Source organism: Anabrus simplex, chromosome 13 (genome assembly GCF_040414725.1).
Source record: "Anabrus simplex isolate iqAnaSimp1 chromosome 13, ASM4041472v1, whole genome shotgun sequence".
Taxonomy (NCBI): Eukaryota; Metazoa; Arthropoda; class Insecta; order Orthoptera; family Tettigoniidae; genus Anabrus; species Anabrus simplex.
The window spans coordinates 7,064,307-7,208,485 of record NC_090277.1 but is presented as its reverse complement, the minus strand read 5'-3'; the positions used below and the strand labels follow the sequence as shown (position 1 = coordinate 7,208,485).

General features: G+C 39.5%; 1 protein-coding gene across 3 annotated transcripts; it reads right to left on the bottom strand.

The window, feature by feature from the left end:
- Positions 1 to 44,331: 44,331 nt before the first annotated feature.
- Positions 44,332 to 117,377, bottom strand: LOC137502855 (zinc finger protein 569-like). Of its 3 annotated transcripts, none has more exons than XM_068229998.1 (5): positions 117,101 to 117,377; positions 108,588 to 108,717; positions 101,474 to 101,560; positions 64,852 to 64,934; positions 44,332 to 47,062 (listed from the first exon to the last, which is right to left on the bottom strand). In XM_068229998.1, exons 2-5 carry the CDS (start codon positions 108,651 to 108,653, stop codon positions 46,123 to 46,125), a joined length of 1,176 nt encoding a protein of 391 aa, XP_068086099.1. In that variant the 5' UTR covers positions 108,654 to 108,717; positions 117,101 to 117,377; the 3' UTR covers positions 44,332 to 46,122. The 3 variants fall into 3 exon arrangements, with proteins under 3 accessions (XP_068086099.1, XP_068086101.1, XP_068086100.1); XM_068230000.1 differs by lacking the exon at positions 117,101 to 117,377 and adding an exon at positions 110,992 to 111,048; XM_068229999.1 differs by lacking the exon at positions 117,101 to 117,377 and having other exon boundaries at positions 108,588 to 108,855.
- Between the last annotated feature and the right edge of the window lie 26,802 nt (positions 117,378 to 144,179).

Below are 144,179 nucleotides of genomic sequence, written 5' to 3'. Positions count from 1 at the left end.
TCTTGAATGGTCACTAAATCGATGTAGTTTTCCAGTAGGATTCTAGAAAGATGTTCACTCTTCGATCTGGATATGCCTTCGATGTTTATTTGGCATATTCGTAAAGAAGGTCCTAGTATCTTTGCAGGTTGGCCCTCAGAAGGACCATTTGCAGAAGTTCTCTCTGAGTCCATTTGGCCAGGAGATCAACGTCTGTTGAGAGTTTCGCTGCCGATTTGTTGTTGATCGCTTAGCACCACCCGGGGAACACGTGCAGGGCAATGCGGAGGTAAATCCTGCGGACGTGAGCAACGTTCATTCCCCTTCCTGCTTCTGATGTACATTGAAACTTACTCTCAGTGGAAGATAGCTGGGAATCTTCTCTCTGTGTGAAACTGGCATCGAGGACAGCAAATCCAGTAAGATGTTAGGCAGATAGATGTCCTGTATAAAATACAGATAACATCACAGAAAACGAACTTCAATACAAACACAAAAAAATCCAGATGTAATCGCCCTGCTGAATCATACATACCCTGCAGACTTTTCTGCTTATCAGAGAGTCCTGGAGTCAATGAAACCACTTCAATCAATGATTTCTCCTCACATTCAGAAGAAAGTTGAAGATGGCAATGTTCTCGTCTACTTTCCACAGAGATATCTCATGTCATAAAGCTTCTTCACAGGGAGCTGCAATAATCGCCTATTTCCACAATTTTGGACTCATTGGCAGCACCTAAGAAAACTAGACTTCAAGATAGTAAATATTGTCTTCAGACAACTTATCAGAATTACTTTCAATTCAATGTACGAAATAACTGGCCCCCTGAATATTGTAATAGGATGCAAAATTCTTCTTAAATTGTATCTTAAGTAAAACTCGCTTACCTAGCAGTGTCCTTCGGAAACCTAAAAATTGATGTATTTTTAACCTGTCAGCGTATTCCTGACATCCTGGCGCAACACACCGTTTATGATGTGGCATACTGGATCAAAAATCTCGTTCAATGCGAAAGAATCTCAACAAATTTTCGTCTAACCAGCACTATTACTTGCCGTACGACCAAGTTCCCTTCGCGCGCAACGTTTAACGGTGTTATGAATTTGCTGTACCGCGCACAATTGCATGTTTAATGCCACCCAAAGGGAATTTTAGTTTTCACTAGTTGGCGGATATTGAGGGATCCATCTCGGAACTGCTTGGGACGCTCCTTATGAAGTGCCACACCCCTGGTCTGGCCCAAAGTGGATACATAAGAGAGAAGGAACGTCTGCCTATGTGGTTTCCCCGATCCTTAATACCCCATCTTAACCAGGGAGTTAAGAATACCTCGGGGCTCTGAGACTGAAGCCCAATGACAGTGGTCTACACAGGGGGCGTGGTCGTAAATAGGCAAATATCTCACAGCTCAAGGAAGTGAACACGGTGGACGCAAATTGTAATTGCGGGAATTTTCAGGTGCAAACACTGTAAGACACGCTAAAACGTAAAAAATGTACTAACATTTAGTTAATATTGTTGTAGCTCTTACAATGTCGTGTCGTGCATATGGTTGCACGAATCGGAAATCCAGAAATATTCCTGGAATAACATTTCACGGGTAATATTCTAAGTACCTATGGCTTGTAGTATGTAGTACAGTATATTGTATTACCGTACCTCCATTGTTATTGTGCTAGTATTTCGGAGTCCACATTTCGTAAGAATTTTTAGGTTAGCCATGTTGTTTATCACAATTATTCCTGTGGTTTCCTGTTCATGAAGAAAGGAGAACAGAGCGGATTAAGGCCATTAGAAGGAAAATTGGATACCTTCTCCTCACACCAGAATATGTTCAGCACATTTCAAACCGGAATTGTTGATCGGTCCATGAATAAATTTGTTTTGAAGGAGAATGCAGTACCTACTATTTTCGAAGCATTCCCTTCTTACCTACAGAATTAGAACACTCGAGGCCTGGAGAGTTTTCATTTTCACGCCCTTCGTGGCCCTTGTCTCCCTTATTATAACGAAATCGAGGTAGAGTTCCACGAACCCGAATAAATATGAAAGCTAAAAAACTTAATTTAAAAAATAAACTGATAAAACATCTCCCCCGAAAAAAAAATTATACAAAATAACATTCTTCAAAAAAAAATCTAGTATATTCAGCTAAAAAATTAAAGCAAACACTCCTCTTCTATATTCAACATTAAATCCTGAAACCAATTCTGACTCTCCTTCCGCAAAATGAAAAGGAGTCGGATTAGTTTCAGCTAAACATGATGCAAATCACGCTAATATGAGGGGGAAAGTTAAAAACATAAATCATACATACCCTTGACAATTCATAAATCTTATAAGACAATAATTATCAACCAAAAAATAAATCTCAATAAAATTAATGTTAATCTCACCTCATAAGAAATCGTTTGAGCAACAGGCCGTAAATCCCCTAATAATGCATAATTAGAATTAGAATATCATCCCGCAATTATAACAGTGTTAACTCCCAAACTCGTGCATAGTAAAAAGTAAACAAAGTAGTCATAAATTATCCAAGTTATCAAAGCTAATATAAGAACAGGAGATAAGTAAATAATTTGACGCTACAGGATATGTCCCCTCCTCAGAAAATAATTTCATTGCATCAGCAAAGGGTTGGGTAATCCAATAAATCCTACTTTATTGGGCCCTTTACGAATTTGAATATACCCTAAAACCTTACGCTCCAATAAAGTGAGAAAGGCCACTCCAATCAATACACAAATAATTAATATAACAACTCCTAATATTCTTATTCAAACCTCTTTTAACAATACTACCTGTAATACCCTCACATTTTTGAATTCTAAATCCAATGCACTTCTCTGTCAAAGTATTTATCACTATAAACAAAGATTATTTTGAATATTTGGTCCTTCCGTACTAAAATATTCATCTCCTATAAAGATAGAAACCGACCTGGCTTACGCTGGTCTGAACTCAGATCATGTAAGGATTTAAAAGTCGAGCAGATTTATTAATTAAACTTCTACACCTAATCATATTCCTTAATACAACTTCGAGGTCGCAACCTTTCTTGTCGATATGAACTCTCAAACAGAATTACGCTGTTATCCCTAAGGTAACTTTATCTTATAAACGTCATTAACGGATCAAATATCCATAAATCAGAGTTTAAATTACAAAGAGTTACATTTATCTTTGTGCCACCCCAACAAAATACGATAATATATCTATTAACAATACTACTAAACAAAACAAATATAATTTCATATAATGATCTATAGGGTCTTCTCGTCTTTTATATTCATTTAAGCCTTTTGACTCAAAAGTTAAATTTTATCTATTATATAGGAACAGTTAATGTTTTGTCAAACCATTCATTCAAGCCTTCAATTAAAAGACTAATGATTATGCTACATTTGCACGGTCAAAATACCGCGGCCCTTTAATTACTATCAGGGGGCAGGCCCAACCTTAAATACATCTCTAAAGGACATGTTTTTTATAAACAGGCGAACATTAAGATTTTGCCTAGTACCTTTATATAAATTAACATTCAACAAATATCTTACATTTTTATATACTAATTTTATCATTATTACAGTTAAACTTATATTATTTAACTCACTCCAATATCCAGTTTAACATTGTTATGAAATGGCGTATGGCTTTTAGTGCCGGGAGTGTCCGAGGACATGTTCGGCTCGCCAGGTGCAGGTCTTTCGATTTGACACCCGTAGGTGACCTGCGCGTCGTGATGAGGATGAAATGATGATGAAGACGACACATACACCCAGCCCCAGTGCCAGTGAAAGTAACCAATGATGGTTAAAATTCCCGACCCTGCCGGGAATCGAACCCGGGACCCCTGTGACCAAAGGCCAGCACGCTAACCATTTAGCTATGAAGCCGGACAACATTATTATAAAATTATATTAAAATAAAATAACTTACAACATTATTCAACTGATGGCTAATTTAAAGCCTACAATTCTTTACAATTCCTATAATAATTATAAATCTATTCTAAAGCATATCCCTTAAAATATTACATTCAGCTAACAGTTTATACACCAATATAAAAACTACCATTAAATACTGACTTAAATTCGTTTCTTGGAGAACCAGATATCTTAAAAACCGACTAATATTTCATTACAAACTTGTTATTTTTGATAATAATATTACACTAACCAACATAAAAAATTAGCCCTTTTCAATTCCGGAAAAATAAATCTCTATTCCAATTTTAATAAACCCTGATACACAAGGTACAATATTAATCTACTTTTATAAAAATTTATTTTCAACCTAGTTCAATTTTCCTTCACAGTACTACTTCACTGTAAATAAATAAATTTGTTCTATTCCTATACTAAAACATAATAATTAATGTTATTTCAATTAAATAAATTTCTTCCTATCCACTTATTCTAACTTGATACTTTCAAAATAATTTGAATCGCACGGACATCCTTTCAGTGTAAATGAAACGCTTCACTTTAAGCTTTATTTTGCATTCTAGATACAATTTCCAGTACATCAACTATGTTACGACTTATCTCACCTTATAATGAGAGCGACGGGCGATGTGTGCATGTGTTAGACCTAAAATCACATTATCATAGTATAACAATATTACTTTCAAATCCACCTTCAAATGCACCAATTTTTCAATGCAAGATCCATTTAATTTTTTAAAAATGTAATCCACCTCTTACTCAGTTATAGCTGCACCTTGACCTGAAATTCACTCTAATAAGAGTGACAGAAAATTATCCCTCTAAAAAATAATCTTACGACGGCGGTATACAATCTGAAAACAAAACCAAATCGAATATAACGTGTACTATCGATTACAGGACAGATTCCTCTGAAAAGACTAAAACACCGCCAAATTCTTTGAGTTTCAAGAACATAACTATTACTACTCAAGTAAAATCTTTACAATTGGAATATTAGGGTATCTAAACCTAGTTTATAATCCAATTTTCAAAGCTTCATATATCTTCCCAAGCCTTACATAAATTCAAAATTCTACCTTTGAACTTGTAAACACTTATTAACTTCTATACTAATAATGTTTACTCTAACACTACGTATAACCGCGGCGGCTGGCACGACTTTAGCCGGCTACATATTATATTACTAATTCCAAGTCACCTTGATAAATAATATTAAATACTGCAAATACATTCTACTATATAAGTATTATAAATCTATTTTCTCAAAAATTCACATGTAAACATACAAAAAGTAAACATCTAAGCAAGAATAAAACTTTTAAAACCCATAATTAAACAATGGATCAAAAAATATTATTACTAATAAAAATAACATCAGAAAATTAATTAGATACAACATAATGAACCCGTTTTGAGTATTTCCTGGCGTAGGATTTTCATCGCATATTTTCGCCCCTTACAAGAGAAAATATTCACTTACTCACATAATAACATATGGAGCACATTTACTATACACTAAAAATTTCACTTTTAAATAGAAATTTAAAAAGCAAGCCTTCGGGAGAGCGTAATAAATATTTAATTAAATAACAAATCAGAGTATATTTTATATATAATTCTTGATTATATACTTAAATGGGTATATTTAATATAAATGCATATATAATAATAAATACTTTAATATGTTGTTAAAAACTAAATAGATAATGAATATAGGTTATTATATATTTATCCCAATATCTCAGATATATATTATATAAACATTTATTAATATATACATTTATATATAATGTATATGTAGACATATCCCCCCTACAGTGATAGAAATATCTACAAGATCCTCTTTTTGTCTCCCAAGTATATTTGTTATTAACATTACCGGGGGTTTGTATATCAATAAATTATTATTAATTAATATACTGTTTATATATGTAATTTATATTTATATGTATATTTAATTATTGGACTTTACCAAAAATTCTTACTAAAAATTATCAACCAATCTAAAATAAATCTCAACTACGGCCTTTATTAAAAAATTTTAAAATTTCAGGTAATTTTAAAATTGTTACTAATTTCTATGGTCTATTCCTATTTCAATCAATTATTTTATAATTTCAAATTTTCCAAAATCTGCTGCTAACCTAAAATGCAAAAATGTGCACCTTTTTTCAAAACATTCTACCCCCTTGAAGGCCAATCCTTTTTACTGAACCATTATAACACTAATAACTATCTCGCACCAGTCCATATCGTTTATACATAAAAGGTTTTTACAATGAAGTGCCTGACAAAAAGGATTACTGTGATAGAGTAAATCATGTAATTATTTACCTTCATTATATCTAATAGATTTAAACTATTCCCTAAATACCAAAAACTTTCGTGCTTCATACACCTAGATATACCAATAATCCTTACAAAAAGGTAAGCTGAATATAAGCTAATAGGTTCGTACCCCGTAAATAGGATTGTACTCCTTTTTAATCTTCACCACTCCTGCGAAGCTCTTATTTTCCACAACTTTAATATTAGGAACACTTATTGCTACTACATCCACTTCGTGATTAGGGGTTTGAATGGGATTGGAAATCAATCTTTTATCGTTCATTACCATAATAACTGATACAAAAACCTTATATCACCAGAAGCCTCCTCAAAGTAATTTTTAGTAAAAGCCCTGGCTTCCGCTGCATTACTTTTTTCCAGTATCTTAATATTTGCATTTTCTCACAACCGTTTTATTATAAGTTCTGAAATCTTTTCAAATCTAATATGTTCAGCATTGTTACTAAAAATGGGAGCCGCCCCCTCCATTTTTGGTTTCCAGCTATAATAGAAGGATTAAGATGAAGGAATTGCTTTATATTAATAACTTGGCAAAAAATTGCCCCTTTAACACTTTTGGCCTACATTATCGAAATATATATTTTCGTTAGAATAATGATTCTCTCTTCAGTCTTACTTGGATCTTTAGGGGGATTAAATCAAAACTCTTTACGAAAATTAATAGCTTATTCTTCCATTAACCATACTGGTCGAATAATTGCTGCTATAGTAGTAGGAGAAAACTTATGAGAACTATATTTCACTGTTTATCCATTTCTTAGTTTATCTATCATTCTAGTATTTAATACACATCGTATTTACCATTTCAACCAAAACTTACTGACAATAAACAGCGACTGAATTGTAAAATCATGTTTATTTCTCCTTTTATTGTCTCTCGGTAGGTTACCTCTTTTTCTAGAATTCTTTCCTAAATGACTGATTATTCAAACCTTAACTGGTTTAAATTATCAATTTATTGTAATCACGAGGTAATCATAACTCTCGTAACACTATTTTATTACCTCCGACTGACCTTCCTCGCATTTCTATTCTCCTATACTGAATTATAGCTAACTTTAATTAACTCTTTTAATCGCAGTTTTTTCCCAATTGTACTCACCCTGACTAGAATCTCAACGTTAAGTTTACCTTTTAGATCCATCATCTATTTTATGCTTTAAGGCTTTAAGTTAATAAAACTAATAGCCTTCAAGGATATAAATAAAGACAAAATGTTTAAGCCTACTCCTTTAGAATGCAGTCTAATGTCATTATTGACTATAAAGCCTGGTAGGGGAGAAAATTCTCCTAAATAAATTTACAGTTTACCGCCTATAATCTCAGCCACCCTTGACTTTTTCAACTAATCATAAGAATATTGGAACATTGTACTTCATTTGTGGCGCTTGAGCAGGAATAGTAGGTACATCTGTCAGCTTATTGATTCGAGCAGACAACCCGGTTACTTAATTGGTGATGACCAGATTTATAATGTAACCGTCACTGCTCACGCATTTGTAATAATTTTCTTTATGGTAATGCCTATTAAAATTGGGGATTTCGGAAATTGATTAGTTCCACTAATGTTAGGAGCTCCTGATTACTACCACCCTCATTACTTAGAAGAAGTTTAGTGGAAAGCGGTGCACGTACTGGTTGGAACGTGTGCCCTCCTCTCTCTTCAGGAATTGCCCATGCTGTTGATTTAGCAATTTTCTCTCTTCATTTAGCAGGAGCTGTTAACATACGAGCCCCTGGAATATCACTAGATCAAACACCCTTATTCGTACCGCCCTTCTCCTTCCCCAGTATTGCCAGGTGCCATCACTTACTGACCGAAACTTAAATACCTCAATTTTTGACCCTGCAGGAGGGGGGGGGGGGAAGATCTTATTATCTATCAACACCTTTTTTGATCCTTTGGACACCCTGAAGTATATATTTTAATTCTTCCAGGATCTGGGATGGTTTCACACATTATTAGTCAGGAAAGAGGAAAGAAAGGAGCCTTCGGAACTTTAGGTATAATTTATGCAATAATAGCAATTGATCTTTTAGGTTTTGTTGTATGGGCACATCATATATTTACTGTAGGAATAGACGTAGATACACGAGCTTATTTTACTTCGGCCACTATGATTATTGCTGTCCCTACAAAAATTAAAATTTTAAGTTGACTTGCCACCCTACATGGGACCCAACTAACCTACAGACCAGCCTTACTTTGAGTATCAGGGTTTGTTTTCCTCTTCACCGTTGGAGGATTAACAGGAGTTGTATTAGCCAACTCCTCAATCGATATTATGTTACAAGATACATATTATGTTGTTGCCCACTTGCATTATGTTTTATCTTTAGGAGCAGTATTTGCAATCATAGCTGGATTTATCCAATGATATCCTTTATTTACAGGATTAACATTAAATCCTAAATGATTAAAAATTCAATTTACAACTATATTTGTGGGGGTAAACTTAACTTTCTTCCCGCAACAATTTTTAGGATTAGCGGGTATACCACGTCGCTACTCTGATTACCCAGATATGTTGTTTCAAGATTAGGATCAACTATTTCATTTATTGGTATTTTCGTTATCTGAGAAAGTATAATTTCAAACCGACATTTTTCCTCCTAATTAGTTTTAATAGAGGAGGGTTGCCCTCATTAAACAAAAATCACTACCACCCAGGGGCGGCCGTACCGTATGTGCACACTGTCTATCCATCCAAAATCTTGGTTATTTTTACATTCATTTCCACCGCTTCTCAACCTCCATACAGATTGCGGCTTAAGTATGACTTAACCATGCAGAATGTGACAGTTCAACTCAGCGACCTTGTAAACAATGTATTCGTGACTTAACAGAGTGTGACAGTTCAACACAGTGACCTTGTAAACAATGTATTCGTGACTTAACAGAGTGTGACAGTTGAACACAGTGACCTCGTAAACAATGTATACGTGACTTAACAGAGTGTGACAGTTCAACTCAGTGACCTTGTAAACAATGTATTCGTGACTTAACAGAGTGTGACAGTTGAACACAGCGACCTCGTAAACAATATATTCGACATTAATATCAGTCATTTTCGTTTATTTTTACATTTCACCACCTCCCCCAGGAGTTTTAGGGTTGTTTTACCCCTCACAGTATTTTTACATATTATGAGTCATATGTTTGTATGAGGGCTGTGCTAGAATAAACTCACATACATCCGTAGTTTCGTACATTTTCCAACCCCTCTACTCTCCATGCCTATGGGGGCTGACTATCGACATCAGAAGTGTCAGTATTCACCTCAGCGACCACAAAAACTATGGACCGTGTATTAATATTTGTCGTTGTCTATAATTTTTATATTTCACCGGTCTCTCTGTGTTTTTATAATTCATCCCCGCCCGATGGCAATTTCTTCTATATAGTAAGTCATGTGTGTACCAAGTTTGCTAGAACATATACAAACACGTCGTTAACTTCGGCCGCTCTCACCCCCTGCCGATTAGGACTGAACATTATCATCCACGGCAATCAGAGTGTCACAATTCATCGGTCTTTTGGGGGCTAGGGGTCTCCAACCTCTAAAGTATTTTTTCCAGACAGTAAGTCCAATTTTGGTTGAGACTTATGCTGGAACATGCACACATACGTCCATTATCTCGGTTATTTTTGATAATTATCTTTTCACTTTCTCTCATCCCTGTGCGTAAGGAGGCTGAACTTGGACTTCAAAAAATTCCAGACCGTCACTATTCATCTCAGGGACCTCCAAAAGAATGGATTCGACACTGTTTTCACTTATATCTACATCTCACCCCTTGGTAGGGGTGCTACGCTCGTCACACCTCCACGGAATTTTTCGCCTGATACTAAGTCATAAGTGTGCCAAGTTTGCTTGATCTCACTCCTGCAGTCCGAAAAGTGTGGATTCAACACTAGTATAGGTCGCTTTTAGTTATAATGTACCCGTGCTTCGCTACGGTATTCTACGTTGTATACGGATACCGGAGTAACATTGTGGCCGTTGTTGAACAGAAAGCACTGAAGCAAAATAAGTCCTTATTATGTAAATTTTTGTCTTGTCATCATTTTGGGTAAACAAAACCATTTAAAAAACTTAGGAGTTTATGCAAAGCAAATTACTGTACGTAGTTTTCTTATGTAAATATTTAGGCCTATGAAGAAGATTTATGTTCAAAGAGATCCGGGTATTTACATTTCCTGATTTAAGTTGTGTTATTCTGTAAATTATAGAAAGGGATGTGGAATTTTTATACCTGACTTGTGAGGTAGGGTGTGCCACGTGTAAGTGGCCCTTTCCTGTTGTTATGTAATATCCGCTGATATGCGAATTGATCAGAAAGGATTATTCCAGAAGATCATTGTCATTGGCCAAAATACAAGCGTTTCTGTTGGCCAGTATATTAGGAGTTTTAATGGTGAATGTGACAAACTGGAGTGTTGCTATTCTAATCACTTTTTCCTGTTTGTGGTTCCTCGCGTGTGCGACTTACTTTGCCCGCGTCTTTGAATTTGGATCACTACAGCGACGGACGCGTTTTGTGTCCGTCCCGCAATGTGTCTTCAGCCGGCCAAGGTAAGCGCTATGTTATTGCCTTATGTTATTTAAATGCATTCTTGTGTTTCGGACCTTTCCCACTTAATGTAACTTCAGTAATTATGTAGAATTTCATCTTGTGTGCCGGAGTTTCCTCTAGTTTTCCACATTTTCCAAAATAGAGAATTTGTATGACTTAGCTATTATGCTAGTCCACAACGTGTTATTTTCGGAAGCGGACCTTCTTTTCTAACTCTAGTTGTAATTGTAAGTAACTGCAACACTCTTCCTTGAATAGCGTAGTTCAATATTTGATTTTTTCGTGGTTGCCTCCTTTCATTCCGTAAATTTAACTTCAATGTGAATCTCTATGTCAAAGTTTGTTCGTGACCGAAGAGCTTAATTGTTTCCCTTATACACCTTTGCTTTGTGTCTCAAGTGCCAGTTAATCCGCAGTTCATTTATTTGTTCATTTATAATTGTATGTTCATTTTCTCAATAATTATTTGCCTGTTGTGGGCATTATTGTAAATCGTTTCTCCCCCATAACGTCATTCGTTCCCATGGACCTCGTAGGGCCTTCGCACGTTCCACAATCCTGTCTTAGTTGTCATTTTTAGGCCTGTAAGTGTTCCCTTGTGTTTGATTTAAGTTTGAGCATTGAAAGTTATCCGTCACATTTCCCTGCTCTGACGTGTATTCACCGCCACTGCGTCATTTTACTATTTCCTTATTCATATTTTATGTCTACATTTAATAGTATTATTATTATTTTCATTATTATTATTATTCTATTTATTATTTATTATTATTATTATTATTTTGTGTACGCGTAGTCTAGAACTCAACGCTACATAAGTGAAGTGAAAAAGATTTTTTAAATTGCATGTCTCTTGGCGTTATCTGAGAAAGAGCATAGGGAAATCCGCAGAAGTTGTTTCCAATGTAAAGTGCCAGTTGCGGAGTTGTCATGATAACGACAGGTCCACTTGTCTACCGTAATTCACTATGCGTAACGTAAGTCACATTTTGATGGGTAAATTTGTTTATAATCGGGGGCACCCTCGCAAGGGGGCACCTATACCTAATGATAAAGAAAATAAGGTAAAAGAGTTTTGCCTTCTGCTAGTCAAATTGAGAAGGGAATTATTCATTACAATGGTACACAGGAACCCATTGCTACTGCCAGTTAAAGTCGATGTGATTACAACAGCAGGCGCACTATTGCTGACAGTCACTATTGATTTGTAAAGTATTATTTACAATGTCAGACACACTCCTTCTGGATCGCTGAAGATCGACTTAAAGAAGTATATGCATGTTCACCTTCATTTACAGAATAACTGCTGCTAAACGGTACATCATATCGAAAACTGATTGTACGATAAGACGCCTCTGGCCTCATTTAACGATCTAAATGGCTGGCCCCATGATATTTCATCGTATGTCATCTATTTAAAAGTAAGATTGTTTTAGAAACGTTGAATGGGGGGAAATGTGTATGAGGTTTACACACAGTGAATTGTTTTCAGATACTTTTGCGACAGGTTCAAACATAAAATTTGGCTCACATATGGCTACTGGGTAGGCCAATATTCGTGTAGAATTTGTTGATCCCATCTTTCCAATAAGTGAATCAAACCATTAATTACACGTGTACAAAGTACAAAATTTAGGTAAATCCAGAAAGAGAGCAATTTTTAACGTATTAGGGATAGAGATACGACAAAAAGTCATAGGACCAAAGTTGTAAATCACTCCAAATTGAACTGAGATTGTGCCATCCGGTTTGTGATACGACTTAGCGTTTAGCCACGAAATACATCGGCGAAGGACTGCACCGTCATTAAAATTGCCTCCTTATTTCGATATTTTCGAGAGTAAAATTACATTTTTAAACATCTCGTAAATTTTCCGTCGGTTACAGGCCGAAAGCTATAATTTTGCCAAATTTAAATTTCCTAACTCGTCTGGGAGATTATGCTACCATCTTGATATAGGAGAGGGGGTAAACAATATGGACTTTCAGGAAACTTGTAAGCCATGAAACCTATAGGTTATCGTTCTGGATAAATATCACTGACTGTGTTCTTATGCAGATTTGAAACTCCCAGCGTGCCCCTTCAGAGAATTTGGAGAATTTCAGATTTTTTTAGGGATCCTGAAGTCATCAGCTTGTCTGGTACCAAGTTTTAAGTTTCTAAGATCCTAGAATGGTCTCATTAATTCACGTCTGTTTTCATTTTTTATGCCTCAATTTATATATATATTTACATAGTACAGTGTATATAGATCGCACCACACTGTCTTCCTTTTATTAATGTGGATTATATCTAGTGGTTCTAGGGGCGTCTTACTCCAACAGTATGTTTTCCAGGTAGTAAGTCATCCTGGAACATACACACGTCCTTTATCTCGGTCATGTTTTACAATTTAATTTTTCACCCTTTCTCATCTCATATGTCAAAGCGGGCTGAAGTTGGACTTTAAAAATCCGGTATGTTACTATTCATCTCACCGACCCGGAAAACTATGGATTCGGCAGTAAATTCGATTATTATTATATCTCACTCCCCCACCATAAAGGGGGCTAAACTTTGAGTTTTAAAGAATCGGGAGTGTTACTATTAATCTCAGCGACCCCGAAAACTATGAATTCGACACTATTTTCGATTGATTTTATATCTTGATCCCCCCTCGCCCCCCACCACAAAGGGGGATGAACTTCGACTTATAAAATTTCCGGAGTCTCATTATTCACCTCAGCGACCCCGACAACTATGGAATCGACACTATTTTCGATTATTTTATATATCACTCTCCCATCGCACCCACCACGAAGTGGGCCGAACTTGGACTTTAAAAAATTCCGGAGTGTCACTATTCATCTCAGCGACCCCGAAAGGTATGGATTCGACACTACTTTCGATTATTTGTATATCTCAGCCCCATCCCCCCCTCCGGCCTTAAGGGTTCCTGGGGTGCTTTACTCCTACGTGGTTTGTCTCCTGATATTAAAAATCTGGGGTGTCATTATTCATCTCACCGACCCTATTTTCTATTATTTCTGTATGTCACTCTCCCACCGCCTCCCACCATGAAGAGGGCTGAACTTGGACATTAAAAATTTCCGGAGTGTTGCTATTCATTTTGAGCGAGCCCGTAAAGTATGGATTTGGCACTACTTTGGATGATATTTATATCTCACTCCCTAGCCCCCGCGCCCCCTAAGCGTTCCTGGGGTGCCCCACGTGGTTTGTCTCCTGATACTAAAAATCCGAAGTGTACAATTCAACTCGGCGAAACCGAAAACTATATATTCGACACTATTTCCATTTAATTTTATGTATCACTCCCCTCTCGCTCCCCACTCCAAAGGGGGATGAACATGGACTTATAAAATATCCGGAGTCTCACTATTCATCTCAATGACCCCGACAACTGTGGATTCGACACTATTTTCGATTATTTGTATATATCACACTCGCATCGCCCCCCACCACGAAGGGGACTGAACTTGGACTCGAAAAGTTTCGGGGTGTCACTATTCATCTCAGCGACCCCGAAAAGTGTGGATTCGACACTCTTTTCGATTATTTTTTATAACTTGTGCCCCCTGTCCACCCACCCCTAAGGGAGCTATGGATGGCTTACACCACAGTGCGCGTCTCCAGATAGTAGGTCATAAGTGTACCAAGTTTGGTTGAAATTGCTCCAGTGGTTTAGGAGGAGACGCGTCATTTACACACATGCATACGTCCATTTCCTATATATAGTAAGATTATATTTCGCCCCTTCCCTAGGGCTTGTAGAGGAGTCTTGCCCCCACAGATAGTAGGTAATATCAGGACCAACTACAGTTGACAGCCATAGTGAAACGTACACACTAACATCCATAAGCTCGGTCATTGGACATTTTATTTTCTTCACTCCTTCTCACCCGCCTGCCAATTCGGGCTCTACATGGACTTAACGACATCCGGAGTGTCACTGTTCATTTCAGAGACCCCGAAAACTATGGATGTGATCCTATTTTTTATTATTTTCACATCTCACCCCCTCCAACACCTACCCGGAGGTGTGCGATGGTTGTCATACCCCCACGCGGTTTATCTCCTGATAGTAAATCATAAGTGTACCAGGTTTGGTTGGAATCGCCCGAGTAGTCCCGAAAACTATTGATTCGATATTGTTATTGTTCGTTTTTAGTTACTTATATACATTTCACCCCCTCCCCTAGTCGTTCTATGGGTGTCCTATCCTAAACAATACTTCCTGTAGATAGTAAGGCATTCCTGTATCAATTTTGGTTGATAACTACGCTGGAACATACATAGGTTACGTCCTTCATCTCGATCATTTTGGACAATTTCTTTCTCACACTTTCTCATCTCCTTATGGCAAAGGGGGCTAATTAGAACATTAACAAATACGAATGTCACTGTTCATCTCAGCGACCCCAAAAAGTATGCATTCGACACTATCCTCGACAATTTGTATATCTCACTTCCATCTTCGCCCCCCCCCCCCCCCCCCCCAACGAGAAAGGGTGCTGAACTTGGAATTATAGAATATCCGGAGTTTTACTATCCACATCAGCAACACAGAAAATTGGGGATTTCACATTATTTTCGAATATTTCATATATAAATCCCTCTCTCTCCGATCCCTAAGGGGGCTGAATTGGAACTTATACAAAATCCAGAGTGAAACTAATTATCTCAGCATTTCCAAAAACTACCGATTCGAAACTATTTTCGATTAATTTTATATATCACACTTCTCTCGCTCCTGGGGTTGCTGAACATCGATTTAAAAGTTGCGAAGTGTTACTATTCATCTCAGCGAACCCGTTAACGATTATTCGCCACTATTTTCGATTATTTTTATACTACAACCATCTCATCCCCACCCCTAACCCTAAAGATGCTAGGGGTGTCCTGCCACCACGCTGATAGTCTCCAGCTAGTAAGTCATAAGTGTACCAAGTTATGTTCAAATCACTAGGTTAGTCCTAAAACTATGGATTCGATGCTATTATTGATCATTTTTATCTATATTTCACCGAATTCCCATAGCATTTCTAGAGGTGTCTTGCCCCCACACATTTTTTCACAGATAGTAAATAATTTTTCAACCAAATTTAGTGGTTAGCTTTGCTGGGAAATGCTCAGATTCATCCATAATCTCGGTCACTCTGGTCACTTTATTTTTTCACTCTCACACCTATAAAAAAGGAAGCTGCACGTGAAGTTATAAAAAATCCTGAGTGAAATTAATTATTCATCATTGCCGAGAACAACCGATTCAACACTATTTTCGACTCTTTTTATATATCACTCTCCCCTCGCGTCCTCCCAAAGGGGGCTGAAAATCGACTTTTAAAAAATCCAGGGTGTTGCTAATCATCTCAGCGACCCCGAGGACTACAGATTCGATACTATTTTTGAATAACTTTTTATCTCACTCTCCCCTCGCGCTCACCTCAAACGGGGGGCTGAACTTGGACTTATAAAGAAGCCGGAGTGTCACTATTCCTCTCAACGATCCCGAAATGTATGTATTCGACACTATTTTCGATTATATTGATATAATACTCCCCCTTGCCCCTATCGCAAGGGAGACAGAACACGGATATAACCAAAATTTCGGAATGTCACTATTCATCTCAGCCACCCCAAAAATAGTGATTCGGCATAATTTTCGATTCCTTTTATATACCACATGCCCCTTCGCCACCACCCCAAAGGGGGCTGAACGTGGACCTTAAAAATTTCCGAAGTGTCACTATTCACCTCAGTGACCATGAAAAGTATGGATTCGACACGATTTTCTATTATATTCATATATTACTCCCCCCTCGCCTCCTCTCCGAAAGGGGCTGAACTTGGACTTAAAAATACCGGAGTGTCACTATTCATCTCAACGACCACGAAAAGTATGGATTCGGCACTATTTTGGAATATTTTGTATGTCACCTCCCTCGCCCCGCCCCTATGGGTACATGGGGTGTCTTGGCCCCACGCGGATGTCAAAGGAAATCCGCAGTATCACTATTCATCTCAGTGACCCCGAAAAGCATGGATTGGACACCATTTTTGGTTATTTTGATATATCACACCCCCATCGCCCCCACCCCAAAAAGGGATGAGCTTGGGCTTTAAAAATTTCCAGTGTCACTATTCATCTCCGTGACCACGAAAAGTATGGACTTGACACTATTTTCGAACACTTTATATGTCGACCCCGCCCCCCGTCCCAACGGGTACATGGGGTGTCTAACCCCCAAGCGGTTTTTCAAAAGAAATCCGGAGTGTCACTATTCATCTCCGTGACCACGAAAAGTATGGATTCGACACTATTTTCTAATATTTTGATCTATCACTCCCTCCTCGCCCCAATCCAAAAAGGGGCCGAATTTGGACTTTAAAAAATCCGGACTATCACTATTCATCTCAGCGCATCCGAAAGTATGGATTCGACATTAATTTCGAATTTTTTATTTGTCACCCCCTCGCCCCCCGCCCCTAACGGTACTTGGGGTGTCTTACCCCCTCGCCGCTTGTCTCCTGATACTAAGTCTTAAGTGTGCCAAGTTTGGTTGAAATCGCTGCAGTGGTTTAGGAGGAGATGTAATGACATTTATAGATACACTAGCTGTAGTACCCGGCGTTGCTCGGATATTTACCAGTTCCTTTGAAATGTTGATTGATATTTTACGATCTATTATGTAGATTTAGAGTTATTTAGATGTGTTTTATTTGAAGTTTTAGATTATATATTTATTGAGTAAAACTTTGTCCTTGTGAAAGCTCGAATTGACTGGGAGGTATTTGATCCTTTCAAAAAGAAAATAGCGATAGCTATAGTTCAGTTATTATGAGTTTCGACTTGACGTTTGAGCGCTGTCTTTTGGCGGAGGGTAAGTGAATTAATCAACAGCCAATCATAGACAGCCGATCGCTCCGATAGAGTGCGTTAGACTCCAGTTGCGTTTAGCAGTGTTGTCGATTTGTTGTTTACTGTAACCACGTGTTATCAGCTGTGTGTTGTATTGTGCTCAGTTCTTTTCGCGATCTGAGTGTGTCTTTGTGCTAAGTTGTTGTTCGTTTATATTTCGCAGTGTAGAGTTTATAAATGTATTGTTTAGTATTTTTAATAGTATAGCGCGTTATATTGTAGTAAATAGTGTGTTACAGGTGATCTAGTTTATATAGTAGCTTAGTTTAACATTTCGTTCGGTAGTTATATCGTAGGTTAATTTTAGGCCCGTGTGTGAATTTGATGTTCTGTCATGTCGACGCCTACGTTTAAGAATGAAGCTCCCAAGAGAAGAACGAGGTACTCCACTAAGGAGGCGGGCCCGGGAAATTGTTTGTAATATTAGAGAGTCATTCTTGACAAAGCACCAACAATGGCGGCTAGAAAGAATGAATTGATTAAGTCGTTGAAGGAGCACAATATTTCGGTTCGCGATGACATGGGGAAGGGGGATCATATACATTTCTTGAAACAACACAAGCCCCAGTACTCAGTTTATGTGGTGGATAGCCAGAAGGAACGGGCATAAAGTAGTTCAGACGATTATGCTGAAGACTTTATTATCTCTTTAGGGTCAAGCGAGAGTGAAACCTCAACAGACGATCACAATACCGATAGTGACTGAGAAATGAGTGGTATATTCGTTTTGTAGGATTATTTCCTTCGTTACGGGAAACTGAATCTAACAGCAACGCGAGCTCTTCTACATGGTGAGTAGAAATTTAATTTAATTTTCTCACGGTTTATCTGTTCGAGCATTGACATATTTTTATCTTGTAGCCTTATCCTAAATGTGTTGTGCATTATTGATCTTACGTGAATCATGTATGTTGCTACAAAGAATAACCGATTATGGACTTATATTCCAGTATTTACATTTCTGTTCGTGTTGTGTATCTTAAATCAGCTGTTTGTATTCGCAGCAATTTGGCACCACCGGCTGACTTCCGGCTAACTGTCAAGTCGAAACTCATAAAACCGGAACTATATATGCATTTATCTTTCGCGCTACAGATAACACGTACACTGTCACCAACCAGGCTTGCGACCCCAAAAGCACTGATCTCTGTCATTTTAGACTATTTGCTTTCAAGCCCCTCTCTCAATGGAGGTTGAAGGTGGACCTAGACGGTATCCAGAGCATCAACAATGGATTCGACGTAAATATTGGTTATTTTCCATTATTTTTGCATATCAACCCCGCCGATTTCCTACCACCAGCGGGGACTTAACCAAAATCCGCAGTGTCACTATTCATCTCAGCGACCATGAAAAGTATGAATTCGACACTATTTTCGAATATTTGATATGTCTACCCACTCCCTCTCCGCCCCTACAGGTGCATGGGGTGTCTGCCCCCAAACGATTTGTCAAAAGAAATCCGGAGTGTCACTATTCATATCAGCGACCCCGAAAAGGATGGATTCGCCACTATTTTCGAATATTTTGATATATTACTCCCCCTCGCCTCCCACCCCAAAGTGGGCTGAATTTGGAATTTAAATAATTCCGGAGTGTCACTACTAATCTCAGCGAATCCGAAAAGTATAGATTCGACACTACTTTCGAATACTTTTATACGTCACCCCCCACGCGGTTCGTCTCCTGTTACTAAGTCGTAAGTATACCAAGTTTGGTGTAAATCACTCCAGTGATTTAGGAGGAAGTGTAATACATACGTATATACCCACGTACAATGACATTTATGTATATATAGACACGTCCATGCCCCCCACCCCATAGGTGACTGAACTTAGAATTTAAAAATTCTGTTATTCTACATTGTATACGGATTTCTATGTCAATTACTGTACACGCATAGAATAAGATTTTTTAAATTGCATGTCTCTTAGCGTTGTCCGAGAAGCACACGGGGAGGTCCACACACGTTGTTTCCTATGTAATGTGAGAGTTGCGGAGTTGTGATGATAATGACAGGTCCCCTTTTTAACTGCAATTCGCAATCCCGTCGGGAGATTTTACTATAACGGCAGGCTTACTTGCCGACTGGCATTCATATTGAGTTGGGGAGTTTTAATTACAATGGCAGGCCCCCTTGCCTACTACAAGTTGGGATGATTTCATTATAATGGCAGACACCTTGCGTACTCTAATCCACAATCAGGTTTTCATTATAATGGTAGCGCTTGCTTACTGCCAATCACAATCGAATTGAGGAACTCTCATTATAATGGTAGACACATTTTCCTACTGCCAGTTAGGATAGAGTTGAGGAGTTATTATTCTAATGGCAGGCGCCATGCTTACTGCCGGTCACTGTCGATTTGGGGAGTTTTCATTATAGTGGCAGGTCCCCTTGCCTACTGCCAGTCACAATCGAAGTAGAAAGTTTACATTATAATGGCAGGCCCCCTTGCCTACTGCCAGTCACAATCGAAGTAGAAAGTTTATATTATAATGGCAGGCCCCCTTTCCTACTGCCAGTTACAATTCAGTTGGGGAGTTTTCATTATCATGGCAGGCTCCATGCTTACTGCCAGTCACTGTCGATTTGGGAAGTTTTCATTATAATGGTAGGTCCCCTTGCCTACTGCCAGACACAGTCGAGTTGGAGATCTTTATTCCAATTACAGGCCCCCTTGCCTACTGCCATTCACAATCGTTTTGGGGAGTTTAATTATGGTGGCAGGCCCCTGGTTCGCCTTTATATTTTTTGATCGCGATGTGCTAGCTCTCTGCCGCATTTCGTGAAGACGAGGTTCATGTTGGTCTTGGGATTAGCTTGAACGCGATGTGCTAGCTCTCTGCCGCATTTCGTGAAGACGAGGTTCATGTTGGTCTTGGGATTAGCTTGAACGCGATGTGCTAGCTCTCTGCCGCATTTCGTTAAGACGACGTTCACGTTGGTCTTGGGATTCAGCCGCTCGCAATGTTGTGGCACGTTCCCGCATAGCCCGAAGCCGTTTTTGTTGTTGAACATATGTTTCGTCTGCTCGCAAAATCTTTGCTTTCTTTGCACTGGGTTGAATTTGGCCGATTGACGTACGTTTCCTTTTAGGCATTGTTAGATCAGTACGGTAAAGTTTATACATTTCTCAAGGATATTTGTGTCCAAACTATCACTAAACACTATGATCTAAATTCACTCACTGTGAAAGAAATGTGTTGTACAGTTTCTATCTGAAATTATGCACTTTCAACTGAGGTTTTTACTTCGTTCTTCGATCTTAACATATGCTCGTGTGTACTTGAATGAGCTGCCATGTGTGTTTACACACGTTGATGAGTGCTTGTGTAGATGTAAGAGGGCGATAAAGATAGTAATAAGAACAAATGCCAGGCCTTGGATATCTTATTTTTAAGAAGAATCAACGGCAAATTCACGGCCGACTTGATACACCGTTCTAGCCAGCTGGATTACAGTGTAGGTTTGGTCGGCCATGAACGGTATGGCAGATGCGTGACACGTTAGATCATCGCTCTCGACTGCATACTGCCTGCTCGGTATGCATCAAATGGCTGCTTCGGATACATATCGAGCATGTAGTGGACTGTACAGTCATAGTAGAGAGCGATGTTTATATACAGTTCCATTGGCAGACGAACATGAGCGGCCACACCAAGAACGAACAAAGACGGACAAATTGAGTACGAAAGGTAAGTTGTACGTATTTATATTGCAGCGGTAGATGGTTATCGTGGTTTGCGATGAGATGTGGAGTATGTGTCGCGCTTCATGGTGATGGTCTGTCAATATATTAATATTAATTTGACGCCACCACATTTCAAAGGTAAGTAGCTAAAGAGGGCAGCACGGTGCTCTCTGGATTAAAGATGGCGGATGATAGCTGTCAAAAAGCGCATAGGTTTGTTTCCAAACAAGAGCATGTAGAATTTGCCGCCACCACATTTCAAAGGTATCTAGCTAAAGAGTGTAGCACTGAGGTTTGTGATGCAAGATGGCGGATGACAGCTGTCAGAAAATAGCACGTGAATTTGTTTCCAAACAAGAGCACGTGGAATTTGCCGCCACCACAAAGAAGGCAGCACTGTGCTCAAAGATGGCTGCTGTCACGTGGAATTGTCTACCACCACAGGTATCTAGCTAAAGAGGGCAGCACTGAGGTTTGCGATGCAAGATGGCTGCTGTCAAAAAGCATTTTTCAAATTATCCGCCACAACATTTTAAAGGTAAGTAGCTAAAGAGGGCAGCACTGTGATCTATAGATTAAATATGGCGGATGACAGCTGCACGTGGATTTGTTTATCTCAAGCTAGTGAGGTTAAGTTGGTAGCACTAAGGTTTAGGCCCGCCAAGATGGCAGCACTGCCGATGACAGGTGACGAATTTTACATCTACTACGATAAAGAGGGCAGCACAGTGCTCTGTGGTTTAAAGATGGCGGATGACAGCTGTCAAAAAAGCACGTGGCTTTGTTTACCACGCGCTAGTGAGGTTAAGTTGGTACTACTGAGGTTTAGACCCGTCAGGATGGCAGTACTGAGGTTAGCGATGCGTTGTTTTCTGTCAAAAAGCACGTGGCTGTCAAAAACACGTGGCTTTGTTTACCTCGCACTACTTAGGTTAGGTTGGCACTACTGAGGTTTAGGCCCGTCAAGATGGCAGTACTGAGGTTAGCGATGCGTTGTTGTCTGTCAAAAAGCACGTGGCTGTCAAAAAACACGTGGCTTTGTTTACCTCACGCTAGTTAGGTTAAGTTGGCACTACTGAGGTTTAGGCCCGTCAAGATGGCAGCAGTGAGGTTAGCGATGCGTTGTTGTCGATAACAGCTGTCAAAAAACACGTGGCTTTGTTTACAAATTCAAATCTCCCGCCAAAATTCACATTTCCCGCCAAATATTCAAATTTCCCGCCAGAATTCAAATTTCCCGACGGAATTCAAATTTCCCGCGGGAGGAGGCCGCCGAACTGTCCAATTTACACTACTTGTAATATCTGCAGAATATACTTTGGGGTCAATTTATTTGTGCAGGATTTTTATTCAGAGCTATGCTACAACATACACACAGCCATCCATAATCTCGGTCGTTTACATTTCATCCCTACCCCAGGACTGTATGGGTCTCTTACCCCCCACAGTACTTTTTTTCCAAATGGTAAGTCATACTTTTATCAATTTTGATTGATAGGTACATTGGAACACACATACATACATTCATAATCTATCTCATTAGGGGCATTTTATTTTTTCACCATTTCTCTCCTCTATGCCAAAGGGGGCATCCGGAGTGTCAGCATTCATCTCAGCAACCCCAAAACTTTGGATCTACACTATTTTCGATTATTTTTGTTTCTCCCTCCGCCCTCACCCCTAAGCCAAAGGGGGCTGAACTTGGAATTAAAAAAATTCTGGATTGTCACTATTCACCTCAGCAACCACGGAAACTGTGGATTCGACACTAATTTTCGATTTTTTATCACACCCTCACCCACCATCCCCAAGGGATAAAAATCCGGAGTGCCATTATTAATCTCAGCGACCCCGAAAAGTATGGATTCAACACTATTTATATCTCAATGCTCCATCGCCCCCATCCCAGAGAGGGCTGAATTTGGACTTTAAAAATTCCGCAGTGTCACCATTCACGTCATAAACTATGGATTCGACTGTATTTTCGATTATTGCCGTACGTCACCACCCCTGGCCCCCACCCCAAAAGAGAACTAAACTTGGACTTTTAAAAATCCGGAATATCACCATTTATATCAGCGACCCCGGACACGATGAATTCGACACTATTTTCGATAATTTTTCTTGGACTTCAAAAATTCCGCAATGTCACTATCCATCTCAGAGGCCCCGAAATGTATGGCTCCGACCGCTTTTTCGATTATTTCTACATCTCATTCCACCCTCACCCCCCAAGGTGGTTGAACTGGGACTTTAAAAAAATCCGGATTTATCACCCTTCATCAAAGCGACCACGAAAAATATGGACTTGACACTATTTTCGAATATTTTTAAATGTCAACCCCTCGCTCCCCCACCCCTATGGGTACTTCGGGTGTCTTACCCGAACGCGGTTTGTCAAAAAAATCCGGAGTGTCACTATTCATGTCAGCGACCCCGAAAACTATGGATTCGACACTATTTTCTATTATTTTGATATATCACACCCAACCTTCCCCCCACCCAAAAAAGGGATGAATTTGGGCTTGGGAAAATTCCGGAGTTTCGCTATTCATCTCAGCGAATTCAAAAACGATGGATTCGACCCTATTTTCGTATATTTGTATATGTGACACCCCTCTCCCCCCCGCCGCTAAGGGTACTTGGTGTGCCTTACCTCCACGCGGTTTGTGTCTTGATACTAAGTCGTAAGTGTACTAAGTTTGGTGTAAATCGCTCCAGTGGTTTAGGAGATGTAATACATACATATATACTGTGACATCTTATAAATAAAGTTGTAGGGGGCCCGCTGTCAGTAATTACTTTTGTTTTGCCAAATACTCAAATATTTATCCGTTTTAGGTCAACTCAAGACCGAATCGGTGGTTTTTACTTTTCGTGTCTGTTTGTCTGTTCCACCATCACGTCGAAACGTCTGGATAGATCTTAACCAAACTTCATATTTAGAGTATACTCATCCTGGGGAAGGTTTAGATAAGCATATCATTTTAAAATCTTTGAAAAGACGGTGGTTTCATAGGAAAACCACAACGGTTTTCCTCCATTTTCTCTTATAGTATTGATTATCTGTAAACTCTGTGGACCGTATGTAAAATGTCTCTTCAGTATAAACAACTTTCGTTATGTTCGTAATTCTCCTTACTCTTCAAATGACGGAGAAATTTACTATTTCCTGCCGATACCATGCTCTGCATTGAGTGATCGACAGACCGACAACGAATATATGGGTTACCATGGCAACGTCTCTGACTGCTTGCCGGCAGGGAAGTAACGTATTGCCATTTTCCTCATCATTCCTTTAAATTCGTGGTTGTTCCTTGGGTAGAAAGCAAGAGAGTCCTCAATCGGCCAGTCTGCGGGATATTGGCGGAATATCATTGGAGGTTATAACCGTCCTCGAATAGCTTAAGTAATAACACAAATATTCATCTTCTTATGTGATTACCTAAGAATCCCTGCCTCTAAATTTCTCTCCGATTACCGCTTTCTTATATCAATAACTCGCACCGGCATAATTTATTGAGGAGCATTTGATTTTCCAATACATTCACTTTGTATTTACATGTTTGTCGTCACCCGGATGTCCTCAGTTATAATCCATTTTCTATTAATTTCAACTTGCTAAACTGTATTATTTTCTTCCTTAATTACCACATATGTATGCGAGTGCTAATCCCGAATGCAGGACACTCTTTTCTTTGAGGAAATATTCTAAGCTATGCAAATGTATAACTTTTGGCCAAGGAAAATTCCGAAATATGGATGCAATTTTAACGACGGTGCAGACCTTCGTTTCGGGGTAATTGGTGGCTAATCAGTAAGTCGTATCACAAGTCAGAAAGCAAATAGCGTTTCCTTTTGGAGAGATCTACAACTATTTTCCTATGACTTTTCGTCGTATTTCTATCCCTAATACGTTAAATACAGCTGAATTTCTCGATTTCAAGTTGATTTTGTACTTTTACACGTATATGTTATCATTTGTCATACTTATAGGAAAGGTAGAATCATGACATTCGGCACGCACATTGAGATGACCATTGGCCATGTTATAGCCAAATTATATGATTCTAGCTGTCACATGAGTATCAAAAATATAAATTAGTATGTGAAAACTGTACAAAATTTAACCCCATTCAATTACTCTAACTCAATCTAACCCATAAATATAGGAGATACGAGAAGATGTCATGGGACCAACCATGTAGAGCACTGAAAGGGGCGTCTCATGGTGAAGTCCGTTTGAGGATACGTCGTACAGTTTCAAAGCAGTAACTATCTTAATAAAAGTCTGCACTTCTAGAGTGTCTGTTCATTGACAATTTTGGCGAAATTTCCGTACAGTTATCCGTTTCAGGTGTGATAATGACCATCTGCATATATTCAGTTTTGGTGTCTGTTTGTTTGTTTGTTTGTTTGTCTGTTTGTCTATAACATGGAAACTACTGGATATATTTCCACCAAACATGATATTTAGAATCCACCTGTCCTTTGGTAGGTTTTAGGGCAAATATTGTTTCTAAATCCCTGAACTGACTGGGGGGTTTATACGAAATCAAAACCGTGATTTTGCATTCCCACAAAATATACACAACCAAACTTAATGTAAATTTACCTGCCTTAATGGAAAATAATTTCTAAGCCTTTTCCTTATGTGCATCATTTCAACACGAGGATTAATAAGGGAGATATCATTAACGGACCGTTTTCCGGTACAAGTCCCACCGGACTTAACTCAAGAGCGGGTGCGTGTAAAGCGTATATTTTACAACTTGAAAACTACTGAAGATATTTGAGTCAAACTCTACATTAACATCCACCTGTCCAACGGTAGGTGTTAATCGTCAATAACATTTCATGTTCCCGGAATGGACTGGCGGTTTATAGGTAACCGAAATGGTGATTTTACTCTTACACAATATATACAGTATAAGACCAACCTGGGTGGATATCGACCAAACGTGATAGAATTCCATCTATAAAACTTCTTTTTATGTGCATTTTTTCGACAGGAGGATTAATAAGGGAGATATCATAAATGGTCCGTTTTTCAGGTTAAGTCCAGCGGATATAGTCCAAAAGGCGTTGTACGTGGAGCAAGTTCCTTATCTATCTATGTAAATAAAATCGTAACGACTGTGTGCCTGTACATTGATTATTTTGGCGAAATGTTCATACAGCTACACATTTAAGGGGTAATAATTACCATCTGCGTATTTTTTGGTTTAGTTTCTTGAAAGTCCTCATTTTTACACTTCTCACCAAAAACCCAGGTTGCGGCATAATCTGCCAGTCGAAGAAGGATATTGAAATTAGGCAAAATTATACGTTTTAGCCTGTAACGGACGGAAAACTTCCAAGATCTTTAAATTTTTTCCTTTTCATCCCGAAGAATATCGAAATATGGAGGCAATTTTAATGATGGTGCAGACCTTCGGGAAGTATTATCACATAACGGATGGCACAATCCCCGTTCAATTTGGAGTGAACTACAACCTTGGTCTTACGACTTTTTGTCGTATTGCTATCCCTTTTACGTTTGATTTTTCTCTATTTCTGGATGTTAAGTAAATTTGGACTTTTCACTTACATAATTCATACCTTCCATCACTTATAGGAAAGATAGAATCATCAAACTCTACACGAAAATTGGGCCACCCAGTAGCCATATATGACCCAAATGCTATGTATGTAGCTGTCACTTAATTATCCGAAAAGCAATGCAATGTGAGATAATCTTACACAAATTTTACCCTATTCCACGTTTCTAACTCAATCTGACCCATGAATAGATGTGATATCATAAGACCAGAAATTTAGGCCGCTAAATCTGGCGTCTTATGGTACAATCCTTTCTCGATATGATGTACCGTTTAGCAGCAGTTAGTCTGTAAATAAAGGTCTGCAATATTGTAAACAAGCACATACTTTCGTATGTCGAACTATATATAATCACTGATGTCAATTTTGTAGGGATCGAGAAAGGGTGTATCTGTTATTGTAATCAGTACTCCCCACACCGACCTTGACTGTGGCAGTAGGAATGTGGTCCTTCTCCAATTCCTGTGTAACTGGCATTAATAAGGCCGGCCTACTATTGTAATGAATAATTCACTTCTCGATTTGACTTGCAGAAGGCAAGAGAGCATGCAGTTTTGTTCAAAACTCCCCTTACCCGATTGTTTTTGGCTGTAGGCAAGCGTTCCCGCAGTTATAAACAGATGTACAAATCTAAAATTTGACTGGCATTAGGCATTCTGGCCTGCTATTTTTATGGAAACTCATCAACTTGGTGTGACTGGCAGTAAGCTGGCTGGCAGTTGGAAAAGGGGCCTGTCATTATAATGATAACTGCACAACTCAATTTTTACTGGTTGTAGGGAAGTTTCCTGCCATTATAATAAAACTCCTCAATTTGTAATATGTCTGGAAGTAGGAAAGGGGGCCTGCCATTGTAACGAAAACTCCCCAATCGATTTTGACCGCGCAGTAGGCGATGGGGCCTGCAATTATAATGAAAACTTCCCAACTCGATTGTGAAGGGCAGTAGGCAAGTGAACCTGACGTTATTATCACAAATCCGTAACAAGCACTTTACATAGGAAACACCGTATTGGGAACCTCCCCGTGCTGTTTCTCGGATAACGCTAAGATACACGCTATTTTAAAAAGATCTTATTCACTGCATGTACAGTATTTACTTCAATATTCGTATACAATGCAGAATACCGTAGCGAAGCACGGGTACATTTGCTAGTTTATATATATACTACCTGTAGTACCCGGCGTTGTCCGGGTAGCTTTTGAATGTTTACCTTTAGTATTTGTATTACGAGTTAAGTGTGAAGTGGATGCTTATTGACTTATTTTTGAGATGTTGGTGTTACGACCTATTTTGTAGTTTTAGAGTTATTTAGATGTATCTGATTTCAAGTTTTTGATTATTTAATTTTCGAGTAAATCTTTATTATTGTGGAAGCTAGAATTGACTGGGAAGTATTTGATTCTTTCCAAAAAATAATAATAATAATATAATAATAATAATAATAATAATAATAATAATAATAATAATCTCGGTGACCCCGAAAATTATGGATTCGACACTGTTTTCGATTATTTTTATACAAACATTAAACATTAAACATTAAAAAATTCTGGAATGTCACTATTAACCTTAGCGACCCAGAAAAGTATGCATTCGACACTATTTTCGATGATATTTGTATCCCACCCCTGACGGTTCCTGGGGTGCCTTACACCCGCGCAGTTTTTCTCCTGATACTAAAAATCCGGAGTGCCAAAATTCACCTTGGCGACCCCAAAAACTATATATTCGACACTATTTTCGATTAATTTTATATAACACTCCACCGCCGCCACTCCAAAGGGGCCGAACATGGACTTTAAAAATATCCAGATTGTCACTATTTATCTCAGCGACCAGGAAAAGTATGGATTCCACACTATTTTCTAATATTTTATATATCACCCCCTTGCCCCCCATCCCCAATGTGGGTGTCTTACCCCCATGCGGTTTGTCAAAACAAATCCGGAGTGTAACTATTCATCTCAGCGAATCCGAAAACGATGGATTCGACACTATTTTCGTACTTTTTTATATGTGACTCCCCTCGCACCCCCACCCCTGAAGGTACATGGGTTGACTTACCCCACGCGAATTGGACTTAAAATATTCCGGAGTGTCAGTATTCATCTCAGCGACCCCGAAAAAGGATTGATTCGACATTATTTTCTATTATCTTGATATATCATCCCCCCAACCCCCACCCAACAAAGGGCTGAATTTGGACTTCGGAAAATTCCGGAGTATCACGATCCATCTCAGCGAATCCGAAAACGATGGATTTGGCTGTATTTTCGTATATTTTTATACGTGACCCCCTCGCCCCCTCCTAAGGGTACATGGGATGTCTTGCCCCCACGCGGTTTGTCTCCTGATACTATGTCGTATATGTAGCAAGTTTGGTGCAAATCGCTCCAGTGGTTTAGGAGGAGATGTAATACATACATACATACATACATACATACATACATACATACATACATACATACATACATACATACATACAACGACATTTATATATATACTAGCTGTAGTACCCGGCGTTGTCCGGGTAACTTTTGAATGTTTACCTTTAGTATTTGTATTACGAGTTAGTTAAGTGTGAAGTGGATGCTTATTGACTTATTTTTGAGATGTTGGTATTACGACCTATTATGTAGTTTTAGAGTTATTTAGATATATCTGATTTCCAAGTTTTATATGATTTAATTTTCGAGTAAAACCTTGTCCTTCCAATTCCTAGGCCTTTCCTATCCCATCGTCGCCGTAAGACATATCTGTGTCGGTACGACATAAAACAAATTAGCAAAAAATATAAATGTATGGGTTCGACACAATTTTCGATTATTTTTATATATCATTCCCCCATCGTTCCCCCACCCCGAAGGAGGCTAAAATTGGACATAAAACATGTCCGGCGTCTCACTATTCATCTCAGCGACAGCGAAAATTATGGAATCTACACTACTTTAGATGATTTCTGTATCTCACCCCCTCGCCCCTACCCCTAACGGTAGGTGGGGTGTTTAACTCTCACGTGGTTTGTCTGCTGATACTAAAAATTCGGAGTGCCGCTATTCATCTCAGTGACCCCGAAAAATTTGGATTCGACATTATTTTCGACAATTTTTATGTATCATTACCCCGTCCGCTCCACCCCAGGGGAGCTGAATTTGGACATATAAAAAATCCGGAGTCTCACTATTCATCTCAACAACCACGAAAAGTCTGGATTCGACACTATTTTGGAATATTTTATGTATCACCTCCTCGCTCCCGCTGCCCAATTGGTACATGGGGCGTCCTACCCCCAAGTGGTTAGTCAAAACAAATCCGGAGTGTAACCATTTACCTAAGCGACCCCGAAAAGGGTGGATTCGACACATTTCCAAATATTTCATATGTCTCCCCCTCGCCCCCCGGCCACAATGGGTACATGGTGGTGTTTTACCCCTACGCGGTTTGTCAAAGAATTCCGGAGTGTCAATATTCATCTCAGCGACACCGTAAAAGATGGATTCGACCCCATTTTCGGTTATTTTGATTTATCACTCCCCCTAGTCCCCCACAACAAAGGGGGCAGAACTTCGATTTTAAACATTTCCGGAATATCACTATTCATCTCAGTGACTGTAAAAAGTATGGATTCGACATTATTTTCGAATATTTTATATGTCACCCCCCTTGTGACCCAAGCCCCTATGGGTACAAGGGGTGACTTACCCCCACGCGGTTTGTCAAAAAAAGTCCGGAGCGTCGCTATTCATCTCAGCGATCCCAAAAAGGATGGATTCAACACTATTTCCTATTACTTTGATATATCACTCCCCCCTCACCATCACCCAAAAAGCGGCTGAATTTGGACGTGGAAAAAATCAGGAGTGTCACTATTCATCTCAGCGACCACGAAAAGTATGGATTCCAGAGTATTGTCGAATATTTCATGTCAACCCTCGCTCCCCCACGCCCCTATGGGTACGTGGGTTGTCCTACCCCACGCGGTTTGTCAAAAGAAATCCGGAGTGTTACTATTCGTCTCAGCGACCCCGAAAAGGATGGATTCGACGCTATTTTCGATTATTATGATATCTCACTCCACTTTGCCCCCCACTATAAAAGGGGCTGAATTTGGCCTTTAAAAAATTGTGGAGTGTCAGTATTCATCTCAGCAACCCCGAAAAGTATGGATTGGATACTATTTTCGAATATTTTTAAATGTCACCCCCTCGCCCCCCCCCCCCGACCCTAAGGGTACTTCGGGTGTTTTGCCCCAACGCGGTTTGTCAAAAAAATCCGGAGTGTCACTATTCATCTCAGCGACCCTGAAAAGGATGGATTCGACAATATTTTCGATTATTTTGTTATATAACTACCATCGCCCCCACCCCAAAGGGGGCTGATTTGGAATTTGAAAAATTCCGGAGTGTCACTATTCATCCCAATGACCCTGAAAATTGTGGATTCGACACCGTTTTCGAATATTTTTAAATGTGACCCCCTCGCCCTCCCCACACCAAGGGTACTTCGGGTGTCTTACCCTAACGCGGTTTTTCAAAAAAATCTAGAGTGTCACTATTCACCTCAGCGACCCCGAAAAGGATGGATTCGATACTATTTTCGATTATTTTGATATATCACTCCACCTCGCCCCCTCATCAAAGGGGGCTGAATTTGGACTTTGAAAAATTCCGGAGTGTCACCATTCATCGCAGTGACCCCAAAAGTATGTATTCGACACCATTTTCGAATATTTTTAGATGAGACCCCCTCGCCCCCCACCCGCCCCTAAGGGTATTTGGAGTTTTTTACCCCCAGGCGGTTTGTCTCCTGATACTAAGTCTTAAGAGTACCAAGTTTGGTGTAAATCGCTCCAGTGGTTTAGGAGGAGATGTAATACATACATACATACATACATACATACATACATACATACATACATACATACATACATACATACATACATACATACAAGCATACAATGACATTTATATAGATATAGATAGATAGTTAATTTCCTTGCACCCAATGCACATTAAATCACGCAGTTTGAAAAATAGGTTAGATTCCACACGTGTAGTTACTTTGGTAATGATCTAACATAACCAGTGGTTATTTGATAAGTTTCACCATTAACGAATGAGTTCCGGTAGTTCACATACACATATCTGCTCTTAACAACAAACATATTCTTCATATACTTCCAAAACTTTATCCAAGATAATTAATTTAATTTCACCCTACCTTCTGATTCTTGATCAAATCGGTCTCTTGTAAAATAGTAAATTACAATCTTAGCTTTAGTCGTAAGTATTTTGTTTTCAACGGTGAAGTAGTTCAAATTCATGCTTTACCCCAAACATCAAATTAACATGACCGAAAAGAAATAACGCAAGGCGGCAAAGGAGAACAAGGAAGTCACGAAATAGGCAAATGAGCAACAACATGACATCAATTACAATAAATTAGTTTTAACATAACTTTACGCAGTAATCAATTGACAATCGCCACAACACTCACTCACAGAACTAAGAAACACTTAGGAAATCATGCACAGAGTCAAGGTAAAGGTAAGGCATCCCCAAAATCTTCATTTAACAACTTCAAACAGAAATGATACAATAGAGCAAATCATTCAGGAACAGTTCACATAGGCAGGAAATACTCTCCATACATTAGAATGCTCATTCACAGCACAGTGATACACTAGCTGAACAGGTAAGGAGAAGTACCCAAATTATAGTACACGAACACCAAATACAAGTACACCTAGCATAGAACAAGTGAGCACTGCAAAATAGATTAAAACACATAATATTAACAGTTTCAAGAAACCAGAATTACAGTGAAAAGTCTAGATCGTTAGAGGTGAAGAACTACAAAACAGTGATCTTAATAATTATCAAAATCACAAGCTTTGCGACCATAAGCATTTAATAAATTCCAGTTTAGTTCTGGTCCCCCATCTCATATACACCATACACAACCAGACTGGACAAGAATGAAAAATAGGAAAAGATTATACCAAATAATCAGTGACGCAACAAATTACGGTTTAGGAAAATGATCAAATAGGGCCGAAGGTAATGTATTGCCCCCTTATTCCCGGAAGGCTCAATGCTGTCTGGCTTTGCTTGCTTTTAAAATGCAGGAAAGATACAAGGACTGACGACAATCACATAAACAACAGGCTTGATATTTATTTATAAACTAGCATACAAACACAAATTTAACAATCAAATCTTGATGGCTTTTACTCGAAAATTCTTCTCTGCAACTTGCCTGAGATATAACACCATCGTACTCCAAACCTTTCGAAGCTGAATTTTATCTGAAAAGTATAGAAAATTGTTATTAGCCTACATCTGGCTTGAATAAAGGAAATAAATTATGTTGTGAGGATCTCCTCTTTATAATGGTGAACTTATTTACAAGTTGTAAGGAAATTAAATGTCACTGAGATTTTATGGCTCGCACACGATCCTATGCCACCCTAGGCTATCCTAGATTATTTTATACTTTCATGGTAAGATCTACACTCACATGAAAAAATACACATTCTCTCAAGAAATTAATTAATTATGGCGTCATTTATATCACAAAATCTGTCAGAAATATTTTAACAAAGTCGTCTTTCTCGTGGATAGTTTCCATTTACATTATTGCCTCTATCTAGTGTGAGTTCCACTGAACTATGCTTCGAAAATATGTATTATAAAAATTTTAATTAAAGCATGTCAATTTCAGATTTATCACTATTAAATTACATTCTCATATTTATTATTTCCACGAAACTCCTACAATATTTCACTGAATACCACGTGATAATTCTTATTATCTGACGCCTTAAAGATTAACCTTACAATATTTTACAAGTAGGGGAATCTTTGCCCTCACTTGTGAAATAACGAACACTTATGCATTTGTGCCTGGTACCTTAATGTTGCCTCAACGTAACATTCAAATAAAATTCAATAAATGTTTAAATCCACACAACTTAAGTCATCCTAAACAACGCTGACAATAGCCTGGGCCCAACATGGTGAACACGTGGGCAGGTCAGAACCACATTTCAATAAATCACAGAACAATGTTAATCACTCCAACACTCACTCCACACAAATGACACACGAATATTATTTATATATATTACAAGCGGATTCTAGAATTTGAATATTAAATTTTGATTATTATTATTATCTAATCACGGAATCTTAAGATGACGGTACCGGTCAAATAAGCAACTTACGACCCTCAATGAAATGTGGTAAAATATATGCGATCACTTATTCAGACGTAATAAAGTTCTCACAACGTTGGTCATAAGATTTAGAAGAATTGTCGACTACAAACACGCACATAATACAGGTCAAACATCAACACCTCACGAGTCACGGTAAAATTATTATTACTTTAAATCTTACCCACATCATTTAACACGTTTTTCAACATTTGAAGAAGTTATGGTTCACCCAACATATACTTCCCAAATAAATTCAATAATTGATCCCTCAGGATTCCGCCGTATTTCAGGCTCATATACCACTTAATTGGGCACATATCAATATTTCACAATAGGAACACGTAACATTTAAACTCGTGACCCTTAAACTTTAGTTTAACCCGAGATATAAGTAGTAGTACTAGTAGTAGTAGTAGTAGTAGTAGTAGTAGTAGTAGTAGTAGTAGTGCGGGATATTATTTCCACATAAATCTGAGTTTGACAATAGATCAGATGATACTAACTCGCATAAAATCCAACGAAATAGGTGAGATGAAATTTACACTGAAATTCAACATATTAAATATGCCGTAAATTTCTCCCACACGAGCTCAACATTTGAAAATTTTCTCAAAAATAATTATCATTTATCGGTGAGGACAATGACTTTTAAATAGCGCCCTAAGCTGTTGGTTGGGACATTTAGAGCAATATTAGAAGACACACACAGTCTAACTAGTCTGATAGAATCCAACATCTCATACACTCACAACGTAACAATTCTACCATTACCCATGTGCAATAAGGATGGAAATATAATCAAAATTTACAAATCTAAGAGAAATAATGCCACTAATGAATAAGTGAGTATTATTTCTACAAAGATGAACAGGAAAAATATTATAAATTGGTACTTAAATGTCCGATGGACGTGGATCTTCGTCGATGTTCTGGAACTGCTCGATCACATGTTGTAGGTGATCTGCTCCAATCGCTACCTCCCCATGTTAGAGTGTGCCAAGATTTTAATTCATCATGATCGCAGCCAAGTCCAGATCAGAAATCCTTCAGATGGTAGTTGAAACATCCTGGCGAAGTTTACAGAACATGTTACGGTCCTCTTCTGTCTTGAAAAGGTGAAAGCTGAAACTAACAAACATATTTAGTCTGTGTACCACATACACAACCACGTTGAATTTATTGAAGAACAGTACGTAACTTAGCCCACAAATCTGCTTTCACTCGTCGAATACTAAAATGTCGGAAAATATCAGAATTAGAATATCGTATAATCAAAGTATCTGCGTATTAAAGTGTAAAAATATCAGAGTATAACAGAGCGTTGCTTCGTAAAACACGAGTATGTAAGCATTTACCAGGTGGGTGTGTCACTATATCGTCTAGTAATTGGACGTCGTTCTTACACCTGATAGCTTACTACCATTCTCGATATCACATATTATTCTTGTCTCTGCTCAGTTCAGTGTTACCGTTTCATATTTTCATTCCTGATTATGTGTGTGGCATTGTAATCCTGGATAGTTACAAATTACTAAATGGTTTCTCTAGTGTATTTGGTAAGTTGGCCATTGGTTGGCTCAAATTGGTATTTCTGTGGCAGTTCTGTGGCATTTTATCAAAAATTTTGTCTATAACCTGATCAACACCCTTCCGCTCGTGCGAACATGTACCTTCCTTCTAGACACGTAGTTGAACTCTCTTATGTGAGTACTTGGCGTCCATTCCTAAGGTGTTTGTGCGTAGCCGAACTAAATTTGTAGTAGTACGCTCCTTCGTTGAGTGCATCGTTTCTCATTAATTAATTGGTGTAAATATTTATTTACTTAATTTTCTGTGTTTCCCATGTGTTATTGGAAAGCTTGATTGTGCTTGGGTGACTACCTTAATCTTGTATTGCTGTATGGTGGTGTGCATGTGAAATCTCTATTTCTTGTAATACTGGAGCATAATTTTGAAAAGGGAACTGTTAGGTAATGTTCCATCCCTTATCTTTAATTTATTTATTCTACTGCTCTTGGGCACTTCCCTGTGTAGTTCCTTTCTACCTCGTGTAATTGATGTTCTTCGGGTGTTATTGATTCTGTTAAATGTTTGCTTCGTCTTGTTTTGGACGCTTCCATCTTCTCCTCTTGCTATTTTTTTAAGCCAATGGTAAACTCTAGTGCCAACCTTATTAAAGATGTGAGGTGTATATTTTTGGATTTTATTATTTAAGTAGTTATCACTCACTAATTTTGCATTTTTCCTTCCCCCTAAACGCGCTTGAGGTTCATTTGGCTGCAATAGAAACAATCTTGATGGTGCTTTCTTTATTAACAACCCGATGATTAGTAAAAAAAGTTTAAAGGTTGGAAATGTATTGTAAGAAGTGTTAGGTGGTCAATCCTGAACTGTAGTGGACTTAAACAACTGATCTTAAATGGTCATATGAACTTCTCTTATATCCGAGAGTGTGTTAGGTGATTGAATTCAGCAAGCGAAAAGATTTCTTCAAGTTATGTGAAAAATTTAAAATACTTATCAAACTCCAGATTAACTCGGGGACTGGTAAAGGTAATGTGTTCTACTACGAAACTGTATGTAAAAAGTAAATCTAAAGCGAACTTAGTGTAAAACATGTAGGAAAATTGAAACCTCCATTGTTTCTGAAAAGTGGACTTCAAAAATAATCATTGTTGCGGCACAGTGTAAGTTTAAAGGTAACTGTTAACTGTGTTCTATTGATTGGTGGCGAGTTAGGAACATTGCCTTCACTTCTGCATACAATGGGTATCCGAAGTTGGAATCGGTACCAGTGATTGTTAGTTGTTGTGGACTGGAACACAAGAAAATTAGCTTAATTTTAAACACTGGACTACCTCAAAGGGGTGACGTATGGAAATATGAAAAGTTAAAGGGGGAGGCCGAAACCGAGGTTTCGTATAAGTCTCCCCTCCACCTACGTTTTCGCATGGGCTGTTACGGCGTAGAAATTTGTGTCAATTATTCTACAACCTAAACTGTGATCTCACAATTATTTCTTGTTCTTCGCTAAGTTATGTTTTCTTCTTCGAGCTCTTATAATTCCTGGTTGTTACTGCCACCTTACGGCAGTAGTGGCAACTATCTGGTGCTCTTCCCTTTCGTCTTGCTCTGGTCAATCAACGCTTTGTGTCGGCCATTTGGAAACTCTCGACCCCAGGCAGGAAGGGAAGCGAAGTCTCGCACTCGCCGAGGTCCCATCATGGAGAGAAGACGCTTGTGGATTTGTCGCCGTGTTATGTTGCGGCATGGACTACGGATAACAGTATAAGAGGTGGAGGGTTGTGCTCCACACCTTCAGGAGTTCCTTTTTTCATCCTCGTTTGTTGTTTTCCTGCAATTTGTGATCTTCGTCTGGTAAGCTAGCATGACTAGGCCATGTCTGAAACTTTTCTAGTGCTGGAGCAACCAAACTGTAAGTTTACATTGCTATTTTTATCCGCAGTGAAATACTTCAGTGACTTCTTCGAAGAAACCCTTTAAATCATCAAAAGGTGGTGTGTGGCGTAAAATTATGACAAACATTCTTGTGAAAATTTAATGAACATATTGTAATACTATTATCGGGTTAAAAATGTATTAGCTTGGCTTATTTAAACACGTAGTGTTTAAAACGATCACATTATGGAATTTAAAAAGTTTTTTGGGCAAAATGGTAAAGGAAAGAAGAAAAGAAGGAAAATATTATTGTTATTATTACCAGCTTTTGCTGTTCTTCTGGTTCGAAATAATCTTTGTTAAGAAAATGGGTTAATACATGGGAGTTCCAGTAAGGATAATCATGGTGGGTTTCCTTTCGTACTAAGTTTGTTTCTTGTTCCTTAAATTTCTTATTTTTTAAAATTTCTTATTTGGGTTGTGGCGTGTGTTTGGGTTATGTCCTGTTGTTTTTGCCTCCATTTTCCCTACCATTGTTGGTCCCCCTACGGGATTGGTTCTCGCCATGTATAACAATTAGTTATAGTATCCTTGGTGATGATCATTGTTTTTTGATGATCATGATTTAAAATGGTGGACAGCCCCTTGTGATATTGGTCCGTGGTTTTTGATGTAACCCGTGTTGGGTGTTTGGAGCTCATTTCCTTTCGTTTCCCCTGTTGGTGTTGTGGGGGTTTTCCTTTCCCTTTGGGTATTTTACTAAAAAGGATCTGATATCAGTGCCCTCTCATGTCTCAATTTCTGGTGAGCGATACCGGAGTAGGGAATGGGCCCACTCCACTCTAGTCATGTCTCCTTCTGAGCGCCGCAGCTCCATCTTTCCGGCAAGGGCAGTGGTGCGGTAACTCTACTGCCGACACATCTGGGGACTGGTATTAGGCAACCATCACCACGACTACCCCTTTCATAGTAGCGGGAGAGGTGCATCTGAGAGTTCTTGGGTGATCCGGGGGACATCACCTGGGTATCGGCAGCGGCGGCAGATTTGAACTGTGTCTGTCAAACTTCTACGACTGCAAGAAGGCTTCAAACTAGTTTTACAAGTTATTTTTCTAAAAATGGACATTCAGGAAGTAATTTCTGATCTGAAAAATTCCAACATTCCTTCCTTTCACAGTTCTGCTGTTTCACAGCTGGGAATAACCTTATGAGGAAGTCTGTACCGGGAGGTACGCCCTCTACACCGCACATTTAAAAGAAGCGCCTTAAAGAACACTATCTACCGAACAAAACGTGAAACTGCTAATGCATAAAGTTGGGACATTGACCAGAAAATGTTGCTACTGAAAAACTGAGTAATAGGTTATTTTAAAGTTTCCTTAACTGATTGGATTTATTTGTTTTGTTTTAGTGTACATCAAGAAGTTTGAACTTTGCTCCATAGATGTCTCTATAAAAACTGAGGTCATGCAATCTGGTTCAAGGTGGAAGAATTAGTGATTTAATGATGTTTTGTGTTTATAGGTTTTCTCAACTAAATTAACTTTCATTTATTTTGGTACTTCCAGGTTTGCAACACTTCCTTCCCATCCCGCCAGCTTATGAGTCTGGAAATTAATATTTTCTGTAATTATTTTTCAGCCAATCGTAAGCTTCTTGTTTAGCCAATAAAAATGAGAGTGTGTGTCCGGATTTAATCCAGAGCCTCTGCGAACCCTCGTCTCGGTGATATAAGCTGCGGCTTTTCATGTTACCTTGTCTTATTGATCTTCGAATATCTGAGTGTGTGTGTTAAGACAGGAGGCGGGGTGCCTCATTCTTCGTCAGGCAGAACATCAGCCCAGGTAATGGCCACCAATTTTCTATCTCTGTAGCTATCTCCGCAAATTGCCCCGAGGGGAAGGTTCTAATGTTTAACTATGTAACCTTCTGGTTCCTAAAATATAAGTTTTTTCTTGCTAATGTAACATTTAATAAAGGCTCGAACTGTAAAACAGGGATAGAGTGTGCGTTACCCTCTCGAGTTCCCCTTCAATTTAACTTGAGGCGACTACGATTTTGTAACTGTTTCTCTTCCTGTAAAGCATTAATTAACCTTTCTTTCTAGTCACCTCAGTAATGTGGGATTAGCCTCGGTATGATCGGGCCACAAGCTGTACTTAGCGCAATTAATTACATAATTACCCCATGTGACAGCACAAATGCTCTGACCATACATGAAAAATATAAGTACAGATCAGAGTTGTGGAAACGTGTGAGTCCAAACAAATATCAAGTAAGAAAAATTAACAAGTACTCACCATTAAGCAAACAGATGACACAAGAGAGGGGGATAAAATGGAGAACTGGTCATCATTTTATAATACTTACCCACTTTCAAAAGCAACAACCACAAAGGGAGATTTAATAATAGACTTTATGAAGCTTACAATTTTAATAAAATAATCCTCACTGGAAATATACCAAAAAATCTTAGTGCTCAAAGATTTTAAAAACTACGGTCGACCGTTTCATTAGAAAATAATTTAATTAATTAATTAACAAAGACTACACGAAATTCTGAAACACCTCTTTAACCTTTATATATTCTTTAAATACCAATAGATTTCATGGCAAGGTTCATACCACCATCATATACGTTATCAGACCGAGAAAAAATTTTCACATAATTGCTTTTTTTTATTCTGAAATGTTATTTGGAGTATATTCCAAGGAGCTTCTACCAGAAGGGTGGAATATCGCGATGAAGTTTCAAGAAAAGTTTACCCCAAAATAATAATAACCAGGTCCGTAGGAAAACGTGCCATCAGGGAGAGGAAAAATGCCAAATTGAATTAAAAGAAAAGCAGGTTAAACCAGCCACAGTACTAAATTACATCAACAATCAGCATCACCGCCAATCAACATTAGCATTCCCATGGCAACTAGGTCAGTCAAGGGAAAGAGCCAATCACAGGCCACCAATCAACAATACGCAAATTCATATTAAGAGACAAAAGAAAACAAAACGCCGAATTACCACGGAAACACTAAGCACATAAATTTTCAAATATAATTAAGAAGAAGGAAATGAAGTTAAAATTGAAATGGAATACGAACGTAAACCCCACACCCTTGTGGCAACTCGCTTGGTTAGTAACCTTGCCAGAACATTGTGTACCCGGCGAGTTGGCCGTGCGCGTAGAGGCGCGCGGCTGTGAGCTTGCATCCGGGAGATAGTAGGTTCGAATCCCACTATCGGCAGCCCTGAAAATGGTTTTCCGTGGTTTCCCATTTTCACACCAGGCCACGGCCGCTTCCTTCCAACTCCTAAGCCTTTCCTATCCCATCGTCGCCATAAGACCTATCTGTGTCGGTGCGACGTAAAGCCCCTAGCAAAAAAAAACATTGTGTTAACCCCTACCTATTAGGCCTAGCAGGCCACAACCAAGCATTAAGTATTAAATATACAATTTCCAAGAAAAAGAATTAATATTAACTTACAGTAGACGCAAGTCCCAGTAAACAAAGGTGGTTTACATTATGTCTGGGTACGCACTTCACCTTCCGAAACATTCAGTTCACCACACGGAATCAGTAAAAGGAGAGTTGAAAAAAAAAACTGTGTACCATCTTGCCGTAGTCGAGAAATAGCTTCAGCTTCATATCCTTACTTACGTATGCTAGAGGAAATCCTTAGAAGGCAGTCAAAATTTCCAGGCGATGAAGATGAAATTATAATAAAAATTGAAAGAAAAATTTCGAAGATCACGAGGGCGTAATCCCTATCAAAAAAATTCACCCTGGGTCCATGATAATTACACTATCCATCCCGCCAAGCAGAGAAGCACGCCGCCCTTCCATCTCGCCTCACTCTCAGAACGATAATGGCGACTACCCAGAAGCCTGCAAGACAATCCACAACCGCAATGATCACGTGCGCATTCATGCCCAGTGGAGGGGAGCGAGTGGCGAGGTAGTTCATACCGACGAAACTAGAATGCAGGAGAATACTGGAAAAAGGCACCGTCTGGCCATACACCACAGATGGGCACATTAATTACCTTTAAAGCCGGCGGAAATTCATGTTTATGAGTATTGAAAACCATGGTATCTGAGACCATGAATCACTTGATGAATAACGTAGCGGTAAACCAATTTAAAGACACAAATTTCAATAGCCATGCAGCCAGTACTAAAGTATTTACGGAGAGGGTATAAATTATTACGTCGGTAATAAGCCCAAGTAGGGTTTTAAATCTTGGTTTTCCAGGAGCGCAAGTGTCGCATCCATACATTTTTGAGTTTGGGCCAGTAATTTAACCTGTTCTTCTTTTTCACGAAGGCCCGGTAGCATGGGTACTAGATACGCCTGTGTTAACTAAATTGTCAATAGTAGGTTGGGCCTAGAGAGGCCAAAAGTTGTAAGGTTTGTGTAAATTTCCCTTGAGTTGGCTGTAAGAAACTGGGAGCCAGCCTCCTTGGTAAAATTTGGAGAGCACGTAAGCTCTTTTCTGAGATTTTTGTAACGATGAGTGGTGCCTTTGGAAGGCCGTAAATTGTAACGGTTGGAGCAAAGTGCTCTGGATAAAAATTATTTATTGGGATATATCCCACCTTATATAACTAATCGCTGCTTTAGTGACGTTGTAAAATTGTAAATTTGGAGCTTGAATCTCAATGAACCTGTAAATTATCTATTCTCAGGTTCTCTATTCTGGAGTCAAAATTGTCATTGTACCAGATTCCGTGTTCTTTCGCAAAGTGAAAAATTTTGTTTGTTAGCAATTCTGAAAAGAAATATAACCTTCATTCCTAAGTTTTAAAAGAATCTTTGACTTTCGTAGATAGACCCATTCAGCCCGCACCTTCTTTCACCTCTCAGATAACCCCGGAACAGGAAGATCCGACGCTGTAGGTTAAACGGGTTGAGATAGGAGAAATAAATAAATAAATAAATAAATAAATAAATAAATAAATAAATAAATAAATAAATACATAAATAAAGAGAGAAAGAAAGAAAGAAAGATAGAAAGAAAGAAAGATAGAAAGAAAGAAAGAAAAGAAAAGAAATAAATTTCGATTCTAATAAAGAAGAAATACAAATACTTGAAAAGAACCTGGCAGACTTTTGAACAGTAATGGAAAACACAGAACTGTAAAATGAAATGAAAAGTTTTCAGAAAAAACATTTGAGTTTGATTTATACCCAATGAAAGTAGCACATGGGTAGGTGAACATAAATACAGTCTTGAACACAGATATCTGACAGGAAATCGCAAAGTAAGAGAACACATAGAGTACAATGTAGCAACTGTGTATATTAGATTATGTATTGGCACCACAAGGGTGAAAGGTGTACACTCTTCAGTCTATGGCAACCAGCCACTGGGATTGTTCGAATTCAGAGGATATATGATAACTCTGCATAATACCTAAATATATTACCAACAGTGTTATAGTGTTCTGGTACGTGGATACAAAGTGTGCTGTGGTTGATCGCCTTCAGCTAATCCTTAATTCTTTGGAAGTTAACTACCGACCACTGCCACAGATGTACATCACGAAGTTTTTAGCCAATTCTTTAATCAGAATAATTCTACCTCATCATATCCGGAAAACTCCATATTTGATGTATGCTACCGTGGTGCTTACACTTATCATAGGGTTATTCTATCTTTCCGGACAACTAATAACCGGATATTTTAAAACATCAACCCTTCAAAATTCTTGCGAGCACATATTGAACATTTCAACACACTCATGAACAGGAAATGACTATTCCCTCCCTTGACGTGATTTATTTCTCCGTTCACAAACGAATATACTCAGGGCTAGATTATTTTACTCCAGGATGGTATTTGAATTTTACAGGATAAGAATGGACAGATGATTGTAGAAGTAGTGAAACATCTACAACATCTTGTACCCGCAATCATTCTCGCTACTTCTGTTACTTTTCGGGAGATAGAGGAAGCAGAGGAGGTAGGGGAGGAGGAGGAGGTACCCATAACAGCCACCGCCATCTTGGGTAGTAACCTCTAAGTAGTAATTAGCGTCGGGAGGGGCATCTTGTTGTAAACTAAGGATGGTCTCCTTCAAGATAGTAGATGAGAGGTTAGGTTCGCAAATGCATTAAAGTTAATAATAGCTAACGGAATACTTTTTCAAATTATCCGCCACCACAATTCAAAAGTAGTGGCTAAAGATAGCATCACAGTACTCAGTGGATTAAAGATGGCATCTGGATAGAATTTCAAATTGCCGCCACCACATGTTAATGTATGTAGCTAAAGATAGCAGCACGATGCTTTGTTGATTAAAGATAGCGGATGACAGCGGACGGAATTTCTTCAAATTACCCGCAGTGCCGTAAAGATAGCAGCACGGTGCTCTCGTGATTAATGATGGAGGATGACAGCTGTCAAAAAAAAGCACTGAGATTTTTAATTTCCCACCACCTCCACGATTAGTTTCAGTACTGTAAAGATAGCAGTACTGAGGTAAGCGATGCAAGATGGCGGGTAAGAGCTGACGGAATTTTTCAAATTATCCGCCACCACATTTCGAAGGTAGTAGGTAAAGAGGGCAGTCTTTATATATATACCACTATCCTCGTTTTGAAGTACTAAAACAAAATTATATCATTTGTTACCTAGCAACCAAAATTTTATTCCTTGAATAACAACAATTGTAAACTATACTACATCTTTTTAACCTCAAGATCAGCAAGAGTAGCAAGAGTGCTCAAGAACCTCTACATGAACTTCTATTTGTAATTCAAGAAAATTGTCATAAGTGCTACCATTGTGTTAACTTCTTGCCATTTTTTGTGTAGGCTGATGAGGACATGGACAGATGTCGAAACCAGTCCCTTAATAAATTAAATTAAATATGTTGCTACATTGATTTGTGCAACAGTGTTATTGTATTGAAAAGGTGGAACATTTTTCCTTTTTTTAACATTGTTACTGGAGATCTCCCCAGTATGGACACTCGCACAAAACTCAGCTTTGGAGCAAATATAGCCATTATTTATGTATGTGCTGCAATTGCAAAATCTAGCAGGTACAATGAGGTTTCTTCATTCAACATTTGTCTTTATCTAATAATAGTAATGGTGTATTGTTTTAGTGCCGATAGTATCCGAGGAAAAGTTCGGCTAGCCAGATGCAGGTCTTTTTGATTTGACCTGCATGTTATCTCGTAACCAGTGATAATTGAGTGGCTAAATCTTAATTTCTAAGCATTATTTTATGACTACCAATGTGGTTTCCTACGTAATAAAAATATTATGAATGCAATGGTTGATATTTTGATTCAGCTGCAAGAGCCGAAGACGAAGGTACAGTTTTGAGGAACAAGCGGGAGCACAGGTGTGTTAAGTCTTAAGCAACAATTTATTATGACTTAATTCGGCACTTATTTATTCCCTTGAATTGTTTATTCTAACGTTTGAGTATCTTTCTACTGCGTTTCTAGTCTTGTACCACTTACATTCATCTTTGTCGTATGATTCCTCTGTGTACATCCGGCTTACATTTTACCCTCGCATCTAGACGGCTCCTCAATGAGTGTTACTGACCACACTTCTACTAATGTCTGGAAGCAGAAAAGGGGTCGTCCTGGGCTGAGAAGAAGTGGATGTACATGATCTGGGATTGATCAGGAGAAAACTCAAGAAATGTCCTTTGCACTTTTCACAACACGGACCACGCATTTTTTCTGTCTGAAGATCCTACCGCAGAGAAAATGCCTCATAGGGACCATTCTCCGGTGTACATCATGAGGTGTGACGAGATGTTGCTGTCTGGCTGAAGAAAGAAATACTTCTACGCTGTGTGCGATCGCATGTACCTGGCTACATCTCCAGAATTTGAGGTCTTGTGGGAATCAAAACCCTCGTATAGTAGTTAGTGGGTATATAAAAGAAGGAAAATTATTACATCGCGTGCGGCTTCAGCCTGGCATGGCGTGACGGTCGTGCGCACAGATAGCGTGGTGCTGCGGACAAACGACTTGCCACCAAACACGCAGCAGTGCGGCATCCCTCCAGTGTGGTTCATACGTGCATGGTTAAGTTACATGATGTTCTGAACATTTTGTCACATTACTGAGTCCTCGTTTACCATCACACGCATGTGCGTTCGGTAGTGCTCTGTTAGACTAACTTTCTAGCTTTAGACTTGCCACAGATATTTCAACAGTATGGCATCTCTTCTGTATTTGCTTCGAGAGTAGAATTCTCCTGCAAAAGTGCTTACTACAGATAACACAGGTTAGGATTATTACCCGTGTGAGTCCACATATGACCTGCTAGGATGCCTTTCTTGTTGAAGGATTTGCCACAGACATTGCACAGAGGGGCTTGTCGCACGCTTGAGTCCGTACGTGACGTACTAGGTGGAATTTTGTGCTGGCTTCTCGCCTTTGTGAGTGCGCAAATTATCTCCTAGGTGTCCTCTCCAGCTGAAGGTTCTCGCCTGTGTGAATCCGCTTATGAACTTTAAGACTGCCTGTACGGCCGAAGGATTTTCCACAGACATTGCAGATGTGTGGCTTCTCGCCTGTGTGAATCCGAATATGATTTATGAGAATGCCTGTACGGCCGAAGGATTTCCCACAGAGATGGCAGCTGTGTGGCTTTTCTCCTGTGTGAGTACGCATGTGATCTGTAAGACTGCCTTTTTGCCGGAAGGATTTCCCACAGACATTGCAGTTGTATGGCTTCGCTCCTGTGTGAGTACGCATGTGAACTGTAAGATAGAATTTTTGACCGAAGGATTTACCACAGACGTTGCACCATAGCGACTTCTCGCCTGTGTGAATCCGCCTATGATTAATGAGACTGCCTGTACGGCCGAAGGATTTCCCACAGACATTGCAGATGTGTGGCTTCTCGCCTGTGTGAATCCGCCTATGATTCATGAGACTGCTTGTGTGGCTGAAGGATTTACAACAGACATGGCAGCTGTATGGCTTCTCTTCTGTGGGCTTCTCTTCTGTGTGAGTACGCATGTGAACTGTAAGGTGGCATTTTTGGCCGAATGATTTGCGACAGACATTACAGCAATATGGCTTAACGCCTGTGTGCTTCCGCATATGAACTTTAAGAAGGCTTTTATTGCTGAAGGATTTTCCACACACAATGCAACAATTTGGCTTCTCGCCCGTGTGAGTACGCATGTGAACACCAAGACTGACTTTTTGACTGAAGGATTTGCCACACACATTGCAAAAATATGGCTTCTCGCCCGTGTGGGTACGCATGTGGCGTGCTAGTTTGCATTTCTGGCTGAAGTATTTGGCACAGACATCGCATCTGAAACAAGGTGCTCCGCCATCTGGAGGTCGATGACCCACGTAGCTCACGCCTGGTCTCGATCTACAGTAACAAATTAAAACGATGTAACCAATAGTTCAACTCCACTACAACTGTCACAGACTGGAAATGATACTGAACATTCCACTAACAGATATCCCATGCACAAAGCTCATTACACATCAACGTACTCATGGGCGTAAACAACACCTCATGTCACATTCAATGTAGTCATACATTTGAAAAGCTGTCACTTGTTACGTGGATGTTGTCCTTTCCCACTGATCACGATATCACGTGCTAGAAACTTCTGACGATTTAGGAACGTGCGAGCTCACAGATAAGTTCTTTTTAATAATACATGAGAAGTGGTCCAACCTAAAAGTTGAAATACAAGCTATTTAATCAGGCAAACATCTATTAAAAACCTTATAGGTCTGTCTCTTATGTAAAGGACGGCATATGATTTGGAGATCTGATCTTGTTCAACCACTCTGCAGTTTCTGGCAGACGAGTAATATTCTTTGTAAAAGCCCATGTTGTTGAGGTTGTTTTGAGAGTATCTCAGTGTAGTAGATATTAATAAAGTTGAGAACATTGCTTCCCGACAGTCAGCGAGATATGCTGAACAATGGGAACTCGTTTATAAAAATTCAATACAGTTGCGCAAACATACGTATTGTATTTGTAATTTGTTATCATTTCAGTGTGGAATTCTATTACGTCACAGTTTGGTTATTTGTAATTACGTAGCTTTGATGTGGAAACAAACAGAGCCGACCTATATATAGGACGGTAGGTTCATACAAGGAAGTTGATCCATACTACCATGTAATATATCAGTCTACGTCTTAAATGCTGTGTTTAACAGAGACCGTATGCAACACAGAAGCCACTAATCCTGATTATACCTTCGAAAAGCTGAAAGAGAGCATACACATGACGGCAGTTTCCATAACATAGACGCATTCATTTCACCTCCAAGTACTGATGTCATAGACATAAACAATATGGCTTGGTTTGAATCATGCTTATCGCATGTTCCACAATTTGTCATTTAATTATGCAAATGGCTTCCTTCAGCTTTGTTTTTCAATATTTACATGTGTCAGTCTAATGACGTCCAGTAGGGAGCAGCACACGCTATGTTTTTATCTGTGAGGTCGTTCGTTTCGCTGGAGCGATAATTTGTACTCTGTGGAGTTCTTCTGTTCTACGTGTGGCGGATACTAACAATGGCTGGCGCTATGTTTGGTGTGGCATTTTTATGCTTTAAATATTCATTCAATGTGTTCAAGCCTGGACCTTTCACGCTAACTGCTATCCGATTTTACCATTGATAATCACAGGTATGTGGTAGTTCGGTTTATATTTGGATTTGGTGACGAGTTATTCCCGTATGTTACGGTCGATGGCATACATCTTTCCGCTCCGTCGTACGATGTGCTTTGAATGAATGTGTTTGTGGTCTTGTTGTGATAACTGAAAACGGGTCTCTCTGGTTATGATTTGGTGCACTGCGTGCTTTAATACTGCGTGATCCTCATGATGTGCCCCTTGTCTCGACCGCAGGAGATACCAATCCAGGTTGTACAAGGCGCAACATGCCAGTGATGTGAATAAAGTAATGTTCAGTTCTGACCTTATGTGTAATTGCACGCCGCACGCAAACATTTGAGTACGTGAGACCCGCTGATAATGACCGTGGAGTCATAATTTATGGTTTGTATTTGACTACGAAATCTGAACGGCCTTTCGTGTTTTATTTTCCCGATACCGTCATTGTGTGTGCGTGAATGTGGTATGCATGTGACTTTGGATCTGTGGGGGAGAAAAGGATGATATGTCGATCGACCTGCTGTATTTATCTTTCTAATTCTGCGCCTTGTTTGTTCTCAGCGCACAGCTATATATTTTATTTATTATTCATGGCCGATGCTCAGCTTGAGTACCCGCCATGTTGGTTTCATATTTGCGCATGGGCGTACCTATTGTATTCTTTGATCTGTCTTGGCTTTGATTGGTCCATGGAGGCTGTGCTCAGTCTCATCTGTCGTTATTCTTATCTGCTTTTTGTTCTCCGGCGCGGCTTATTGTTGTGCTAACGTTTCACATTGTTAGTTGCCTGAGGTAATATGTGGTGCAGTGCCTTGCATATGTGAATCCGGGTAAAGCGGGTGACCTGGTTGAATAGTTTATGATGGAAGGAAGCTGCTGGTAATGTAATAGCGATGTGTCGAGGGGCAGTGAGCATTTTAAATTACGTATCAAGGTATGTCCATGAGTATTACGATTAATTTCCTTGTTTATTTTGTGTGATTTGTTTCTCTTTGTTTAAATTTTTCTCTCATATTTATTTAATAAAAACCCTGGTTTAAACCATTTCTTCTTTTATTTCAAATAGATGTAGTCTTGCCCTTGTTACCTGATTACAAGGGGGGGTTTTCAGCTCAGGGTTATGTATGTGCCTAGCCCAGTCGACACGACCCGGGCCTCAAATATAGTTCCCCATGGATATTTCCCTAATGTAGTGATAGATGGGGTGGGTGTGGCTCAGTTTGTAATGTTTTATTACTATGTTTTGAAAACCTGAAATATCTGAACCGAAATGCAAGCTATCACGTTCTTGAATATTCCTACAAGTGTTCCTTTAACACTACAGCTAAAAGGAGCGTGCAAATCAAGGCTTGAACGAAAATTCAACATAACAGGAGATTCAAACGCACTGTAGCGGATTTCGCTGTTATATGAAGGAAGAAATGAGACAACGTTTATTACAAAACTTCAAGGAGCATGTGATAATGTTTAGGGATATGATAACATTGTTGGATATAATCGAAGTCTGTGCCTGTCTTCCCACCGCAAGGTGATTCTAGATACTAGGAAAGACGACCGAGAAATACAAATTTCATGGTTCAAGGTGAGATTCGCTTGCAATAGGAGCAACGAAAAACTCGATCAAGTAGGGAAAAATACATCATAATATGATGTGGTAATTTCCTATCGATGCTGTATGCACTGAATTCACATGGCCCGGTTGAATGCATGACTTCCTCACAATTAAAGTAGTGGGTGGCTCGACACCGTGTTGTTACTGCACTCGTAGTACAAAATGAGTGGATAAAAACGGAGATATTGATTCGAGATACGACAGGCTAGACCACTTGATCACCACACAAGATTTTGATATTACCACCACAAAACAACAGACGGCAGAAAATAGGACACTTGCTTGTATACCATACGTTTCATGGCATATCATGCTAAGCAAAGTTGCATTAGACTGTTGCAATTCTTCTTTGTGGTATTACGTGATTTCTGTTAGAAGTGATTTAGCAGGTTCTCAATTAGTTTTCCGGTAAAATGTTATTTCATTTTGTATTGATGAATATTCTCCAAGAACCAGTTAAACTGCCGTAGTACGTGGCGTGTCCCAGGTGATGGATACGGGGTCCCCACCGCCGTGCCAGCAGACTTGAGTGGAATATAATAACTCTTGCGGACCAAACACGGCAACTTGGCGGAGATGGAGACGTCCGGTATGGAACAGTTGGTCTACCTTTCTGGAAGTTAATGCAGAAAAGAGCGTATCATTCCTTCTCCACAGGAGCGGTTACCAAATTCGTCTCTTCTCCGTGTCCGGAGCGTTGTAACTACCTGTTGTCACGAGCCCTAAAAGTCTTTTCAGGCCGGCCGTAACAGAACACCGTCACATACTTATGGAAATATGTGTCAAGGAATCGGAACCAACGTTACGGCATCCTCTTGAAGGGAAGTGCGTTGGCAGGGTCCAGTCAGCATCAACAGTATGCAAGCGTTACCGTCGCACGAGGTTAGACGGCTAAGCAAACAAGTACCCCCATTCTCTATCGCATCACTGAAATACGTCTGGACGAAGTAGCGAAATAGGCATAGCACACGAGAGAAAGCACATAGGCATCAGTGAAGTGCAGGAAAAAATGCGAGTGGAGAAAATCAGCCGTATTGGGGTGCGGATACTAACTGAAATACCGCGGAAACCTATGAAAAACTAATTGCGTTGGCATTGTTATATCAGCAAAATTTTGACCGTTGAGTCTCCGAAGTGCAAATGTATAACAATCACTTAATGTAACTTACTAGTAGGGCTAGGTGCGCTCTAAATACGCTGAGTCAGCATGTTTGCTGCTTCAGCAACTGAGGTCATTGACCCCAGTCACCTGACCGTGAAGTCACGACCACGTGCTTTTGTTTGTAAACAAAGCCAAGTGGTTTCTTGACAGCCACGTGCTTCTTGACAGCTGTCAGCGGCCATCTTTAACTCTCTTGGTGCCAGGCGGTAGTGCGAACATCCATCCTTTAAATTGCCAGAGCCGATCTGGTCGGCCGTTAACAAGCCATTCGGAAGTTGCCAGAGCCGATTACATCGGCCGGCTTAAAATTCTGTGATATACATAATTTTGAGGCAACCTATAGTGAAATGCATACTTTTGTTACAGCCTGTAGTAAAGGGGCTACACGTCATTGTGTGCCTGGCCTTGCTTTGGCAGTTCTAAGAGGGTGTTATACCTTTCACAAGAGTCGTTTCCTGTGTTTACAAATACCGCTAACCGGTCAGTAAGAGATTGCTCCTTGCAGTGCGTGGTTTTGTGACAGGAAAATGGCATGTTATTCACGTGATAATTTTTCAGCAGGTATTGATGACAATAAATTAATGCAGTATTTAGAACAGTGCGAAGTTAACGCTGATGATTTATCAGATAGCGATAGGGAATTTAGTTCAGAGAGTAGCGACGAAATTATACCGGACACGTCCGCGGAATCACGGCAGCCAAAGGAGAGAAGTTTAATTATGTCTAACAGCACTAAAGCTGCTCTGAATATGGTGGTAGATGAAATTCGTGATAACGAATATGATGATGATGATGATGTCTCTGGAGAACATTTTGTGGAAATTTGTCCCAATGAACCTGACAACATTCCTCAACCTCCTGTCTCCTTCAAGAAAGTTCTTGGACCTAAACATGCCCTACCGTCTGATTCTCTGCCCGTATCACACTTCTATTTACTTTTCACTTACTCTCTGCTAAACCTTATAGTCACATATAGTCCTCTATCATTACCTAAATGCCGGACTCCGCGGGCGAAGTGTAGCGTGCCTGCCTCTCACCCGGAGGTCATGGGTTCGATTCCCGCAAAGGTCAAGAATTTTTGCCTGGACCTGAGGGTTGGTTCGAGGTTCAATCAATCTAAGTGACCCTAGGTGATTCCAATTGAGGAGATATCTGAGGGTAGGGGACCCCGGTCTGGAAAACCAAGAATAATTACTGAGAGGATCCGTCTCACTGACCATGATTCATCTCATAAAGTGCAGGTACCGAACTGAGCAGCGGTCGCTTAGTAGTTCAAAGCAAATCACGGCTTTAGTGCCATACATTTCTTAACTTCGTAAATTCTGTTGTATTGTAAAATTATTTTTCTAATATATACTACAACCGAAAACGAGAAACTACTTTTTCTGAAAACAAAAAACTATAATATCAACTACTATTTTTTACTTATTTCATAATTCAGAATTATTTTAATACTGTGTTGTCCACACGTAGAAAATTTGTTGTCAGTATTTGCCAAACATCGATACATACAAGCGAATTTTATCGGTGAGTAAAATTATCTTGTTTTTATTAGTGACATATGTTTGAATTTTTATTTTTTACGTTTTTATTTTTCTCGTTCAAATTAGTTATTCTATAGAATTGTATTTAGAAATACATTATACATAATTACGTATATTCTTTTGTATCGTAAATTATTTTTTCAAAGTAGATATTGAGAGAGAAAGTGCAAAAATATATTTCTCATCCTAAAAATAAACGTTATCGGCAACTATAAATCAACAATAAAACGTTTTTGACTCTTTATATTACTCCAAACCAGTTTCTTATTCTTATTCTAAATTATCCAACGGTAAAACAGCATCTTTGGTGACTATGATCGTTAAGGCGCTGAAGTCTGACACCAAGGTTAGCCGGTTCGAGTCCCGCTAAAATTTCACCATCAGAATGTTAGCTGGCACGGTAGGCGAGGTGCAAGTATACAATTTCTAAAAGTGTGCTTTAAATTCCAAACCTCTTCGTAGTGCTTGAGGGCATACAACGCTGTTGATGGTGATTCATCTGTTGGATGGGGATGTCAAGCCTTGTACAGGCCCCTTGATGCTGGAGTAGGCTGTGCCGGCATCGGGTTTTACCCTCTTTCAAAAGTGTTGTTAAGAGCCCCAAATCTTAAGTTCAGAAGAGACCTGGGGACTCTAAGCAGGGGGATACCGTCAACCGCCTCTAAGCGCCCAGTTCAAGGCCCCAAGTGTCCATCCCAAGTTAACGGGCAGGGAACACGGTAGGCGTTGTTATACATGCTCTCTTAGAAGCCTCGTTTGATTCTATAAAACTAAGCGCTCAGCTCAAGGCCCCGAGGGTCGCTCCCAAGTTAACAGTGAGGTGTATGCGTGGTTAAGAGACCCCAGATCCTCTCTTATACCAGGCTGGGTGATACCGACACGGAAAGCAAGAGCTAGGCGAAGGGCCTTAGTCTACGGCTGACCCTAAAGTCCTGTGCTTTAGTAGTTTTTAACTAGACATAGCACCGACCGCTTCCTTGAGGACACTTACCAGAAGGAAGTCAGTGCGTAAACATTTGTTACAACTGTAATGCAAACGTACGCACTTTCTGCCTTGCTCTCTAGCAACAAGTCCCAGTTCACCGGATGTACTCTGTGTGAAACGAACGGCAGTGTGTTAAGTACTGATTATATAAAATCGTATGTGCATATAAACGAATAGGCAATTTACGGTATTCCCTCACTTTCAACGAAGATCACCATCGTGATTGATATCTGCTAAAAAAAAGTAAGTTTAATTCTTTGATTATTATTATTAATTTGGATTTTTTACGGTTTCTTTTGTCTTTTTTTTTTAGAAAATCATCGTCTACTGTCAACATTATTCCAGTGAGATCTGCTAAAGCATTCTGCAGTTTTGCGGTCTTCATCTACATTGCACGTGCACATCCTAAGGTGAGCTTAGTGTAAAACTGCTGCTTATACGGTCGGTTAGTGCTTGCAACTTCTACGCTAGCTGTTGACGATCCGACTAAATTTCGAGCCCTTTCCTATCCTATCGTCCCTGTAAGACCTATGTGCGTCGCATTTTTCAGAAGCAGCTTCACTTTAGTAATAGCTGCTTCATAAAATAGCTACCTTTCTTTGTACGGCTAGGCTATCTTTCAAGCTACAGACATACATTAATATTTCCTGTTTTCTAGGTACATCAAGAATTATCGCCGTCATCGTCATTCAATCGAGTTGCAGTTTGCAGTCTTCTCCTCCATTGCACGAGCACATCTCAAGGTATGTTTCGATCATTTTATCGATCTCATATGTTTAATATTTTTTCTAAATTCTAAAATATAGTATTTAGCTTTTTTGTAGAACAATGGAGCACGTGGCTTTGTTTACAAACAAGAGCACGTGGTCAAGACGTCATGGTCACGCGACCGAGGTCAATGACCTCGGGTGCTGACGCAGCAAAAAATGCTGACTCAGCATATTTAGAACGCACCTAGCCCTACTACATAACTTGTCTACATTGGTGATAGAAGGAAAATACAATTTTTCAGTGCAACTCTCCACAAACTGGCCTGGGCACAGAAACCGAAGATGCCTTCGGGGCATGGCATGACAAGACCCTGGACTATCTTATTGTTGCCGGCGATCTGAATGGACGTCGGACGGAGGAAAAAAAGACCACAATGACACGTGGCTTCTGAATGACGATATTCAGGATGCAGTAACGTTGAAGGAACAGGTGATGTTTTGATCATTGGAGTAGATATAATGGATAGTTCGGCCGCCTCCGCCTCCGTCGGGCTCCCAGGAGCCTCCTACTCCGCCCACTCCCAGGGGGCCTTCCCACGGGGAGGCTCCTCCTCCCGCGGGAAATTTCAATTGGTAAACAAAGCCAGGTGCTTTTTGTCAGCTATCATCGACAACAACGCATCCCTAACCTCAGTGCTGCTATCTTAACGGGCCTAAACCTCAGTGCTGCCAACTTATCCTCACTAACGCGAGATTTGAATCGGTAAACAAATCCACGTGCTTTTTGACAGCTGTCATCTACAACAACCCATCCCTAACCTCAGTGCTGCCATCTTGACGGGCCTAAACCTCAGTGGTGCCAACTTAACCTTACTGGCGCGAGATTTGAAGCAGGTACGTGCATTTTGACAGCTGTCATCCGCCGTCTTTAATCAACAGAGCACCGTGCAGCTATCTTCCGAGCAATTTCGTCAGCTGTCATCCGTCATCTTTAATCAACAGAACACCGTGCTGCCCGCTTTATGGCTACTACCTTAAGCACGTAGTAGCGGGCAATTTGAAAAGTTTCATTAGCTATCATCCGCCATCTTGCATCACAAAACTCAGTGCTGCACACATTAGCTTCTTACTTTTAAAATGTGGTGGCGGTAATTTCCACGCGACAGCTGTCATCCGCCATCTTTAATCAAGAGAGAACAGTGCTGCACTCTTTAGCTACTTACCTATGAAATGTGGTGGCAGACAATTTGAAAAATTCTACAGCAGCCATCTTTAATCAAGAGAGCACCGTGCTGCACTCTTTACCTACATACCATTGAAATGTGGTGACGGATAATTTGAAAAGTTCTACGTGTTCTTGTTTGGAAGCAAATCCACGTGCTCTTTTGACAGCTGTCATCCGCCATCTTTAATTAAGCGAGAGCCGTGCTATCTTTATCGTAGTAGTGGGCAATTTCTGCGTTACAGCTGTCATCCGCCACCTTGCATCGCTAACCTCTTTAGCTGCTTACCTTTGAAATATGGTGGAGGACAATTTAAAAAAATTCTACAGAAGCCAGCTTTAATCAAGAGAGCACCGTGCTGTTATCCTTATAACATTAAACTTTATTCTTTGACATGTGGTGATAGGTAATGTGCTTTTTTAACAGCTGTTATCCGTTATCTTAAATACCTTTGCAATGTGGTGGTAGGTAATTTTACAGCGACCATCAACGATGTGCTAGCTTAATCCGCATGTTTGCAACTTTACGCTAGTAATTTGTTAGACACTTTGACGGTCCCTATCCAACAGATGTGTTTTAGGATTCGAGTTAAAGCTAATGCTGCTTAGCATGACTTGCACTTAACATGCTCTTGTGCAGGAAGTGACTTAGCGAAAAAATAAATCCCGGTCCTCTTACGTCAGGAAGGGCAACCGGCTAAATCCCGGTCCATCGGCGTCAGAAAGGGCATTCAGCCGTAAAAGAATGGTTTATGATGTGAGACACTAGATACTGTAATTTAAAATTCTAAAAGAGTATCCGGCTGTAAAACAGATCACTGCTATTTAAAATCTTTGCATCAACAAGAGCTTCCGACGGTTAAACAAATCTTGCGATTTAAAATATTGCGTTAGGAAGGGCATTCGGCTGTAAAACAGGACTAGGAGTGGGGGAGCAGCAGCTAGCTGCTTCCTAGTGTAGTTCAGGTGTTATGCCTTGCGAGTAAGTATGTACTAGCACTGGGTTTCGAATAAGCAGACTTTAGAGTTCCTGAACAAGAACAAATATCGGGGATGTGTTTTACAGTAAGCTTGAAGCAAGCCTACACACACGAGCTACATCAGGCCGGCGAGCACATACACACTGCTGGAATGTGATGCTTCAGCTACTTTCGCTGAGTACGAAGTTCACAACACACGTGCAGTCCGCATCAAAATTATCAGCAGCAGCTTGTTAGACTGAGCTCAGAGGTGCAGGCCTTCTGGTTTAATACGCGGTACAAAATACGTCTGCCTGCAGAACTTCTATATTTCGGCAGCTCAGTGTCTCGTGTTGTTCCTACCCTGGCTCAAAAGTCGCTAACAGGCAGGGGATACCGTAGATGTAGGCTTAGCTTAGTGCTCCCGAGGGTCGCTTCTCAGCCTAGCGCCTCTGTCTACCTACAGGTAAGGGATACCGTAAATGATGTTTTCTTATCTTCTTGCTTAGCTCAGCGCCCCATCAACTTACAGGCAGGGGTACCGTAAATTGCTCCTTCTCTTTTTGCTTAGCTCAGCACCCTGCTAGGTACAGGCAGGGGATACCGTAGATGTGGTCTTAGCTCAATGCCTCTGAGGATCGCTCTCAGCCTAGCGCCCTTGTCTACCTACAGGCAAGGGATACCGTAGATGTGGTCTTAGCTCAATGCCCCTGAGGATCGCTTCTCAGCCTAGCGCCCTTGTCTACTTATAGGCAAGGGATACCGTAGATGATGGCTCCTTCTCTTTTTGCTTAGCTTAGCACGCTGCGAAGTACAGGCAGGGGATACTGTAGATGTGGTCTTAGCTCAATGCTCCTGAGGATCGCTTCTCAGCCTAGCGCCCTTGTCTACTTATAGGCAAGGGATACCGTAGATGATGGCTCCTTCTCTTTTTGCTTAGCTTAGCGTGCTGCGAAGTACAGGCAGGGGATACTGTAGATCTGGTCTTAGCTCAATGCTCCTGAGGATCGCTTCTCAGCGTAGCGCCCTATGTCTACCTACAGGCGAGGGATACCGTAGATGATGGCTCTTTCTCTTTTTGCTTAGCTTAGTGCCCCGTTTAAGTTCAGAGGTCGAGGATAGCGCCTGGCCCTCCCAGGTTCGATCCGCTAGTATAATACATCAGCCTGCAGAACTCCTAAATTCCGGCACCTGGGCATCTTCAAAAACAGCAGGCTCGATCCTGACTTAGTCCGATAGTGCTGAAATAGGTCAGCCTGCAGAACTCAGCGTTTCTTCTAAAGGCACTCGGAAGAACTCTTGTTGCATAAACATTTCGTTACAACTGTAGTGCAGACGTTTGCAAATAACACATCCGCTTAGTAACAAGCTGCATATTGACTCGGTGTAGTCTGTGCTCGCAGTTCTCTGTGTGTACGCATCCTCTACTTTCTCACCTACCGTCTAGTAGCAAAAACAACAGGTAATATAATATTCCTATGAAACCACTCACCAAAATTCAGTTACAAGAACATGAACGTGCAACAAAATGTAGTATTTGTGATGGGGAATTTTCCGAAAATGACCCTAAAGTTTTCGATCATGATCATTTAACTGGCTTGTACAGATGTCCAGCTCATAATAGCTGTAATCTTAAGTATAGAGTTCCAAAATTTACTCCTGTAATTTTTCATAACATATCTGGTTACGACTCGCATCTCATCGTTTCACAATTTGGAGCATCAAATGAAAAAGTAGATATAATCCCTCAGAAAAAAAAGCGGTACATTGCACTTACAAAGTGCGTAAAAGTAGATCAGAAGTATACCATAAAACTGAGATTTCTTGACTCGTTTCGCTTTATGGCGAGTAGCCTTGATAAACTTTCTAGTAATTTGCAGCCAGAACAATTTACAGAAATTCGACATGTTTTTCCTGAAGAAGCGCAGTTTAATTTACTTCGGCGTAAGGGTGTCTTTTGTTGTGAATAACTTGACTGCTTAGAACGCCTCGAAGAACGTGCCTTACCATCAAAACAATCATTTTACTGCTCGCTGAATTCAGCGGATATTAGTGATGATGACTATTTACATGCGCAACATATCTGGGAGCAGTTCCACATTGAAATGCTAGGTGAATACTCTGACTTGTATTTAAAGACGGATGTACTTCTGTTAGCTGATGTTTTCGAGAATTATCACTGTGTTTGCAAGAAAACCTACAGCCTTGATCCATGTCAGTATCTTACAGCACCTGGGTTAAGTTGGGATGCCATGTTAAAATACACGCAGGTGACTTTGGAACTGCTAACCGATATTGATATGTTGCACTTTATAAAAATCGTCTATTCGAGGTGGACTAAGTCAGCGTAGCCGGCGGTATTCTAAGGCAAATAATAAGTACATGCAGAGTTTTGACTAGTCAGGAATCTCAGTATATTGTTTATCTCGATGCTAACAATCAGTATGGATGGGTGATGAGTCAGCATCTACCAGTAAGTAGTTTCCACTGGCTAACACAGTGCAAAATTGATGATTTATAACTGCACACCCTAGACGATGAAGCTAATAAAGGCTATTTCCTCAAAGTTGACTTACAGTATCCTAAACAGTTACACACTTCTCATAATGACTTACCGTTCTGCCCAGAAAATATCAAGTCCCCGTACATCACATTAACAACAAAAATGCTAATTGCTCATTTGTGTGACAAATCTAAGTATGTCATTCATTATTGAAATTTAAAACAGTGTTTGCAGCATGTTTTGAAGTTAACCAAAATTCATCGCGTACTAGAAAATAATCAGTCACCATGGCTAAAGCCATTTATCGATCCCAACAATAATTTAAGAACAAATACAGTTAATGAGTTTGAGAAAGATTTCTACAAGCTCATGAATAACAGTGTGTTTGGTAAGACTATGGAAAATGTTGACAAACGTGTTAATGTAAAACTGATTACAAACTGGGAAAATATTAAGGAAAGGTATGGTGCTAACCATTTAATAATTAAACCAAATTTCCATAGCTGTACTATCATACATGAAAATTTAGTTATTATACAGATGAAACATGTTAAGGTTAAGTACGACAAACCTACCTACGTCGGCTTTGTAGTACTCGAATTAGCTAAAACACTCATGTATGAATTCCATTACGATTATATTATGAAGAAGTACGCTCATAATGTGCAATTGCTCTACACAGATACCAATTTGTTTATTTACCAAATCAAAACTGATGACTATTACAATGATATAAAGCCAGACTTGGGTAGGTTTGATACTAGTAACTATCCTGCAAATAATCAATATCATCTACCGCTACTGAACAAAAAGGTTCTAGGTAAAATGAAAGACGAATGTGGTGGAAATATTAACGATTCATTTGTAGGTACTAAATCCAAGTCATATTGCATAATGCTCTTAAATCAACTACAAATAAAGAGATTGAAAGGGATTAAAAAGAATGTAGTTCAGAATCAGTTAAGTTTAGAAAATTATAAAAATTGTATTAAGAGTAATCCACCTAGTTTACATAAGCAAATGTCTGTTATTAGAAGCAAGAAGCATCAGTTGTACACTGATTTAATTAGTAAGGTAGTCCTTAATAATGATGACCGCGAACGGTTTGTCATCCCAAATTCCACCAACACTCTAGCCTGGGGGCATAGTAGAATTGATAGGTACTACTTCACATAAAGCTGATATGTGTGTGTGTAAACATTATGCTAGAGGTGTGTACTTTGTAATATATATGTTAAGCTGTCTTACATCACAATTTACTGTACATATTGTATAAAGATAGAGTAGAAGGGAGAGGTAAGCTGCGAGCGTAGTACAGCAAATGATTCAAGTTTGAACTTGTAAGATAAAGCATGACATACAAGAGATGTGTTGAGAAGGGAGAAGTACGCAAACATCACAACGGTAAAATGATTCGAGATAAAACTTGTACATACAAGATGTAAATAATGTAGAATTGGCATATTCTTTTATTTTAGATTAGGTATTACCTTCCCCCCTCACACTCCTTTCTCTCGAAGATAAAGACGAGTTAGTATGACAAGAAAGAAGGTGTTTAGCAGATTCGTATGTTATCGTCTAGCTCAGTACGCATGTTGAGAAGAAATTTTTTTTCTAAGCAGTGTTTGATTCTGGTCTTGCAATGCAGTGTTCTACAACATCGAACTACAGTATGTATATGTTTTTGAATGGTAGTATGTGTTCAAGTCTAATCATGCACACTCCTGCTTTTGCAATGCATGTTCGATAGAGATGTGCCTTGACAAAGAAGAGAGAGCTGCTTAGTAAGTATGTTGAGAAGGATTTTTTCTTTCTAAACAGTGTTTGATTACAGTCTTGCAAAGCAGTGTTCTACACCATTGAACTATAGTATGCGATTCTAGTTGTAATATGTCTTTAACAGCAGTGTGTGTTCAAGCCTAAACATGCATCACTGCAGCTATGCAATATGTGCACTGCCTTACGCATAAAATCGCGTTGTATGTTCGATAAAGCTATGCCTTGGCAGAGTAAGTAAAGGTAAAGGAAGTTATAAGAGTTGCTATCTTGCACAAGCTGTTCAGAATTCTAGTCTTTTTTCTTCTTAGAACAAAGGTATACGCCAGATATGTTGTAAACACATCAATCATTGTTCTAATCACATGTTGTATCGAGTCCAGTGTTCGATTATATTCTTAATCACTTCTTTTGTAATATGATCTTAGAACAAAGGTATTCCTTGACATGTTCTTTTAAATTGTCCGCCACTACGATAAAGATAGTAGCACGGTGCTCTCTTCGTTAAAGATAGCTGCTGTCAAAAAAGCACATTACTTACTACCACATGTCAAAGAATGAAGTTTAGTGTCATAAAGATGGCAGCACATTGCTCTGCTGATTAAAGATGACAGCTGACGAAATTGCTCGCAAGATAGCAGCACGGTGCTCTCTTGATTAAAGATGGCAGCTTGTCAAATAGAATGTTTCTAATTTTCCGCCACCACATTTCAAAGGTATGAGGGTAAAGAGGCCAGCACGGTGCTCTTTAGATTAAAGATAGCAGCTTGTCAAAAAGCATTTTTTAAATTGCCCAGAAGATAGCAGCATGATGCTCTCTTGATTAAAGATGGCTGCTGTAGAAATTTTTCAAATTGTCCGCCACCACATTTCAAAGGTGAGTAGCTAAAGAAGGCAGCACTGAGGTTACCGACGCAAGATGGCGGATGACAGCTGTGACGTAGAAATCGCCTACTAATACGATAAAGATACCAGCACAGTGCTCTCTTGATTAAAGAAGGCGGATGACAGCTGTAAAAAAAGCACGTGGATTTGCTTCCAAACAAGAGCACGTAGAATTTTTCAAATTATCCGCCACCACATTTCAAAGGTATGTAGGTAAAAAGGGCAGCACGGTGCTCTATTGATTAAAGATGGCTGCTGTAGAATTTTTTCAAATTGTCCGCCACCACATTTCAAAGTTAAGTAGCCAAAGAGTGCAGCACTGAGGTTAGCGAAGCAAGATGGCTGATAAAAAATCACGTGGCTTTGTTTACTGATTCAGCTAGTAGCTAAAGAGTGCAGCAGTGAGGTTTGTGTGTCAAGATGGCGGATGACAGCTGTCAAAAAAGGACTTCGAATTTGCCGCCACCACATTTCAAAGATAAGTAGCTAAAGAGTGCAGCACTGTGCTCTCTTGATTAAAGGTGGCGGATGACAGCTAAGGGAACATTTTCAAATTGCCCGCTACCACGTGCTTAAGATAGTAGCCATAAAGTGGGCAGCTCGGTGTTCTGTTGATTAAAGATGGCGGATGACAGCTGTCAAAAAGCACGTAGCTTTGTTTACTGATTCAAATCTCGCGCTAGTGAGGTTAACTTGGCACCACTGAGGTTTAGGCCCGTCAAGATAGCAGCACTGGCGTTAGCAGTGCGTTGTTGTCGATGACAGCTGTAAAAAAGCATGTGGCTGTCAGAAAAGCACGTGGATTTATTTACGGATTCAAATCTCGTGCTAGTGAGGTTAAGTTGGCAGCCATGAGGTTTAGGCCCGTTAAGATGGCAGCACTGAGGTTAGCGATGCGTTGTTGTCGATGATAGCTGTCAAAAAGCACATGGCTTTGTTTACCAATTCAAATTTCCCGCGAGAGGAGGAGCGGGCCCCTGGGAAGGCCTCCCAGGAGGAGGCGGAGGAGGCCCCTGGGAGCCCGGCAGAGGCGGCAGAACTGTCCATAATATCTACTCATTCGAATGCCTAGAAAGCAGCCAGTAGTAAAGTGAAAGGGGTCAGTGCCATAACAAAACCAAACAGCTATGCAGCTCTACTATATATGAAACTTGAAATGCCGCAAACAGGAACAGGATATTTAACGGCTTGTCAAATCGGGGCATTGCTACATGGAAGAAATACAACGTATTTATGGCATCAATGAGGAAACACGATTTGCTACTCGACTGGTGGGAAGCGCGAAAGTGCTGGCGGAACTGCTTTGACAATTTCAATCTTGGAATTTCCGCATATACCGGTCCCTTTCCCCTGCGCAGTTGTCCCGTTCCATGGCTAAATGGTTGGCGTGCTGGACTTTCGTCACAGGGGTCCTGGGTTCGATTCCTGGCAGGGTCTGGAATTTTAACCATAATTGGTTAATTTCGCTGGCACGAGGGTTGGGTGTACGTGTTCTCTTCATCATCATTTAATTCTCATCATGACGCGCAGGTCACCTACGGGAGTCAAATGAAAAAGACCTGCATCTGGTGAGCCGAACTTGTCCTTGGACACTCCTGGCACTAAAACCTCCGTTGTTAAAGGTCCGACGGCACTGAAGTCCAGGCTCTGCTGAAGGAAATAAAACCAGGGAAAGACATCGGTCCCGATGATTTCCGGCAAAGTTTTGTTTTGTGGAATGCAGGAGTTGCGGCTAAAACAAGCTTTTCAAGCAGATCTGAAAGAAGGCCAAAAACCAACAGATTGCCAAGGGTATCCATTAAAAAAATTAAAAAATAAGGGAAGACCTGCCGATTTTTATATTTACCGCCCGATTAGAATTTTGAGGAATAATATGTTAATTTTCGAACAAATCCTCGAAAACAGGACGAGCGATTTAGCCAAACATACAATAAAGCTGGATTTGTATAAAATTGAGGCACAACAGGAGCAATCCTCGCTGCATGGCTGTTAGTTACGAGACACTGAAAAGAATAAGAGGCTTCATCTCAGACTTTCTGGACCTTGAGAAAGCCTACCACGTGACCTCATCTGGCCAGAGCAACTTGCTGAGGGGGTAAAATAGCTCTACGTAGAACCAAGGAGTCATGTTCAACCTGCGGCAGGAGCGCCTGATGACTTCCATATAACTGTAGGAGTCCACCAAGGCCCTGCTGTTCATTTTTGTGGTGGACACCATTACATCACACCTGCACACCTACGACATTTTAGCTTCAAAGATCTGCACAATCTCTGATGATCTGCAGCGCCAAACAGAAAATTGGAACAATCGACTAGCGCAATATTCCCGGGCCTCAATGGAAAGAAGAGAGAATGCATGACATTACATCGTTGAGAATTTGGAACCATGCATGTTGACAGTGATGATATAGCATGAGTAGAGAAATTTAGGTATCTTGGTTAGACAATCTCCGATGATGGCCAACTTACTGAAGAAGTCATCTTAAGGATATACAAAACCTGGCTGAAGTGGAAAATGAAAAGGTGTGCCGTTGCGACTGTCGGATGAAGGACCATCTCAAATATACGATAGTGAAAACAACAAAGTACAAGAAATTGACTGACAATGAGCACTAAATTAAATAGTAGGAAATGGCAACAATCAGCAAGTGTGACCACAACACTGGAACAAGCATAAATTCAATACCATGATATGTTTATATGCTTATAACAATATGGAAGTTTCATTAGAAAACTATATCAAAGATGTAGCACTAATGAACTGAACGTTTCCTTTCCATGACTCATTATCTGCTTTGGTGTTCACAAATAGATAAATTCTACTTAACGCAATATAGGACTGCGGGCCCCGTGGTTGCTTAAAGTACTGTAAACAAAAACACTTCAGAAATATCTAGATCTACTGGAGATTTTTTGTAGATATATATTCAATAAAACTACATGAAGGAACAATGAATCTGATCTTAAAGTTTGTGAATATTTTAAGGAATTTTTAACCAATAGAATTTTAAAATATTAGTGTTTAAATGTAACCTTGTAAAGAAAGAATTAAACTGATAAAAATGGTCAGTTTCAGATGTCAAACAACCACTACTGAATACAACTGTATACAGGTACAAAATATTCCATATTGTACAGGCTTCACGGTGTACATACTTTGTTTCTTCCTTGATGTATGCCAGCAGCTGATCATCAGTATGCTGTTCTATGAATATTTCCTTCTTATTGTCTTTGGAAGGCTGTAAGCAAGAAATAAGAGAAGTAGAATAGAGAAGTAAAGGAATAAAAATATTAGTATATTGACCTAAACAAGAAACAGCTGAGACAATGAATTTCAAAATCACTTTAATTACAAAAGAGGTGTCTACCTCGGTGGCAAACGGTACACAAAAATACATTATTATCAAGCACTAAATTTTAAATTGACAAGAGAAGAAGACATTTTGCTAAAATAGAGTGTTATACAATTTACACTAACAATTTAATCACACAGCCCATCCTTAATGAATTTAAATTATTTACAAAATTCTACTCATAACATCTTGTGTACTTACAAACATAATCAACTCATATACAGTGTGTGGAATGACTTTAAATAATTCCATGCAAGTGCTACAAGATTAAACTGTACATTGCATGTAAATTTTAGCATTGCATTTAAATTGCATTTATTTTCTTTTTTTAACCCTTTTTGTAACCTAAGAAGCATAATGACATGCTGCATATTAACCAGAGCCCTTTTGCACCATTTTTCAGAGAGTGATAAGAGAGACAAGAACATGAAAAGGTACATACAATAGGATGGCAGTAGACAAGGAAGTGATAGAAAAGGAGGAACATGAAAGGACAAATACTCCAAATATTCACCCAATACTATTCCTTGCTTCTCTTTCTCTATCTGTTGATCCCTATTTCCACACTGACTAGCTATTTTCCTGATCCTCTTTATTTCACATTCCCCTGTTCCCATCCTTCTATACATCACTTGACTTCTTATCTCTTTGTTAAATTCCATGTTCCTATTGTCCCCTTCAAATTTGGCCCATACTATGCATTTTATTGTGTGTTCTTAACAGCTGATTACATTCTTTCATTGGGAGAGCAGTCTAAAGTTTTATTCATGAATGGCTGTGTTCTCAGTCAAAAAGTGCTTCGATCGGTTTTGGGGAGTATGCAGACTATTGATTATTCCAGCCTGGCGATCGATAAATGCATGGTGGTCATGTCTTGCTCGGAGCCCAGTAATTTCTAGAAGAATTACAGCCCATCGCGGAACGCCAGTGCCACACGTCCACAGCTGAGGGAATATAAGCTTGGAAAAACGAATAAAATCTCTCTTTAACTCTGATTCTGTATTGCCACAGATTTTTGTGAGCTTCGCAGTTAAGTTTGTTCATCGAGCTATTTATTCAACGTGATCATACTTGATAAATTTTCTAAAGCTGTCTGTGTCCGTTTCAGCCACCATCGGAACTTCAAGAAAGAAGGGGACCTTTACAATTCACAATAACCAGCTACACCAGGATGCCTCGCCTATCCTCAAGAAGAGCTAATCATTCACATATGGAAATGGACTTTGCTGTCATCATGCGGTGCTAAATGTAGGCACATTCTAACATGAGGGAGAAAACGACCAGGACGACCTGCAACATGTGAGCAGATTCAACCACCTGGGAAGGGATCGAGTCTCATTGCAAATTTAAGTAAACTTTTGTAACATAGTTACCGTCCATCTATGTGGAAGTAGTATGTGCCTCTTCATTTGCATTACTATTTCTATTAGATCAGTGCAATTTTGCAATAATTTCATACTTCATTCTTCTGGTGTCATGGTAGTGTTGGTACAGTGAGTGCGAATGTTATTTGGATTCTATTAGTGTAGTTGCCATTTAATGTCTTCTGAGATTATTTCTAATTCCCTTCAAATGCTTAAACTTAATATTTAAAAGTAATGGAGTTCCCGCATAAAATATAATTTAATTAAACAATTCCAGATTTATGAACTTGTGTGGAAATAATTTTCGTTGTGCCTTATATGATAAATTTCACTGTGCATTTCATATTATGCATTTCTGTGGATTTGTGCAGGATAGTGTCAACGAATTCAGTATTATGTAGAATTAACAATCACCACTAATAATATTAATGATAATAATAGTCATAAATTTTAAGGCCAGGTTAAATAAAGATTAATGGTCATGAGTGATAAATATTTGCTGGTCTTGTGAGATATTTGATGTATGGCCTGTTGATGAATTATGAGCCTGGAATACGGCGATCCTGTGGGATTAATTCGTGGATTATTTGGAGAAGTATGTGTCTTGCATTACAATGCGTTCTGCGAATTTTGAGCATTTGTTAAGTGATATTTATGGGTTTAAGAAATGAATAGGCCCGTACTATTTTAACCTCGCCTGAACATAGTTTTTAATAATATAATAATTTCATGTGGCTATTTCTAGCTGAGTATAGCCCTTGCGAGGCAGACCCTCCGATGAGGGTGGGCGGCATCTGCCATGTGTAGGTAACTGCGTGTTATTGTGGTGGAGGATAGTGTTATATGCGGTGTGTGAGTTGCAGGGATGTTGCGGACAGCACAAACACCCAGTCCCCGGGCCATTGGAATTAACCAATGAAGGTTAAAATCCCCGACCCGACTGGAATCGAACCTGGGACCCTCTGAACCGAAGGCCAGTACGCTGACCATTCAGCCAACGAGTCGGACGTCTCTAATAATACTTTATCGTGACTCATTGACCACATGTCCGGTGACATTGATGTTTAAGCTTAATAATGTGCGTGATAATTGTCGTCCACTTTATTCTGAATATCAATTTGCTGAATATCTGTGATCGATGTTGTATTAATCCTGCTATTATCTCTTTAAACATGATTACCAATATTCAATCACGTGTCACTGATTGTCGGACGTAATGATTTACCAGGAACTGTCGTCTCACTATTCTATTTATACGATTATGATAATCAGAATCTAAAATTAAATTCTAGAATTCGTTTGTAAATAATATAAATGAAATTTGTGTATCATATGTGTGAATGTGGGGAGAATGAATTAGTTAGGAATATTTTCTCTCGTGATTTATTAAAATGTGGTTTTGACCTGACCGCGTGTTCACCACGGTGGGCTCAGGTAATTCCGGCGTTGTTTGTGCTCATTTATCTTGTTGAAATAATTATGTTTAGTGAATCTCATTATGTATTTAAGTAATGTTCTACAATGACGTGCCATTAAAAATGAATAGGCCCGTACTATTTTAACCTCGCCCGAACAAAGTTTATAAAATTTTAGATATTGTAAAAAGTCATAAATTAATTTCAATCATATTTTGAAGGATTTTCAGGAAAAGAATGCTTCTCTAAGGTCATAATAATGCTTGTGAAGTCTTAAATCAAGATAATTACTTGAAATTATATTAAAATAATTCTCGAGAATGCAATTTATTCTAGTTTTGCTCAGAAATTATTTCAATATCAGTGGAGTTTATCCATAATTAAGGTAAAATTATAATGTAAAAATTCTCAGTGTTATTTTTGAGATTTTCATGACTCTATTATCATTTATTATTTTATTAATATAAAATTTCTTCTTTTTCTAAGTTGAAAACATGCTGTCGCGATAGCCAGTTTCTGTTAAGTTCATGGTTCAAAGAAGTGAAGAAGATTTTCACTCTCAACAATTTTGTTTTCTTCAAGCCAGATGAGGCAAATTTTTATTTTTATTTACATTTCAGTGTAATTCAGGCTTCGATGAGGAAGGACCAGAGAGTCAGAATTGTATAAAACTGTCCTATGAGGCATAACGACCTCAAGATTTTGTTGTTAAATTATGTTTAATTATTGTTTTGTTTTTTTTGCTAGCTGCTTAACGTCGCACCGACAGATAGGTCTTGTGGCGACGATGGGAGAGGGAAGGGCTAGGAGTGGGAAGGAAGCGGCCGTGGCCTTAATTAAGGTACAGCCCCAGCATTTGCCTGGTGTGAAAATGGGAAACCACGGAAAACCATCTTCAGGGCTGCCGACAGTGGGGCTCGAACCCACGATCTCCCGGATGCAAGCTCACAGCCGCGCGCCTCTACGCGCACGGCCAACTCGCCCGGTAAATAATTATTGTTTAAAAGAGTGCTATTAACAATAAATATCGAACCACATTTTTAAATTGTTTGTTTTTTTCCATTTTTGTCACCCCTTTTCCTATTAACCGCCCCCAAAAATCAGCGACGCCAGTTAACGAACGGTCCACCTCTGGGACTCTCGTTCACCGGCTTAGCCTATCCGGGAAATAGGGGGCACTATATACCTTCATTCCCAAAACACTTCACTGTAATAGCAAGTAATCCTATATTATTGGTACCTTTTTACCAACAATTGGACAATACTTAAATCATAACTACAGAAATATCCATCATCCTTCTCTGTACATCACATTAAGACCAAAAATTCACTCAATGTTTCAATTAATCAACCATAAAACGCATCAACACACACTGGTGAGCACTTTGATTGTTTATCAGATGTTTATGTAGAAAAAGATTGTGGAAATTTATGAAACAACTCACTTGGTAAATTATGTCTTCCTGTAAGTAAACATTAGCCAAAATTTGTCCCCTTGAATTCCAACTTATCTTCATGTTGTGACCTTTCCTACATATAAAGATGATGACTTAAATTTATTCATCAACTAATGTCATTCCAAGCCATCCCTCGATGACATTTCAGAATATACTGCTTAGTCGAACAGCTTGTCTCATTTCTCCAAGCCTTTCCAGCCCAAACTTTGCAACATCTCTGTAACACAACTCTTTTGTCAGAAATCACCCACAAGAAATGGAGCTGTTTCTGTAGATTATTTCCTGTTCTCTAATCAAATAATCAAGGTGACGTACCAATACTTTAATTGTGACCTTGCTGGAGATTTACGTGCCCTCTCCTCTAAAACCCCTCAATAAACTCAAAATCATATTAAGAGATATGTAAACTTTATTTTCAATCCCGTTTATCTGATTACCACAATGAAGATCTATCCTTATTATGAATGCCTAGGTACTTACATAGAACCTCATGAGGAACTTTCACCCCTTCAAGAGAATAATAAAACAGAGAAGACTATTTGTGAAACACAAAACCTCAGAATATTGTCAAGGTCTTTCTGCAGTCACTCACAATCCATATCTCTGATTCCAGTTAATTATTCATATTGTGTACATATGAAAATAAACGTCCCAACATACTACCCTATGGGACCCAATCCCATAGTTTTTATAGGATCAAATAAAGCTTCACATACTCTAATGCTCGGAGTCGTATTTTCTAAAATGATAGCCACCCACACAGTCACTATTTTACCTTGACCAATTGCACTTATATTTGCCAGTAGTCTCCCAAGATCTATCGTATCAAAAGCCTTAGATAAGTCCATCATGACACACTTGACCTCCTGAATAGAAAATATCAGCTATATCTTGCAGGAATCTACAAGATGAGCTTCAGTGGAATAATGTTTTCTAAAACTAAACGACCTTCTATCGAACTAGTTAGTAATTTTTGTAATATGCGTATAATGTAATCCGAAAGAATGAATTCCGAGAGCTTCCATGTAACACTAGCCAAGATGAAGTGTGTAATTATAGGCATTATGCTTATCACATTTCTTTATACACAGGGTCTACTACACCAATTCTTCATTCATTTCGTATAGCTGCTTCATACATACACTACACTAATCAATACATAAACAAACAAACACTAGTCAATTAAGCACTACAGATTTGGTTCTGTATCTCAACCAACAGACTTTAGTATATCCCCAGAAATTTTACCAATCACAGCAGCATTTCTAGTTTCAAATTGGTCTTCTACTTTGAATCATCCTTAGCTATACTGCTAACAATAAGAGTTGGCGCATTACATTTCTTAGAGGGAGGTCCGTTCACTGCCTGCCGAGGAGGGATAAAGGGAGTGGCTGTGTGGTTGCCATGGAAACGAGTGTGGGGCGACTATGGTTGCCACGGAGATAAAACGTAAGGGCAGCTCGTCTTGCTGGGAGTTACAATAGAGTAAAATAATATATTATTATTGGTCCACCTTTTCAATACAAAATGAAAATTACATAGGGACTAGTTTCGACCTAGTAATAGGTCATCATCAGCCTGAAGTAAATTAAAGCGCAAATATCGAAGAAAAACATAAACAATGTAAACACAAGTACAGTCTTTTTAAAGGTACATACCATGTGGGAATTTGAGTATAGATATATTAAAAATAATAACTCTTCCAATTGACGAAGCACTGAGCGGAAGTTATGTAAAGTTCGGTGCGCCGTATATTATAAAACACCACTGTGCACTAAATGATGTAATAAAGAAGAAGAGTAGGTTGAATGCTGGCTTCTTCTTAGCTGTTGTATATTCGAAGAAGATTACGTCGTATTTTGTAAGGTATTGAAAGACGTCAAAATACATGGATGTTGGAAAGGCTCTTCATTTTTTGGAACAAGGCAATTGTTGCGCGAGGAGGCTTAGGAAACCAGAGAAGCGCTATATTATGTTAAAAAATAGAGATCCTTAAAAAAGTTCCATGCGTCGTATAAATTGTGGAAATGGAAATCGAAAAAACTTGGTTCTTAAGCGATAATGTTGTTCATTCAGAGATCAATTGAAAATAAAGAATCGTAACTTTGTCTTCTCAAGATGTTTATAAAGTAGAATTAATAGACGATGCGAAGTATGATACTAGGAGAAAGCTCTTCTGCTTCTGGAATCTTGAAGGACGATGGATGTTTCACGAGGTGGAATAACATATATGGAGTTAAATAAAGGTGGATATAAATTCGCAGTTCAATGCGGACCATAAATTTGATTCTGAATAAAGGACAGTAAGATTTTTTTTTTTGAGGTGAAGGAAGGAAAATAAAGGTATGAGATTTTTTTTTTAGCTGAAGAGAGAAACGGAGGTAGGTAAGGATCAAAGGAAAATTTTAGAGGAGGTGAAGGAAGGAAAATAAAGGTATGAGTTTTTTTTTTAATAGCTGAAGAGAGAAACGGAGGTATGTAAGGATCAAAGGAAAATTTTAGAGGAGGTGAAAGAAGGAAAATAAAGGTATGAGGGTTTTTTTTTTTTTTAAGGTGGGGCTGAGGGATGTGGGAATATAGAAGAATGATTAAGAAAAGTAGTAAAAATAGAATGAACAATCGGACCTTTAATATTAGGTTTTGATTGTCTGAAAAGTTGAATTAGCAGGTCAAAAAGAATGTTTGATTTATCGGAAATGTCATTGAGATTAAAATTGGGATTGAAATATTGGTCTAAATTTATAAAGCAATTCTCTGTTATGTTAAGGAGGGGTCCTTTATTCATAATTTTGAGAATTGTCATATCTTGTTTAATGTCAGTAAATTTATGATTATAATCATTCATGTGTTGACCAACTGCAGAAAATTTATTGTGTTTTTGGGCATTGACATGTTCAAGGTATCGTATTTTAAAGCTTCTTCCTGTTTGTCCGATATAAGAAGAATTGCAGCTGTTGCATTTGAACCTATATACACCAGATTTTGAAAAAGGATCAGTTCTATTAATAGATGATGAGTTGTGTAAGACATTAGCGTTATTATTGTTGGTTCTGAAGGAGATTTTAACATCATGTTTTTTGAAAACGTTAGTGACCTTGTAAATATCTTTATTGAACGTGAAGGTAGAAAATGAAGAAATTTTTGGTTTTTCTTTTTTTAGAGTGGTTATAGGACGATGTTTGTATTTATTGATAATACTTTCAATGAAAGAACTATTGTAACCATTGAGTTTAGCGATCATACGGATATTGTTTAATTCTTTTTTAAGATCACATTCAGACATTGGGACTGTAAAGGCTCGATGAACCATACTATTATAAGCCGCTCTTTTATGGATTTGTGGATGAGAAGAAACTTGATGAATAGTGGAAGAAGTTTGGGTAGGCTTTCTGAAGATGTTGAATTTTAAGGAATATAGTTGCCTAATGATGGTTAAGTCTAAAAAATTTATTCTTTGTTCAGATTCAGATTCGAGAGTAAATTTTATGTGTGGGTCGATATTATTAAGGTTGATAAGAGTAGAAGCTGCGTCTGTTGTGCTTTCATCTAGAATTACCAAAGTATCATCAACATATCTAGCCCAAAAAAGAATATTAATGAAGTTATTATTATTATCAATTTTAGTATGTTCTAAAAAATCTAAGTAGATTTCAGCTAAGATGCCCGAAGCCGGCGATCCCATGGCCAAACCTTCCTGCTGGTAGATAATACCGTCGAAAGTGAAATAGTTATTGTTTAAAACCAATTTCAGGATAGACATAAAGTCTTGTATTTCTAAAGCACTTAGGTGACTGTATTTGCCTAAATTGTTTTCAATTATAGGGTATAATTTAGAGGTTTGAATACTAGGATACATATTAACAACGTCAAAAGAGTGAAGGGAATGGTTAGGTTGGATATGAAAGTTATTAAGATTCTCGATCAACTCTGTAGTATTTTTAATAGATTTTTTAGACAAAAAATGATATCTTCTTAGAAACTTTTGAATGAATTGAGAAGCATTATAAAGAGGACTTGGTCTGTAATTGATGATCGGGCGGATAGGGATGCCGGGTTTGTGAATCTTAGGAAGGGCTTTAGCGGTTGGAAGACTTGGATTCATGCTAATAAATTTAGTTTTTTCTTGTTCAGTTAAAAGGAATGAAGTGTTTTTAAGAGTTTGTTTAAGAAGGCGTTGGATTTTTTGAGTAGGGTCTTTTTTAACAACAGTGAACGAACTATCAGAAAAGAATTCTTTAGTCTTATTAATATAATTGTTTCTTTCCATTATAACAGTGGTATTGCCTTTATCGGCCTTAGTGACAATAAGATTATTATCAGAAATCTTCTTTTTGAGAGCGCGTAATCGCTTTTGATCAATGAATGATTCTTTAATGTCGATAGGGATGTTGGGGTTCATACTTGAGTTAAGAATGTCGTTAATTTTACGTTTAACTTCGAACCTAACTTCATCCTGTTTTTCGAGAGGTAATTTACTGATGGCTAGTTCAGATTCTAAGATCATAGTAGTAGAGCTGTCAAGTTTATTAAGATTAGGCCAATTGTGATTAGGACCTTTGGCTAAAATTGAATTATCATCATCATTCAGAGGAACATTGGATAAATTAATAACTGGTGGATGAAATTGAAACGTTGTGCTAGAGGAATTTCTATTATTAGTAGCAAGGGTGTTATTAGGTTTAGAACCTTTTAGTATACTAAGTTTCTTCTCCAAGGTTTTCTGTTTCTTAGCTAATATGTTGAAAAGTCTATTATCAATTAGAGATTGAAATAAATTCCATTGAACACTTGAAAGTGAATTTGCAGCTACGAGGTGAGTTTCATATAATCTATGATTTAAGAAAGATTTTTTCTTGTATAGGAATTTAATTTCTTCTTTTAGCCAAATTTTGTTCGTTTTAATTTGGGTCTTAGCAATGTGAGGTGAAGGTCGAAATCTTTTTAAGTTGCCTTTGAGAAAATTAGGTGTCAAATTATACGTAATACATTGTTTAAGAAACTCGATATCCTTGCCTAATTTGGCTATTTTGACTTTTAAACCTAAGTATAAATAGGCTTTACGTTTTGCCTGGTTGACGTTGTTAATATGTATCCTAGTATTCAAACCTCTAAATTATACCCTACAATTGAAAACAATTTAGGCAAATACAGTCACCTACGTGCTTTAGAAATACAAGACTTTATGTCTATCCTGAAATTGGTTTTAAACAATAACTATTTCACTTTCGACAGTATTATCTACCAGCAGGAAGGTTTGGCCATGGGATCGCCGGCTTCGGGCATCTTAGCTGAAATCTACTTAGATTTTTTAGAACATACTAAAATTGATAATAATAATAACTTCATTAATATTCTTTTTTGGGCTAGATATGTTGATGATACTTTGGTAATTCTAGATGAAAGCACAACAGACGCAGCTTCTACTCTTATCAACCTTAATAATATCGACCCACACATAAAATTTACTCTCGAATCTGAATCTGAACAAAGAATAAATTTTTTAGACTTAACCATCATTAGGCAACTATATTCCTTAAAATTCAACATCTTCAGAAAGCCTACCCAAACTTCTTCCACTATTCATCAAGTTTCTTCTCATCCACAAATCCATAAAAGAGCGGCTTATAATAGTATGGTTCATCGAGCCTTTACAGTCCCAATGTCTGAATGTGATCTTAAAAAAGAATTAAACAATATCCGTATGATCGCTAAACTCAATGGTTACAATAGTTCTTTCATTGAAAGTATTATCAATAAATACAAACATCGTCCTATAACCACTCTAAAAAAAGAAAAACCAAAAATTTCTTCATTTTCTACCTTCACGTTCAATAAAGATATTTACAAGGTCACTAACGTTTTCAAAAAACATGATGTTAAAATCTCCTTCAGAACCAACAATAATAACGCTAATGTCTTACACAACTCATCATCTATTAATAGAACTGATCCTTTTTCAAAATCTGGTGTATATAGGTTCAAATGCAACAGCTGCAATTCTTCTTATATCGGACAAACAGGAAGAAGCTTTAAAATACGATACCTTGAACATGTCAATGCCCAAAAACACAATAAATTTTCTGCAGTTGGTCAACACATGAATGATTATAATCATAAATTTACTGACATTAAACAAGATATGACAATTCTCAAAATTATGAATAAAGGACCCCTCCTTAACATAACAGAGAATTGCTTTATAAATTTAGACCAATATTTCAATCCCAATTTTAATCTCAATGACATTTCCGATAAATCAAACATTCTTTTTGACCTGCTAATTCAACTTTTCAGACAATCAAAACCTAATATTAAAGGTCCGATTGTTCATTCTATTTTTACTACTTTTCTTAATCATTCTTCTATATTCCCACATCCCTCAGCCCCACCTTAAAAAAAAAACCCTCATACCTTTATTTTCCTTCTTTCACCTCCTCTAAAATTTTCCTTTGATCCTTACATACCTCCGTTTCTCTCTTCAGCTAAAAAAAAAAAAATCTCATACCTTTATTTTCCTTCCTTCACCTCCTCTAAAATTTTCCTTTGATCCTTACCTACCTCCGTTTCTCCCTTCAGCTAAAAAAAAAAAAATCTCATACCTTTATTTTCCTTCCTTCACCTCAAAAAAAAAAATCTTACTGTCCTTTATTCAGAATCAAATTTATGGTCCGCATTGAACTGCGAATTTATATCCACCTTTATTTAACTCCATATATGTTATTCCACCTCGTGAAACATCCATCGTCCTTCAAGATTCCAGAAGCAGAAGAGCTTTCTCCTAGTATCATACTTCGCATCGTCTATTAATTCTACTTTATAAACATCTTGAGAAGACAATGTTACGATTCTTTATTTTCAATTGATCTCTGAATGAACAACATTATCGCTTAAGAACCAAGTTTTTTCGATTTCCATTTCCACAATTTATACGACGCATGGAACTTTTTTAAGGATCTCTATTTTTTAACATAATATAGCGCTTCTCTGGTTTCCTAAGCCTCCTCGCGCAACAATTGCCTTGTTCCAAAAAATGAAGAGCCTTTCCAACATCCATGTATTTTGACGTCTTTCAATACCTTACAAAATACGACGTAATCTTCTTCGAATATACAACAGCTAAGAAGAAGCCAGCATTCAACCTACTCTTCTTCTTTATTACATCATTTAGTGCACAGTGGTGTTTTATAATATACGGCGCACCGAACTTTACATAACTTCCGCTCAGTGCTTCGTCAATTGGAAGAGTTATTATTTTTAATATATCTATACTCAAATTCCCACATGGTATGTACCTTTAAAAAGACTGTACTTGTGTTTACATTGTTTATGTTTTTCTTCGATATTTGCGCTTTAATTTACTTCAGGCTGATGATGACCTATTACTAGGTCGAAACTAGTCCCTATGTAATTTTCATTTTGTATTGAAAAGGTGGACCAATAATAATATATTATTTTACTCTATTGTAATCACAGTTCAATACGGATCTATCATTATGAAACTTATTTCTTTTAATTGCTGGGAGTTGCCAAACCTGTCACTGTCACTGATAAGAACCTGATTGTTTGTATGAGAGTCATCGCAAATGGGACGACACCGCCTGGCCAGGTAGTCTACAACAGATCACAGCGGTCAGAATGAGGGAGGGAACAAGTGAGCCGGAAGTGACGGGTAAGAGCATGTAAAAAGGAATGCCGGAATGTGGCAACATCATGAAATGGCACGTGCAGTGCTCCTCCCTCCAACCTTACCTGTCAGACGCCAACTTTAGTTAAGTCTTATGCACAGGTACTTAGTGTTCCATAACCAAAATGAATAGAAATAAATATTTGAGAATTTTAATATTTCCTTAACGCTAAATGCGAATTTTGCCCTATTTTGAATTATGTGAAATCGAATATACAAATGCATTGCTCTTATCGAATAATTTTCGGGACTGGAAATTTCTTCTGTTACATGCGTGTTTATGCTAAATCGGGGTCACGCAAAATCGGGGTGGTACAGTAATATGAACTATGTTATTGTTTCACTTACATCAGGAACAACCTATATCAATAGGCCAATAAGCTCTTCAAGATGTCAGAAGGTTATATTTATAATACTTCAGTGAAATGTAAATTTCAATTATGTGTATTCCAGAATGGGTAACGCAATGAGAATTGCTCATGAACACACGAGATGCTCTTCAGAGGACAGGTGATTTCCAGATGTTGACAAGGAAGTTATTCGTCACTGATAAAGTGCTGGAAACCACTTTACAGGAACCAAATTGTGAAATGGAGACGGTTTTTGTACATAAAGAGAAAACCCACAAGCCCATTTCTCCAATAGAGCTTGAAGCATTTTCAGGTACGGTATGTACGATTTATGCAATTTTGTAACAGCAGCAGTATCTGTTTGAGAATTATGGAATGAAGCAGATGGTCATCCTATCCTTCGAGCTACAGTATCTCTTCAAGAGTTCCAAATAACCCAGTTTTGAGGTTTGTAATATGTAAGACAGACCTGCCCTAAGAAGTAATAACAAGTTAGCAGCAATAAGGAATGTCTTTGACATGTTCATTTCACAACTACCTGAAGTGTTTGTTCCATATGAAAATACTACTGTGGATGAACAGAAAGTTCGCTTTAGGGGAGAATGCCCTTAGGCAGTATTTATCTACCAAATGAAGAGAAAAGTATGGTTACTCTCGGATTTGGACACGCTTATGTATGCGCCGCTGAAGTTTACAATGGTAAACCAGTATCCAGACAGAGAGAATTGAACCCAGGAACGAATGTTTTATTGAGACTTGTCAAGCATACTGAGGGAACAGGGAGAAACGTCACTACAGACAATTTCTTCACCGACTTCACCCTGGCTAGCGAGCTTCTGAAAAAGAACCAGTTTTAACTATTACTGCATTGTTCTTTCTAAAATAACTGATCGTTACCTTTCCTAATGGAACATCCCTAGAGACTTGCTGATCCCATTTTCCACACTCCTCAATCAGACCAATTCCCAGGGACTCAACTTTTCATGCAGCATTAAATGATGGTTTGGAAAACTCAGGAAAACTAACCAGTTGTCCAAAACATAAAATTGAGATGACTCTGTGATAGATAGGTTAGTATAATTAGAAACGATAGATAAAAGGTGACCGTCGAAGAGACATATGCAAGTGCTGGCCAACAAGGGATATACCATGGATGGTACACAGGCGGAAGAAATAAATAATATACAAGAAGTCAGGAAGATACAAGGACACTAGTGGATGAACAAGAATAGGCTACTTATTGAAAGACAAGACACAACAAGTTACAAAGAGTACAGCACAAAAAATATCAAAACAATATCACAACAAATCACAAAGAAAATATTACAGAGATCAGTGAGAGTGACACTAATATTTAAAACTGGATTAATGAAAGAGAACAGACGTGCAATATCGTAGAAAACAAAGAGTAGGAGAAGGAATTAATGATCAGCATTTTCAATTACAAAATCTTGGCATACCGTAGGTAAGACTATTACACAGTTCAGGAATGTAAAGAAGTTTTTGAGAGAAATGACACACAGGAAGTTCATGTATATAAATAAAATCTTAACGACAGTGTGTCTGTACATTGACTATTTTGGCGAAATTTCGATACAGTTATCCGTTTCAGGTGTAATAATGACCATCTGCATATATTTTAGCTTTGGTGTCTGTTTGTTTATCCGTTTGTTTGCTTGTGTGTCTTTCTATAACTTGAAAACTACTGGATATATTTCCACCAAACATCATATTTAGAATCCACTTGTCCTTGGGTAGGTTTTAGTTTAAATATTGTTTCTAAATCCCTGAACTGACTCGGGGTTTATACAAAACCGGAACCGTGATTCTGCACTCCCTCGAAATATAGGCAAATAAACTTAATGGAAATCTACCTGCCTTCACGGAAATTAATTCTTAACCTTTTTTCTCATATGCATCATTTCGATACAAGGATTAATAAGGGAGATATCATTAATGGAGCGTGTTTCAGTGCAAGTCCCACCGGACTTAATGCAAGAGCGGGTGCGTGGAAAGCGTATTTCTTACAACTTGAAAACTACTGAAGAAATTTGAACCAAATTTTATATTTAGCATCCAACTGTCCACGGTTAGGTTTTAAGGTGAATACCATTTCAAATTTCCGGAATGGACTGGGGTTTTATAGGGAACTGAAATGGTGATTTTACTCTCCCAAAATATATACAGTACAAGACCAACCTGACTGAAAATACACCAACATTGATGGAACACCATTACAAAAATTTATTTTCTCTTGTGCATTTTTTCGACAGAAGGATTAATAAAGGAGATACTATGAAAGGTCGGTTTCTCAGGCTAAGTTCGGCGGACATAGCCCAAATGTAGTTGTACATGGAACAGATTCCTTATCTATCTATAAAAATCAAATCGTAATGACCGGGTGTCTGTTCACCGACTATTTCGGCGAAATTTTCGTACAGCTTTACGTTTAAGGGGAAACAATGACCTTCTACATACTTTTTAGCTACAGTTTCCTGAAAGCCCTAACTTACATCCCCCTCGCCCCAAATCAAGATTGCCTCACAATCTGCCACACCAGCTGAAAAATTGAAATTAAGCAAATTTATACGTTTTAGCCAGTAACCTACGGAAAACTTCCAAGATCTTTAAATTTTTCACTTTTCTGGCAAGGAATATCGAAATATGGAGGCAATTTTAAGACAGTGCAGATTTTAGTTTCGAGGTATCTAGCGGCTAAACGGTAATTCCTATCACAAAACGGATGGCACAACCTATGTTCAATTTGGAGTGATCTACAACTTTGGTCCTGTAATATTTTGCCATCTTTCTCCCCACCCCCCCCCCTCTCTCTCTCCCTCTCCCTTATACGGTAGATATGTCTGTATGTTTCGATTGTTCGTAAATGTTGTGCTTTTTACACGTATATACATAGTTTGACACACTTATAGGAACGATAGAGCTATCGAATTCGGCACGCACATTGACACGACCAATGGCTATATGCGCACCTAATTTCATGATTCTATCTTCCACATAAGTATGTGAAAAATAATGTAAAATGTTAAAAATGTACCCAAATTTCAACCCATTCAAATATCGTAACTCAATCGAACCCATAAATATGGGAAATATGGAAAAAGGTTTTAATACCAACATGTAGAGCGACAAAAGGGATGTCTGAGGGTGTAAACTGTTGATATGTTTTACCATTTAGGAGCAGTAAATCTCGAAATGAAGGTTTGCACTGACAAATATGCCCATGCTTATCTGTCAACTATATAAATATAATCGTAACCACCGTATGTCTGTACATTCACTATTTTGGCAGAATTTCTGTACAGTTATCTGTTTCAGGTGTAATAATGACCATCTGCATATTTCTTAGCTTTGATGTCTGAGTGGCTTTTCGTCTGTTTGATTGTATGAGTTCTTATAACTTGAGAACTACTGAATAAATTTCTACCAACCCCGATATTTGGAATCCACCTGTCCTTGAGTAGGTTTTAGGGCCAATATTATTTCTGAATACCTAAATTTACAGGGGGTCTATCCGAAACCAAAACCATGGTTTTGAACTCCCTCAGAATATGCACATTCGAAATCAATGGAAATCCATTTCTAAAACTTTTTTCTCATGTGCATTTTTCGACAGGAGGATTAATAAGTGAGATACCATGAACGGTCAATTTTGCAGGTTTAGACAAGCGGACATTGCACAAAAGGTGTTGTACGTGCAGCAGATTTCTTATCTATCTACATACGAGTAAACAAAACCGTAATGACTGTGTGTGTCTGTACATTGACTATTTTGGTGAAATTTTCGAAAAGCTACCCGTTTGAGGGGTAATAATGACCATCTGCATATTTTTCGGGGTAGTTTCCTGAAATTCCCCATTTTTAACCCCCTCACCCAAAATCCAGATTGCGGCATAATCTGCCAGACGAGCAAGAAAATTAAATTTGTAAAAATTATATGTTTTAGCCTGTAACGGATGGAAAACTTCCAAGATCTTTAAATTTTTCACTTTTTATCCCCGAATAACATTGTTACATGGAGGCAATTTTAATGATGATGCAGACCTACGTTTTGAGGTATTTCGTGGGATAAACGGGAAGTCCTATCACATAACAGATGGCACCATCTCCTGTCAATTTGGAGTGATCTTCAACCTTGGTCCTATGATTTTTTGTCATATCTGTATCCCTTATACGTTAGATTTGTCTCTATTTCTCGATTTTAATTAAATTTGGACTTTTACATGCATAATTCATACTTTCAGTCACTTACTGGAAAGATAGAAACATTAAATTCTACACGAATATTGGCCCACCTAGTATCCATATGCAAGTCAAATGCTATGTCACATAATTATACGAAAAGCAATACAATGTAAGATACGAGGTAATCTTACACAAAGTTCACCCTATTCAATGTTTCTAACTCAGTCTGACCCATGAATAGACGAGATGCGAGAAAATATCATAGGACCAGCCATTAGGCCACAAAATACTGCGGTTATGTTACAATCCTTTGACCATATAACGTACAGTTTAGCAGCAGTTAATCTGATAATGAAGGTCTGCAATATTGCAACCATGCATATACTTTCGTATGTCGATCTATACATATTCATTGATGTCGATTTGCAGCGATCGAGAAAGTGTGCGTCAGCTATTGTAATCAGTACTGCCCACACCAAATTTGACTGGCAGTAGGAATTGTGTCCTTCTACAATTCCTGTGGAACTGGCATTAGTAAGGAGGGCCTACCATTGTAATGAATACTTCACTTCTCGAGTTGACTTGCAGAAGGCAAGGGAGCATACAATTTTGTTCAGAACTCCCGTATCTGACGGTGTTTGGCTGTAGGCCAGGGTGCCCTCCATTATAAACTAAGGTAGCCATCTAAAGTGTGACTAGCATTAGGCATAGTGGCCTGCTATTTTGCTGGAAACTCACCAACTGTGTATGACGGGCAGTAAGCTGGCATCGGCAGGAAAAAGGGCTTGTCATTATAATGATAACTGCACAACTCAATTTTGACTGGTAGTAGGAAAGTTGCCTGTGATTATAATAGTAACTCCTCAACTGTAATCTGTCTGGAAGTAGGATAGGGGCCTGGCATCGTAACAAAAACTCCCCAAATAGGTCGTGAACGCCCAGTAGGCAATGGAGCCTGCAATTATAATATAAACTTCCCAACTTGATTGCGAATGGCAGTAGGCAAGAGAGCCTGCCGTTATCACCAGAACTCTGCAACCCACACTTTACGTTGGAAACTACATATGGGGACCTCCCCATGCTATTTCTTGGATAACGCTAAGCGACATGCAATTTTAAAAAATCTTGTTTACTGCACATACAGTATTTACTTCAATATCCACATACAATGTAGAATACCGTAACGAAGCACAGTGTGCTCCATATTTGCTAACATCGAGTGAAATCATAATTATTTTGTATTCAGCGCTTTAAAGAACGTCACATCACTACGTATCAGGCAGTGTGCGGAGAAGCAGGATCCGCAAACACTGGCGATGCCCACAATTGGCGAAAAAGCGTGGTTCATATAATCAATTTGTACACAGCGAACAAAATTGTCAATGCCAATGAAACTGCATGTTTTATGCAGAGCTCAAACTGACTTACCGTTTTACAGGAGAGAGGTGCCAGACGAGAAATTGTACAAAGGTGGGAGTCACTGTAATGTGTTGCAATGCACACGGAAGCGAGAGACTTCATGGGAAAGTTCGGTAAGGCGAGAAGTTTTAAGGGCGTCGGGCACTTACCGTGCACGTACAAAGCATCTAAAAATGGAAACAGCAGAGTAATCCAGAAAAGTGCTTTTTCTGCCTTTGCGTGAGGTTTTATTTGCCAGTGATTTATTCAAGTGCATTATTTGAAAAATGTAAATGCACCTTGTTGGATACATTTCGGAAATAGTTTTTTCTGACATTTGAAAGGTTTGAACTCTCCTTTAAACTCATGGATAAATGGCTCTTAGAATACCTCGTGACGGGCACGGGTTGGCATTTCTGAATTATGAGAGAAGTGCCATGGTGGGAAATTGTACAAGGATAGTCACTGTACGGTGTTGCAATGTAAACGGAAGCAAGAGGCTTCCTCTCGACGTCATAGGAAAGTTTGATAAGCCACGAAATTTTGAAGGGGACTATTTATTTTCCGTGCAAGTACAGGGAATCTAAAATGGAACAATACACTAATCCAGTGAATAAAGGGCTTGCACAGGGAGGCCAACATAGATTTCTCTTCGTCTTTGGATCATGCTTTTTTTCTTTCATTGCGGGAGTTTGTCTGTCAGTGAGTTATCCAAGTGCATTATTTGAATACTACTAATGCACCTTGAAAACATTTTTGGAATAGCTTTTAATCGATGGCATCTAAAAGGTTTAGACTGTGAAACATGGTTAATTCCATGCAGTAACGGGTCTTAGAATAATTTTTGACGCGTCAAGTGTTGGCATTTCTGATTTATGAGTTGACGGTAAATTCAAAATCATGTAATTTGAAGACAGATATTTGTGTCTCAACAACTTTGAATTTACGAGGTTTTACTGTAATTATATAGACCAGCTGAAGAGGGGAGGTACAGGAGAAGACATGACACATGGCACTAGAACTGCTGAGAGCATCCATGAAGAGTGTACAATCTAAAACCGATGATGTCATCCATGTTTGACGCAGATAATCAGCTGAGTGTAGTCCCGTAACTGTGGCAGTGTGCGCATATCAAATGCGGAGAAGAATGCAGCAGTAAATGACGAATGCGGTGAAGGTGAGTTCACAATGTTAAAAAGTAGTCAGTTGTAGCTACCTACTAACAAGAAAGGAAGATAAAAACTAAGGCTTATCAATTTCTATTCTTACGCCACCTATATAACGAAATTGAACTATTTTGGACAATAAAAGAGGAGGACAACACCAACGTAAAAAGAGTGTGAAGGAGACTTCCAGCAACACATGATGACAGACACGTCAGGCAGGTACACTGTAGAACACCTTATTAAGAAATACTTTGAACTTTGTTAATCTAAACAAATGGCAATGCAGCATGGTGAAAAACATGGCCATGAGTCTTCATATGACCGAATATAAACACAGTTTACATCAATAGAAAGGTAATTGACCTTTCTATCAATATTACACAAAGGCAAATTAATGAATATACTTGAAAGTATCTATATTGAGATTGATCAGAAACGAAATCCCAGTCAGAATATTAATGAAATCATGGAAAATATCAATATATTATTTAAAGAGGCTACCAAATTAGACTCATCTAGAAAAACCGTCAAAAAGGATCCCAAAAAATAACCAACACACCGCCTTCCGATTAACTCCACCCTACACAACATTCCCCCTACTTTCCCTTCCGTTTCACCTAGCCTATCACAGCGCCACTCCTCAGTTAGTTCCACCCTACACAACACTTCACCCGCTTTCCTCACTTCACCTACCTCTCCTTCTGATATTCCCCGCCCACCGCAAGTGCTCACACGTACACAGAACTCAGTCAGTTAACGACACGGTTTAAGGGAGGACGTCAAATACAACACGATCGACTATAAGGTAATCAACTCCATTATCCTTTTATTTCCATGAACATACATTTTTGCAAGGTTTTCTCCTTTAAAATACCCTCCTTTTCACTCATTCCTTTCTCGTCTTAGACTCATTTTAATACTCCAACAGCAACTCAACTTCAACTACAGTTGTTTTATCAAGAGTTCCCCAATAACTATACGTTAAGAAAATCTTGTATATCTCTAATTTTATCTTCAAGACTAACAAATATACACGTCTCCAACATAAAAGAAGAACCTCATCGCCGATTTTACTCCGTCACTTGGACACTGACTTGTTGAAATTTTAACCAACATGAATGAACATTTTATTTTATCATCATAACTATCAAATGTGTTTTAATTTTCATGCCATTTTGTCAAATCACTTAGCTATTGTATCATCATAACTATCACATGTGTTTTAAATGTCTTGCCATTTTGTCAAATCTTTCAGCTGAAGACGTTCCATAATCAGAACAAAATATGTTTTAGAGATTAAGCTGGTTTATATCATGTAATTAATAAAACTATTATATAGAATTGATAAGTATTGGAAGGTGGGAACCTACTTATAACTTAACCTTAGGTGTGTTGAGCCAATACGGGATAAAATATGAGATTATAAGTCACAATCAAGACTGTGGCACAATCTGCTAGACGAGCTAGAAAACTGAAAATGGGAACAATTAAACATTTCAGCCTGTAACTGATGGAAGACTTCCAAGATCTTTAAATTTTTGACTTTTTATTAGCAAAGAATATCAAAAGATGGAGGCAATTTTAAGAACAGAGTAGACAATCGTTTCGAGACATTTCACGGCTAAACGGTAAGTCGTATAACAAACCGGATGGCACAATCTCAGTTCAATTTGGAGTGATCTACAACTTTGGTCCTATGACTTATTGTCGTAATTCTATCCCTTATGCTTTAAATTTGGCTCTATTTCTGGATTCTCCTAAATTTTACACTTTGTACACGTATAATTAATGGTTTGATTCACTTATAGGAAAGATAGGATCATCAAATTCTACATGAATATTGGCCTACTCAGTAGCCATATGTGAGCCAAATTCTATGTTTGAACCTGTCGCATAAGTATCTGAAAATAATCCACTGAGTGTAAACCTCACACAAATTTCCCCCCATTCAAAGTTTCTAAAACAATCTTACCTTTAAATAGATGAAATACGATGAAATATCATAGGGTCAGCCATTTCGATCCCTAAATGAGGCCAGAAGCGTCTTATCGTACAATCCGTTTTTCGATATGAGGCACCGTTTAGAAGCAGTTATTCTGTACATACAGGTGAACATGCATATACTTCCGTATGTCGATCTACATTTATTCATTTAAGTCGATCTAGAAAGGGTGTGTCTGACATTGTAAAGAATACTTTACAAATCAATAGTGACTGTCAGCAGGAGCGCGTCTGCTGTTGTAATCAGTACTCCCCACATCGACTTTAACTGGCAGTAGGAACAGGGTCCTCCTCCAATGACTGTGTACCATTGTTATGAAAAATTCTCTTCCCGATTTGACTAGCAGAAGGCAAGGGGGCGTGCATTTCTTTCAAAACTCTTTTTACCTGATTCTCTTTATCATTAGGTATAGCTGCCCCCTTGCAAGGGTGCCCCCGATTATTAAAAAATTTACCCATCAAAATGCGACTTACATTACGCATAGTGAATTGCGGTAGACAACTGGACCTGTCGTTATCATGACAACTCTGCAACTGGCACCTTACATTGGAAAAAATGTCTGCGGACCTCCCTGTGCTTTTTCTTTTTTTTTTTTTTTTGCTAGGGGCTTTACGTCGCACCGACACAGATAGGTCTTATGGCGACGATATGATAGGAAAGGCCTAGGAGTTGGAAGGAAGCGGCCGTGGCCTTAATTAAGGTACAGACCCAGCATTTGCCTGGTGTGAAAATGGGAAACCACGGAAAACCATCTTCAGGGCAGCCGATAGTGGGATTTGAACCTACTATCTCCCGGATGCAACCTCACAGCCGCGCGCCTCTACACGCACGGCCAACTCGCCCGGTGAGCTTTTTCTTGGATAACGCCAAGAGACATGCAATTTACTTCAATATCCATATACAACGTAGAGTACCGTAGCGACGCACGGGTACATTTGCTAGTTATAACTAAAAGCGAGCTACTGTATACTAGTGTTGAATCCATACTTTTCGGGACTACAGGAGAGAGATCAACCAAACTTGGTACACTTATGACTTACTATCAGGCGACAAATTCGTGGAGGTATGACGAGCATAGCACCCCTACCAGGAGGTGAGATGTAGATATAAGTGAAAATAGTGTCAAATCCATTCTTTTGGAGGTCCCTGAGATGAATAGTGATGGTCTAGAATTTTTTAAGTCCAAGTTCAGCCTCCTTACGAACAGGGGTGAGAAAAAGTGAAAAGAAAAATATCCAAAATGACCGAGATAATGGATGTATGTATGTATGTATGTTCCAGCATAAGTCTCAACCAAAATTGGACTTATTGTCTGGAAAAAAGTATTTAGAGGTTGGAGACCCCTAGCCCCTAAAAGACTGATATTTTGGTCTGATCCATAGTAGAGATTTTACTCTCCTACAATAGATACAAGACCAACCTCACTGGAAATTGAATAAACTTGATGGAAATCCATTTCTAAAACATTTTTCCTCATGGGCATTTTTTCAACAAGAGAATGGTCATAGCTCAAATGTGTTGTACAAGAAGCAGATCCTTATCTATCTATATAAATAAAATCGTAACGACCGTGCGTCTGGGCATTGATTATTTTTGCAAAATTTTCACACACCTATCCGTTTAACAGGTACTAATGACCATCTGCACAATATTTAGCTTTAGTTTCCTGAAAGTCCTAAGTTCCCCCCTTCACCCAAATTCAAGATTCCGGCACAATCTGCCATACGAGCTAGAAAATTGAAATTATAAGTTTTAGCTGGTAACCGACGGAAAACTTCCAAGATCTTTAAATTTTTCACTCGTTATCCCTGAAGAATGTCGAAATATACAGGCAATTTAAATGACGGAGCAGACCTTCGTTTCGAGTATTTCACAGCTAAGTGGAAAGTCCTATCACAAAAGGGATGGCACAAGCTTGGTTCAATTTGGAGTGATCTACAACTTTGGGCCTATGACATTTTGTCAAATCTCTCTCTCCCTTACATGTTGGATTTGGCTGCATTTCTCGACTGTTAGTAAGTTTTGTGCATTTTACACTATATTACATAGTTTGACACACTCAGAAGAAAGATAGAGTCACTGAATTTGGCGCACATATGGACACGACCAACGGCTGTATGGGAATAAAATTTCATAATCCTAGCTTCCACACAAGTATGTGAAAAAAAAATATATATATATAAAATGTTAAAAATGTACCCAAATTCACCGCATTCGAACAACACAACTCCATCGAACCCATACATAAGGCAGATACGAGAAAGTGTTTTCAGACAAAACACGTAGACCAGTAAACGGGGCGTTTGATGGTGCAAACCGTTTGTTGATATCATCAACTGTTCAGGAGCAGTAAATCACTAAATGAAGGGCTGCATATACAAACTTGCCCGTGCTCACCTGTCATCTTTTGTAACGACCGTGTGCCACTACATTGACCATCTTGGCAAAATTTCCCTACAGTTATGTGTTTCAGGTGTAAACATGACCACCTGCATATCTTTTAGCTTTGGTGTCTGTTTGACTATAACTTGAAAACTACTGGACATATTTACATGACACATCTTATTTAGAATTCGCCTGTCCTTGGGTAGGTTTTAGGGCCAATATTGTTTCTAAATTCCTAAACTGACTAGGGGTTTATACGAAACCAAAACCATGATTTTGCACTCTCGCAAAATATACTCAGCCAAACTTAATGGAAATCAACCTGCTTCAATGGAAAACAATTTGTAAACCTATATTTTTTCCCATGTGCATCATCTCAATACGAGGATTAATAAAGGAGATATCGTTAACGAACTGTTTTTTGGTGCAAATCCCACTGGACTTACCTCAAGAGTGGATGCGTGTACAGCGTATTTCTTATAACTTCAAAACTAATGAAGATATTTCAACCAAATTTTTTATTTAGCTTCCACCTGTCCAAAGGTTGGTTTTAAGGTCCATACCATTTAAAATTCCCAGATTGGATTGAGGGTTTATAGGGAACCAAAATGGTGATTTTATTCTCCCACAACATATACAAAACCAGCCTGACTGGAAATTGATAAAACTTGATGGAAATCCATTTATAAAACTTTTTTTCACATGGGCATTCTTTGACGGTAGGATTAATAAGTGATTCTGCAGGCTAGTTCCAAGCGACATAGCCCAAATTTTGTTACATGTGGAGCAAATTCCTTATCTATCTATCTGTATAATAAAATTGTAACGACCCTGTGTCTGTGCATTGACTACTTCGGTGAAATTTACGTACAGCTATCTCTTAAAGGGGTAATAAAGACCATCTGCACAATTTTTAGCTTTAATTTCCTGAGAGTCCTAAGTTCCCTGCCTTGCCCAAAATCAAGATAACGGCACCATCTGCCAGACGAGCTAGAAAACACAAATCAGGCAAAATTATGCATATTAGCTGCTAACCAACAGAAAAGTTCCACGAGCTTTAAATTTTTCACTTTTTATACCTGAAGAATATCGAAATATGGTGCCAACTGTGATGATGGGAGCAGACCCTCGTTTCAAGCTATTTGGTGCCTAAATCGTCAAGTCCTTTCACAAAACAGATGGCACAATCTTGGTTCAATTTGGAGTGATCTACAATTTTGGTCCTATGAACTTTGTAGTCTCTCTCACCCTTATATATTAGATTTGGCTGTATTTCTCGATTCTTCCTACATTTTGTGCTTTTTACATGTATATTACATAGTCTGACACACTTAACACTAGGTTTACCGCAGCGGTCAAAATGATCGTTTTCAGTTTTGTTTTCTCTATCACTCTCGTTATACGGTTAGAACATACAAACCCTTCGGTGGCTTTTAACAGTATTTAGTGTACTTTTCGGCACATAGCTTCAAAAACCCGTAATTCCTTTCTAGTTAGCGCTATGAGGTCATATACCTACTTTTACCGGGCGGTCATTTTGACCGGTATTGTAGTAGCTACCCCATCAGAATTTTGTGGCATTCATTTAGAACGGGATATCACTCTAACAAGCTGTTACAGTGTACTTTATTGCCATAGTATAGGATACAACTTACTGTTGTGCTGCGATGGGACAGCCGATGGCTCTTTTCAAACATGATACAAATACACTGACAGGAAAATACAGTCAGTATTTGTTCAGTAATGAAAGAAAGGTGTGCAATCGTAATGAGCAGTCAATTGTCGTGTTCACTCGTTACAAACATTCAAAATAGATTTCCCGATTGTAATTCCCTCGAAGAAGCATGTTCTCGCGTAGTCTGCAAATGGATGCCGAAATTCTGAAGCATAAGCATATAATTTCCCCATCACAATCAAGCGATGAAGCTGGGACTGATTTAGACCTCGATAATTGCGAAGACCTGTATAATTTGACAAACGGAAATAGTTCGGATAGTGATTCCAGTTGCGTAGAGCCTGCAGAATTTCCACGTGAACATGACATCACACAGCAGCCTTCGACCTGAAAGGTTAGGGAACTACCCGCCAAATGGCAATGCACATACACTAGCAAAGCAGCTGATGACAAAGGTAAGACTATTTGAAGGTAGTCATTTTGTATTTACGTAATTCTGTGCACAGTGTAAGTAAGTTTGGTATTAAATTTTGCAGGTGAAGGAAACACTAAGTAAGATAATGAATTTACTAGCAAGGAGCATGGTATCAACCACAGAAGGCCGAGCACATGCTGTGGTAGGTAGCGTGGTCAGCATAAAACGGTCGGCGAGGAAGAAGTCGCTTTGGATAGAACAGTGCGGACTCTTGTTGATCTACAAAGCCTGCCAGGCCGTCGAGGACAGTAAAATATACTGAGGGAAGTCCGAGGTCCCACAAGACACGCAAAACGCCACATTGAAGGAACTTGTGCCACTACAGCTTGTCGTCTTTTTATTGACGAATCCAAGCAGCGCCACATCGAATGATATATTGAGGTTGGAGCCCGCGAAGTTCTGAACAATCCTGAACGGAAACTTTTTTGGAAGAATTGGATGCTGTCATTGGTTTTTCATATGCACGCGGAACTTATGGAGCTGACACGAACGTTCTCGGTCTGTGGTCACAGAAGCGAGATTCTGGAATTTTCTCCCAAACTGTGGCACGAAACCGTTTCCTGGATATCATGAGGTTTCTTCGATTTGATGACAGATCTACCAGCAGAGATCACCTGAAAATTGATAGATTGGCGCTTGTATCTCTTGTGGGGGACAAATTTATATCTAATTTTACTATATGCTTCAGACCAAGTGAGAACATTACCGTGGATGAACAACTCTTTCCATCGAATGCTAGATGCACATTCATGCAGTATATGGCCAATTAACTAGAAAAGTTTGGTATGAAATTTTGGTTGGCTGTGATGTGGAAGTCAAGTATGTTGTAAACGGTTTTTCTATCTTGGAAAAGATGAAATGCGACCCTCCGATCAGACCCTAAGTGAACACGTAGTATTGCGTCTTGCTGAGTTTTCTTATCAATCAGGGAAGAAGTGTGTAAAGGGAACAAGATAATTGAAAGGTGTGCAATCTCTAAAACAACTGGTCTGTTGTTAAGTTCACTTCAAAGGTGACCAAGCAAAGTGTGTGTGTGTGTTCAGTGCGACAAATAAGTTGAAAAGCAGAAAGTGACATTCATGAAGATATGTATATAATATAAGGTAAAGTGTGTAAGAAGAACATTCCGCCTTCCTATTGTACTTATTTGTTTATTTATTTATTCATAATAGTGTTTACAAGTCATGCATGATAATCATTAAATTATGGTCTATGATGTTTTTATACTAAATTCGAACCTTTTTCAGACATCAATATCCTCAAGAAACGAATACCTGCCACTATCGGTCAAAATGACCACTTCGGTAAAAGTAGGTAGAAAGAATGTTTGATAATCCTAGTGTTAAAGGAAATATAGAGTCATCGAATTTGGCAAGCACATTGACAAGACCAATGGCTATATGAGAACCAGATTTCATGACTCCAGCTTCCACGTAAGTTTGTGAAAAATAATGTAAATTGTTAAAAATGTACCCAAATTCACCCCATTCCTATATCGTAACTCGATTGAACCCATAGGCTAAATATGGGAGAAACGAGAAAATGTACAAACATGCCCATTCTTACCCGTCATCTACATAAATAAAATCGTAATGACCGTGTGCCTGTATATTCACCATTCTGGCCAAATTTCCCTACAGTTGTCCATTTTATTTTTGTTATTTTTTGGCTTTGATGACTGATTGTTTGTCTATAACTAGAAAACTACTGGATATATTTCCAACAAAATTCATATTTAGAATACGCCTGACGTTGGGTAGGTTATAGGGCCAATACTGTTTCTCAATCCTTTTTTTTTTTTTTTTTTGCTAGGGGCTTTACGTCGCACCGACACAGATAGGTCTTATGGCGACGATGGGATAGGAAAGGCCTAGGAGTTGGAAGGAAGCGGCCGTGGCCTTAATTAAGGTACAGCCCCAGCATTTGCCTGGTGTGAAAATGGGAAACCACGGAAAACCATTTTCAGGGCTGCCGATAGTGGGATTCGAACCTACTATCTCCCGGATGCAAGCTCACAGCCGCGCGCCTCTACACGCACGGCCAACTCGCCCGGTTCTCAATCCCTGAACTGACTGGGGAGTTTATAAGAAACTGAAACCGTGATTTTGCATTCCCAAAAACATACTCAACCAAACTTAATGGGAATCTACCTGCCTTCACGGAAATCCATTTTTAAAACATTTTCTCATGTGCATCATTTCAATATGAGGATTAATAAGGGAGATATTGTTAATGGACCAATTTTTGGTGCGAGTCCCACCAGACTTAACTCAAGAGCGGGTGCAAGTAAGCCATATTTTTTATTACTTGAAAACTGCTGATGATATTTCAACCAAACTTTATATTTAGCATCCACCTGTCCAAAGATAGGTTTTAAGGTCCATATCATTTCCATGTGACCTTGCCGCGGTGGGGAGGCTTGCGAGTCCCAATAACGCAAATAGCCGAGCCGCAGGTGCAACCATATCGGATGAGTATCTGTTGAGAGACCAGACTAACGAATGGTTCATCGAAAGGGGGATAGCAGCCTTTCAGAAGTTTCAAGGGCAGCAGTCTGGATGATTGACTGATATGGCCTTGTAATAATACTCAACATGGCTTAGCTGTGTTGATAATGCTACACGGCTGAAAGCAATGGGAAACTACAGCCGTAACTAACTCCCGAGGACATGCAGCTCTCTCTGTATGAATGATATACTGATAATGGCTTCCTCCCGGGTAAAATATTCCGGAGGTAAACTAGTCCCCCATTCGGGTCTCCGGGTAGGGATTACACGAGAGGGGGCAATCATCAGGAAGATGGATACTGACATTCTGCGAGTCGGAGCATGGAATGTTAGAAGTTTGAATCGTTGTGGTAGGTTAGAGAATCTGAAAATGGAGATGGATAGACTAAAGTTAGATGTAGTTGGTATAAGTGAAGTACGTTGGCAGGAAGAACAGGATTTTTGATCAGGTGACTACCGAATTATAACACGAAATCAAACTAGGGAAATGCAGGAGTTGGCTTAATAATGAATAAGAAAATAGGGCAGCGGGTAAGCTATTACGACCAGCATAGTGAAAGAATTATTGTTGTCAAGATAGACACCAAACCAATGCCCACCACAATACTGCAAGTCTATTTGCCTACTAGTTCAGCGGATGACCAGGAAATTGAAAAAATATATGAAGAGATAGAAGATTTAATACAATATGCAAAAGGTGACGAGAATCTAATTGTGATGGGAGAGTGGAATGCAGTGGTAGGCCAAGGAAGAGAAGGTAATACAGTAGGAGAATTAGGATTGGGACAAAGGAACGAAAGAGGAACTCGGCTGATTGAATTCTGCACTGATCATAATTTAGTCCTTGCCAATACTTGGTTCAAACACCACAAACGACGCCTGTATAAGTGGACGAGACCTGGAGACACTGGATGATATCAAATAGACTTCATTATGATTAGGCAGAGATTCAGAAACCAGCGTTGGATTGCAAAACTTTCCCAGGAGCAGACGTGGACTCGACCACAACTTGTTGGTCATGAAATGCCATCTGAAGTTGAAGAAATTGAAGAAAGGAAAGATTGCAAAAAGATGGGATCTACACAAGTTGAAAGAAAAGAGTGTGAGGGATTGTTTCAAGGAACATGTGGCACAAAGGCTAAATTAAAAGGCTGAAGGAAACACAATAGAGGAAGAGTGGATAGTCATGAAATATGAAGTCAGTAGGGCTGCTGAATAAATGTTAGGAAGGAAGAAAAGATCAACTAAGAATCAGTGGATAACTCAGGAGATACCAGACCTGATTGATGAACGACGAAAATACAAGAATGCTAGAAATGAAGAGGGCAGAAAAGAATACAGGTGATTAAAGAATCAAGTGGATAGAAAGTGCAACATAGCTAAGGAAGAATGGCTGAAGGAGAAGTGCAAAGATGTCGAAGGTTGTATAGTCCTGGGAAAGGTAGATGCTGCATACAGGAAAATCAAGGAAACCTTTGGAGAAAGGAAATCTAGGTGTATGAATATTAAGAGCTCAGATGGAAAACCACTTCTAGGGAAAGAAGACAAAGCAGAAAGATGGCAGGAACATATCCAACAGTTGTATCATGGTAAAGATGTAGATAATTTGGTTCTGGAACAAGAAGAGGCTGTCGATGCTGATGAAATGGAAGACCCAATTTTGAGGTCAGAGTTTGACAGAGCTGTGAGAGACCTAAACAGGAACGAGGCACCTGGAATTGATGACATTCCTTCTGAATTACTGACCGCCTTAGGGGAAAGCAGCATGGCAAGGTTATTCCATTTAGTGTGTAAGATGTATGAGACAGGACATGTCCCATCCGATTTTCGGCAGAATGTTGTTATACCTATTTCCAAGAAAGCCGGTGCTGACAGGTGTGAAAACTACCGCACCATTAGTTTAGTATCACATGCCTGCAAAATTTTAACACGTATTATTTACAGAAGAATGGAAAAACAAGTTGAAGCTGAGTTGGGAGAAGATCAATATGGCTTTAGAAGAAATGTAGGAACACGTGAAGTAATCCTGACTTTACGTCTGATCTTAGAGGATCGAATCAAGAAGGACAAGCCCAAGTACATGGCATTTGTAGATCTAGAAAACGCATTCGATAATGTTGATTGGACCAAGCTATTTACGATTCTGAAGGTAATTGGGATCAGATTCCGAGAAGGAAGAATTATCTACAATCTGTATAAAAATCAGTCTGCAGTGATAAGAATCAAGGGCTTTGAAAAAGAAGCAGCAATCCAGAAAGGAGTGAGGCAAGGCTGCAGTTTGTCCCCCTTCCTCTTCAATGTTTACATAGAACAGGCAGTAAAGGAAATCAAAGAGGAATTTGGAAAGGGAATCACAATCCAAGGAGGGGAAACCAAAACCTTCAGATTTGCCAATAATATTGTTATTTTATCTGAGACTGCAGAAGATTACAAGTCATTAACCTCATTTTTTGGTCCGTATTGACGACGGTGAATACATACAATTTCCAGAATATTCGTTTAATGTCAACCTAGTCAATACTTACAATAACACATTTTGTGGTTAAATAATTATAAAAAATAGACAGATCGTGAACATGTTTCGCCCTTCTTAATGGGCATCATCAGCACAATGTACCTGATCTAAATAAATCTACATAAAATCATGTGGTTAATAACCACATTAAACGTGGAAAGTATTGAATAGGTGGTTTTTTATTAAATTATCCTTGATATCTATGCCTAAGCTGCTGAATGGTATGGACGAAGTCTTGGGTAAGGAGTACAAGATGAAAATAAATAAGTCCAAAACAAAATTAATGGAGAGCAGTCGAACGAAGGCAGGTGATGCAGGAAATATTAGATTAGGAAATGAAGTCTTATAGGAAGTAGATGAATATTGTTACTTGGGTAGTAAAATAACAAACAATGGCAGAAGTAAGGAGGACATAAAATGCAGACTAGCACAAGCAAGGAAGAGCTTTCTTAAGAAAAGTAATTTGCTCACTTCAAACATTGATATAGAAATTAGAAAGATGTTTTTGAAGACTTTCGTGTGGAGTGGGGCATTGTATGGAAGCGAAACATGGACGATAACTAGCTCAGAAAGAAAGAGAATAGAAGCTTTTGAAATGTGGTGTTACAGAAGAATGCTGAAGGTGAGATGGATAGATCGAATCACAAATGAAGAGATACTGAATCGAATTGGTGAGAGGAGATCGATTTAGGTAAATTTGACAAGAAGAAGAGATAGAATGATAGGACACATCTTAAGACACCCGGGACTTGTGCAGTTGGTTCTTGAAGGAAGTGTAGGTGGTAAGAACAGTAGGGGTAGACCAAGGTTTAAATATGACAAGCAGATTAGAGCACATGTAGGATGCAATAGTTACATAGAAATGAAAAGGTTAGGACATGATAGGGTGGCATGGAGGGCTACAGCGAACCAGTCTATGGACTGATGACTCACACACATATCATTTCAAATTCCTGGAATGGTCTGGGCGTTTATAGGGAAACAAAATGGTGCTTTTACTTTGCCACAATATATACAAGACCAACCTGACCAGAAATTGAACAAACATGATGAAAATCATTTCTAAAACATTTTCTTCTTGGACATTTTTTGGCAGGATGATTAATAAGTGAGATATCATGAACAGTCGCTTTTGCAGGCTAAGTTCAGTGGACAAAACCCAAAAGGCGTTGTACATGGAGCAGATTCCTCATATATATATAAATAAAACTGTAATGACCATGTGTCTGTACATTTACTATTTTGGTGATATTTCTGTACAGTTATCTATTCAAGGTGTAACAATAACCATCTACATATTTTTTAGCTTTGGTGTCTGTCTATAACTTAAAACTACTAGATGTATTTCTACCAAATTTCATATTTAGTATCCACCTGTCCTTGAGTAGGTTTTAGGAACAATATAGTTTCTAAATCCCTAATTTCACTGGGGATTTCTATGAAACTGAAACCACAATTTTGCACCCCCACAAAATACACACAGCCTAACTGAAAATCTACCTGCCTTAATGGAAATAAATTTCTAAACCTTTTTTTTCATGTGCATTATTTCGATATGAGGATTAATAAGGCAGATATCATTAAAGGACTGTTTTTCGGTACAAGTCACACCGGACTTAACTCAAGAGCGGGTGCATGTAAAGCGTTACTTCTTTTAAGTTGAAAACTTCTGCACATACTTCAAATATACTTTACATTTACCATCCACCTGTTCAATGTTAGATTTTGACATCCGTACTATTTCAAATTACCGGAAAAGATGGGGGGTTTATAGGGAACCGAGACAGTGATTTTACTCCCACAATTTTTACAAGACCAGCCTGACTGGAAATTGACAAACCTGGATGGAAATCCATTTATAAAATTTTCCTCATGTGCATTCTTTCAACAGGAGGATTACTAAATATCATGAAATGTTGGTTTTGCAGGCTAAGTCCAGCGGACAAAGCCCAAAAGGTGTTGTACTATCATGATCCCAAGTATTTCGGGTGGAAGAGGACACAAGTAATGTCTGGGCGAAGATTTTGGCCAACCCTGGAGATGAAGGAGAAATATCCCAGGCAACATAACATGTGTTCGTCTTCCAAGAGGTGGGGCTTGTGACATTGCACACCCAGAGGTCACTCCCAACTCCAGGATTTTTGGTAACTGATTAAGATAAACATTCTGGCTACATTAGCTTTTCCTGAACAAGGAAAACTATTAATTAACTGTAATTTAATTGCGATGAACTGTTCATGATGTAATACCACCCCAACACATGGGATTTAATTGTTTGATCAGCGCTGAACGATTTTCCAAATGCCCTTGTGTCTCTGATAATCATAATTATTTAATACTTACTACGGTTTTTGATTACTATTATGATTATTATTATTATTATTAGTAGTAGTAGTAGTAGTAGCAATAGTATTTGACAGGGCCCATATTGACAAAAATAAGGTTATTCCGTCTTACAGTTATTGAGCATGAAGCCATTTGATAATGAAGTCATAGTCGAGAACGCTTAAATTTCAGCCAGACTTCCTACACAAGAATTAAAAAGAAACTGGAGAATTTGACCCTCAATGAGTTGACATACACATCATGTCTGTTGCTTTGAAGGAGTCATGTGGTTCCTCTCCTCATCCCCTCTGCCTTCATTGTCGAGCGTGTGTTTCGTTCATAGCAGATACCCTCATACTTCGTTTCCTCCACCTCCCCTCACTCTTCAGATGTGTGCATGTGTTAACGCATCTAGTGGATATGACCAATGAGAGAGAGAGTGTAAGAAGGTACCAGGTGGTTCTCAAGGCTGTACTTATTTCTTACCTGAAATGAATATTTCTGGCCATGAGATACTACAGAATTTGAGTTTACGTACAGCAGATTCATTTACATAGAAATAAAATCATAACGACAGTGTGTCTGTACATTAACTATTTCGGCAAAATTTTCATACAGTATCCATTTCAGGTGTAATAATGGCTATCTGCAAAATTTTAGCTACAGTTTCCTGAAAGTCCTATATATTACCCCCTCGGCCACAATCAAGACTGTGGCACAATATTCTAGATGAGCTAGAAAATTGAAATTAGTTGAAAATATACATTTCAGCCCGTAACTGATGGAAAACTTCAAAGATCTTGAAACTTTTGACTTTTTATTACCAAAGAATATCGAAATATGAAGGCAATTTTAACAACGGAGTAGACAATCGTTTTGAGCCATTTCACGGCTAAACGGTAAGTTGTATCACCAAACGGTTGGCACAATCTCTGTTCAATTTGTAGTGATCTACCACTTCGGTCCTATGATGTTTCATCGTATATCCATTCCTTATATGTTACAATTTTATGTATTCCTCGAATATACCTATATTTTCCTCTTTGTGCATGTAGTTTGTAGTTCGAGTGACTTAAACGAAAGATAGAATCATATAATTCAACACGAACATTGGCCCACCCAGTATCCACAACTGAGCCAATTTCTATATTTGTAGCTGTCACATTAGTGCCCAAAGATGAGAAAAAATTATCCAATTTCACGTTATTCAATGTTTCTAACTCAATTTTACAACTAAATAGATGAGACAGAAGAAAATGTCTTAAGACTGCCATTTTGACCACTAAATGAGGCATCCTATTGTACAATCCCTTTGTCGATATGATGTATTGTATAGCAGCAGTTAATCTGTAAATGAAAGTTTGCAATATTGTTAACATGCAATCGATGTGTGTATTCATTAACATCTGTTTTTAGGGATGTAGAAAGGGTGTCTGTCATAATTAATTAATAGTAGCATCTGCTACTGTAATCATTACTCTCCATAGAGACTTTTAATGGCAGTAGGAATGGAATCCTTTCCAACCCCTGTGTAACTGGCATTAGTAAGCAGGAACTACCATTCAAATGAATAACTCCCTTTTTTATTTGACTGGCAGAAGTCCAGGGACCATTCAATTTTGGTAAAAACTCCCTTCATTAATTGTGTTTGGGAGTAGGCAAGTGTGCCTGCCATTATAAAAAAATGTACCCATCTAAAATGTGACTGGTATTAGGCATAGTGGCCTTGCTATTACAAAGGAAATTCACAAACTCAGTGTGACTTTCATTAAGAAAAGGGTGCTGTCATTATGATAACAGTGCAACTCAATTCTGACAAGTAGTAGGGAAGGTGCCTGCTATTATAATAAAAACTCCTCAACTGTAATGTGTCTGGAAGTAGGAACGGGCACCTGCCATTGTAATGAGAACTCATCAAATCTATTGTGACCACGCAGTAGGTAGAGGTCGCAGCCTTCGAAGTGGATAATCATTAATCACTCTCTTCAGAAAATGTTTAAGTCCAAAGCATGTCCTTCATTCTCGATAATAATACCCCAAATCTTCCTTCCCGATGCAATCTATTCTTAAGTATATCACATTACACAATAACTTTTGCACACTAACTGTTAATTCAATGATAAAACATTCTTTGTAACCTGTTTCGCATCCAGCAGATGCTTTTCAGTGTCGTTATTCTTGAAACATCCTTCCCCGTGACGACATTTTCGTCTTCTTAACCAGAAATGATTCCATTATATATGTGCTTAATGTGGCCCTTAATTCTGTAAATACCGAGCTCGATAGCTGCAGTCGCTTAATTGCGGCCAGTATCCAGTATTCGGGAGATAGTAGGTTCGAACCCCACTATCGGCAGCCCTGAAAATGGTTTTCTGTGGTTTCCCATTTTCACACCAGGCAAATGCTGGGGCTGTACCTTAATTAAGGCCACGGCTGATTCCTTCCCACTCCTAGCCCTATCCTGTCCCATCGTCGCCATAAGACCTATCTGAGTCGGTGCGACGTAAAGCAACTAGCAAAAAAAAAAAAAAAATTCTGTAAATACATCATTTAAGGATTTGTAATGGAAAAGAGCAGAGAAACGCCTTCATTAGCACAATGAATTTGACAATGCTTACGATCGAATAAGTACCGTTGCAAACTCACAAGCAATTTAACAAGGGGGATTTATCAGACAAGCTGGAAAGGACTGAGCATATTTCTCTCTTTGCTTCTCTTTGTCCATAGAAAATGACTTTCATGATGTCAAATTTCCGTAATAATTTTCCTTTTGATCGTAATGCCGTACTTGTGATATGAAATCCGTAACAATTACAGACAACACGTAGTAGTTGGCACCTCTGAGTAGATAATGGGCCTCCCACAATAATGAAAACTTACCAAATCAATTGTGAATGGCAGTAGGCAGGTGAGCATGCCGTTATCATCACAACACTGCTACATGCAATTTACATTGGAAATAACGTATGGGAACCTCGCAACTTCTGCTTCTGGATAACGCTAAGAGACATGCAATTTTTAAAACTCTTATTCACAGCACGTACAGTAATTTACTTCAATATCCGTATACAATGTAGAATGCTTTACCACGGCATGGGTACATTTGCTAGTAATTAATGAAGTCAATAAACGTGTATCATTTGGAAGAAACTAGTAAAATATCCAGTAACAGTAACAAAAAATGTATCTTATAGCAAATCTGTGTTCAAAAATATTTAGAAAGTCAAAAGAACTGGTAGGAATGACACCAGCACCCAAATGATATAACGTGCAGGTCTTTGCACCAATGGTAACTGCTACACAATACTTAACGCAAGGTCATGGAACAGCTTGAAGGAAAAGTGAAAATTAGGTAAGTAAACAGTCAATCTCATAAAAAATTATATTTTCCATAGGACTACCAATCGTATGCATTGAAATTAAGGGTCAACCACTGGTATCAGTTGAGCCATTTTCTAACTATCTTCACTACCTGATGATGGCTTATCAAATTATGCACATTACCTCAAGAGAGTTTTCCTGTGTTGACTCTTGCTCTGTTAACTCTGACTTGGCTTCCTTTTTCACTTCTGATATATGTCCAATATTTTCCTGTGAAAAATAAGATACATTAGTTATGCACATTACACACATCTACAAACATAGTAATCAACAAATGGGATGATAATTCATTACCTGCCAGTATTACAGTTACTTTCAAAATATCACTAATTTTTAAGGAGGATTTCTACCAGCAGAGGATTCTTAAAACCAAAGGCTCTACTAAGAATGGTGATATTATCCTTGCTCACTTCTTAATTCAGAGAAAGGATGAGACTGAAAACCAAATATAAAGCATTTTCTAGCCATATCAGAAGATATCCTACCATGGATGGAATTGGGGCCATCTCGCACAGAACTTGGAAGGAAGCTGCCACAGACATAAACACGAAATCTTATAAACTATTTTCATATGTCCAATCATATCAAGCAAACCTTACAGATTGTTTGAAGCACTTCAAAGTGGTAAAACTGTTCTAAAACTTTTTATATTCTTAGCAGAGAGTTTGTTTATAGACATAAAAATACCTCAAATTTTTAAATCACATTCTCTACTCTGGTTTTGCCGTACACACCGAGGCTACATACTGCAATGAGACAGTTCTGCTTACACAGCATATTTCAGTGCTTCCAGGTGTAAATATAAAAAACGATCATGAAAGAAGCAGGCTCATCACAGTCAGATACCAGGGAAAGATGTGATGTAGTTCAAGCTGAAAGCAACTACTGTACAGAAGGAAATGTTTTACCACTACAAAGATGTTATGTAGTGCTCTGTGAAGACTTGTGGGGATAAGAACACTATCAGTGGAGAATCAGCAGTGTTGCAGTATACATCTACAGTTTCAGAAGCTCTTTCATGATCTACTATGAAACCTTCAAATTTCTCACTTGGATTCATAAAATCTCATTGGCACTGAAGGGGTGGGGAAGGGATTGTGATCAAAAGCTTATGTTCTAAAATAAATTCACTTACTAATAAAAGTGAATTAAAGTATAAAAGTCTAGAATACACCGATTTAATCGATTCAATACCAAAGAAAGAGAACAGTATTCATACTAAAAAAAAGGATAAGAAAAGATGCACAAAACAGAGAGAGAAATAATGATAAAGAGGAAAGAAAAGTTAATTTTTAATGTCCCTTAAATTCCTGCAGTATCAGAGCCCACTAAGAAGGAGCCCTCTTTTTCTTCTGACCACTGCTGCCTCTCCAGCTCCATTTAAGAATCTGCTTGCAGAGGGATAACAGAGAGCACAGACAGCTAAAGCAAACACAAAATAAATATAATACAAGTACAATACAGTATTCAGGTGCAATTTTCAGCATTTTCAAACCTAAAATTATCTCAGACAGTCACTTTTTGTCTGTAATAGTGGATTGTGTGAAACTTCCCAAAACACTTGCTGGGATGTAATCCAGGCTTTTTTCTGCAGGTATTGCTGAAAAAACCACTCTCGCATCGTAATTTAGGCTTAGTATTCACTGCCATATTTAGGATTACGCCCAAAAATGCTTTGAATTCAGGAAAAGTAACATCTATCCACGACCCCCTAATAGACTCACGTGTGAGGGGCGTAACCTTTGAATGTTTACACTAGCATACCGGTTAGTCTCGGGCACAATTTCCGACAATAACTCGTCAGTCAAAGGTAATAATTGGAAAAAGTAAAGTGCGGTTGTTTATAACCTGACACACCTGTGAATGAGCGTTCAAAATCCAAGTCAGTGTCGTGGTATTTCCTCCATCCATCAGAAGAGGTACCAGCACTGCCATTCAGCATAATTTTCTCATTATCGGGATTTTTATCACTCAACTCACCAACACAATTTCATTCCACAATATCTTTCTCACCATTTAATTGAAAATCGCTCCCACTATCTCTGAAATCAACGTCACTTTCACCGAAAAGTATGGCGATTTCCTTCTCACGCTGCTCGAACGACGCCATGTTGCTAAGCAACGTTTCTTTACAAACTCACATGGTCTGCAAAGAATGTTCACAAAGCCTGATTTCAAAGAGATTATAGCTATTCGTGGCTTCAAATTTTCATGGAAGGTTTGCAGTACCTTACTGTACCTGTAATGCATGCACGCGTAACCCGACAAAGGAGCTATATAGGGAAGAATGTCATGTCCGGCAATGCCCGACATAGGACCTATGCAGGATATTCTCGTTGTCGGGCATGGCCCGCCGCGTGAGTGCTAAGGGTTAAAGAGAATTTTCTCAGAATTCATGAATTCTAGAGTCCTTTGAGATAAATTACATTTGAATTTCGAGTTACTTTATCTCTCATATGCCATAGGCAAATCTGCTCTTTCCTTAACACTCATATCTCCCAGCAGATTATGGATGTGAGGGTAACCCCAAGTAATCACACCAGTGTTGATATTCTGTTTAGCAGACTGGTGTATCCAGTCCCAAAAAGACTGACAAAAGTTCGTGATTCATCTTCTTCTATACTAATTAGGATAGGAGTAATAATTTTCAACATGTGGTGCTAATGGGTGTGTGGTAGTGTTTGAGGATATTACAGTTTTAAAAAAGTAAAATGGGCCAACCATCCTCTATTATAATCAGAGTAACCAAAGATACCGCCAGTAACAAGTAAAGAGTAACACACTCGCTAACAGTTTCCGATACTGGCACACATTTCTTTAACATAATTCTCATATCTGTACAAGTTCAGTGCAGTGACATTATAAGAAACATCAAACCTAGATCAGGAGTGTGCTCATACGTCAGGTTCAAGTTTGACAAAGAACATAAAAAGAAATATCAAAGGTAGAGATCTTGAAAAGCAGTACGCTCACATCTCGGATATGTTCAGAAACAATTCTCTTCTGTAGCGCCATGAACTTAGAACTCAACTAGCACACATTAATTCTGAGAATAGTGTGCATTTATTGCAGAATTTTAGCTTTAAGCAAATCTATAAATTACTGGTTCACAGTATTTGAAATAGATTATTACTGTCGAGTCACAGTTATTCATTGAACATCCCTCTTTCAACTTCCAAATTATTCAAAAACACTCAGGTGCCATAATGATGTGCAGGAATTCACTTTCATGCTGGTATCACTACAGATATGTGCTGGGATAATTCAGCTTCTTCAAATCCCTCTAGACCAAACCCGAATCACACTCAGCGACATGAAATTAGCATGTCACCAGTTTACCCTCTGAGCTACAAAAGGAAGTCACTGAACTGAAAGCCTCACACTCAGAGGATTGCAATGGACAGTGTACACAGTAGCACCAAAAGAGCAAGGAAGGATGATGAAAATATCTCCCTTCTTCTCCTAAATATTCCACTGCACCTATGCCTTCATCAGGGTGTTTGACTTAGGCGAGCTATAGTCACAATAAACTGCCAAGGCAGAATTTTACTACATGCACACCCAACATTACTACAGTAGAACCTCGATAATTCGAAATCGGTTAATTCAAAATCCCATGCAATTCGAAGAAGTTCTCGTTCCCGGAAACATGAGATACAGTTTTGCATGTTATTTAAATTGTTTAATTCGAAATACGGATAATTCGTAATATGAAGTACTGTACAATGTCGGCCCCATTACCGAAATTCAGACTTTTAATTCGAAACTGCCTTCACATTTTAAAACAATAGTATGTTACAGAGTAATTTCAACTCGAAATTTATCCGCGTCAGAATAGAACGCGTGTTCTGGAACGTGGAGGTGTAGCTTTCCGCACTTACACTCACTTCAGTGGGTCTACAGTGCGCTTCACGATTGCCAAGTTGAATGAAACCGGAATTCTTTTGTATTCAACCTTTTAATGGAACGCCGTAATATCACGCAACAGGCATTGTGCGGGAAAACAGAATGCGCGAACGCTGGCGATGCCGACAGTTGACGAAAAAGCGTGGCTCATATAATAAATTCGTAGGCGCCGAACAATACTGTAATTGCCGATGAAACTGCATTGCTTTATTTTAATGCGAGCCCAAACGGTCTTATGGTTTTGCAATTGCAATGCACATGGAAGCGAGAAACTTTATCCCCTCATCATAGAAAAGTTCGATAAGGACGATAAGCTACAATGTTTTAATGGCGTCGGGCACTTTCCATGCCAGTACAAAGCATCTAAAAATGCAAACAGTACAGATATCCAAAAAATAATGCATCTGCACAGGGGAACCAGCATAATTTAGCGTCGTCTTTGAATTGTGTGATTTTTTTTTCTTTCGTTGTGTGAGGTTATGTTCGTCAGTGATTTATCCAAGTGCATTATTTGAACATTGTAAATGCACCTTGTTGGATACATTTCGGAAATAGTTTTTCCATGGCACTGGAAAGGTTTAAACTGTGAATCGAGGTGATTGTATGTATTAATGTGTCTTAGAATACTTTGTGACGCGGAAAGTATTTACATTTCTGAAGTATGAGAGAAGTGCCATGGCGGGAAATCGTACAAGGATAGTCATAGGAAAGTTTGATTTTAAGGGCATTGGGTACTTTGTGTAAATACAAGGCATCTAAAATGCATACAGTATAGTACTCCAATGAATAAAGCACTTGCACATGGGAACCGGCATAGATTTCTCCTCGTCTTTGAATCGTGCTTTTTTTTTCTTTCTTTCGTTGCGTGAGGTTATATTTGCCTGTGAGATATGCAAGTGCATTATTTGAATACTGTAAATGCACCTTTTTGGATACATTTTGGAAACAGTTTTTTCATGGCATTTGAAAGGTATGAACTGTGAATCAAGGTTAACTGCATGCAGTAACGGGCCTTAGAATATTTCGTGACGTGGCAAGGGTTGGTACTTCTGAATTGCGAATTGGCGGTTAATTCGAAATCCGATTTTTGAGTCCCAACGACTTCGAATTAACGAGGTTTTACTGTACATACATACATACATACATACATACATATATATTTTATCATTAAACACTGATATGCCTTTCAGCATTCAGTCTGCAACCCTCTGCGAATTTACTAAACAATGCCACAATCCTCTATGTGCAACAAATGCTGTGGACACATTTAGTTCTATACCTCTTATCCTTAAATCGTTAGAAACTGAGTCTAACCATCCTTGTCTTGGTCTCCCTCTACTTCTCTTACCCTCCATAACAGTCCATTATTCTCTTTGGTAACCTATCCTCCCCTATTAGTCTCACATAACCCCATCACTGAAGCCGGTTCATGTGTACAGCATCATCCATCAAGTTCATTCCTAAATTAGCCTTTATCCCCTCATTCCAAGTACCCTCCTGCCATAGTTCCCACCTGTTTTACCAGCAATCATTCTCGCTACTTTCATGTCTGTTACTTCTAACTTATGAATAAGATATCCTGAGTCTGCCCAGCTTTTGCTACCGTAAAGCAAAGTTGGTCTGAAGGCAGACCGATGTGAAGATAGTTTCGTCTGCGAGATGACTTCCTTCTTACAGAATACTGTTGATCGCAACCGAGAACTCACTGCATTAGCCCTACTAAACCTTGATTCTATTTCACTTACTATATTACCATTCTGGGAGAACACACAACATAAATACTTGAAATTATCGACCTGTGCTAGCTTTCTGTCACCAATCTGACATTCAATTCTGTTAATTTTCTTACCTACTGACATCAGTTTAGTTTTCAAATGGCTAATTTTCATACCATACTCATTGCACCTATTTTCAAGTTCCAAGATATGAGACTGCAGGCTTTTCGCTAAATCCGCCATTAAGACCAAGTTGTCAGCATAGGCCAGACTGCTTAATACATTTCCACCTAACTGAATCCCTCTTTGCCATTTTATACCTTCCGGCAGATGGTCCATGTACGCTACGAACAGCAAAGGTGAAAGATTACAGCCTTGTCTAACCCCTGTAAGTACCCTGAACCGAGAACTCATTCTACCATCAATTCTCACTGCAACCCAATTGCTGACATAAATGCCTCTGATTGATTTAATAATCTACCCTTAATCCCATAGTCCCCCAATATGGTGAACAACTTTTCCCTCGGTACCCTGCCATATGCTTTCTCTAGATCTACGAAACTTAAACACAACTGCCTATTCCTTTCATAGCATTTTTTAATTACCTGGCGCATACTGAAAATCTGATCCTGACAGCCCCTCTGTGGTCTGAAACGACACTGGTTTTCAACCAACTTCCTCTCGACTGATCACAGCCTCCCTCCCAAGATGCCAGTCAATACTTTGCCTGGTACACTAATCAGTGTGATACCTCGATAGTTGTTGCAATCCCTCCTGTTGCCTTGTATTTAGATAGGTGCAATTATTGCATTTGTCCAATCTGAGGGTACCTTACCAACACTCCATGCTAATCTTACTACTCTATGAAGCCACTTCATCCCTGCCTTCCCACTATACTTCACCATTACTAACATTGTAAAAAAGTTTAAAAGATGCAATTCTTACCTGGAATATCTTTTCAAGGAAAAATATATTCACCATGAGAGCCAGGAAACTGCTGGCCATAACCTAATTCAATCTAGCACCCACCATTTTCTATCACCTCAGTAACTACTAGCACTGCAATTGGTTGACATATGATAGGAAATGATTTCAATCAAACAAATATTCCATTTCCAAACCATGCAGAAAAAATTCATAACCACACACCCACCATTTCAATAACCAACAGAGCTAATCAATTTACAACAGACAGTCAGTCAATGGGCATTTAACGTATGTAATGCCCTGAAGCCTCGAATTTGAGACACTGCCTTCACAACTTTGTCACAAGCTGGACCTAACCAAGGCTCCCCAGCAAGTGCTACAGGCCAAATGTCCACACATCGGCCCTAATCTGGGGGCTATTTTCTTGTGTCACTAGCTGGACCCACAGATGTACATCAACAGTGTTGTTTATAGTTCCTAAGAGTTGGCAGCTTTGTTTAGCACAGTGTAGCATATTCCCAGACAAAGAAACAAAACAGAGAAAAACCACGCCTAGAAGCCCATGCAGCAAATGGTGACTGCTGGTGTAAATATTGGGTAAGCACACAGTAAATTTTGCCCCTGCCAAACTTATTCAGCTACAAAGGATTAAATTCTGATCTCTATAAAGTTATCTGGATCAGACTTACAAGTGATGCATTTGTTGTCTCTTCAAGCCAGGCTGGTTCCTCCTTGATGTTCACTTCCTTGTCCATTTCACACTGCAACCAAAGTAGTTAGATGGTACTAGGGTTGTTGATTACTTCTGACGACCTTACACTGAAACACAGGTCAGAAAATATATTACCTTATTGCTGTCATTATTAATAAGGTTATTTGTCAACAGACTAAACAACAAGCTTGTAATTTTAAAAGAACTGTCAATATTATGATAGTATAGAAAAGACACAAAATTTTAGATGACTGTTGATATCGTGATCATACCTATAGGACTTCAAGTTTTCTATGACTGATAATATGATCATAGCTAAAGACTTCCAGTTTTACATGACTTCTAATAATGTGATCACTTCCATACGATATCTCATTTAACATAATTTTGATACTGAGATCATAGTCAAAGGATCCCTAGTTTTAAATAACAATTTATTATCATATTCCTAGCTATATGAGATACAGTTTTATATGGAACTGATCCAAAGCAACATAACTTTTCTTTTCAAAAATCCAACATACACTGTTATTGAAATGAAAAAAAAATTCCTTGAAAATTCCATAACTCTTCCATTTGCATATCACTCTGATCACCCGGGTCCATATCCTTGAATATTCCTACCATTTTTATCCTCTGCACTTTTCTTCACAACTAACTGAACAAGTTCACAGTGCCATGAGATTTGTTCTATCAAACTCTTCCTTCCTAGGATCAAATTTTCAAAAACCATTCTCCTCTCATCAAACTGATTCACTAACTCCTTATTTGAGACATATTCTACCCATCTGCTCTTCATCAACTTCCGATAACATGGCATTTCAAAGGCTTCAACTCTTCTTTTCTTGGCACCAGTTCTTATCCATGTTTCACTTTCATAGTGCCGTACTCCACACTCAGTGAAAACACAATTTTTAAATTCTTCAATCCATTCAATCTAAAGAACGTGATGAAGAAAAGATGGGAGTTTAGACAGGATTTAGTGATGATATTTATAGATATTGAGGAGGCATATGACAGTGTACAACGACAAGTGGGCTTGGATGTATAGATAAAAAAGAAGGCAGGGAGAGCAGAAGATCCAATTACGAAGCCCAAAAACGAAAAATGAGTTGTATGAAGACAATGATAGAACAAAGTGGTTCAAAATAGAAACAAGAATTCAACAAGGATATGGACTATCCCCTCTACTCTTCATTACAGTTATGGATGAAATCCACAAGAGTATACAACGAAAATGGAAACCAAGGAGGCACAGTAAGATGACATAGTAATATGGGGAGAAGGTGATATAGAAGTAGAAGAACAAGTTACTGTATGGAATCAGGAAACAGAAGAATATGGAATCAAAATAAGTGTGCAGAAGTGTACGATATTAGTGGTGCACTGCAATGCTACCGAAATGAGCAGACACAAGTAATAACGCAGAAGGATAACCAAAACAGAAATAAAACAGAAGGCCCATAAAAAACAAGGAAGGGAACATACGCTGAAACCCACAGAGAGACCTGGAAAGAGTGGATCAGGAAACATACCTACACGGTATCAGTCTAATACCCATTAAAAGAAACACACCTCTTAAAATTGAACAACAAAATTTAATTTAGGAAAAAATAAAGCCTTAAAATTGAATTACCAGAGAACAATATTAGGGTTTAAAATTAAATTAACAGAAAGCAAAATTTAAGATCATCTCCAATTAAAATGCAAAAAAGGTATAAACAATAACAAGTTTTAAATGAGAACAAGATTAACAACTACGAGACTAACCCTACTTGAAACATGATCAGCTGATGCAGGAGGAAAATAGTTGAAACAAAATGGAAATACTTGAATTGGAAATCACATAACTTGTTAGCAAGCTTAAATTATAGATTTTAAGTTACACCAGAAATAAAGTTAAGAAGAAAACAATTTCAAAGATTCACAAAGTAGATGTGATAATCTCAAGCTCCGCGACATAGTTCAAAATGATGACCACGAGAAGCTGATGTCCTGGTCCAGAAGGATTTTTGAATTCAATGCCGAAAGACACCAATGTTTAAGTCAAGGCATTACTTACATTTTATGGGACAGCCACTTCCACAAGATATAGACATGCAGGAGTGCATTTCCGGAAAAACAAATTAACTTTAAATAAATTGAGGTACAATCATAATTTCTTTCTTTTAATGAATTCTCAGCCTTAGTTATGTTCTGCTGGTTACAAGACATCCTACTGAGTTTCTGTAAGGCATATCGCCAAAATAATCCACTAGTTAGAATTTACATCAGTTACACTAAAATGTAAACAGACCAGAAAAAATATTTCCATGAAGAAGCAAAAGAAAAGTGCACGCATCACTTGGAAATGAAGAATTAACATTAAATAAACCACTAACACTATGTACATCCACAGACAAAACTGCCACACCGGCTGCAATCAGCATAGCAGTGACCAACCCCAAAACACTGCGCAACAATGAGAAGCACACATGAAATCAAACAAAAGGAAACAGTTAAATCCCACAACTTGAAGAATTACACGTTAATATAAAATAATAAAAATAAAAATACAAATTAATATCAAGAACGGGGTCAGATAATAATTGAAAACTCTTGCAGAAACTACCTTTAACATAAATTTGATATTAATAATGCATTACATAATATTTTAAAAGGAGCCTGCTTGCGATGATAATAATAATAATAAAAATGTAATTAATCAATTGCACACGAGTGAGACAGTTTAACTCGACCCTAATGGAAATCACATAACTTGTTAGCAGGCTTAAATTTTAGATTTTAAGTTACACCACAAATAAATTTAAGAAGAAAACAGAATGCCATATTGAAAAATGTTAACAAAGGGAATAACAGTGTAACCTTGGTTACAGCGGTGACAAGAGGTAATAGAGAAGGAAGAGGGAATATTGAAGTAAATGGAAGAAAATTTGAAGTTGTGGAATGCTTCAAGTATTCGGGGACAATAACTGCAGAAGATGAGAAAATAAACTAAGTGGAAAGAAAATTGAACAAGCCAATGGGTTTTACCAATGTGTGAGAAGTATAGTCTGGAACTGGGACATCCCACAGGAAAGCAAGAAAATATTGCACCCACTGTATTATACACCAGTTATGACATATGCAGTGGGCACATGGACAACAACAAAACATGGAACAAGGCCAGAATTCGCCGGCACAGCTATGACGACATACTTACGGGACCTCCTGGGTAGGAGGGGTTTCAGGTGGGGAGAACTTAAAAGATACTGAAGAACTTTCACCTTGTATTTCCTCTCCCATCACTTTCTTTCAGCCCCCGCCTGTATTTCACCAGCATCCATTTAACCTATTTTATACGTAGTTATTTCACTTATATATTCGCATACTAATCTAATTTTACTTACCTGTTATAAATTCCTGGCGACAGGCCGTCTTGAACCAGCGATCTTCAACTCCGTAGTCCTTCAGCTTATCCACTCAGCTAACATGTTACTTGATAATTTGAAGCATAAACGATGTATATATAGATACATATAGTACATTACCAGTAATAGAGATGGCATTGCAATGTAATTAATATTTACCCCAAAAGATGACTCTATCGTCTCTCTCTGAACTGTCGCCAACTTAAACTTTTACGAGGAACAAAAATACATCAAACTCAAAACACGAGTTTCATTACCAGCAGTGTGATTATTGTTTGAAGAGGGAGTACAAGTAGACGAAAACAAATCAGTCGTGTGTCCAGCTATGTTATAGTCTTGATTGCTATCTTAAGAGGAAGTAGGCCTACAACTAGACAAAAACAATCGAGTTGTGTGTCCAGCTCTGTCATAGTCGTGATTATAGTTTTAAGAGGAAGTATAACTAGAGATAAACAGTCGAGTCGTGTGTTCAGTTCTGTGATAGTCGTGATTATTGTTTTAAGACGAAGTAGAACTAGCCAAAACAATTAACACTCCCATTCAGTTCTGCATCCATACTAGTAATTATTATTTTAAGAGGGAGTACATCTACGCAAACACAAGAAGTCCATCTTCTGTCTACTCCTGTGCCAACTTTTGGTGAGTACCCATAAATTCATACCCTGTCTCAGTGGTTGCAATATACTCGTGTGTATAGTGTTGCTTTCCTATTCGTGTTGTCATCACCAAAAGTGTACTTTCAACAACAGTCGCTCAATTGCCAATGCTGTCGCACCTAACCGAACCTAACCTAACGTGTCACTACCAGTGGTTTTCGGTGGATCACAACCTAACCTGTCACTATCAGTGGTTTTCGGTGGATCACAACCTAGCCTGACACTACCAGTGGTTTTCGGTGGATCACCCCGCTAAATTAGTAATGCTGTCGCACCTAACCAAACGTGTCACTACCAGTAGTTTTCGGTGGATCACCCCGCTAAATTAGTAATGCTCTCGCACCTAACCTAACCTGTCACTAGCTTTGGTTTTCGGTGGATCACTACCTAACCTGACACTACCAGTGGTTTTCGGTGGATCACCCCGCTAAATTAGTAATGCTCTCGCACCTAACCAAACCTAACCTAACCTGTCACTAGCTTTGGTTTTCGGTGGATCACTACCTAACCTGACACTACCAGTGGTTTTCGGTGGATCACCCTGCTAAATTAGTAATGCTCTCGCACCTAACCAAACCTAACCTAACCTGTCACTAGTTTTGGTTTTTGGTGGATCACCCCGATAAATTATTAATGCTGTCGTACCTAACCAAACATGTCTCTACCAGTGCTTTTTGGTGGATCACAACATAACCTGTCACTATCAGTGGTTTTCGGTGGATCACCCCGCTAAATTAGTAATGCTGTCGCACCTAACCAAACCTAACCTGTCACTATCAGTGGTTTTCGGTGGATCGCAAGCTAACCTGACACTATCAGTGGTTTTTGGTGGATCACAACCTAACCTGTCACTATCAGTGGATTTCGGTGGATCACCGCGCTAAATTAGTAATGCTGTCGCACCTAACCAAACCTAACCTGTCACTACCAGTGGTTTTTGGTGGATCACAACCTAACCTGTCACTATCAGTGGTTTTTGGTGGATCACAACCTAACCTGTCACTATCAGTGGATTTCGGTGGATCAGCGCGCTAAATTAGTAATGCTGTCGTACCTAACCAAACATGTCTCTACCAGTGCTTTTTGGTGGATCACAACCTAACCTGTCACTATCAGTGGATTTCGGTGGATCACCGCGCTAAATTAGTAATGCTGTCGCACCTAACCAAACCTAACCTGTCACTACCAGTGGTTTTTGGTGGATCACAACCTAACCTGTCACTATCAGTGGTTTTTGGTGGATCACAACCTAACCTGTCACTATCAGTGGATTTCGGTGGATCAGCGCGCTAAATTAGTAATGCTGTCGCACCTAACCAAACCTAACCTAACGTGTCACTACCAGTGGTTTTTGGTGGATCACAACCTAACCTGTCACTATCAGTGGTTTTTGGTGGATCACAACCTAACCTGACACTATCAGTGGATTTCGGTGGATCACCGCGCTAAATTAGTAATGCTGTCGGCAGCCCTGAATATGGTTTTCCGTGGTTTCCCATTTTCACACCAGGCAAATGCTGGGGCTGTACCTTAATTAAGGCCACGGCCACTTCCTTCCGATTCCCACCTGTCTGCGTCAGTGCGACGTAAGCAACTAGCAAATAAAAGTGTTTTTCGGTGAATCACAATTGCTTTCGTAAAGAATGCTAGGGGCTGTTGGCCGCTTCGCGGCCCTAACATGAGGGCTTATGCCCACCGACCCCCTTTTGCTTGTCTCTAGACCAATGGTTTTGCCACTAGCCGGACTTAACCAAACCAGGTCAGTGCTTTTCCTACTTGCCGGACGTACTTAATATTCGTAAAGTTTTCGCGAAATCAAGTCAGCCCCATCATATCGCGCCGTTAATATCTATTTCACTATCCAACTAGTCAATTTTTAACCCAATCTAGTGGCTGTGAATTGTGTTACGCAGTCTCAAACAACTAAATATATCAGACCATTAATTCATACATTTAGCGGCTGCTAGAGGTTCCAGCTAGCTCATTCTTGGTTGCCAGCGTTTCGCCCTCGTGTGCTAGGGTGGGCTCATCAGTTGGTACCTAGCACACCTACCAATACGCTGGCTAGTGCATACCGTGGAGGCCACTGCGTAGGCTAACTGGAGCCACCGGCAGTGCCGATGCACTAAGAGACTTTGTCTCATCACTAAAAATTGATGCCTGCTTGGCCATCAGATGATATAGATGTTGATTCCCGTAGGGAATCTGAAATATTTGTCCTGAATGAGCAAATTTATAATACCAATATAAATGGTCCGTTATTGGACATTATAAATTTTCCAGCTAGCTCATTCTTGGTTGCCAGCGTTTCGCCCTCGTGTGCTAGGGTGGGCTCATCAGTTGGTACCTAGCACACCTACCAATACGCTGGCTCCAGTTAGCCTACGCAGTGGCCTCCACGGTATGCACTAGCCAGCGTATTGGTAGGTGTGCTAGGTACCAACTGATGAGCCCACCCTAGCACACGAGGGCGAAACACTGGCAACCAAGAATGAGCTAGCTGGAAAATTTATAATGTCCAATAACGGACCATTTATATTGGTATTATAAATTTGCTCATTCAGGACAAATATTTCAGATTCCCTATGGGAATCAACATCTATATCATGCTAGAGGTTCCTTCGAATTATCCGCCATGTTTGCAAACATCAACTCGCTAAACACGTCATACATGACGTGCCGGCGGATCCTGGACTTATACCCAAAACATGATAAAAGCAGAATCCAAGAGGCAAAGATAAAATTCCTTAGAGGAATAAAAGGGAAGGTACGAAGGGATAAAATCAGAAACATAGAAATCAGGGAGATAATTGGATGCCCTAAACTGCAAGACAGTATAGAGACAAGTAAGCTCAAATGGTATGGACACATGATGAGAATGGAAGAGGATAGAGTTCCAAAGTGAGTATTTACAGCGAAACTGATAGGAGAAAGACATCAGGGAATGCTGAGGAAGACGTGGATGGATACGGTGTAAGAGAGTACAGTGAAGATACGTGTAAATGTAGGAAATATACTGGAGGAAGGGAGTGGAGGAGAGATAGAAAACTGAGGAGGTCCTTGATTCACAACTCTACCCAGAATCCTAGAAATGGACAATGAAGAAGAAGAATCTGTTAAACTGAAGACTGAAATTTATACAACACTGCCATCAGCTCGTTTCACTGAACAATGCCACCAACCTTTATGTAAGTGTCCTATCTTCATCTGTCTGTGCATGTCATGACTAATGGCACAACGAAGGATTCCTTACCAGAGCGCCCCTTGAAGGGGGTACTGTGTAAAACAATTGGTTTAAATGTTTAGCAGTTTTTATTGTCCCCAGGTGATACAAAACTTGTCTGGTTGAATACTGTGAATGGTGCCTCACTGAAATCATTTCAGCCAAGAGCAGTGTTTGTTAGTCACTTTGTGATATTCTACTGTAAATGTAAACTTACTGCACTAACAGTGAATACTACAATTTCTTACACGTGTAATACGAGCTTCGTTCCTGTGGCCAATTGCATCGATTCTTACTCATTGCCAGGAAACTGATTTCTATGTAAAAACATATCTATTCAGGATACTGTGGTTAATTTAATTTTGTATATTTCAACATATGGTACACTACTTAAGTGTGCCACATTTACTTGTTCTGGCCATCACTATACTTTCAAGTAACTGCATTTTACAGTTTCCATATCCATAATTTAGTCCTGAAGACTTTTCTCCCTTTCTTGCTAATAGTTTAATATCGCACTAACACATCGAAGGGAAAGGGCCAGAATTAGGAAGATTAAGGTTAATTAATGAGAAAATGGGGAAACCATGGTAACGATTTGCAGGGCTGCCGATCGTGGCATTCTAACCCATACAAACTCACTGCCACTCACCCCTGAAAAAGATCTTTTACACACCAATAATTATCAGGAAATATGTTACAAAAGAGAGGCAGCCTAATGTTAAGTAAAACATGAGGACTAAATACTGGATATAGCTGTTGTGGTGTAGTGATATAATACAGAGGAATCTCCATAACAACACTTATACAACAAGAATTCTACATCTTCAGATAATATTACAGATATCGTAAACGGAACAACTCTCAAGATTTAGAATCCTTCTTCTGCAGCCAACAGTGTAAAGAAAAACTCAACATTCACAGCGTCACTTTTAATTCGCACACAGATGTAAATAACATATCAACACAATAATTAAAATTTTTCACTACATTTTGTAACTTCTTTCTGAAACTACCATCTACAAATAAAATTTTATCAACTTAAAAATATTAAATATACAAAATATGTAGGCTAGAATGCTGAAAGTGAGAAATCTTAGTGTTATGTCAGTACGGTTCCCAACTGAGATCTATAAGTTTGGCAAAAGTAAATTATTGAACTTGAACATTACTGACAATATGTTAGAGGTTGTGAACTCACTGTACAATGATGGAAATCACAATTCCTCAATGAAGAAAATCTGTAACACAATTAACGTTTACGCTGTACAACTGGCTAATACGCGTCTCATACAACAACAATCCCGACACTTCGAAACAAAACCGGATGTTTTAATGTAGGTTAATCACTAATAACAAACGCTCGTAGAAGTTTTCTATCATTCCGTAGCACAGGCTGAATGTACAAAATGATTTATTATCACATAACATCCCGAAGTATACGACACTTATTGAAAAGAGCACTCTGTGTAATGAGCCGCTATGTCAGGGCCAAAGAGAATATGTAAGAGAGAAGGAACCTGTGCCTATGTGGTTTCTCTGACTCTTACTAACACAAAGCGTTGCCTACGAGATATACAAGGCCGGGAAGTGGACCGATAGAAATGCGGGTCGCAAGTAGTTTTACGAACGCCCACTAGAGGTCTCGACATCTTGCTATGCTGCTCGCGCGAAATACATTCAGTTAATAGTACATGTTGGTTTCTAAAGATGTAAACATCTACAAATAATGAAGTTACGACCACCTAAATGTGATTTTGAGTGGTTGGATGTAAAGTAAGGCAAATTTAAGTGGTATTTGGAATTATTTTAGGCGAAGTCAAGTGTGATAATTAATAAAAGTAATACATTAAAAATGACTTACCATGATCACTGCTCGAATCACTCACATTTTTAAGATCTTCTAACTTAAAGCAAATACAGTAGAGACAATACACGACACTTCCGGATTTAGCCTTGCTAAAATGGGAAACTATTCGACGGTGGCGCTCCTAGTGACTTGACCTGAACAAATCGCGCTAAATTCAAATATCAATGGAAATGTATATACGGAAATGGATAAATAAATTACGTCTAGAAAGAAAGTGGTATTGAGATATTAATTTCGAAGTTGCCAAAGCAATTCTGGATAAATGAATGAAGAATTTTTTAAAAGGTTATTATTCAAAGACTGAAATTAGACATATAAACAAGGTGTGAAATGGACTGCTGTGAAATGGCCTGATCTTTCATTTATGCATTACTTTTTTAGCTTTAGCATACCTGCCTGAAATCTTACGGTTGGATTTGTCTTTTTTCCTTATTTAAAAACATTGTATCATCACATTAAGACATTTCTCAATAAAAATATCGGCACATTCCTTACACATATGATGCAATGAATTAACATTTAATAGCTGGACAATTTTCCTCTTAACAGGAAGCCTACTAACAGAAAGAAAATCTATAAAATCCCGGCTTTAATCAGAGAAGAGGGATAAAAGAAAGAAAAGTTTGAAAATGTTGTCGATAGTGATGCTTTGATTTACGTACAATTAGAGTAAAAATGTAACATACCCTTGGCTGAATAGTCGAGGATTTTTAAATTCGCTGGCCTGGAAATGATCTGAACAGATCTTATAATTTTTATACAAGCTTAACGTCCCTTCTTTCTTGTACACCTTATCCAAATAGCTTCTGTGACATTTCAAAACCCACAGATCACACCTAGAACGACACATCGGTATTGAAGGTTATCTGCTGCACTATACAATAAAATATGCGTATTATATTTTTAAGCCCGTCAAAACATGGGTCGAGCAGGTCAGAAGATTATGAAGTACTATATAAATCTCTGTCACTGGAAGAATATATATGCAAACACAATATTACTTACATGTTCTTGTCACGAGGGAACCTGAAGAACGACCGCGCATTTTTCTCTACTTCGTAATTACTGCAGCCAAACACAGCACATACCTTTCCCCTCATGTTGAGAGGAGATATCAAGGAATGACACACGCTACTATTTAATTATGTCAACTCACTGAAAACGCATGAATAACACCAAAAACTTCACACAAACATACACGTGCTCTTATGACAGAATCAGTACCGTTCAGGTCTATCTGCTAGACTGCGCTCCAATAGCTGTCCCTCGATATCTCGCTTAGTGTCGCGTATTGTCTCTACTGTATTTGCTTAAAGGCTTTGTCCTGAAGTTCTTTTCCAAGTCATGAGCACCTGTAATTAATTGTATGAGCTTCATTGTCGAGTATTGGTTTTAAAAGTTTTGTAATGAGAGTTGCAGTCAGTACTCTCTAGTGCTATTAAAACAATGTGCGTGTTCTGACAGTTCGCAGCACGTGGCGCCGAACAAAAGAGTGGGAGCACTGTGTTGCCACATGATCCAGCAGGAGTTACTACATCACAGTCAACAGCTCTCGTTCTGCGCTCGGCTCTGCGGAAAATAATATCCATTAACGGTGATCATGAATGAGTTACAAAAACGTTAAATATCGTTGCTATTATTCCAAGGTGGCTCAGCAGTAATTTTATCAGCTCAAATATCGTAAGACAAACTCTCATTCCCCTTCCTCATAGGCTTTAATGAGTCGGGTTTTGCCCGGTGTTGATAACCTGTCATGTGATGGTCCAATTACATCCATTCCCTCTCTTTTCCCTTCACCTTCTTCCCAAGGCTCCTTTTCTTTCTTTTCTTTTTCTTTCCCTATTCTAATTACTGTAGCTTGATAAATTTTAAAGCTGCTGCTGTTCTTTCTACAACTTTGTTAACGTCTATCAGTGGGCCTCCATTTTTCCCTTCAGCCTCAAAATATTCCCGTAAGGCACATACCATATCGCGAGCTTGACCGCGAATAGCGAAGCCATGCCTCCCCTTTACCTTGCCTTTTTTCTAGGTGAATGAATTCTAGGTCGCCCTCGGTGTCGTTTAGCGGCGCTCTGAACGGGTTGCAACATTTTGAGTTCAGTAAATGAGACGGTGTTAAAATTACACTATACTACACAATACTATAATTTACACTACACTAGAATGCCAGCCTCGATAACGATACACTTATTAACACGAACACAATAGCACTATAATATTTAGTTGATTTAAAAAACACACTATACAGACTATGGAGTCTTGGTTGTAGGCAGCTCCACATCGTTCATAAATAAACCAGTCCTCATGGATAATAAGATTTATTTACACCGCACACAGTTTTAGTACACCTTTGCATGTGAGATAGGTTACACTGATTACACCAGCAAGACAAACAGGCGTGATGCTCATGCTCACTCCACGCAGCCGAATGACGCTAGTTTAGCAAGCTATACCCTGATGCAATGTTGCATCGTGCACAAGGGTGCGTTCTGTATGTGGGGCGAGTTCATTCTTCCTGATGCCGCCACATCACCCCCCCCCCCCCAAGGAGAAGGAAAGTTCACAAATCGAATGGACGGGCAAAGCGAACTCTGCGTCCTGATCGTGTTGTGTACTTTCTGGGTGGTGATGACGCATCAGGTAAGTCAGGTGTAAAAGAAGTGCTAGGTTGACTGGATGAAATGGGGGTAGCAGATGTGTCAGGTGTGTTGGTGCGGGTAGGAACAGCAAGGTTTGTTCCTATGTATGCAGGTTTCACACGGTCTGTACTCACTACTACTTCCTTGTTTCCGATCATTAGCGTCAAAGTCTTCTCATTACGGCTGACTACAGGGTAAGGACCAGAGTATGGGGGTTGCAAGGGAGGCTTCACATGATCAACTCTCAGGAAAACATGGGAGGCAGTTGCCAAGTCTTTGAAGACGAATATTTTCTCTTGACTATGGCGGGAGGCAGGAACAGGTCTTAGTTCGGCCATTACCTTCCTTAGGTGATTTACAAAATCCGCAGGGTCAAGTGGAGTAGGAGAACTGTGCGAAGAAGTAACCATTTCTCCAGGGAGGCGTAGAGGCTCCCCAAAAACTAGTTCGGCGGGGGAAGCTTTCAGATCCTCCTTTAGAACCGCACGCATGCCAAGTAACACTAGGGATAAGGCTTTTATCCACGTCGCACTATGACACATCAGAGAAGCTTTTAGCTGTCTATGAAGACGCTCCACCATACCGTTAGCGGATGGGTGGTAGCTGGTTGTACGGATTTTTGTTGTACCAAATTGTGTCATAAGTCTGCGAAAGAGTGTAGACTCGAATTGTCTTCCTTGGTCAGTAGTTATACGAGTTGGGAGACCAAATCGGGAGATCCAACCACTTATTAGCGTATCGGCTGTTTCTTCGGCAGTGATGCTGCGCATCGGCCATGCCTCTGGCCAGCGAGTAAATCTGTCAACAGCAGTGAGGATATAATTATAGCCTTCGCAGACAGGCAGTGGGCTAACAATATCCAAGTGAATGTGGCTGAAACGGCCTGTGGGTGCTCCGAAATTCCCCAAAGGAGATATATTATGCCTCGTCACTTTATTGCGTTGACACGACAAACAAGCACGAGTCCAGGCACGAGTGTCTTTCTGAATAGATGGCCAAACAAATCTATCTGAGACTAGACGAGAGGTGGCTCGAATACCTGGGTGGCTTAAGTTATGGAGCTTGTCAAAGAACTTGCGTCGAAAAGGAAGTGCCAGGAACGGACGAGGTTTTCCTGTTGATGTATCGCATACAATGGTAGTCGTGGTGCCCGGAAGGGTTACTTTTTCTAATGTCAGCGACGTACCACCATGCAATAAGGCTTTGAGTTCATCATCGTCCGCTTGGGATCGAGCCAGCGCAGCATAGTCATCTTCTAGTGAGATGGCTTCAACACGAGACATTGTATAGGCGACAACGTTACCTGCTCCCTTTATATGCTGAATATCAGTTGTGAACTGGGATATGAAGGACAGCTGATTTAGTTGGGCTGGGTGTAGTTTTTCTCTGCGTTGAGAAAATGCATAAAGCAGAGGCTTGTGGTCCGTATATATGGTGCAGTGTTGTGCTTCCAGTATATAGCGGAAATGCTGGACAACCTCGTACACAGCTAACAGTTCCCTGTAATAGGCCGGCCACGTTGTTTGACGCGCTGAAAGCTTCTTACTGAAAAATGCTAGGGGCTGCCAATGGTGTCCAACTTTCTGTTGCAAACACGCTCCAACTTGAGTATTTGATGCATCGGTAAAGAGACCTAGAGGCGCATCTAGCAATGGATGAGCAAGTTGAGTGGTTTGTGCTAGGCTTTCTTTGCATTCGTGGAAAGCACGTTGCAATTCTGGAGTCCAGGGGACAGGTTTAGAACCCTTAAGCTCAGAATTGGCTAGGACGTTCACCAACGGCGCCTGCAATTCAGCCGCATGTGGTAGGAAACGTCTGTAGAAGTTGACCATGCCCAGGAACCGGCGGAGGCCCTGGACAGTCTTCGGTAGAGGGTATTCTAAGAGAGACTGGATTCTCTCTGGTGGAGGTTTTGTACCGTCCCTTGAGAGCCGATAGCCCAAGAAGGTTACCTCACTTGCACCTAATACGCACTTGGATGGATTTATGGCTACACCGTAATCAGCTAATCTCTGGAAAAGTATGCGGAGATGGTGCATATGCTCTTCAGCATCCCGTGAGAACACCAGGATATCGTCGATATACGGGAAACAGAAGTTTAAATCTCTAGTGACCTCATCCATAAAACGCTGGAAAGTTTGTCCAGCATTTCGTAACCCAAACGACATATAGGGAAATTCAAACAGCCCAAAAGGGGTTGTCATGGCTGTTTTGCAAATGTCACTGGGGTGAATTGGAATCTGTTGGTAGGCCTTGATAAGGTCAAATGTACTGAAAATGGTTGACCCAGCAATGTTATGGCAAAAATCTCCTATGTGTCGTACCGGGTAGCGGTCGGGTATTGTTCTTGCATTCAATGCCCGGTAATCGCCACATGGACGCCATGAGTTGTCCCGCTTAGGTGCAAGGTGCAAGGGTGAGGACCAGGGACTATTAGAAGGTCTCGCTGTACCACACCTTACCATGTCCTCGAATTCTTTCTTCGCTATCTGCAATTTTTGGGGTCCTAGACGACGAGGTCGACAAGAGACTGGTGGGCCTTCGGTTGTCCTAATGTGATGTACAGTATTGTGTTTAATATCACGTTGGATCCCAGGTGGGCGAGTAATGGACTGAAACTCAGCGAGCAACATGCTGAAAGGTGAGTCGGTGGATACTGCAGCAGTCTTTACGCTGGCCTGTTCGATAGAGGCTACAGATGCCTTAACGTGTAGGCCGGTGGTGCCGTCGAGGAGGCATCTGTTACGGCAGTCAGGGAGTAAGTTATAGTAAGCCAGAAAATCAGAACCAATGATGGCTGTGCTAACATCAGCAACGACAAATTGCCAACGAAAGTCACGACGTAAACCAAGGTTGAGGTTCATGGAAAGGCTACCATATGTCCTGATTGTACTACCGTTTGCAGCGCTCAGCTTATACCCAGAAGCTTTGCAAGTGCTTCCCAGAAGCTTCCGCGGGAAACAGCAAAGTTCAGATCCGGTGTCAATCAGAAATTTTGCTTTGGTATTCTGATCAAAAATAAATAGACGGCGGCCCGATGTAGAACAGACAGTTGTCGTCTTCACTGGCTGTTCGTTCCGTTTTCCGCCTGCCAGGAACAGGGACTAGTACATTTTACAGCTTTATCTTGGAACTTTTTGTGGTACTCTGTGGAGTAAGGGAACGGTCACGGCTTTTAGATCTCCTTTTACTGTGACTCCTGCCTCGGGGCTGGTTACGGGCCAGGGCATCGACTTTACGTGTCAATTCCTCCATCTGGGCAGCTAAAGTATTCTGCGCAGCTGTAGCATGTACGGCCAAGTGGCTATATGGTGGTGTGACAGTAGGTGAGAGTTCCAAGGTCTTGTCTGCAAGCTCTGCTATATCAGCTAGAGGCATTAACTGGGCCGCTAATATAGCCTGCAAGTGCTGGGGTAGTCGACGCATGAAAAGTTGTTTTAATATACTTTCGTCATGAAGTGAGCTACCGGCTAATGACTTTAAGTGACGTAAAAATTGTGATGGTTTCCTATCACCGAGTTCTTCGTCACCAAGAAGTTGGCGAACTCGTTGCTCTTCGGATACGGAAAGACGACGGACTAGTTCAGATCTTAGTTTTTCGTAACGTCCTGTGGTAGGAGGGTTAATGACAATGTCTTCTACCTCGGCTATGACCTTGGTGTCAAGCTGTGAAATTACATTATCAAATTTAGTCTGGTCGGCCGTGATGCCTGCGAGCCTGAATTGAGTCTCAACCTGGGCGAACCAAACAGTTGGTCTGCCATACCAAAACGGTGGTAGCTTTGCAGAGATTTTGGCAACTTGGCCAACATTGCTAGATGTAGCATCGGTACCAGTAGACTCATGCTCCTGGAGCCGGGCTAGTAATGCTTCGTTCCGCTCTTGCAACGGCTTCGTCAAAGCAATAAGTTGTTGGAGTTGGTTCTGCAAGTTGCTATTTTGTTCCTCCAAAGCTTTTAATCGATCCTCCGCCATAATCAAGATGGGTACACAACACAAGGGCAAGGAGAAAAAGAATTCTGAAAATACCAGACAAGGTGACAAAGAGGTAGTTAGAGGTACGATGTGTAGTTGTGTGTGTAAGTGAATGAAGATGTGAGGATGAGCAACACAAGCACAAATTTACAAATGGTTTGAAACAATCTTATAGGTTAGCTGGAAACGAAATATTATGCAGGTAGGCCTAGCATATGATAAGGGATTCACAAACATATAAACTATAAGTTAACAAAATAATCTTGCAGATGTTACACACTGATTTTGGTTATAAATGAAAATATTAAGCATAAACCATGGGTTCCAATGTCCATTTTAAGTCTTGAGGAATGTCCATATAATGCAGCTGTATGTTATACCTGTAATGTAACAACTTAGAAACCACTAAAAGGCACTATTACGATTTATATATATATAGTACAACAATTCAAGCAGTTGTAATGCATGAGAAGTAGGTTATTTTTAAGTAATTTTACTTGTTTGAACAGCAAATAAAGTAGGCCTATATTGTGGAGTAGTCTGTATCTTAGGCCTTAATTATCAAAAAGAGAAAGAAAATTGCACAGAAGATTGCTGGATTACGTACATCAATTTAACACCAAGATTGTAACTATGGTTAGAAAACTAGGTACTGTCCACAGTAGGCCTATACATTTCTTTGTGATGTTCGTACAACTTCACAACGAATTTATGTTGTGAATAATTTGCAATATTCCGGAACAAGTAAAACGTAGGTTATATACATACAAGTTTTTAGATGATATGTTGCGTTCTTGAAGAGTAGCAGATGCGGCGTAACAAAGAGAAGTGGCGTAAATTTGCCGCGTGCGGACTGAAGCGATGCGTATCACCGACGGCCGTTAGGATTCTGGCGACTGTTTTTGTCGTTTGTCGAATTTGTTTCATACTCGGAAGAGGTGGTAGTTCCAATGAAGTAAACAGTCTAATGCCTCTTTGAAATAAAGTGTGGTAACATACCGTGATCTGTGGTGAAGCACGTGGTCCAAGATAGGTTATGGTATGAGCGTGTTCTCCATACTCGGGGTCACCATTTATGGAGTCTTGGTTGTAGGCAGCTCCACATCGTTCATAAATAAACCAGTCCTCATGGATAATAAGATTTATTTACACCACACACAGCTTTAGTACACCTTTGCATGTGAGATAGGTTACACTGATTACACCAACAAGACACAAACAGGCGTGATGCTCATGCTCACTCCACGGGGTCGAATGACGCTAGTTTAGCAAGCTATACCCTGATGCAATGTTGCATCGTGCACAAGGGTGCGTTCTGTATGTGGGGCGAGTTCATTCTTCCTGATGCCGCCACAAGACAATGATGTCTCTCAAAGTAGACATTGTTAGCCCAGCCACATGTGCTACGGTATACTATATTGGCAACGTGGAACTCGGACCGACCGCCTCACGAAGCTTTCAGACAGCGGGGGTAGGAAAAGGGAGAGTGCATGCCGAGCTGGGATTGGCTGAAACGGGAGGCGTGTACTGGTTGCCATAGTAACTGCCACCTCCTACTACCACGCTGAGAGCTGTCAGAACACGCACATTGTTTTAATAGCACCATAATCACACTCGTCACATTTGAATGCCTCAATGAACTTTGGAACAACAAAAACGTGAAGTTTTCAAACTAAATTCGTACTTCCCAGATAACGTAATGAGTGACGCGTAAAATTCAACACATTTCACAGGAAGTAAAAGTAGTATAATGGGAGAGTTCGGCCGCACCTCCGCCGCCCGCCGCCGCCCGCCTCCTCCGCCGCCTCCTTCCGCGGGAAATTTGAATTTTGGCGGGAAATTTGAATTTTGGCGCGAGATTTGAATTTGTAAACAAAGCCACGTGCATTTTGACAGCTGTCATCGACAACAACGCATCGCTAACCTCACTGCTGCCATCTTGACGGGCCTAAACCTCACTAGTGCCAACTTAACCTAACTAGCATGAGGTAAACAAAGCCACGTGTTTTTTGACAGCCACGTGCTTTTTGACAGACAACAACGCATCGCTAACCTCGGTACTGCCATCTTGACGGGCCTAAACCTCAGTAGTGCTAACTTAACCTCACAAGCGCGAGGTAAACAAATCCACGTGCTTTTTGACAGCCACGTGCTTTTTGACAGATTTGTAAACAAAGCCACGTGCTTTTTGACAGACAACAACGCATCGCTAACCTCAGTACTGCCATCTTGACGGGCCTAAACCTTAGTGGTACCAACTTAACCTCACTAGCATGAGGTAAACAAAGCCACGTGCTTTTTGACAGCCACGTGCTTTATGACAGATTTGTAAACAAAGCCACGTGCTTTTTGACAGACAACAACGCATCGCTAACCACAGTACTGCCATCTTGACGGGCCTAAACCTTAGTGGTATCAACTTAACCTAACTACCATGAGGTAAACAAAGCCACGTGCTTTTTTTGACAGCTGTCATCCGCCATCTTTAATCCAGAGAGCATAGTGCTGCCCTCTTTAGCTACTTACCTTTGACAGCTGTCATCCGCCATCTTTAAGCACTGTGCTGCCCTCTTGCGTCACCTGTCATCGGCAGTGCTGCCATCTTGACGGGCCTAAACCTTAGTGCTACCAACTTAACCTCACTAGCTCGAGATAAACAAAGCCACGTGCAGCTGTCATCCGCCATCTTTGAGCACAGTGCTGCCCTCTTTAGCTACTTACCTTTGAAATGTGGTGGCGGATAATTTGAAAAATGCTTTTTGACAGCAGCCATCTTGCATCGCAAACCTCAGTGCTGCCCTCTTTAGCTAGTTACCTTTGAAATGTGGTGGCAGGCAATTCCACATGACAGCAGTCATCTTTAATCCAGAGAGAACAGTGCTGCCCTCTATGTGGTGGCGGTAAATTCCACGTGCTCTTGTTTGAAAACAAACTCACGTGCTTTTTTGACAGCTGTCATCTGCCATCTTTGAGCACAGTGCTGCCCTCTATGTGGTGGCGGTAAATTCCACGTGCTCTTGTTTGGAAACACAGCCATGTGCTTTTTTGACAGCTGTCATCCGCCATCTTTAATCAACAGAGCACCGTGCTGCTATCATGCGGGCAATTTCATCACCTATCACCCGCCTTTTTGACAGCCGTCATCCACCATCTTTAATCAACAGAGCACAGTGCTGCACTCTATGTGGTGGCGGCAATTTGAAAAATTCTATGTGCTCTTGTTGGGAAACAAAGCCACGTGCAGCTGTCATTCGCCATCTTTAATCAATAGAGCGCTGTGCTGCGGGCAATTTCGTCGGCTGTCATCCGCCATCTTTAATCCAGAGAGAACAGTGCTGCACTCTATGTGGTGGCGGTAAATTCCACGTGCTTTACAAACCTATGCGCTTTTCTGACAGCTGTCATCCGCCATCTTTAATCCAGAGAGAACAGTGCTGCACTCTATGTGGCGGCAGCAAATTCCACGTGCTCTACAAAGCCACATGCTCTTTTGACAGCTGTCACCCGCCATCTTTAACCAACAGAGCACTATGCTGCGGGCAATTTCGTTAGCTGTCATCCGACATCTTTAATGAACAGAGCACCGTGCTGCCCTCATGCGGGGGCAATTTCGTTAGCCGTCATCCACCATCTTTAATGAACAGAGCACCGTGCTGCCCTCATGCGGGGCAATTTCGTTAGCTGTCATCCGCCATCTTTTAATGAACAGAGCACCATGCTGCTCTCTGTAGTAGCGGGTAATTTGAAAAGTTCTGTTAGCTGTCATCCGCCATCTTTAATCACCGTGCTGCCCCGGTGACGGCAAATTCCACGTGCTCTTGTTTGGAAACAAAGCTTTTAATCTAGAGAGAACAGTGCTGCCCCGGTGGCGGCAAATTCCACGTGCTCTTGTTTGGAAACAAAGCTTTTAATCCAGAGAGAACAGTGCTGCCCCGGTGGCGGCAAATTCCACGTGCTTTACAAAGCTATGTGCTTTTTTGACAAAAAAAAAATTCTGCTCTCGAGATACTTACCGATCTATACTTACGAAACTGCTCATCACCTTCTTTCTTCTATGAGTAATAAACAAAAACTCTATCTTGCAAATAAGGAGCGGGAGGAAGGTGATACCTAACCTAAAATAAAAGAATATGCCAATTCTACATTATTTATTTACATCTTGTATGTACAAGTTTTATCTCCAATCATTTTACCCTAGTGATGTTTGCGTACTTCTCGATGCAATTCTTGAATGTACAAGATTAAACTTACCGTACTACGCTCTCAGCGAACCTCTCCCGAATTGTGATGTAAGACAGCGTAACGTAAGTACACACACCTCTAGCATAATGTTTATGTAAAGTAGTACTTATCAATACTACTATGCCCCCAGGCTAGCGTGTTGGTAGAATTTGGGATGACAAACCGTTTACAATCATCGCTATTAAGGGCTACCTTACTAATTAAATGAGTGTACAACTGGTACTTCTTGCTTCTAATGACAGACATTTGCTTATGCAAAACAGGTGGATTACTTTTAATGCAATTGTTATAGTTTTCAAAACTTAGCTGATTCTGAACGACATTCTTTTTAACCCCCTTCAATCTCTTTATTTGTAATTCATTTAAGAGTTTTATGCAATATGACTTGGATTTAGTACCTACAAATGAATCGATAATATTCCCAGCACATTCATCTTTCATTTTACCTAGAACCTTTTTGTTCACTAGCGGTAGATGATATTGATTATCTGCAGGATAGTTACTCGTATCAAACCTACCCAAGTCAGGCTTTATATCATTGTAATAGTCATCAGTTTTGATTTGATAAATAAACGAATCGGTATCTGTGTAGAGCAATTGCGCATTATGCGCGTACTTCTTCATCATATAATCGTAATGGAATTCATACATGAGTGTTTTAGCCAATTCAAGTACTGCAAAGCCGACGTAGGTAGGTTTGTCATACTTAACCTTAACACGATTCATCTGTATAATAACTAAATTCTCATGTATGATGGTGCAGCTGTGGAAATTTGGTTTACTTATTAAATAGTTAGCACCATACCTTTTCTTAATATTATCCCAGTTTGTAATCAATTTTACATCAACGCGTTTGTCAACATTCTCCATAGTCTTACCAAACACACTGTTATTCATGAGCTTGTAGAAATCTTTTTCAAACTCGTTAACCGCATTCGTTCTTAAATTATTGTTCAGATCGATATATGGCTTTAGCCACAGTGACTGATTAAATTCTAGTACGCGGTGAATTTTGGATAACTTCAAACCATGCTGCAAACACTGTTTTAAATTTCGGTAATGAATGATAGATTTATCGCACAAATTAGCAATAAGCATTTTCGTCGTTGATGCAATGTACGGGGGCTTCATATTTTCAGGGCAGAACGGTAGGTCATTATGAGAAGTGTGTAACTCTTTAGGATACTGTAAGTCAACTTCGAGGAAATAGCCTTTATCAGCTTCATCACCTAGGGCGTGTAGCTGTAAAGCATCAATTTCGCACTGCGTCAGCCAGCGGAAACCACTCACCGGTAGATGCTGACTCATCGCCCACCCATACTGATTATTAGCATCGAGGTAAACGATATACTGAGATTCCTGACTGGAATCGAAACTCGGCATGTACTTATTATTAGCCCTCGAATACCGCCCGCTGCACTGACTCAGACCGCCTCGAATAGATGATTTTATAAAGTGCACCATATCGATATCGGTCAGCAGTTCCAAATTCACATGCGTGTGTTTCAACATCGCATCCCAACTTAACCCAGGTGCAGTAAAATACTGACATGGGTCAAGGCTGTAGGTGTTCATGCAAACACAGCGAAAATTTTCAAAAACATCGGCTAACAAAAGTACATCTATCTTTAAATATAAATCGGAGTATTCACCCAGCGTTTGAATGTGGAACAGCTCCCAGATATGTTGTGCATGTAAATAGTCATCATCACTAATATCTGCTGAATTCAGCGAGCTGTAAAAGGATTGTTTCGATGGTAAGGCACGTTCTTCGAGGCGGTCTAAGCAGTCGAGATACTCGTATCAAAAAACACCCTTACGCCGAAGTAAATTAAACTGCGCTTCTTCAGGGAAAACGCGTCGAATTTCCGTAAATTGTTCAGACTGTAAATGACTAGAAAGTTTATCGAGGCTACTCGCCATAAAGCGAAACGAGTCAAGGAATCTCAGTTTTATAGAATGCTCAGCATCTACTTTTACAGACTTTGCAAACGCAATGTACCGCTCTTTATTCTGAGGGATTATATCTACTTTTTCATCTGAAGCTCCAAATTGTGAAATGATGAAATGAGAGTCGTAACCAGATAAGTTATGAAAAATTACAGGGATGAATTTAGGAACTCTATACTTAAGATTACAGCTATAATGAGCGGCACATCTGTAGAAACCAGTTAAATGATCATGATCAAAAACTTTAGGGTCATTTTCGGAAAATTCCCCATCACAAATGCTACACTTTGTAGCACGTTCATGATCATTTAACTGAATGTCGGTGAGTGGCTTCATAGGAATATTACTATTCAGAATACGACCGAGACGAACTGCATCACTTTCAAGTCTTTCTAAAAATACTTTAGCAGCATCATGTCCTCGATGCAGCTCTAACTTGTTAAGCGTACTATCGTAACTACACTTGATGTAATACGCGAAGCTATACGGGACATGCATGTGCGTAGTATTAGTGAAAGTGTTGTCAGGATTAGGTGAGCATGTGTTGCATGGCGTGAGGATGGCTTCAAAGTCTGCATAAATCACGAACGGTACCCACATCTGCTTGTGAAAATTTGTAAATTTTAAAACATTATTGCCTGTAGTAGGTATCTCTGTACGTACATGATTGCAGTCATTCTTGGAATGCTTCGTTAACTGATCTTCAGTTCTAAAATACTGCAAGCATCCATCACATAGCCACTTTTTACCATTACGTTTTGACAACTGACTGCCAACAAGTCTACTCAGATTTTTAATCCAGCAAAAGTGGCTATTCTCACTGTTTTCATTATAGAGTAAATTAACATGAGTACTCTTCTTATGACATGTATAATACAGAGGACCTACTACAGACTTTTTCTCTACACCATACACATTAATACTAATGTTATTTAGTTCCTCAAAGCGCTTAATATCCTTTATCTGCACAGGAAATTCTATACTATCGAAATTTAGCTGCGTTGAATAGTGTGGATAGGATGATGTTCTATACGCCACATTCGATTTAGCAGGATTTAAAGCTGACATCACCGCCCATGCAAAACATGCTTCGTCATTGTTTTGGATGTTTACAACAGCTTCTTTTCGCTGAATCCATGTCGGCAGCTCAATGTGCGAAGATCCACGCATAGGATTGTACTTATTGATGTTAACTTCTAGATACATTATCTCAACTAAAGCCCACCCTGATTCCTTTTCCTGAAATTCCTCGCTCTTAGTTGAAATAATGTTAGAGACATCCCTAAGTACATCGCCAAAATTAGTCGACTGACTTATGACAAAATTCTTCGTATTAAATGATTTAATGTCCGTTATTTCGGATTCATCCGTGCTTTTAATGTACAAGGCGAAAAGTTCAAAATTAACTTTAAATAATTTATGATTGGACAAAGATTTAGCAAGAAGCTGTTGTACATCCGGTTGAACGCAATTTAAAAAGTTTGAAGTGCTCTGAAACTTTTGACTGGTGCGAATTCTGTAACTAGCAATCCTACTTTTAAATGCTGTATTAATTTCCTCGATGTTTGCGTTACTACCACTTCTACACGCATTATTTTTATGCGCATTACTCCGTAAGTGCCCCTGAAAATGCGAAGATGGTACATCAGTGTTACAGTGCTCGCAGTGAATAGTTTGAAGTTCATGATTTTTTCTAGGTTTTTTACTACTAGTACTTTCTACAGCTACATCAGTAGCTGCACGCTTTTTCCCTACTACTACCTGAGGGCAAGTAGATATTTGATGTACCTCTGCTAAGTGATCCTCATATCGCTCTACGTTAGCGAAATACACACTACAAACTTTACATAAAGCAGATGTTATGCTAGGGTGTTTTGATTTCATATGGCGCATGAAGTTATCACGCCTTGCAAACGTTACATTACATTCCTCGCAGCAGGGGAACATCTGTTCATGATTTTTTCTAGGTTTTTTACTACTTGTACTTTCTACGGCTACGTCAGTAGCTGCACGCTTTTTCCCTACTACTACCTGAGGGCGAGTAGATATTTGATGTACCTCTGCTAAGTGATCCTCATATCGCTCTACGTTAGCGAAATACACACTACAAACTTTACATAAAGCAGATGTTATGCTAGGGTGTTTTGATTTCATATGGCGCATGAAGTTATCACGCCTTGCAAACGTTACATTACATTCCTCGCAGCAGGGGAACATCTGAAAAGAGAACGACCGATAGAGATTAGGTGAAAGTTACGGAAGAAACCAAGTTTCAACGTATAGAGGTTGGACATGGCTGTGAGTTAGGCCTATAGCATGAGGATTGAAGAGAACGACTAAAGTTACGATGTTCAGAAGAAACCAAGTTTCAGCCCGTTGAGGCCAGACATAGCTATGTGTACGTGTTTGAAATTATACCACGTCTATAGCGTGAGGATTGAAGAAAACAACTATTTATCAATTGCTTAAAGTTACGATGTTTTAGAAGAAACCAAGTTTCAGCCCGTTGAGGCCAGACATAGCTATGTGTGCGTGTTTGAAATTATACCTCGTCTATAGTATGAGGATTAAAGAGAACAACTATTTATCAATACTCTAAAGTTACGATGTTTTAGAAGAAACCAAGTTTCAGCCTGTTGAGGCCAGACATAGCTATGTGTACGTGTTTGAAATTATACCACGTCTATAGCGTGAGGATTGAAGAGAACAACTATTTATCAATAGACTAAAGTTACGATGTTTTAGAAGAAACCAAGTTTCAGCCTGTTGAGGATAGACATAGCTATGTGCGCACCTCGTCTATAGCGTGAGGATTGAAGAAAACAACTATTTATCAATTGCTTAAAGTTACGATGTTTTAGAAGAAACCAAGTTTCAGCCCGTTGAGGCCAGACATAGCTATGTGCGCACCACGTCTATAGTATGCGGGTTGAAGAGAACAACTATTTATCAATTGCTTAAAGTTACGATGTTTTAGAAGAAACCAAGTTTCAGCCTGTTGAGGATAGACATAGCTATACCTCGTCTATAGTATGCAGGTTGAAGAGAGCAACTATTTATCAATAGACTAAAGTTACGATGTTCGGAAGAAACCAAGTTTCAACCTGTTGAGGATAGACATAGCTATGTGCGCGTGTTTGAAATTATACCTCGTCTATAGCGTGAGGATTGAAGAGAACAACTATTTATCAATAGACTAAAGTTACAATGTTTTAGAAGAAACCAATTTTCAGCCTGTTGAGGGCAGACATAGCTATGTGCGCACCACGTCTATAGTATGCGGGTTGAAGAGAACAACTATTTATCAGTAGCTTAAAGTTGCGATGTTTTAGAAGAAACCAAGTTTCAGCCTGTTGAGGGCAGACATAGCTATGTACGCACCTCGTCTATAGCGTGAGGATTAAAGAGAACAACTATTTATCAATAGGCTAAAGTTACGATGTTTTAGAAGAAACCAAGTTTCAACGAATAGAGGTCAGACATACCTTAAAATCTTCGCGCTGTAAACTGTTACTCGGATGTATAAAATGCGTGCGTTCAAGCCTGAAACTCGAATGATAATATTCTGGTCGTACCTAAAAAAAAAAGAAGAAACATATATGAATGTAGTGTGTAGGGGTACATCATCTAACCTAGTTATCTTTACAACTCAAAGTTCGAAAACATACCTTTAAAAAAATGCACGTGCTGCAGACTGTTACTCGGATGAATAAAATTGCGTACTTTCGAACGGTACCTAAAAAAGAACAAACATATATGAATGTAGATGTCTAGCGTAGAAGTTGCTTTGCAAATAAAAAAGTAACTAACAGTTCTACCTTACCTTAAGATAAAGGCTGAAGAATAATATTCACAGCAGACGGGAGATGTGTGTGTACGTAATAAACGCATACAGAGAACTGTGAGCACTTCGCGCAGACTGCAGCGACTAAATATTCTGCTTGTTACCAAGCGGATGTGAAAAAATCGCTGACATCTGCGGTACAGTCGGAACGAAGTGTTTATGCAACAAGAGCTCCCACCTATAGTCCCGCAGGCTGACGTATTCGAAACTCCTGTTGATGCCGAGGTGTCAGAATTTAAGAGTTCGAGCCTTGGAAAGTTAGCGCGCGATCCTCGACTTCTCGAGGGTACATACGCGGTATTCCTTACCTGTAGGCACTTAAAGCTAGATCATGTTATGACGATCGCGCTGGTCCCTCGCCTAACATTTACGGCTTCCAGTTCGAACCCGCTATCTTCCGAAGTAGCGAGAATGATTGAAGAGTGTTTGAGGCTGATTCATTTGTTGGATGGAGGTGTTAAGCTGGCTTCTTCGGTAGGAGTAGGCTATGTCGGGATATCGATTTAAAATCCTAGTCAGGAGGGGGCAACCGGTCGTATAAAACTATGGTGTGAGGCGGGGTGTGCAAAAAAGCTAGCAATAAGTAAGGGCTGTTGATGGGGACGTTAAACCTTGTGCAGACTCCTTCGAAAATGATTTTTTGAGTACAAGACGTTGAGGGTGATTCATTTGTCGGATGGAGGTAATAAGCCTTGTGCAGGCTTCTTTGGTAGGAGTAGGCTATGTGTCGGTACCGGGATATCTAGTCATAAAACCCGCAACAACAAATTTATCACGTATACTGCGATTTAAAATCCTAGTCAGGAAGGGCAGCCGGTCGTAAAACTATGGTGTGAGGCGGGGTGTGAAAAAAAGCTAGCAATAAGTAAGGGCTGTTGATGGGGTCGTTAAACCTTGTGCAGACTCCTTCGAAAATGATTTTTTGAGTACAAGACTTGACGGTGATTCATTTGTTGGATGTAGGCAATAAGCCTTGTGCAGGCTTCTTCAGTGGGAGTAGGCTATGTGCCGGTACCGGTACATCTAGCTATAAAACCCGCTACAACAAATTTATCGCGTATACTGCGATTTAAAATTCTAGTCAGGAAGGGCAGCCGGTCGTAAAACTATGGTGTATGATCTAAGAGGCGGGGTGTGCAAGAAAGCCAGCATTAAGCAAGGGCTGTTGATAGGGGGAGCGTTAAACCTTGTGCAGGCTCCTTCATCAGGAGAAGCCTACATGCCGGCACCGTGCAGGCTCTTTCGATAGGGGTGTGCTATATGCTCGCACTGTGTGTGTGTGTTTTAACCTCTCCGTACAATCATGATAGTTTACGTTAGGAACTTACATAGGCTAAATGCTACACATTCCGTAGCAGAGCTGGGAATCGAACTCGGACCTCCGGGGGTAGCAGCTAATCACACTAACTACTGCACTACAGAGGAGGACTATTTCAGAATATTTTACAACCTTAATTGGTACTGTGTTTTAAGAGCTTGAATGCTACTCAGCTAAGAAGACCTTCGCGAGTTACAAGCCGCTTATCAGCACGCAGTGTCCTCGTTCAAGGTCGAGCCGGAAGATACGTGTACAATTTCAGCTAACACACGCATTCCACAACTCGCTCAGAATGACTGTGCCGATACTTCAAGGACTGTAGAACAAACCCATAGCCTACAGTTTAGTTTAGCGTGCATGCCTCTCACCCAGTAGTCTCGGGTTCGATTCTCTTGGGAATAAAAATGTGTTTAAATTGCATGAATGTGTTGAGTTACCCTTCCTGGCGCAAAACTAGCAGTATCTAACCTCTTACATTATGGTTTTCAACCGGTTGCCCTTCCTGACAACTAGGATTAAGAATCTGTCGAGAATCGGGGGTTTTACAGCTAGCTTAGATTTTAAATCACGAACTATTGTTTTACTGCCGGATGCCCTTCCTGACTAAGATTTTAAATCGCAAGAATTTGTTGAGTTGCCCCCCCCCTTTCCTGATGCAAAACTAGCAGTATCTAGCCTCTTACACTATGGTTTTCGACCGGTTGCCCTTCCTGACGTCAAAGAACTCGGATTAAGAATCTGTCGAGAATCGGGGATTTACAGCTTAAAGATGGCGGATGACAGCTGTCAGAAAAGCATATAGGTTTGTAAAGCACGTAGAATTTACCGCAACCACATAGAGGGCAGCACGGTGATTAAAGATGGCGGATGACAGCTGTCAAAAAAGCACATGGCTCTGTTTCCAAACAAGAGCACGTGGAATTTGCCGTCACCGGGGCAGCACGGTGATTAAAGATGGCGGATGACAGCTAACAGAACTTTTCAAATTACCCGCTACTACAGAGAGCAGCATGGTGCTCTGTTCATTAAAAGATGGCGGATGACAGCTAACGAAATTGCCCCGCATGAGGGCAGCACGGTGCTCTGTTCATTAAAGATGGTGGATGACGGCTAACGAAATTGCCCCCGCATGAGGGCAGCACGGTGCTCTGTTCATTAAAGATGTCGGATGACAGCTAACGAAATTGCCCGCAGCATAGTGCTCAAAGATGGCGGGTGACAGCTGTCAAAAGAGCATGTGGCTTTGTAGAGCACGTGGAATTTGCTGCCGCCACATAGAGTGCAGCACTGTTCTCTCTGGATTAAAGATGGCGGATGACAGCTGTCAGAAAAGCGCATAGGTTTGTAAAGCACGTGGAATTTACCGCCACCACATAGAGTGCAGCACTGTTCTCTCTGGATTAAAGATGGCGGATGACAGCCGACGAAAATGCCCGCAGCACAGCGCTCTATTGATTAAAGATGGCGAATGACAGCTGCACGTGGCTTTGTTTCCCTACAAGAGCACATAGAATTTTTCAAATTGCCGCCACCACATAGAGTGCAGCACTGTGCTCTGTTGATTAAAGATGGTGGATGACGGCTGTCAAAAAGGCGGGTGATAGGTGATGAAATTGCCCGCATGATAGCAGCACGGTGCTCTGTTGATTAAAGATGGCGGATGACAGCTGTCAAAAAAGCACATGGCTTTGTTTCGAAATAAGAGCACGTGGAATTTACCGCCACCACATAGAGGGCAGCACTGTGCTCAAAGATGGCAGATGACAGCTGTCAAAAAAGCATGTGAGTTTGTTTTCAAACAAGAGCACGTGGAATTTGCCGCCACCACATAGAGGGCAGCACTGTTCTCTCTGGATTAAAGATGACTGCTGTCATGTGGAATTGCCTGCCACCACATTTCAAAGGTAACTAGCTAAAGAGGGCAGCACTGAGGTTTGCGATGCAAGATGGCTGCTGTCAAAAAGCATTTTTCAAATTATCCGCCACCACATTTCAAAGGTAAGTAGCTAAAGAGGGCAGCACTGTGCTCAAAGATGGCGGATGACAGCTGCACGTGGCTTTGTTTATCTCGAGCTAGTGAGGTTAAGTTGGTAGCACTAAGGTTTAGGCCCGTCAAGATGGCAGCACTGCCGATGACAGGTGACGCAAGAGGGCAGCACAGTGCTTAAAGATGGCGGATGACAGCTGTCAAAGGTAAGTAGCTAAAGAGGGCAGCACTATGCTCTCTGGATTAAAGATGGCGGATGACAGCTGTCAAAAAAAGCACGTGGCTTTGTTTACCTCATGCTAGTTAGGTTAAGTTGGTACCACTAAGGTTTAGGCCCGTCAAGATGGCAGTGCTGAGGTTAGCGATGCGTTGTTGTCTGTCAAAAAGCACGTGGCTTTGTTTACAAATCTGTCAAAAAGCACGTGGCTGTCAAAAAGCACGTGGCTTTGTTTACCTCATGCTAGTGAGGTTAAGTTGGTACCACTAAGGTTTAGGCCCGTCAAGATGGCAGTACTGAGGTTAGCGATGCGTTGTTGTCTGTCAAAAAGCACGTGGCTTTGTTTACAAATCTGTCAAAAAGCACGTGGCTGTCAAGAAGCACGTGGATTTGTTTACCTCGCGCTTGTGAGGTTAAGTTAGCACTACTGAGGTTTAGGCCCGTCAAGATGGCAGTACTGAGGTTAGCGATGCGTTGTTGTCTGTCAAAAAACACGTGGCTTTGTTTACCTCATGTTAGTTAGGTTAAGTTGGCACTAGTGAGGTTTAGGCCCGTCAAGATGGCAGCAGTGAGGTTAGCGATGCGTTGTTGTCGATGACAGCTGTCAAAATGCACGTGGCTTTGTTTACAAATTCAAATCTCGCGCCAAAATTCAAATTTCCCGCGGGAGGAGGCGGCGGAGGAGGCGGCGGAGGAGGCGGGAGGCGGCGGGCGGCGGCGGGCGGCGGAGGTGCGGCCGAACTCTCCCATTATACTACTAGTAAACAAATTCTTTTGAGGGGTAGCGTAACACTCCACGATCTTTGATCCTAATGAGGCACATCAATCGACTGTCAGTAGTGGCCGAGGTTATCTGTCCCAAGCATGATTGTCAGTTGGAATTTTCTTCCGCATCTCGAACGAGATAACCACATATCATGGCCAAGGAAGACAACTCCAGAGTGACAGGTTTTTCTGAAAAGGTATGGTGTCATTCTTAATATCAATAGAATCTAAGATAATATAAAACTACCGGGCGAGTTGGCCGTGCGGTTAGGCGCGCGCAGCTGTGAACTTGCATTGGGGAGATAGTGGGTTCGAATTCTATTGTCGGCAGCCCTGAAGATGGTTTTCCGTGGTTTTCCATTTTCACACCAGGCAAATGCTGTGGCTGTACCTTAATTAAGGCCACGGCCGATTCCTTCACACTCCTAGTCCTTTCCTATCCCATCGCCGCCATAAGATTTATCTGTGTCGGTGCGACGTAAAACCAATAGCAAAAAACTTCCAGATATTTTAGGCCTATTAAAAATAGTATACCTGAAAGAAAATAGAATAATCGCGAATTGATTAGTTAGCTTACCTTCGAGCGTCTCATCAAGTAGGCCTATTTCCAGAACTGTTGCTGATCAGGATTACGATCATAGTGTACTCTGGGCTTGATAGCCATTTCATCTATGATAAGGGATCCTAACGTTTCCTCCACGCATGTCAAATTCATGGCTTCGTAATGGAGGTTTCCTTCAATGAGATGCTGGTGGTGGTGGTGTTGGTGGTGATTATTGTTTTAAGGGGAAGTACAACTGGGCAACCGTCCTATATAACACTAATCTGAGGGAAAAAGTGAACGGATCCGACACTTCAAAAAGTGAAGATATCGGCCAAAGGGAGACAAGGACCACGTGAAAATGAAAGGATCCCTAGGCCTGGGGAACCTAATACCGTGGGGGTTGAAAAAAACAAGAGTTGACCAAGAAGAGTCGGATAGGTTAGATGAAAGTGAGGAGCCTAGCAAAAGTAAGTGGAAGCAATGCCAGGATTCAGCTAAGGTTCCCGTGGTCGCTAACCCACGCTCCAAAGTTCAGAGCCCCTGGGGCCCCTTTTAGTCGCCACTTACGAGAGGCTGGGGATAGCGTGGGTGTTATTCTACCGCCCCCACCCACAGGGGGATACTTAATTAGGAGTGTTATTCTAGTTTTCTTCGATTAGAAAAGCCAACATAGGCCGAATTCGTGTCTTTTGATGCGGTAGTCGGAAGCAGTGAAGTGATCTAATGAATCTGTAACCCTTAATCTGAAATCTCAATATTTAAAATATAAATTACAGACACTGGATGACGTCCCAGGCGACCAAAAGCGAACCTAATTTTCCCCCTTACCCCCGTCCAGATGTAGCAATTATCCACTTCTCCTTTAAAACTGGATCGGCTGGAAATGATTGAAAACTCCAATTATTCTCCTTTTTTTACGAATTGGACTTACAGTACGATATACCATATTTTATAGAGTATATGATATTTACTTCGAGTTCATTTGAAGACTATCAGCAAGTGAAATATAAGTAAACGTATTAAAAACACTTTTCTCCCTATGTTAATACACTACAGCACATGAATACTATAGCACGATGTCGAGACATCTGGCGGCGGTACTACGAACCTGGTTGGGGACGGTTTTTATGCTCAGAACTAGCGCACACTTTCCGGCCTTGTATATCTCGTAGGTAACGCACAAACTCTCGCCGTGGTAGCGAGCCCAACTTGGAAACCGGCAGATATTCCTTGTATCACTTCTTACTCATCCCTAATATTTCTTTACTTCTTAGAAATGAATAGCATGTCGGAGGCAATGAAGATTGAGCTGATTGGCACGCGGGGCATGCTACATCCGCCCCCACCCCGGCCAACGCGGCGAAAAAATCACCGGGTATAAACCGACGGGAATACACATTTTGGACATCAGTTGCTTCAGAGAAGAAAAATAATTCGACAGCGGGTCCTTAAGTCATAACGTATGTGGACAGCCATGGAAGAAGGGGTCAACTGACTGAACTTTACGATCCAATTCTTCGTATAATAGAAATGACATATTATTATTATTATTGGGAGTGTGAATACCTCAGTGGCTGAGGTGCTGATTTCCCACCTGGAAAGCTCCATCGATACTAGGTCCAGCGACCTCAATTATAGCCGGGTTAAGCTGAAGAAATTACATATTGTCGGTAATATCCAGGTCTCAATCACTTACTCTATTACTCTGCTTCTGCATTTTCTTGTTTCCTGGCCACCAATGTGCATGTAACTGAAACTCAGAGAGCTGGTAGGTAGGCAAGAGGGAAGGGAGGACAGGTGGGCAAATATCTTAAGATCAAGGACAACAAAAGGTAGGGGTTATCATTAGGGAGTTGGCCCAAGTAAGATTGGTTCAAGTCACCGCATGAAGATCAGCAGAAGGTAGTGTTACAGAGAAGCGGTGGGGCAAGAGGAAAGCAATATATAGAGTATTGGATAGGAAGAAAGAGAGGGAGGAAGAAATGACTGGGAGAGGAGGGGATCTAAACAGGGTGGGATTGAGCACGGACATGGATTGTGGCCCTGGTCAGGCATGTGGACGAAAGGGAATCAGAGTGGAGTATAAGGCAGGTGTTGAGGAAAAGAGAAATGTGGAAGGGGGATAAGGAAAAGGTAGTAATTTCCAACGTAAGGCAAGCAGGAGATTTATGGGATCTGATTACTGCAGAATGGAAGAATTTTAAGTAAGCAATACCGTGTAGGTGGGATAATGAATGGTGCAACGAGCTAGAATAACATAGAGCGGCTGTATGTCTGACATCAGAGTTCCCTGCTGAAGCAAGTTGATAAAGGGCAGCCATGTTAACGGTTGTCAAAACAAAGCTTGTTGGCGCGAGAACGTATTTTGAGGAGTGAAAAGAAAGATTCATGCTTTCAAGAATACCAGCCGTATGCTCAGCGTACAGTTGTACTAATTGGAGTAATAAAACAAAGGATATATCGTATTTTAAGTAAGACACAATTTTTTTCTTTTCTTTCTTGTTTATGAGGACAGTTGTAGGTTTATTCATGATCTTACTCTTGATCCTATTTACATAATTTTTGGAGTAACGATTTCTTTTGGCTATGCAGTGTATGATATTGAATTCAATTTTCTCTAATGGCTCTAATAATCATGCTATACCAGCCGTACCGGTGATCACTGGTACAAGTAAACAAGGTACAAAGATAACCAGAAACCCAAAAATAATTAACCAGCACAATTGACAGTAAATACTCACCAGCAAGTTATCCGACGGCCCATAACACAGGGAACAGTAGGATCAAAAATTAAACATAGGCACCATATGAAACGAATAAAGTTTCTGAAAGAAAAACACCAAAATGTCTTTCTCCAAACAATAAAAATTTAATTAATAATTCATTTGCAAGAACTTTTACAATTATTTGAAAGTATACCTTTTACTTCTTCCTTAAAACCTACGGTGCACCGTTTACCACAAGTTAAAAATTAAAAGGTAGAAATTAATTAAATATAATAACGGATTAAGTCAAAATATTTCCCCTAGCAGAAAGCCCCTAAAATAAACAGTTTTTTCAGAACATTAATTACATAAAATTACAGGATTTCTTGCCCTTCAATTTTATCGGACTTAAAAGTGAGAGGCCATGGATTCTCTCAAAGAAACCAGAACTCAAGGGGACACCAGGAAAGGTAAAAGAAAGTCGAACAAGTACTAGCTCAAACACAAAAGAAACACAAAGGTTAGATTAAACAGGTCACCAACATGGCCCAAAATTCACTGCGCTTCACCAAAGATACCAGCTACCTCCCATTTGGTAGACAACCAGCGCAAATTAATCATCAAACCCCAAAGATATAGGGTTTAAACACATCAACACAAAAAACACGGGCAAATCAGCACAATTACATAAATTATTAATACAGAGCGAAAATACTCCAGTAAAATAATAAACGAAAGGGAAAGACCAACACCTCAAACTTCAGACATCTGCCAAATTATCACGTCAATCTCATTTTCTCTTTTTTAATCATCATCAACATCATCCAACAACTCATCACCAAGGGCAATGTTTGCCATAGCAACAGACAATAGCGAAACCAAAATAATTTTAAATATATAAATATATATCATACAGAAAAGGAGAACTAGAGAATGAAAATTAAAAGAATAAGAAGATTTGGGTTTCCTGAGAAAATCGCGTGGTCTCAATTATTACAGCACACGACTACCCGTTAGTCAACTTATGTCACTTCTTATTAACAATGTATCTTTTACATGATCCAAAAAAAATTAAGATTTACAATGAAGTTATTTCTCGCAGAAAAATACAGAGAGATAAACAGGGTTTGATAGAGTTCTTCCTGTTGTACGGAGTTTGAAAAGGCGCAGTCAGTAAGCCGAGAACTTTTCACTATACAAAATTTCCAAGTTCATTCCGAAGGAGATCAATCAGAATGTAATTCGTAGGACAGAGTAATATCCAGCAAATTTAATTAAGTTTTGAGGCGAGGCAATCCAGGAACAGGAGAGAAGAACATTAAATAATCTTGAAAAACATAACTTACTTTTGGGTCTTGCACATAAGCTAACGCATGGCGTCAGCCGTGATCTTATACTCACAACATTCCAAAAGAATGAAATTATTACGTAAGTTTCGGACGTCCACTCCCAGAAGAATCAAAAACAACTTTTGAGAGCATAAAGCCCTCATACCTTATGAATTACGCAGGCATGTTGTGGTATTTCAGTGTTCTAGCCATGAGCCAACGCAAAACACATCCAACCTCCATGATGGATGACAAACCCGGCCGGACAGTGAACAAGCCGCAAGCGACAGACTCGCTTCAGACCCGGTCCAACACCGGACCAGGAAATAACGAAGATAAGAGCAGAATACATCGTATACGTACGATGGAGCACAACCCCGCAGGCTGAGAAGATGCAAATAAACTTAGCGACGTAAGTAGTACAGGAAATAAAATTAAACAGAGTTGGGATAAAATTCCCCGGTGATACAAATTTCAAAAGACGAGTCACCTAGGCCTAAAATGTTCGGGGAGTAAGGCTAAAATCGTGTCCCACCTGGGACAATGCTATAACATTCCATCTTCTTGTGTTGTCCCAGGTGGTTAGAACTGTTGTTAATTATGATATCTGTTCATGTGGGTTTTCTATATACTTGATATACCGGATTTTTCATTATTTCTAGTTACTGCTACATCTAAGTAGTTCACACTTTTTTCTCCTCCTCTTCAATTGAAAACTTGACACATTTATCTATATTATTTTAATGGTCTAACAAACTATCCAGTTTAATAGAATTATTTTTTGTTAAGATATTGTATTGCTTTTGCTGGCAGGACCTAGTGTTTACAGTGCACTATGTCTTCTGGTATGGGCTAGAGTAATTTTATTACTTTCATTGATCTGTGTCTGTCTCATA

Coding starts and splice junctions, on each gene's coding strand:
- LOC137502855 (XM_068229998.1), bottom strand. CDS start 108,653: ATGGACAAGGAAGTGAACATCAAGGAGGAACCAGCCTGGCTTGAAGAG. Junction 64,935..101,473: donor CACAGGAAAACTCTCTTGAG/GTAATGTGCATA, acceptor TCTTGCTTACAG/CCTTCCAAAGACAATAAGAA. Junction 47,063..64,851: donor TACATCAAGGAAGAAACAAA/GTATGTACACCG, acceptor TTGTTACTGTAG/ATCGAGACCAGGCGTGAGCT.